Source organism: Rutidosis leptorrhynchoides, chromosome 9, assembly GCF_046630445.1.
Source record: "Rutidosis leptorrhynchoides isolate AG116_Rl617_1_P2 chromosome 9, CSIRO_AGI_Rlap_v1, whole genome shotgun sequence".
In the NCBI taxonomy this organism is placed as follows: Eukaryota; Viridiplantae; Streptophyta; class Magnoliopsida; order Asterales; family Asteraceae; genus Rutidosis; species Rutidosis leptorrhynchoides.
Genome location: NC_092341.1, coordinates 74,954,515 through 75,098,693, shown reverse-complemented (window position 1 = coordinate 75,098,693; position 144,179 = coordinate 74,954,515). Strand labels below are relative to the sequence as shown.

Genomic DNA, 144,179 nt, shown 5'->3' with positions numbered 1-144,179 from the left:
CGTTTATAATCGATATGGACTTTGTCCGGATGGATTAGGATGGGTCCTTTCATATTGTGTCAAACATTTATAAAAGCGCATGTACTCTCAGTCCCAAAAATGTAAAGAGTAAAAAGGGAATCAAATGAAACTCACCGTATTGTATTTTGTAGTAAAAATACATATGACGACATTGAACAACTAAACAATGTAGGGTTGGCCTCAGATCACGAACCTATATCATTTGTATATTTATCAATACTCATAATCGTAATCGAATGAGTTTATATATATATATATATATATATATATATATATATATATATATATATATATATATATATATATATATATATAAACTTATTAATTATATCATTTTTATGTTAATAATATATTTAGGTTTCATATATTCGTTTTATATATGTAAAAAAAATACTTTGTTATGTTGTGTATGTTAAATATATTTATGTATATATATTTCATTTGTTTATCAAAACCGTAGTTCGAATTATACTAAGTTAATATTAGTAAAGATAAAAATAATGATAATAACGTTAATAATATACTTATGTTAAATATAATAGTTCTACTATATAAAATGATAATAATGCTAATATTTATGAAATTACTAATAAATCGTATCATTTTTATAATAATATTTCCACTGTTAATCATAATCATAATATTTATTAAAATACTAAAATCGTACGATTAATAATATTAATAATACTTATAGCAATACAAATGATAATATTAATAATATTATTACTTAATAATAATGCTAGTGATAATGATAATGATAATGATAGTAGTTATAAATTGTAGTTTTTAATTGTGTTAGTAATATTAAATGATAACTTTTATTGGTAATAATGATAATAATAATAATAACTAATATTAACAATAATAATAATACTTATAATAATAATAATGTTAGTACTAATAATTTCTAAATAATAATGCTAATAATAATATTAATAACACTAATTCTTGAATTTATAACCATAATTAATAATACTTAACAATAATAATAATAATAATAATAATAATAATAATAATAATAATAATAATAATAATAATAATAATAATAATAATAATAATAATAATAATAATAATAATAATAGAAGTAATAAAAGACTACCTTCAAAGAAATTGGCCCCAAAAAAATATACTGCCACAAGAGGGACTCGAACCCTAGACCTCTCGCACACCCGACACTCCCCCAAACCAACTGAGCTGCTGCTCATTTTCTGATTTTATACCATACGCATATATATATATATATATATATATATATATATATATATATATATATATATATATATATATATATATATATATATATATATATATCTCTTGTAACCAGCTGTGGTGTTCTTCCTTCTTCCTCATAACCCAGAAATCGAACCAGGATTCAAATCAAGCTTTAATATGATTCGTAATATATTTTAGGACTTATTAGTGATATAATAACATTTATAAGTATTGCACTTTATTAAATCAGAAAGGTATTTAACGAATTGAACATCGTAACAGACACCTCACAGACACGAAGAACACTTTATCAAACTTAAAATCGATTTCACTATTACAGGCTATTATAGACCACAATGTTAACATGAAAAACTTTCCTTTTGATTCCTACAAACTATCTGACTCCTCAATTGACTCAACAATGTAGCAGAAATATCGAATTTTTATCAAGAACAGGTTAGTTGACTTTTTAAAATTAAGTTTGACTCTCAAAATTCGAACTCGATATAAAGAATTTGAATTTGTAACTCTGCAGATAGTTTAGGTGAAAGATTTCAAACACTTCTGCACTTACACATTTTGAAGTTTATTTCGAAATCGAACTTTTTGACATTTTGAAACACGAACAGGGTTGTCATCTGTTCTTCATCCCCTTTTTTATTATTTCGAAAATTTTGGAGCTGATACAGGTATATGTGATTCGTAATTGCTAATGTGAAGTTAATTCTCATTATTTACAACTAAAGTTGATCGGTTTGTAGTACAATTGAGATCAATAGAAAGTAATCAGGACAAATAAATAACAATAATAAAAAATAAAGTTTGATATTGATATACAACTGATTTTGGATATGGGATGTAAACTGAAATTGACAGATTCATTGAGCAGGCCAGTAAGTAAAATCGTTGATGGCAATGGGGGAAAAAAACAGGATGCATAATATATATATGTGTATTTATATTCTATATATCTTAATATTAACAACAGTTAAATTTATTAATAATAATAATAATTGTAGTATATATTTATCTGAATATCTATTTTTATATGTAACTAAATTTTATATGTAAATATTTATATATATCTGATTTCATAATATATTTAGTATTAATGAATAATAAGTATGTTAACAATAATAATACTAATTATACAACCTTTCTATTTAATCTTCATTTTCAATACTAATGGAACTAATATAATTAATTTTACAAATAATGATATTAATATCAATAACCCTAATAAATATATTAATTATAATAACAAATAACCATGATACTGATAATCCCAAAAATGAGAATTTTATTAAGTTTAACAATATTAACCATAATAAAAATGATAACGAAAATTTTATTAATAAAGTTTTTATTAACCCTAATTATGATAATATGAATATTATTAATGATAATAATATTGATAATAACACTAATATAACAACTTATACAATTTAAATTTTATATATATTTATATCTCATATCAAGATTTAATAATATTAATAATACAAATATTAATATCGTTATTAACATTAGTAATAATAATAATATTGATATATCATTTATGTTCTAACTTGTAATTTCGAATAATGTATTAACTTTACATTTCATTACTTACGTATCACTTATTCTATAACATATTTGAATATTTGAATATTTATATATATTACATTTATATATATATATATATATATATATATATATATATATATTACAATATACATATTATATTAATTGTATATAGAATTTATTTATATATATATATATATATATATATATATATATATATATATATATTTATACATATATACCTTAATAACATCTTAATTATTTTGTATATTACTCTACATATTTAATTCAAATGATTAAATAGTATTATATTAATTCAACTTAATATATACACTTACAATTATATTTACATATATATTTATTTACTTATTTATTTACACACAATTGTTCGTGAATCATCGGGCACAGTCAAAGGGTACTTGATTATATGAACATAGTTCCAAAATTTTCAAGACTCAACATTACAGATTTTGCTTATCGTGTCAGAACCATATAAAGATTAAAGTTTAAATTTGATCGGAAATTCCCGGGTCATCACAGTACCTACCCGTTAAAGAAATTTCATCCCGAAATTTGATCGAGGTTTTCATGGCTAATTATAAAAATGTTTTCATGACCAATATGAGTTGGTGAATAGAGTGTTATCATCATTGAGTAATATAATGATAAAATAATTTGATTTTGTGAGGAGTATGAGTGAAGCTATTACCAAAGAGTGAAATGAGTAGATATAGATTCGTCATATCTTTTGACGTAGATATGATTGATTTCCAAGTTCAAGAGATTTGGAGAAAATCTTCGTAATAAGATTTGATTCTTCGGTAATCAAGGGAATTAGGATCCGCATTAAATGTGATCATCTGATTTGATTGCTCTGTCAGATATTTTACTATAAATCCACCCCTTCGTTTCCTTACAACTCACACCTTCTATCCTTTCTCCCTCAACTCATACTTTAAAGTATTCATCAATATACTCCATCCCATTCTGATCCTTAACATACTTTTAACTTTCATATCTGTCATTCTTCTTTTTCATCTACCACCGGAGGATTTTATTCACTTCTACTATTACCTTGGGGTTATAGTAATTTTAATTCTCCCGTGCCTTTACGTGGCAATACGTATTGATATGCACGATTTGTAATTTATGTGTTGTTGTCGAGCTTTATATTTTCTTTTATATTCAAGGGTTCCATACTTTTGTCTCCTCTTCCCGACTACAAGCCAAGCGAATAATGGTCCAGAATTCGTAGATATGGATTTTGAAATGAATATAGCTATATTCTAAGAAGGGAATTGTAATGGCACAATCTTGATTTGGTAAATTACCAGAATATCCGAAAATATAGAACTATCAAGAAGATATGTTCTTATTAGGTTTAGAGATTGGGTAGAATGTAAGAGTCGTGTAAATGGCACATGATGACGGTATGTTCTGTGAATCATCACGTTCCATTAGAAACTCAGCATGAATTACTGTAATATAATCACGTTGATCAAGTGTCATTATATTATACTAACTCATGCATCAGTTCCCAACACTACTTCAAAAACATTCATATTTTAAATTCGAAGGTTCGCAGAATATAGAAACTAAAAACAATTTCCTTTTATGATATAATACGGATAGCACAGAAAGATAATTAATATCGAACGAGAATATTTATGAAGATATCTTCAGAAATATTGAGGATATTAATAAAGAAAGGTACGATGATATCTTAGGATTTCAGAATCAAATTGTGATGAAGAAATTCATTCACGATGATTTAGAGCGGTTAAGGGGTAAGGTATTGGCTACAGATTTCATCAGAAACAGAATCACCAGGATTCTTTAAATACATGGTTTGGTCCTTGTATTTGTCCTTGGTCTCCTTCATGTTTGCTCGATTCATTTTTCAAAACTCATAGATCTAATTCGTAAGCTAAAGTGATTTTCAGAATTTCATAATGAAAGTTCATAATTCTATGAGATAAATGTTATATGTATACATATAACTGTTGATGTAGAAATACTACGAGATTCAAAATACTGATTGCTGATTTCCTGTAATTGGTATGGCAATTCTCGTTATAAGATATGGATGAGTATATGGTAAGGTTTTAATGAACAACCATAATGGTTCTTCGGAGAGACTTAAGTCAATGAGTAATGAAGTTGCTGATAAGTTTACTACTAACATGGTGGAATATAAGCGATTCTTCGGTAATGATGACGAAAGGCAAACTGATATATCAAGGTTATAATAGAGTTTATTCGAACGAAAGGTCGATGTTGATTTGTTGGAGCTGTGACAAAATTGGCTAATATGAAAAGGAATTGCGTTGTTATTTTCGGAAATAATAACGCTAAAGGAAATTAGCACAACTACGCGTTAAACGTTTACTCAGGTTCCGAGTGTTTTCAGGTGCATAACTATATGCATAAATCTTTCCTTCCGTAGATGAAGTGCGGTGGATTCATCTTCTCGATTGAGGTATTTTCAAGAATCATGAAAGGTTTGAACGCAGATTGTAATCGTCAAGATACAAATGAGGTTTAAGATGAAATCAAGTGGCAACTTGAAGAATTGTTTAGTTTCATATGTTATAGTCAATATTTTAATTCATTTTAATTGTCCAATGCTGGTAGTCCACGGTTGATAGTCCACAGTTAGCAACTCATTAATTCATATATAGTTTAATATATAATATTCGAATTAATTAATACGTATCGTGACCCGTATTCATCTCAGACTCGATCACAACTCAAATTATATATATTATTTGAGAATCAACCTCAACCCTGTATAGAGAACTCGATCATTACTGCATATAGATTGTCTATGGTTATTCCAAATAATATATATAAATGCGTCGATATGATATGTCAAAACCTTGTATACGTGTCCCGATATTTAAAGTGCAAAAAATAAATACAGAAATTAAATGACGATAAATAAAATGCGTAAAGTAAATAACAGAAATTAAATGACGATAAATAAAATTGCGAGAATGTAAATTGCGATAAGTAAAATGTAAACAGTTAGCTAGGAACAATTAGCTAGGAATAGTTAGCGTGGATTCTTAACAAAATTTCTCATAGTTAATTTGTTTGTTTCTAACAAATTTTATTTTGTCAAATGTTTTCTTCATTAAGCCACTTGTTGGATTCTAATAGATCAAAATCCAAATATGAAATTGAATGAAAAGGGTTATTCTGCGGTGAACGGATATGTATATCGGTGGTTGTAAATAGGATATTAAATGACTGTTGAATCAGATTCGAAGAGTGTACAGTGTAACTTATTAATGTGAAATCTAAATATTCCTCTGGTATTACCTACCCATTAAAATATTTTCACCATTAACAGTTTGTACAAAAGAATTTTTAATTACAATCTTTATGATAACATACTTAAATATATATTTTCTTCAGATGTAATTATAGATTTAATGAGTTAATGTAGTATTAATCTCATTTGATTTACCGTTAGAACTAAGATACATAATCTATAAAACATTAGAGATTACATAATCACCATGTCGAACGAAGATAAAATAGATAGAACGATACGTAGAATGATGATTATGCTCGTGGTACAGAATGTGATATTGAGGCAAGGATTGTTGATGATACAGGTGTTGTTACTGATGGTACTGTTGGTGCCAGTGATGTAGCTGAAGCTGGTAAATTTTGCACCATGTTTTCCAAATTGATTACTCGATCACGAAGCTCGTGGACTTCTTCCATTATTCCAGGATGATTGCCGGTCAAAACGAGCGGATGAATAAGGTTTAGAATTTGGGATATCATATAATCATTGCGAGATATCCTGGAAATGAGGGTGAATATGGTATTTCAAACAGGTTCGCCGGTAAGTGCTTCAGGTTCTTCACCAAGAGGTGAATTCGATTGGTGGAAGGGATCGCCTTCTTCGCGTCTCCATTGATTAAGTCGACTACGAACCCATCAGATGAATTGGGGATGGCTGATTGATTGATTCATTCTGGTGACACCGCTTTCGGAGCGAATGAGTTTATATATATATATATATATATATATATATATATATATATATATATATATATATATATATATATATATATATATATATATATATATATATATATATATATATATATATATATATATATATATATATAACTTATTAATTATATCATTTTTATGTTAATAATATATTTAGGTTTCATATATTCGTTTTATATATGTAAAAAAAAATACTTTGTTATGTTGTGTATGTTAAATATATTTATGTATATATATTTCATTTGTTTATCAAAACCGTAGTTCGAATTATACTAAGTTAATATTAGTAAAGATAAAAATAATGATAATAACGTTAATAATATACTTATGTTAAATATAATAGTTCTACTATATAAAATGATAATAATGATAATATTTATGAAAGTACTAATAAATCGTATCATTTTTATAATAATATTTCCAATGTTAATCATAATCATAATATTTATAAAAATACTAAAATCATACGATTAATAATATTAATAATACTTATAGCAATACAAATGATAATATTAATAATATTATTACTTAATAATAATGCTAGTGATAATGATAATGATAATGATAGTAGTTATAAATTGTAGTTTTTAATTGTGTTAGTAATATTAAATGATAACTTTTATTGGTAATAATGATAATAATAATAACTAATATTAACAATAATAATAATACTTATAATAATAATAATGTTAGTACTAATAATTGCTAAATAATAATGCTAATAATAATATTAATAACACTAATACTTGAATTTATAACCATAATTAATAATACTTAATAATAATAATAACAATAATAATAATAATAATAATAATAATAATAATAATAATAATAATAATAATAATAATAATAATAATAATAGAAGTAATAAAAGGCTACCTTCAAAGAAATTGGCCCAAAAAAAATATACTGCCACAAGAGGGACTCGAACCCTAGACCTCTCGCACACCCGACACTCCCCCAAACCAACTGAGCTGCTGCTCATTTTCTGATTTTATACCATACGCATATATATATATATATATATATATATATATATATATATATATATATATATATATATATATATATATATATATATATATATATCTTGTAACCAGCTGTGGTGTTCTTCCTTCTTCCTCATAACCCAGAAATCGAACCAGGATTCAAATCAAGCTTTAATATGATTCGTAATATATTTTAGGACTTATTAGTGATATAATAACATTTATAAGTATTGCACTTTATTAAATCAGAAAGGTATTTAACGAATTGAACATCGTAACAGACACATCAGAGACACGAAGAACACTTTATCAAACTTAAAATCGATTTCACTATTACAGGCTATTATAGACCACAATGTTAACATGAAAAAGTTTCCTTTTGATTCCTACAAACTATCTGACTCCTCAATTGACTCAACAATGTAGCAGAAATATCAAATTTTTATCAAGAACAGGTTAGTTGACTTTTTAAAATTAAGTTTGACTCTCAAAATTCGAACTCGATATAAAGAATTTGAATTTGCAACTCTGCAGATAGTTTAGGTGAAAGATTTCAAACACTTCTGCACTTACACATTTTGAAGTTTATTTTGAAATCGAACTTTTTGACATTTTGAAACACGAACAGGGTTGTCATCTGTTCTTCATCCTTTTTTTTTTATTTCGAAAATTTTGGAGCTGATACAGGTATATGTGATTCGTAATTGCTAATGTGAAGTTAATTCTCATTATTTACAACTAAAGTTGATCGGTTTGTAGTACAATTGAGATCGACAGAAAGTAATCAGGACAAATAAATAATAATAAAAAAAATAAAGTTTGATATTGATATACAACTGATTTTGGATATGGGATGTACACTGAAATTGACAGATTCATTGAGCAGGCCAGTAAGTAAAATCGTTGATGGCAATGGGGAAAAAAAACAGGATGCATAATATATATATGTGTATTTATATTCTATATATTTTAATATTAACAACAGTTAAATTTATTAATAATAATAATAATTGTAGTATATATTTATCTGAATATCTATTTTTATATGTAACTGAATTTTATATGTAAATATTTATATATATCTGATTTCATAATATATTTAGTATTAATGAATAATAAGTATGTTAACAATAATAATACTAATTATACAACCTTTCTATTTAATCTTCATTTTCAATACTAATGGAACTAATATAATTAATTTTACGAATAATGATATTAATATCAATAACCCTAATAAATATATTAATTATAATAACAAATAACCATGATACTGATAATCCCAAAAATGAGAATTTTATTAAGTTTAACAATATTAACCATAATAAAAATGATAACGAAAATTTTATTAATAAAGTTTTTATTAACACTAATTATGATAATATGAATATTATTAATGATAATAATATTAATAATAACACTAATATAACAACTTATACATTTTAAATTTTATATATATTTATATCTCATATCAAGATTTAATAATATTAATAATACAAATATTAATATCGATATTAACATTAGTAATAATAATGAGAGTAATAATAATAATATTGATATATCATTTATGTTCTAGCTTGTAATTTCAAATAATGTATTAACTTTACATTTCATTACTTACGTATCACTTATTCTATAACATATTTGAATATTTGAATATATATATATATATATATATATATATATATATATATATATATATATATATATATATATATATATATATATACATATATACCTTAATAACATTTTAATTATTTTGTATATTACTCTACATATTTAATTCAAATGATTAAATAGTATTATATTAATTCAACTTAATATATACACTTACAATTATATTTACATATATATTTATTTACTTATTTATTTACACACAATTGTTCGTGAATCATCGGGCACAGTCAAAGGGTACTTGATTATATGAACATAGTTTCAAAATTTTCAAGACTCAACACTACAGATTTTGCTTATCGTGTCGGAACCATATAAAGATTAAAGTTTAAATTTGATCAGAAATTCCCGGGTCATCACAATGTTGCTGAAGCTGGTAATTTTTGCATCATATTCTCCAAAGTCACTACTCGAGCGCGAAATTCGTTGACTTCTTCTATTATTCTGGGATGATTGTCGGTTGGAACGAACGAATGAATAAGGTTTAGAATTATGGATAGAATATAATCGTGGCGAGATACTCTGAAAATGAGTGTGAAAATGGTGCTTCGAATGGGTTCGCCGGTAAGTGCTTCAGGTTCTTCGCCAAGAGGTGAATTTGGTTGATGGAAAGGATCACCTTCTTCGCGTCTCCATTGATTAAGTTGACTACGAACTCATCAGATGAATTGGGGATGGATGATTGGTTGATTCATTCTGGTGACACTGCTTTCGGAGCTTAGGTGAAACTCCATATCGGAATAGCTGTCGAATCCGAGGAATTCGAACTGGTTGAGGGATTCATCTCGTACGATCAGATGAAGGATTTTCGATAAGAAATAGATTATAGGATGTAGATTAGTACCCTACAATACATAATTTACGTATGCATATATAATACTAAAATCCCATAAGTTACGGAGGAATCTACGGAAGTTGTCAGGCAAAGGTAACAACAACAGATACGTTAAGATATCAATTTATCTATACACTGTCTATGCAATAGAGGCAGTAAGACGTGTCTAAGACCACCGCTCTGATACCAACTTACATGACCCGTCCTAATCCATCTGGATGAATACATTACATTTGATTACATCGCGAGGTACTTGACCTCTAAATGATACATTTTACAAACATTGCATTCATTTTTAAAAGACAACCTTCCGTTAAATAGAAAGTTGATGACATGTATACCATTTCATAATATATCCAACTATAATTGACTTAATAATAATCTTGATGAACTCAACGACTCGAATGCAACGTCTTTTGAAATATGTCATGAATGACTCCAAGTAATATCTCTAAAATGAGCAAATGCACAGCGGAAGATTTCTTTAACACCTGAGAATAAACATGCTTTAAAGTGTCAACCAAAAGGTTGGTGAGTTCATTAGTTTATCATAATCCATCAATTTCATATTTTTAATAGACCACAAGATTTAAATTTCAATATATATCTCATACATAGAGATAAAAATCATTCATATGGTGAACACCTGGTAACCGACCTTAACAAGATGCATATAGAATATCCCCATCATTCCGGGACTCCCTTTGGACATGATAAATTCAAAGTACTAAAGCATCCGGTACTTTGGATGGGGCTTGTTAGGCCCAATAGATCTATCTTTAGGATTCGCGTCAATTAGAGTGTTCGTTCCCTAATTCTTAGATTACCAGACTAAAAAGGGGCATATTCGGTTTAATAATCCAGCCATAGAATGTAGTTTCGATTACTTGTGTCTATTTCGTAAAACATTTATAAAAGTAGCGCATGTATTCTCAGTCCCAAAAATATATATTGCAAAAGCATTTAAAAAGGGAACAAATGAAACTCACAATACTGTATTTTGTAGTAAAAATACATATGACGACGTTGAATAATGCAGGGTTGACCTCGGATTCACGAACCTATATCAGTTATATTTATTAAAACGTATAATTATCATGTAATAATAATCAAACCAGTTTATATATATTAATTATATAATATATTACTTATTATAATGTATTTGTTATTTCAAAAGTTATATATATCTATATATGTTTCTTTTATATTAAAATAGTAAATTAGATATACTTATGATATATGTAGTAATTATATTTTTATATAAATACCTTTTATTTGTTAAAATAATAATTATGATAATACTAAAATAATGATAATAATACTAATAATGATATTGATAATAATAATTTTTTTTATAGTAATAATAATAATAATAATAATAATAGTAGTGATAAAAATAATACAATTGATAATAATAATCCTAATAGTAATTAAAACGATAATTTTAATAAAAGTGCTATTTTTAATAATAATGATAACAATAATTTTAATAAAAATAATACTTTTACTAAAATAATACTTTCCATAATAATGCAAATAACGATAATTTTAGCAATAATGATATTTATAATAATAATGATAATAATAATAATAATAACAAAATTGGTTTTAATCATAATGATACTACTAACCTATATGATAATACTAGTGATAGTAATAATTATAATTATAATAATAATAATATTAACAATAATAATAATAATAATAATAATAATAATAATAATAATAATAATAATAATAATAATAATAATAATAATAATAATAATAATAATAACTACCTTTGAAGTTTTTCCCAAAAAGGATGTCTCAGACAAGACTCGAATCCAAAACCTCACACTAACCCCAAACAACACCCAGCCACTCCTCTATTCCATTAATTCTGTTATAACTTAACACATTAATTATATAAGCCGTATCTCTGTTTCTTATTTCATCTTTATCTTCACAAAACCAGTCCACCAGCCCAAGTGAAGTTGGATCACGGCCCAACTTGAAAACAGAAAATCACAGTTTACGGCCCAGTTATCTATTTTAGCCCATTACTCGTAATCATTTGATCCGTAACAGTTAATAATCAAAAGTGTGCAAGTATTGGTCTGACTCCTCAAACGAAAGATAAAAAAAATTAGCGGTAGTAATAACAAAACAATATCTTCTTTCTTCTATCATTATTATCACTCGTTCACATCTTCATCTCATCATTATGACCATCATTATCTTCATCATATCGTAAGATAAAATAGAAAAGTGAAGACAACATCATTATTTAAAAAAAATAGAACTACACACGAGAAGCTGCAGTAGCAGTAACAACAATAGCGTAGCAGTAAGGCAGTTTCAAGCATAGCAGGATCATTCGCAGATGCAGTTGCAGATCTTGTGAGTTTTGTTATGTGATTGTTTGCGGCTGTCGAAGAAAGAAGGGAAAAAATGTGAAGGTGGGTTTTAAATGGTGCATGGCCATGGGTTCACGATGGTGGTTAGAAGGTTATCAAGTTGGTGTGGTGGTCGGCCATGGTGTTGATAAGTACCACTGGAGACAGAAACAGGAAGACAGCTTGCATTGGTATTTTATTTGTGTTGTTGATTTGGTTATCGAATAAAGAAAGCCCGAATATCATAAAGATAATAATCGGCTAGATGAGGGTTTTTAGGGTGAGGGTAGCTCGATGGTGGTGATGATCGTATATTAGACCCGAAGTGAGCAACAATGGTTGTAGTTTGGTTTTACTCAAACCGAAATCGTAAATAGAAAATTAGTACTTGGTGGTTGATAGAATAATCAAAAAACAAAAACAGGTATATAAGTATTGTGTTCAATTTGATGTATGCATGTAATCGTATATATGTGTGGTTTGATGATAATTTAAGATAGTAGTTTGTGTTCTTAAAGAATCAAGAAAGAAATAAAGAATGAGAGAAGGATAGATGAATGTTTTTAAATAGATCTCTGCATATTGTATGTATATCATATAGGGAAGTCTTTGTTTTGAGTGGAGAAAACAGACAACATAATTGAAAACTTTTAATAATTAATAATAATAATAATAATAATAATAATAATAATAATAATAATAATAATAATAATAATAATAATAATAATAATAATTAATCATAATAATGTAAACAACGTGCATAAGAAATAGTAGCAGCCAAGTGATTAATTAATTCTACCGATAGTTTTCACGGACTGTGTATCATGCGAGATCAGTGGCGGATAAAAGTGTTCAGAAAAATTCCATATTTTTAATTTAAATAGTTTTATTTATTTTAGTCATTATGGTATAAAATTTGATCATTTATTTATTAATTAAAAATTACATCAACTGTCCCTCTCATTTATGGGTAAAATATAAAAAGTGTTAAAACTTAACAAATAGTTCCTAAATACATTTTTAATAAGCCTAAAATTTATAGAACTCATTTTTGTATCACCATTTATTTTAAGATCACATAAGTTCGAAATTAACTTGCTTAATATCGATCGAAACATCCAACGAGTATTACAATCATTTAATATTTATTTTTAATATACTTTATTTATATATAGATATGTTTTAAATAATAATTATTATAATATCATATTTTTATTTTATTTTACATAATTTATTTTAATAACAACAACATATAATATTATATTTTCAATTATAATTTTTATATATATATATATATATATATATATATATATATATATATATATATATGTATATATATACTTACATATCTATTTACAATTAATTGTTCGTGAATCGTCGAGAACGGTCGAAAGTCAAAGGCATATATGAAACAGTTCAAAAATTTGAGACTCGGTTTAATTGACTTTGCTTATCATGTTGAAAACATATAAAGATTAAGTTTAAATTTGGTCGAAAATTTCTGGATCGTCACATTGTTAAGCCGAGTTTGTTTGGAAATTGAATTTTATTGATACTTTTATACTAGCTTTTCATGTAACATGGCATGATATGTGTTGTGGATTTAATTGGTTTTGTTTGTAAAGAAAGGATAGTGTTAATTTTTAGACATGCTCTTATCTGATGTTCAATGGGAAAAGGAAAATTAATAAATAAGAGGATGTTTGCGAGTTTAAATTTAGCTAACACTAACTTTTGAGTTTTTGTGGTTAAAATTGTGAATGCAGGGTCAAGCAAAGCGTACTAGAACTGCGTCAGGTGCACAATCACAAGCACAAGCACAACAACAGGATCCGAGGGATTGGATTGAGTACGTAAGGAATGAGTATCCGACTGAGTTTGCAAGGATAAATGATCGGGTTATTGGTCTCACTTGGTATTTTAATTGGAGCTTTCTTGAGGAAGCTCAAGTTCGCCGATAGGTTGATACTATGATGATGTTGTCTTATAACAACACGATTCTCCACCCGTGGGAGAGGGTGTTTTCGCTTCATGATGAAATTTATCCATTGTTATGCAAGGAGTTTTTCTCTTCGTTGGTGGTTACTAATACCCGGGATCCGAGTGAGCGTAATTTTATGCGTTTCGTTTAGGTGGTCAAAATCAATCGTTGAGTCGGTTCCAAATTGCTCGAGCTTTAGATTTATATCCGGAATTGGATGATATCCGACTTCCAAATTATTTGATTAGGACTGAATTTTACAAGCAGGAACCCTTTAACAATGTTTCTTTTTGGGGTAGATTAACTGGAGGTGAAATTTTTCATGCAGGAAGAGTAGGGTATGAGAAAATTAAATTACCATTTGATAGGTTGTTGCAAAGGTTGGTGGCTTGTACTTTTAATGCGCGGGTGAATGGGAATGAGAAACCGAATAATAAGGATTTATGGTACATGGATCAAATTAAGAGGGGGAAGCATACTGACATTGTTGGTTCTATCGCTACTTACTTGAGCAAATGTGCAAGCGATATGGCTCCGGGAAAGAAGCTTTTGGGTTGCCATTATATTACTAAATTGGCGAAAAAGTTGAATGTTGATTTGAGCAGGTTGCATACTATAGATCAGAGTATGCCAGTTTTTCGTTCGATGTTCTATACTAATGGGAAGATTTTGATGCATGGTTTTGAGAATCTGTTGGTTATGTATCAAGAACCTGTGGGTTCTGGTGCGGCAGGTACGAGTGCAGCTGGGGCTGCAGTTGGTTCATCATCGGGACCTAGCATGGGAGCTGGTCCATCAGCTAGTACACATTTTGCAGGTTCTTGGTTCCCGAGTCAGGAAGGTTGAGACAGTTTGATAAATAGTGTGAACAGAATGGGTCTAGATTATGGCGATGTTACGGGTCAGGTAGAGAATCATGTGTTTCAGTATACTATGGATCAAGCTGATAATGCGGAGTTTCAGCGTGACATTCGTAGGCATAACGAGGAGGTGGAGAGACATAATGAAGAGGTTAGTTGAAACAATGATCGGATGTGGTGGAGTCAGCAGTGAACGGAGGAGCTTGCAAGAGCTACTCATTATGATACTGGGATGATTGCATATGGTGTTGATTGGGTACGCCATAATTCGTGTTTATACTATTCTAATCCGGACCAGTATTATGCTACGGCGAGTCAGGAGTCGGCTTACTACTACGATCAGAACCGTCCTGAGCATCCACCGAGGTATAATGAGAGAGAGGCTATGAGGGACGCCCAGTTGAGGTTCCAACAGGAGTACCCGGACGGGCGTCCTAACAAGCACGGTTCGGGAACTTTCGAATGGCCATTTGATGACTACCAGGGATGAGGGCCTGCGTGCCTGTTGATCATGTTGTATTTTGTTTGCAAACATTTTATTTGGTTCTGTACTAAGCTAACTATTTACTTTAATTTTGTACTGTAAGACTTATTTTAGGGGCAAGGCGTTTCGGCATCGAGTGGTGCAACCTTGTCCCGTTTATGTAGTTCTTTTGTTTTCTTTTATTAGGTTGGTTGGTGAAACGAATTCTCAAGTCTGGCATTAAGTTCAGCAAAACTACATGATTGATGATATTGGTGTGATGATCAGGAATGGACGATGTTCTTATGCTGGCAGTCAGTTCAGCGCCATCTGTCACTGGCATTCCGCGATCAGTGGTTAAACTCGATAAGTTTTTATATTTTCTTTCTAGCATCACCCTTTCGATTTTAATCTATTTTTGATCTCAAGTAATGGCGACATTACTTGATCTCAAGTGTGGGGTGGGGGATGTAAAATCTCTCGGGTTGGTTGTTAATTGAGTCATCATCATATTCGTTTTGATATAAAAAGACTTGACGTTTCACGGGTTTTGGTCGTAAAAAAAATTGAAAACGTTAGGGGTAAAATAAAATTAAAAAAAAAAATATAAAAGTTAGTTTAAAAATATAAAAAAAAAGTAGAAAAACAATTGAAAATTCGGCCAAAACCTTAGTTATGAAAATTGGTTTTGATTTGGCTTGGTATTTTATGGCATATTTTGTGATTTCAAAGAAGCCAAAAGTGTTCCACATGTTCATTTTCTTGGACATGAAATCCTATGAGTTCGGGGAACTCAATAGTAGGTCACATGTACCAAGGCGGATGTCAACCGTATGAACAGTGATTAGATCGTGTGGTCAAAACCGTGCCATACGCTAGATCGAAACATTTTAATAGGGCGATCCTCATTGTTTTTCCTAACAAGGACAATGTTGCACCTGACCACTTTGTATAACCCTAGGAGTAAAGTCTTCAAATCGACACACTTGCTGATTTAATTCAGAAGTTGTAGTCCAGACCAGTTGTAGGGTGACGAAAAATCTTGAAAAGTCATTTCTAACATCGACTGGAAATCTACCAGGCCTCAACATCAAATAGGGAAACTGGTAGTCAGACTTATCTCGATGAGGGATATCTGTCTCGTTAAATGGGGAGCGCACCATGATAAACAAATCTGTTATTGATCAGATCCTCAGTGGATAACCTCCGAAAAGGTAAGATATCAGCTTTTAAGCCTGATGAACTTCAATCTTTATGATTGACTTAACGGATTAGATGATTACCTCATAATTATCGATGATATCCGGACGTAATGTGTATCCTCCTAAGCACATTATTTTCTTACCGACATCTCGCGATGTTAGGTACTGTGGGAGGCATTGGCTTGACCAATCGCGGGTAGCCCGTACGGTTCTTGGGTTCACTTGTATCATCTTCCCGGCTTATGACTTCCACTTGTATCCCTTGTTTCATATATTCGAAGACATTATCAGGTTCGAGATCTTCTACATTTATTTGGATTACATATTTGATACACTTGTTCGAATTATTATTATTGTGCCGGTGCTATATTTGGGGATGTCGGAGATTTTGGGATTACAAGTGGAAGTCACATTGTTGATATGTTCTCTTAAAACCGTACCCACGCTAGTTTCTCTTTTGGTTTATTTCCATTGGTTCTACTTACACTTATGAAGACGTTATCATTTAGTAGAAGATTATTTTCGAGTTGAATTTGCTTGAGGACAAGCAAGACTCTAGTGTGGGGTGATTTGATATTGCACATTTCTCAATATTTATCATGGCAATATCCGTCATTTTTAGTCCATTCGAATACGGTTTTAGTTATTATTCGCAATTATTTGGAGGATTATGATTTGAGAGCCGTGAAGTGTTATTTAATGGAGTTTATGGTGTTTATGGTGAGTTTACAGCAGTTTCTATGTTATCGGGTGAATTGGGTTGTGATCAAGTCGAGTTATAAGTAAAAACGTGCAGGAATTGTTGAGTACAGAGGTGCCCGTCGCGCACACAACTGCGCACCGCGCATTAGTGCTTCGAAACACATCAGACAACCTTTAAGTTTGTACAGCTATTTTGCTTTAGAAGTGCGCACCGTGCACTTATCTGCGCACCGCGCACATTAGGTCGGCCAGTTTTTAAACCCTATAAATAGGGAGCAGTTTTCATCATGAGGGGTTATCTTTTTGGCAGCCCAATTTGAGAGCATTAGGGGAGATTTTCAGTCACTTTTGGGGAATTCCAAGGTTACTCTAACGCTCCAATCCTTTCGATTTCAAGGATCAATCTCAGCACTCATCAATATTCATCGTGTTAGGTTGATTCTAAATTATCAAACAATGTTTTCTTTATTATCTGTTATTTTGATTTCTTTTGTTACCATGGTTATTGGCTAAGTTATTTAATATTTGTATAGACTTATAAACCTATGTATTGGATGTACTTATCAGTTATTCGTTTAATTTATGATGATTTGATGTTTGAATTAAAGAACGGTTCTTATTGAAGCTAGACTTTTCGATTCAATTGGTTTTGTACTTGTTTGATAGGACGAGAGTTCATTAATTTAGTGCATAAATTTACAATTGGTTTGTCTTAATTGATTGTTTGCTTACTCGGAGATGAGAGTAAATTGAATTCAAAAGGCTAGATGAAATAGGGGTGAATTACACACAACGAGAGTTGGTGTGATTGTGATTTGAGTCTTAATCTCAGTTGAAATATTTGGTCACATTTAGGAGGTCTTAGGCTACGGGAAATTTCGTGTCGTGTAATCTTAATTGTAGTGTTTGCACTGGGGAATTCCAGGTGAACCGACTAGATAATTCACATATGTTATATAATAACTTGGGCTTAATCTAAATGCATCCAATACTAGGTGTAAAAGGTCTAGATGAACATTCGTTTTCCTATTTGATTCAAATATCTTATTTTAATTTGTTTGTTGCTTTAAAGCTTAAATCTTAAAATACCAAAAATATTGTTTTTTTCTCTTCTTGGATAAATCATTATTTGATTTGGCTAATCGTTAAATAGCCACCAAAACTATTATCTCGTAATTTCCATTTCAATAGATTAACTTAGTTTAATTTCATTAGTAGCAACCTTAATTTTCACATTTAAACTGTCCTTGGAACGAATACGGATTTACCAAATTTTTACTATTGCATGATTGGGTACACTGCCCGTTAGTGTGTAGTAATCCTTTTTAACCGGTATTTCCCATTATAAATTATAGACGCGATTTCACACATCAGTAATCACCGTTAAATATTTAACAGACAAGTAACGATAGTAACGAGAAAAGTAGGGTTGTTACAGTGACGGTTTTGGATGCAGGAAAGAAACGAGTTAAAAAAATTTCAACCATGGTATCCCAACTAGTGATATCTCCTTCGGGCAGCGAATTCAACCACTCCTTAGCTTCATCTTTTAACGACCATGGAAACAAACGAAGATAAATCTTATTACTTTCAACATTAGTGATATTAAACAGATTGCAAATATCCTTGAAGTTTCGAATGTAAGCATTAGCATCTTCTTTTTCAGTACCCCTAAATTGGTTATCCTTAAGCAAGTGAAAGATAGGACCCTTAATGTCAAAATTTTCAGTTATAGTTGGCTGAGTAATGGCGTGACCTAATCCTTCTCGACCCGCTTTCATTAACGCTTCCATTGAATTTTCATTAGTCATTTCAATATCTGAATCAAAAAGAGATCCCAAATAATTAGAATCAGGACTAGACGGTGTACTAGACAATGGACTATCGTTAGTTTGAGAATTAGTTCCTTTATCGAAGTTTAATTTCCTAACAATGTTCGACTCTTTAGAATGTTTAAATAGTATATCGGGATTGGGTAACATGTCTTCTAAGACGGGATTCTTGAATCGATTAGTCATGTGATTTAAAATCATAAAAAGAAATATTTTAGGAGAAAACTTTTTAGACTTTATGGGATGTAGACAATTTAATTTTAAATTTAATATAATCCTTTTTTTATTATTGATTTTATGTTTATGAGGAAATTTTAGATATATATTAATATATTAATAGAATTTAAAATCATAAATATAATAATGAATATTAATGACATAATTATAAATATAAATATTAAATACCAACTTTTATCGCATAACAACGAATAATCAAACATAAATCAACCTATTGGATCTTTCAATACTTAAGTGACGGTCAGCATCTAGGTTCGAGCAGGAGCCTTTAAATCGGAACCCCGACAACCCTCTCCTAAAGGAAGACCGTCATCACTTGTTTTCAAGAAATATCAATAATCAAAATATATCCAATTTTCGTATTGACTGCGCTCCCCGGCAGCGGCGTCAAAAACTTGATGTGTCAAAAGTGTGTGCAGTAGTGCTTAATTTGTCTTTCAACTTTTAATTTTATAAAACATTTAATTTACTTTTAACACCCTAACGAGCAACAAGACCCGGTCATATGTAGTATTTTAGGTTATCGTCCCAAAAGAGCGTAGATGCGTTTAAGTTGGTTTATTATATAACTTAGTTCTTATTAAAGAACTAGAGATAGATTTTTATATGTTTTTAGGTTGTTGATTCTTATCTCTTAGGGAATAGATAATTGAAGAATATATTTTAATGAAAAAAATAATAAATTCTTAATAAATAAAAGTTAAAGTAACAAATAAATAATAAGAGTAGTTACATGAACGAATAACTTGTACGGGAATCATATTAGATAGGTTTCATAACTTATATTAACACAAAGCAAAATAATAACTATAGACCAATTATTATCCCTAAACGGTTAAGCTAAGTGTTGCATATCATTCAATAGGCAGGACTTAAAGCATATGCTAGACACGTGATGTGCATGGCTAACATCTCAATTCTTAATATTAAATTTAATTACATGATACATATCAACCTTATGATGCGAATCAACATGCAAATAGACTGACAAATTATATAAGCTATTAAACATCAAGTAGATCAACTCAAGTTACTAGCTGAAAGTCAATTATTACTTGGTTTCATGCAATCATTAATCAAACACATCCAAACAGAGGATCTTCGACTAAGCCTAATAATATTAAACTTTATTATATAAGTGTAACTCAAATTCAACAGATTTATCACTAACTATGTTGTTTAACTTAGTTGCATGCAATCCAATTTCACAAGTTTGATTGACTAGATCTAAACAAGTAGCATGAATCGACTAATAGATTGTTGGATTAAGTACTGATTAATCCTAAAATCAAGTTATTTAATCTTTAAGCATGGAAAACAAGCATAAAAAAAACAAAGCAGATTCAAAACAGTTTAAACATCATCACAGAAACTCAATTTATACAGATCTGGAAAAAACCAGAAACTATTCGGATTATAGCACGAAGCCGGCGGCTTTGTTCCAGTAAAGCCGGCGGCTTGGACTGGTGAAGCCGGAGGCTTCATCTGATTCCCAGACAAAGTTGTTTTTCCATCCACGTAACCACTATGAACGTTTAGTTCATAGTGGTAGACGAACAGATACAGAAAAGGTGAATAAAATATGATAAGCAAGAGTAGAGGGATAAAGTCATGTACCTCAAAAAGGTAGATGAAAAGAAAACTTTATTTATAACTTGATAACTTTGATTACAACTTGAAATAAAACCTTAATCTAAGTGTTTTCGTATTCTAGTGAAAACCTTAGAGGATAAAAAAAAGTACCTGTAAAATTGAACCAAAAGGCCACAATTTATAGTTTTCAATTTTGGTGGTCAGGCCGGCGGCTTCAGTGGGAAGTCGGCGGCTTTCCTTGGGCAGTTACTCCTTTCGCAAGTTTAACGTAGCCAGCAATTTGAATAACACGTAACTGTATTAGGCCAAGCATGCGGCTTCAGTACCAAGTCGGCGGCTTCAGAGGTCTGCAATCTTTTTGATTTCGTTTCCTTTTTTAGATTTTTCTTGGGTTTTAACTACACGAAACAGGTTTAAGCCGGCGGCTTCATTTCCATGCCGACTGCTTCAATGATTATGGCATTTTCTGTAGAGTTCTGGAACTTTGTCACCAAGCCGGCGGCTTCAGGAGGCCATGCCGGCGGCTTCATCTCGATTTCTGCAGTTTTTATTTGTTTTTGATCCTGTTTAATACATATCTTCAACAAAATCATTAGAAATACCTTTTTTCCTATTTTACCCATTTTAGTATGTTTTAGGATTAAAATGACTTTTAAATAGTAAGATAACTCCTTAAAATGTTATCAAAATTCTGTATAATTTAGGAGTTATCAGGATGTACGGTGTAATTTCAGATGAATCAATATGGGTCGGACCAGTGGGTCACTGGTCGGGAGGAGTTACTTTCTTTTTTTCTTTATTTTTTCCATGAATCAATAATGTATATATGATAAAACATTGAGTTGTAGCTCAACTGGTAGTAGCGTGCCTCTCTAAGCGCGAGGTCTGGAGTTCGACTCCGCTGGGCTGCAACATTGCACTCAATGTTATCCCTGACTCGAAGTATTCACCCAGATCGCCTTTCACTTAGTGCGGGGGCAGCGGGGAGGAGGGTTTTACCGATCATGCCCTCGAATTGGTTAGGGTTTACTCCAGGGCAGTATTTGAGGTCAGGTTATGCAACTACGGGAGATGAACGCGTGAATGGTTTAGTCCCCGGGTGATCCGAAATTGATGTCCAAAAAAATAATGTATATATGATATACTTGCCACAAATCTACATATATTCATATATTCTTTTACTATGGATATGAATATGAATGAATATATATATTGTCATTTCATGTTTCCCATTAGACTCTATCTTGTTGGCATATATACAGTGGTGATTATAGGATCAGAAATCAATAGGGTTTCAAATTTTTTCTTTCATTACTAATTATATTTAATGTTATGTTAGTGGTTGTTTACCTTTAAAAAAACTACAAATTCAAAAACATATAGAGTCCGAGTAGTTACATTTAGTGGTGTTAATACAATTCAAAGGAAAAATTATAAATTCGAAGAATATATGGGTTCCTACGTGTAAATTTAGTGGTGTCATACAAAATATAAAAGGTATTTTCTACAAATTTTCGAACTAGTGATGTCCGTGATCCACAGAGTATTAAGTAGATTCGTCACTATATATATATATATATATATATATATATATATATATATATATATATATATATATATATATCAACTGCATACGAAATAAAGTTATAATGGTCTGTTCAAGCAAGAAACACGGAAGAAGACGAAAATAACTAGAAGATGTTCATACAAAAGTGCACGCCGTTACTTTTTATAAAAGATAATAATATGAATGTCCTTGCTTATCCCACCCACCATGTTTGGCTATATATGATTATAAAACATCAGTAGGGGAGGTCCGGATGGGGAACAAAGTGATCCGCTCAATGTTCGGGATTTTTAGGGGCCCAATTTTTTTTATATATACAGACATAATCGGAATTTGATAAGCATGAGAACTAGAAAAATACAACTGAAGCAGCGAAAGAAAAGCATAATAGGCTAAAAAACAACAATCAAATACCCCAGTAAAAAAATTCAAAATCCACTAGCATTCTAGCAAGGTCGAAAGCACATTTTTCTTAAAATAGTTTATATTATTCGTTAGGGTCTAAGGGCCTTTTTTCACCTCGTTCTAGGCCCTTAAATTCTCGGGTCCGGCCCTGCAGAAGAGGTTATAATTAAACCGTCCAAGTTGCGGTAGCTTAATTTAAACTTTGTGGTGACCTCAACAAAATTTCTTATCCATGAGATTTGAGTGTTGTTTAAAGCTAAAAAAAATAAAAATAAATAAAAGTTAAATAAATAAATTGTAGAAAAAGGTTTCGTATGGGTAGGTATCACATTTAGAAAATTTGAACAACTCTGAGAAAAAATAATGCAGTTTTTTTTTATATTGTGACTTAAGAATTTGTATTTAGTTATTATACATGTAGTAGATTGTAGATTTAGTGTTAATCATTTTAAAATCTAGGAATAATATTTATGTTGGTAGCTAGCTTAAACTGAATTTTCTATGTAAAACCATTGAAGCTTCTTATATATGAAAACCAGATAAAAATATTATACATTCATAAACTTGAAAATACATACATTACAATTAGGAAAAGAAAACAGAAAAGTTATAACATATTACTTGAAGTTTTTTTTTTTCCAAATGCAACCCTCATATTTTTGAGTTAACTTGCAATGACAACATAACTAAATCAAGAACATAATGATAATAATGCACACAAGCACACATAACTATTCCGCCAATTTCTCCGGGTGAACCATTTTATTTTTGTAATAGTTTCCCGTTAGCGTCATTGTAGCTTTAAATTCTTCATAAGCCTGTTGACAAATCAAAAATTCAGTGAGAAAAAAGCAACAATTTTGTATTACTTTATGTTTTATTTTTCTTTTAATATTGGCATGCAGGTGTTACACATTCTAATTATATCATTATCATATTCCCATTAAAATGAGTTGTTATTTAATTTAAACATATGTATGTATGGCTTTTCAATCAAATCTGTAAAGTTATCCTTTTTAAATTCTTGTTCATTAATAGTTAAGTTACATGCTTCCACATAGGCACATGCATTATGAGATAATCAGTTGATCATGACCCTTTTTAGCAGTTGACTTAATACCAATATAACCGACCTCTTAGTTTTGGAGCATGTGCATGTCAGGTGACCTCTTTTAAAACTCATATGCAATATAAAAACATGCATGGAAATACAGATAACTGTAAACATTTGGCATTTTCCATTAGTTCCAGCAGCTCATTGTATCATCATACATACAACTAATAGAACTTTTTAACATAATATTATTTATGTATAAAAACCACCATAAAAGTGTACATGGCTGAACTTTTTAATTGTGACATGAATAAGATGATTGACAAATAACTGAAAGACGATTAATAGTACCTCTGTTCGTTACCAAATCCACAACCATTGTTTCGGATATCTTTATAGTTAGGTAAAGGCACTTGGTCTGATTCAATTTGTGTGATGTCACGAACAAGCATATCGTAATGCCTTTTCACCTCTTCGACCGATTTCCCTCCTACAGCCCTTGCGATGTTATGCCACCTGTCAGGGCTGTCCTTGTTATAGTAAGCTAACGCCTCTTCAAATTGTTTGTTTTGTCTCTGTGACCATGAGGATCCAGAGCTACGTGATGATGTCATCATCGAGCTCGATGCCATTATTTTATTGATTTATAAAATAAATAAATAAAAAGTTATTAGAATATCTCAATCAAAGGAGAAGACTAAAGTCAAGGGGATGGTATGCACTAGATTGACATGTTAACTTCATTTATATAAGAATAGAAATATGCAAGGTTCAAGTTGGAGAATATTTTTTTGTTATTAATTTTTTTTAAGAAAATGTATTACAATATGTTATTCGGTCTATTAATTGGCGCCAGTCGGAGTAGTATTGTTCTCAAGAGTGGTGAATTAGGAGTAACAAACACTATATCTTCTTGAAAATTCATATTCTTGTTCTGTTTATACTCTAAATCATCAATTCATTAGCTTATGGTATTAGATCCTAAATTTAAAGCCGACCCATTAGGATAGAAAACAGATGCCCTGCTGACAGCATGAATATCAACACTGTAAGATATTATACCATCTTTGGTTTGATATTGTTTGCATAAATTATATTGTAACATGAGCTTTTCGTGTTAAAAGGCCTATACGATTTCTTTTAGATAGTTTTCTGTCATCGATCATTATAATGCTGTACTACAATTGTAATATTTGAGGACAACGCCCTTTTTACCTTCTTGGAACAAAAGAAACTGGTTTGAATAGCTAAAAGGAGAAAAAAAGTGAGGCTTTTTAAGGGACCATATTTTTTAATATTCAAGTATATATTACTGTTGGCATAAATATATAAAAGAAACAGAAAATACAACTTGTTGAGGTTCTATGCTTTAAGATTCTTCCCATTATGAGGGTGGGGGGCCTGTTTATGAAGTTTAAAAAAATGCAAAAAGAATCTGTAAAAAGGCTCCAATATTCTTTTGATATTGTAGAATCCTTATCATTTCAATAGATTTCAAGTATATATAAAGCTTCCATGGAACGTGGAATTGTTCTTGAATTGTGGCCTAGTGGTCCGTATACGATGTGCTTATTAATCTGTTTATTTCTGTAGTCATTAACCACTAAGAATTCCATTAATCGAAAGTTGATAAAACGTATGCCCATCATCAATAAATCGGCATATATATAACTTTTGTCAATAGTGTTATGTTAAGCTCACTCGTTCTGCATTAAACACCTATTTGAGTTTCTTTATTCATTACGATCAGATAAGATATGTTTCTTCTTTTTTGCCACCAAAATTCATGATGCAATTTTTACTTTCCTTTTTATCATACTTTCTCCGTCTCAAATCAGTTGTTCACAGACAAACAAATAGTTTAGGAAAAAGAACATGACACGTGTACTTCTCGGTTAAATTTTCAATTTTATTTTATCTTACAGTAATAAAGTAGGGGCAAAAAAGAATTTTTTTTACAATATTCTTATCATTTATGAAAGTGGACAATTAATTTAAGATATCCGAAAAAAGAATAGTGAACAATAAATATGGACGGAGGGCATATTAAATAATACTGTAACTGTTTTTGGGATTTGAATCTAGATATAACGGCTTCAGAGACTCGATCCCAACTTCTAAGATCCTCATTAGTCAGTTATCTAAAATCTAAATAATTATAAGAACAAATTCAAAGTTAAGGACTAATCTAAGTTCTAAAACACACATTGGTACACTCACTCTTGTATTATTCCAACAAAAAAAGGGGTGAGAATCGGTATCAACACTGACGCCTGCTTATAGTGCACATATATTTCATTCGTCTTTAAAACCTAAAGAATATCTGCATTGTTAGATATATGTTGTACAAATCTATATTTAAGCCCACTCGAATTATTCTTTACGCACCACCACATAAGGATATGGTACGGTAAACATACTAAAACACCAACGTTACACGAATAATCTATCATTTCTTAATTTAACTTAATGACCATGTAATGACTAAGTTTTCTTTTCTATGAGCAAACTGCAGACCTAATGAACTTGATTAAGTGTTAACAACCTTTAACTAATCGTAATTAGTTACACTTCTAACCTCCCAACTTTAGATAATGATATTTCTAACCCTGCATTTTGTATACTTTCTAACAGTGGTAAATTGTCATGCCTACATGGCTATACTTTTATGGCCCCGTGTTGCAACTTAAAAAAGTCAAAGTTATAGCAGAACCACAATAAAGAAAAGGGAAATTTGGGAAAAATTGTCAAGATGTTAAAATGACAGAGAACAAAGAATCAATTTATATGCTTTGGTTTGGGTTCCGAAAGATGAGGAAACAGAAAACTATGGTGGAGATCCTAAAAATGAATTCTATATATTTTAGGGCAAATTGCCTAAAAATGTAAGATAAAAACAACATTTTCCCAATAAAGGTAATATTATTATTTTTTTTGCCCATAAGGATCTTTGATTTTAATTTAGTGCTTAAAATGGTGTTTGATTGAAAAATGGTGCAAATTGAGGTAAAAATTGACAGTTGCCATTTTTATTTAATTTTCTTTCCTAATTGTATATTCCATGTCAGGATAATGTAATTTTTTATTTTCCATCTCATTTTTTTGTTTTCCATGTCATTTTTATTTTAATCATTTTATCAATTGCAACATAACTCATTTTGTCAATAAAAAAATACATACATATGTAACAACCCAACCCGTTATCCAACCGATCCCGCAAAAAAAAAAAATTTATACAGCAGTAAGGTGCGCGGCGCGCGACCCCTGTTGTGCGCGGCGCGCACAACCCTTTCAGCTTCTGTCCGGTTTTGTTTATTTGGGCAAAAAGATCACCCACTTCCCAACACTTTTAGACAAAATGTTTTTCACAACACATTAATATAAGTAGAACTAGCACGTTCCAATAATAAAACAGGTTTTACGACACCAGGCCCACATCGGCCCGTTTTACGAATTACGTACAAAATACAATTTTCGACCACATGAGTTTAATTTTCAAACAAACTACGAACATGATATTTGGGGACAAACTACCCAATCCTAGGCCGAATCCAAAAGTAATCCATGCAAGCATCATAAGGGGAAATCATCTAAATCCCGAGCATACCATTGCCAAATCCGCTTCCGTACCTAAAAATGTAAACAACGAGAGGGTAAGCTAATGCTTAGTGAATGCAATACTTATACGCATACATACATAATTCAATTACTTGCATACGCCTACACAAACAACACACGACATTAGCAATTCATATAATCACGTAAATCAAACGTACGACAAGTCAACATCAATAGCATAGAGATCTTGTCAATCAATAGTGCCAAAATAATAATACGTACGACCATTGGTTAAAATCAAGATCACAAGAGAAATTATCCCCTTGGAGGAGCCATGGATGTTCATAACATCGAATAGTACCAATTCCAAATCCATGAGTGGTATCGTCTCATCGAACTTCAAACCCACTCAACATGCTTCATGTGGTATCGTCACATCGAACTTTAAGCCCACATATGAGGTATCGCCACATCGAACTTTAAGCCCTCATCAAGCATTACAATAGTAGTATGGCATCGTCAATATCGAACTTTAAATCCATACATGAGGTATTGTCACTATCGAACTTAAACCCTCATCAAACAAACAATCGTGGTATGGCATCGTCAATATTTAAATCCATACATATGAGGTATCGTCACATCGAACTTAAACCCTCATCGAACTACGTAATAGTGGTATGGCATCATCCCATCGAACTTTAAGTCCATACATATGAGGTATCGTCACTATCGAACTTAAACCCTCATCAAACAAACAATCGTGGTATGGCATCGTCAATATCGAACTTTAAATCCATACATATGAGGTATCGTCACTATCGAACTTAAACCCTCATCAAACAAACAATCGTGGTATGGCATCGTCAATATCGAACTTTAAATCCATACATACGAGGTATCGTCACATCGAACTTAAACCCTCATCGAACTACGTAATAGTGGTATGGCATCGTCTCATCGAACTTTAAGTCCATACATATGAGGTATCACCGCATCGAACTTTAACCCTCGTCCCGCATCGAATAATACAATAGTAGTATGACGTCATCATCATCGAACTTTAAGTCCATACATATGAGGTATCACCGCATCGAACTTAAACCCTCGTCCCGCACCCCCAGTCCCAATGTGGCTCAAGAGAAGTGTATTCTACCGAATAACACTCGCCACGTCGTACACAAACAACCAAATTATATACAAAAATGTATAAGTATTCCACTTACCTCGGTTACTTGAAAAGGAATACTGCTTGAGCTCCTATTCGTCCAAATGCAAATCACCTAAGTAATTCACAAACAAATAAGCTAAACACTCTAGCTTATGCCCAAAACACCATAAGTTCAATTTCGATCCATTAGCACTTACCTCCAATTTGACTAAGTCAATTCTCACCCGAAACACCCTTAATCACAATCGACTAGTGATTATGTTTCAACAACTCATTTTACTCAAGTTTTGATTATCAAAACATATTACTTGTATCATTTTGACACAAAATCCATTTTGACCAAATCTCAAGTCAAAACACCCATTTTTGCAAGCTCATAACTTTAATCACTAACAACCTAAGTTAAATAGTGATTCCATCACTCAATCCTGATTATCAACTAATCAATTTCATCATCCAACCCAAAATTCACCAACAACAACATAAAACCCGATTACTAGTATCCATAAACTCATTTCAAGAGTTTAAATGGGTTTCTCTACAAATCAAGTTCAAACCCTAACTTGAATATCAAATCAAACAACGAAATTCGGAGTTAGAACTTACCAATACTACCACAAGGTGGCCGTGAACGAGGAGAACAACTTTAATTCTTGAGACCCGACTTGAATCACACTTCTTCTTCCCCGAATCAAGCTTTCCCTCTCTAAAGCCTTTACTCTCTCTCTCTAGGGTTTGGTGTGTGTGAGTGGGATGGAGAGGAGATGGAGAAATGAGTTTGAGATAAGGTTGAAACCAGTTTTGTGGTGTATAACCAATCCACATGCGAAAAGACCACTTTACCCTTTATTAAACTCGTTTAAAAGAAACAGAAATCTGTCACCTGATGTTGTGCGCGGCGCGCGCACCCCACCTTGCGTGGCGTGCACGAAGGCCCGGATAGTCTGTCAGCTTTTAATTTGTGCCACGTTTCACGTACTTTATGCACACCGTAATTATTTCATGTATAAAAATATTTGGGTCTTACAACTCTCCCCCACTTGAAACGATCACGTCCTCGTGATCCTCGTCACTTAACCAATTGGACCTACACTCTACGGTCCTTCGACGTACATCCAAACTTGATTTCCGCACAATTTCTATTAACCCGAAGGCTTTTCCCATTTGCTAACACGCACTAGCACACACTCTCCTTTAAAGTCCACAACGACTACAACGAGCACACATATAATCCTACGTGTCTCTATGGATTCTCTAGGCGACTTTTCTCATTAAGTTACCTTTTCCGACCAAATTGTCACTCGCGATTTATTAAATCTATCAAATTCGAGCACTAAGTCTCGCTTCATTCCCCAACCGGAACGAACTCATGCTTCGATCACCGGGTATGCACAAACTAACACTCCAAAACTCGTACCGAGTTGATAATTTCCTTAGCGTACTTCGATCACGTACATTGCTAAAAATAAAGTTTGTACCACTAACATGGTCACAAACGCCTCAATGGAGCCAACAAAAGGCGTATCCTCACGATTGGATAACCTCGACATATTACTTGCAAGAAAGCAAGCGCACCAAGTGATATGGTATCGTCAAATTGAACTTTAACCCACATCACATACTAACGCACCTATCGATATGGTATCGTCTAATCGAACTTAAACCCATATCTCATGCCAACTCACACCTTGATATGGCATCGTCTAATCGAACTTAAACTCATATCTCCTTCAACCAGTTTTGCAAATAAGGCATCGTCAAATCGAACTTTAACCCTCATTGTACGTACGCTAAGTATGTATACATACTTAGTATAATTCCACTCGACTTGGAATTTTCCGCTCACTTAACTCTCAATGAGTTATCAATATTACTACCTCGAGTAGTAACTTAAAATCTAAATCAATAAATACAATTTCAACCTAAATTGTACTTTACCACCATCCGACCATTCAAGGTCTCAACACTAGCTTCGAATCTATACGAGCATCGTCCCATAACAACACACTAGAACATCTTCACGCGAGAGTACAAACTCCCCCACTTAGAACTCCGTTCCGTAAACACATCGTTGAAATAATAGCATCCCGCGGAAAGACCACTCATCAACATACACAACCAATATTCTCATTGGTCATAGTCCTTGAATTCTCACGAATTTGTCTCCAACAATATATTCCGACTATAACCACATGCTTACTCTCACGAAAAGAGTGACCACTAATTCAGCAACTAATGCACCAATCGCATTATCATAATTCCTAAAAGAGAGACGAGGTTCACCCGTCTTGCATCTCATAACACGCACGTCACCAAACCTTGCTCCAACCTTGAGCATACGAAGGAATTCGGATTATCCTTTGCTACTTCAACCGAAGCACTTACTAAATCGTACGAGTATCACCCTAGCAATCATCGAGTTGCTATCATTTGTAACTTCCACCCCGTCACTCGAACATCTAAGGGTTTCTTGCCGGTACCCTATGTTCAACACGCACGTAACACCATCGGAGTCGAATACCACGCTAGTAGGTATGAAAGAGGCACCTAACGTTGCGTCTCGTAGACTCCATTACCAACATTCATCTAGATCAAACACTTAATCTCAAGGGCTTCATCCACCCGACGAACCTTATGGCTCATCTGAAAGGACCCGTTCATATACATTATAAACGATTCACAATAGTTGATTACATCGCGAGGTACTTGACATCTATATGATACATTTTACAAACATTGCATTCATTTTTAAAAGACAAACTTTCATCACATCGAAAGTTGACAGCATGCATACCATTTCATAATATATCCAACTATAATTGACTTAATAATAATCTTGATGAACTCAATTACTCGAATGCAACATCTTTTGAAATATGTCATGAATGACTCCAAATAATATCTTTAAAATGAGCAAATGCACAGCGGAAGATTTCTTTCATACCTGAGAATAAACATGCTTTAAAGTGTTAACCAAAAGGTTGGTGAGTTCATTAGTTTATCATAATCGATCATTTTCATCATTTTAATAGACCACAAGAATTTCATTTCCATTTCTCATAAATATACGTCCCATGCATAGAGACAAAAATCATTCATATGGATTGAACACCTGGTAACCGACCTTAACAAGATGCATATAGAATATCCCCATCATTCCGGGACTCCCTTCGGACATGATAAATTCGAAGTACTAAAGCATCCGGTACTTTGGATGGAGCTTATTGGGCCCAATAGATCTATCTATAGGATTCGCGTCAATTAGGGTGTCTGTTCCCTAATTCTTAGATTACCAGACTAAAAAGGGGCATATTCGGTTTAATAATCCAGCCATATAATGTAGCTTCGATTACTTGTGTCTATTTCGTAAAATATTTATAAAAGCAGCGCATGTATTTTCAGTCTCAAAAATATATATTGCAAAATCATTTAAAAGGGAGCAAATGAAACTCACAATACAATATTTTGTAGTAAAAATATCCATACGACGGAACTGAACAATGCAAGGTTGGCCTCGGATTCACGAACCTATATCAAGTATATATATATTAACACATTGTAATATTAACAAATTTAGTTTATATGTTTTATAATATATATATATATATATATATATATATATATTAATATCCTTATATATAATATAATTAATCCTTATAATTTGGTAAAATACTTATATGATATATATTCTTTAATAAATGTTATATTAATATAAATTATATTAGTTGATATGTTAAAAATCTAATATTAGTATACTTATGATATGTATAATAAATATATATGTATTTTTTTTATATAAATGTTGTAAAAATAATAGTTATAATAATAATAAAATAATGATAATAATAATTATAATTAGATTTGGAAATAATAATAATAATAATAATAATAATAATAATAATAATATTTTTTAATGATAATTCTAATAGTAATAAAATGATAATTTTAATAAGAATGAATAAATAATAATGATAATATTAATAATAATGGTAGTTTTAATAATAATAATAATGAAAATGATAATTTTAATAATAATAATACTAATAATAATAAAAATGATATTTTAATAAAAATGATTGTTTATTAAATATGATAATCTTTTTAATAATAATGATAATACTAATAATAAGTCATAATAATTTTCATGTTTAATTCCTAACTTATAATTATGAATTCTACAGTTCTAATTCATAATCATAATCTTATTCGTACATGTGTTAATATAATTATAATCTTTTTCCATAATCCTAACCATAACCTCTTTTATTAACTTCTTAAAATAATTAAGTTATATTATTAACATGTTCATAATAATAATAATAATAATAATAATAATAATAATAATAATAATAATAATAATAATAATAATAATAATAATAATAATAATAGTAATTAGAAAAATAATACTACCTCCAAGTAATGAGCTTTAAAAAAAAATAAACACCACCGCCCGGGCTCGAACCCGAGACCTCTCGCTTAAGACACAAACCCCTTAACCAATGCTCCGCTTTCTGCTCTTCTATTTTAACAACCGAAATAAATCTATATATCATGTTTCTGTTTTCTCTTCTGCATCATCATAGCCCAAGTTGCTAACCCATTTACGTTAAAAAAAAGCCCAACACCGAAATCAGTCCATGTATGTGTTTATTTGGATCTTAAGCCCATTAAAAATATAAAAAGGATTTCAGTTGAATCCTTAAAAGAAGCAGAAACCGTACTGTAGCAAAGTAGTGTTTTGTTTCTCCTTGTTCCCCATTATAATCGTACACATGCTGTAGTAGTATCCCAGCGAAAAATAAGAAGAAAGAAACAAATTTTTTCGGTTTAGTTCGATTGAAACAGAAAAAGAGTAACAACAGGAATTGTGACATCGTAACAGTATCATCTTCAATTTTTCCTTTCATCACTTCATTCTCAAATCGTCGTCTTTACATTATCGTATCCATCACCTTCAAACTATCATCCCCGTACCCATCATTATCATCAATATTATACATAAAATCACGTATCAATTATCACTATCTTTATTTATATTTATTCACCTTAGTCGTTCATCACCAAATCATCTATTGGATTTTGAAGGCCTATAACTATAACACTAGAACCGAAGGTAAAGCCCAACAAGCTAAGGGAATTCGGCCCAATTTGTAAGCGATAGCCCGTGTACTGTTCGATTAACTCGTACATCGTATTGATTAACTTATCCCACTTGTAAGTTCAAGTAAGTCGACATAATTTGGGTGGGGTTCGACCAGTAAAGGAAACAGAAGGAAAAAGATAGTGTAGCTATGACCCCCCACTCACCTTTTTATAGTTTATTCATAACACTACAAATGAGGTTAGTTGATTGATGTTGACGGCCACAAGGAAAAGGAGAAATAGAAATAAATGGATTGCAGCTGTATTAATAATGGTGGCGGTTTGATTATAAAAAGAAAAGAAAAGAAAATTAACCGTGAAGGTGATAATCTAAACAACAATTGGGATCATCATTATTCTATCTTCCTCATCATCATTCTCATCGTCTATCCGTCATCATCTAACACAGAGAAATATAAGTTTTAAATGGGCTCAATGATGTTGGTTTCAGCCTGTTCGAAACAAAATTTCAGAAGGAGACTAGTTTAGTTAATTGGGTATGGGTGGTGTTTCGATAAACAGAAGTAGAAGTAATAGTATCCTCGATGGTTGTGGTGGTTTGTATGATTGTAGTGGTGATTGCTAATGGTGTGCAAAAAATAGAAGGATTAAACAGAAGCAGTAGGTAACTTGATAGCAATAGTTTAATGATGGTGTTGAAGGTTGATGATGATGGGGATCATGGATGGTGATGATTTTTGAGTTGAACCAAAGCAGTTAGCAACCTGGTAAGAGTTCGATAAGGGTTTTGGGTTAATCTTGAATGGGTTGCAGAAATCGAATAGCAAATGCAATAAATGATGATGGTTCATGGTTTGTTGGTTTTCGTCCGAGAGTAGTAATAATGATCGAAAGAAAATGGTTTGTTTGGTGAACGTCAAATATCATGAAAGCAGTAAATTTACAATGATGATGATGAATATATATTAATGGTGGTATTTTGGTTCTTGGTCTTGATTCTATCACAACAAGTGGGTTTCGAAGGACGATGATAATTGTTATCTTTATCGTTATTGTTGTTGTACATCATTATCTTTTATTCCCCATTGTAGCAGAAGGAAAGATGGAGCTATAGCAGCCCTCGAAACTAAACAGGAACATCAACTTATAATGGTTGAGCTGCCACAGTAAGTGTGGTGTTGGTTTGTTTTCTGTTAACTGCACTAACAAGAAGGATTGTTTGTTTTTGGGTTTTGAATTCTTGATAACCGAAGGTAGAAGAGAAAGAGAGATATTGAAATGGTGGACCTTTACGTTCAACATTACATAGAAAGAGAAAAAAAAATAGGTTGATTGGTCAATTCGCAAGTTGTTAGATTTATAAAATCTTTCACTCATTTAGTCGACAAAGTATCATAAGCAAATAGGAAACGAGGAAAAAAAATCTGAAAAGTGGATGCTGAAGTGTAACAGACTACACTGATTGAATTGATTCCTCATATGTATAATTAATATTAATAATTATATTAATGATGATAATAAATAATAATGATATTAAAAATATTAATATTGATATCAATAATATTAGTAATAGTAATAATATAACAAATTATATGTATCAAATTTATATATATATATATATATATATATATATATATATATATATATATATATATATATATATATATATATATATATATATATATTTTATATATAATAATGATACTACTGATATTAATACTAATATTAATATTAATAATAACAATGAAAGTAATAATATAACAACTATATTTTAACTTGTAATTAAGTTTAATATATATGAATATTACATTTTTATTAGTTATTTAATAATTATATATAATAACATATAATATTCATACCTTTTATATATATTCCAATATCTATATCAAAATAATCATTTATAGAAATAATATGTATTCATATATAGCTTATTTTATTAATCACTTTATTTTCTTGCATCTTATTTTACATATTTAATTCTAACAATTAAATTATATTTTATTATTTCAATTTATTACATGTACTTTTATTTATGTGTATATATATACATATTTATTTACAACAATTGTTCGTGAATCGTCGGGAATAGTCAAAGGTCAATTTGAATATATGAACATAGTTTCCAAAATTTTCGAGACTCAACATTACAGACTTTGCTTATCGTGTCAGAATTATATAAAGATTAAGTTTAAATTTGATCGGAAATTTCTGGGTCGTCACAGTACCTACCCGTTAAAGAAATTTCGTCACGAAATTTGAGTGAGGTCATCATAGCTAACAATTAAAATGTTTTCATGACGAATATGAGTTGATAAATAGAGTTTTATTACCATGGAGTAATATGGATAAAATAATTCATTTATGCTAAACGTACGAGTGAAGCTACCACAAAAGATTGAGATGAGTAAATAAAGTTTCGTCATAAATTTTGACGTAGATAGGGTTGATTTCCGGAGGTCAAGGGATTTGAAGAAAATCTTTAAAATCTGAACAAGATTTGATTTCCTCGGGATTAAGGAAATTAGGATTTCTCTAATTAAATGCAGAAATCTGCCTTGATTTCTTTATCGGTTATTTCACTATAAATTAACTTCTTTCGTTCCATTATTTTTACCACTCCTATACTAAATTCTCAAATTCAAAAGATTGTGAAAATGCTTAATCCAATTCTGATTCTTTTCCTTATCCTTACTATCTCAACAATCATTCTCCTTTTCCATCTACCACCGGAGGAATCTGTTTTCTTCTACTTCGCCCTTGGGGTTATAATGTTTTTAATTCTCCCGTGTCTTTATGTTGCAATAAACATTGATATACACGGTTTGTAATTTATGTGTTGTTATCGGGATTTATATTCTCCCTTATATTTCGGAGCTCTTTGCCTTTTTATTCTCTTCTCGATTCTAAGTATACAAGTAATGGTCCAGAATTCGTAGATATGGAGTTTCGAATGGACATGACTAATGTTATAAGTGAGAAATTGTAATAGCACGATCTTGACCGATTAAATTACCAATATTCAAGAGAAAAGATAGAACTATCAAGAAAATATGTTCTTGATATGTTTAGAGATTAGATAAAATGTAAGAGTCGTGTAACATGGCACATGATGACGTTAGGATCTGTGAATCATCATCACGTTCCATTAGAAACTCAGCATGACTTACTGTAATATAATCACGTTGGTCGGGCGTCATTATATTATACTAACCCATGCTTCAGTTTCCAACACTTCTCCACAATTCATTCATAATTTATACTTAGATTTTACAGAAGTTTCCAATATAATGGAATACAGAAAACACGAAGAGATAGATAATTTTGGACAAGAATATTTATGAAAATATCCTCAGAAATATCGAAGATATTTATGATGATATTTTGGAATTTCTAAGTTCGAAGGTTGATGAAGAAAAATTTTCTGCAAGATTTTAACATGACTTCGGAGCAAGATATTCTCTAAAGATTTCATCGGATCCAGAATTATCTGGATTCTTTGAATATAGAGTTTGGTCCTTGGTGTGTGCAGCGGGGTGTACGAAATAGTATTAATTTAAATACGAAATACGACGAAATATTACACAAGTTTTAATTATTTATTTACAAATGGGATATACCTAAACCTTGCTACAATACTATAGGCAGTGTACCTAATCGTAGAGTAGTATAGTTTTTAGTAAGTCCGGTTCGTTCCACAGGGAGCGGGCTTATTGCACACTATATTTTTAAACAACTATATTTGTACAAAATATATATAATTATATATAATAATATATAAAAGGGGGTTTACCGTTTAATGACCGGTTTGTCGATTTATATTTTAAGCAAAGCGTATAGTAAATGACGATATTTAAATAACAATATAAAATAAATAACAATAATTAAAATGACAATAAATAAAAGTACGAGGAAAAATGAAATAAAATATACTATGCTTATTTAAACTTCCGTAACCATGATGTTTGACGTTTTGATTTTAATTTATTGTCCTGGGTTAATTGTCCTTTGTCCTGGATGTATTTGAAACCTATCTGGTTTTTGTCCATAATAGTTCATCGGTCATAAATATAAACTGTTCGGCAAATTTAACCTTATACCCGAAGTCAAATATTCCAACTAACTGGGGATTCGAACTGTAACAAGGTCTTAATACTTTGCTTAATGAATACACCAGGTTATCGACTGTGTGTAAACCAAGGTTTTAATATTTTGTTAACAATTACACCAATTACCCTTGAATGTAATCCACCCCTGTTTTAATGAGTCCATTGACTATTAATCCATCCCCGTGTCCGGTCAAATGAACAATAATTCGTACTTATAAATATCCCGCCCATCGTGTCCGATTAAGCGTATGTGGTTATATATAGATACGTCAAATCATAACCTTTATATTAAATTAATGAGGTATCGTTAATTTAATATAAAGCCCATTAATAGCCCATAGTCTAATTTCCACAAGTGTCGTTCTTTTGTCCAAACCCCAATTATGGTACAAAGCCCAATTACCCCGTCTTTAATATTTAGTCCAACATCATGATTACTTTGGCTCAAATAAGCATAATAATAACTTAAGTACGAGACATTAATTTAAAAAGGAGAACATAGCTTACATTGATTATTTATCGCGTAGTGTTACACGGACAGAGCTCCGACTTTAAAACCCGTAAAATAACCTTTACATAACCCGAACTAATCTAATATAACACTAATCTATATTATATATATATATATATATATATATATATATATATATATATATATATATGTATATATATATATATATATATATTATATTTATTTATATTATACTAGGGAGTATTATTATTATTATGTTATGGCCAAAACTCGTTGCCTTTTATAGATGTGGTCTGATCCTGAGGCCCATGCGATCGCATGGGTTCTCAGTGTTAATCTCATGCGATCGCATGGCCAGTCTGGCCATGCCCAATTGCTTTGTTTTCTAGCTTGTCGACGTTATATTTAATTATATAATATAATATATATAATTTTATATAATTATATATATATTATATTATATTCTTGTGCATAGTAGACTCATAATTTTTGGTCCGTTGCGTCGGGCGTTGATAGTTGGCTCAGGTCCCGGTTTTGGATTTTTGAACGTCCTTTCGTATAATTTAATATCTTGTACTTTGCGTTCCGCAACTTGTACTTTTGTCATTTTTAGACGTTTCTCGTCAATAAATTGAACTACTTGGATTGTATCTTGTACATTTGAGCTTTTTGGTCATTTGCGTCTTCAAATCGTCGTTTTCGCCTTTTGTCTTCGCACTTATTTAATATAAACGATTACAACTTAAAATAGGACAATTACAACTAAATAATTTACATATTGGGAGGATATTGCTACTAAATATATGTTCATTTGGAGCACTATCAAATATCCCCACACTTGAACGTTGCTTGTCCTCAAGCAATACAGAACTTGAAATTAAATCACACGAATCACTTCTTTATTCTTCACACTTTATACATTAGTGATTTTGATAATGCGGTATAAACAATGATAGTAACGATGTGGTTTACAGTCCCATATGACTATAAAAATTTAGATCCTTAAGGAAATTGGATCTTTATGAAAACATTTGATCTTTTGAAAATTCATTCTAGCTTTTACCCTAGATAAGTTTTCCGGAATACCCCTTCACCGGTGTTTGCAAAATGTTTTTGTGGGTTTTGTGGGTTTCAGATTTGAAAATTTTAGCTCAAAACTTATGGTTTTGTGTACCCACTTGCTAACCTTGTATTGGGAAAGCAACACGTCCAGTATACTTGCTCCGTATATTACCTTTCGGTAAACTACCGTCCGGTTGTAAAGGAAAGCGTTGAACAAGCAACTGTTAAGGCAATGTCTAATGACATGCATTTGTTCATGGTCTAAAACGTGTCGGATGCAATTACTATCCTTTGTAGGAGCAATAGTAAAGATCATCCTATGATTTTTCGGTCTGGCACAAGGTCCTGTCTCCGACCATGCTATGCAACCACCGTTCTTACGGTTGACACCCGATTTGGTTCAGGTGACCTAATGAATTCTAGGTGAATTCCTAGGATTTTACGTTCAATGGTAATGAACGCATTAAAAATGGGTTTTTAGAAAACAAATCGGTTTTAATTTGATCAAAATATTTTCTCGTTCAAGCTCGAGTTTAGATATCATCGAATTCCATGAGTTTGTAATTCTCAATCTTTAAGGTCAATCTCTAGGATTGAGTAATATCAGTCTTAAAAGCTGATTTTTAATCTTTAAGGAGATTATCCTTTCTGGGGGTCTGATTCATTAGTCTTATCAAGCTAATTTGCACGGCGCCCTCCCCATTTTACGAGACAGATCCTCTCATGGTTAGGATAAGTCTGACCACTTGGTGACCCTGTTTGATGCTGAGGTCCGTGGATTTCCTGCTGATTTTAGAGATGACTTTTCTAGATTTTTCGTCAACCTACAGCTGATCTGGACGACAACTTCTTGACTAAATCAAGAAGCGCGTGTCTTTTTCGGAAGAATTTACTTCCTTTTAATGATGGAATTGATTCATCGTGTAGATCCATCTTTTCTTTCAAATATATTACAGTAAATCGGGTAAAACAGTTAATTTAGTCCAAAACAAAAGCACCTGCAATAAACTTTACATAAACATGTGATAGATAGTTTTTAATTGAATAACTTGGTACATTCTCCCCACACTTGGCTTTTTTCATGCTTCTTTTTATATCCAAATAAATAAATTCAAGCGTTTTAGTTGTTTCTCAATTTATGTCCTTTTCGAGGTAACGATAATTTCGGCATTAACACCTAGTTTTATCGTTCATAAATATGTATAAACATGATTTTGAATTCATTTAGTTTAAAATTTTTCAAATTTTCATAAAATTTAGAAAATAAGCCAAGTATAAACCCGAGAGAATTTATAACCCTTCCCCACACTTGAGATCATGCAATGCCCTCATTAGCATGAAATCAGACTATAATTATAAATTCATGAGGGTGATTGGTGTAGAAAAGTGATAAAAAATACCCATTTTGTAATTACAAAGCTCATCGAATGATAGATGGCGCGCCTCATCGTTCATTCCTTCTTGTTTTATCACACATGTTTTTCTTCAAAAACGGTTGCTTTTCTGAAATGTTTGCTAATATTTGAAAATGCGTCTTTTACCCTTACTTATTATGCATGTTTATTTAACGAGTTATGCACTAACCCGAACCCCTAATTTAACGTTAAGTGGGGTTAGACTTCCCCATACTTAGCTGACGACATGTGAAGTCGATAGAATAAGTTCCACGAATTAAAATAGTGAGCCAGTTATTTACATATCGGGTGGTATAAAATATATCAATGGGTTTAAAGTTTAGACCCACCCGATCGTCACTACTTAATTCTTTTTTAAGTGTAGCTTTTAGTAAATGGATATGTCTCTTTTCTGGTTCTTGGTCAAATGGATCGATATACACCGACATACATATTATAGGGTGGACAATTTCTAACATTTCCTTCCGTTTATTCTCGGGATCAAAGTTTTCACCTCTATTACCCATTTGGGTGAAATCCGAGGTGTCATTATCTATTAAAGCTCGTAGTTCATCTTCGGTAGAAGACTCGTCTATTGAGAATATTGGGTTGGAAGGTTGTTGAATAGTGAATTTTGGGATCGAAGTAAATTCTTCTTCATTAACGGTCCTTATCAGTCCCTCCATTTTGGTCTCGGGGGTAAAATTTTCAACGTTATCGTTTTTCCAAGAGTACCAATTTGTCACCCTTACTTCTTCTTCTTCATCCATTGATGGATCGTTGATTTCGTCTGTAGAGGCTAATGTGTCGATATGTTGTGAAATTGGTAAAGCTGAATAAAAAGTATCATCGGGATAATTGGTGATTTCGGAGCTCTCGAATTCATCAAAATTCGATGATATGAGATTTTCTTGCACAATACTCCTCAGATCAACAGGTGTGTAATCTGATAGAGTTTCAGCTTGCCGATTTACAAACTCTCTCATTTGTTCATTTTGAGCATTGAGTTCTTTGAGTTTGATTTTCATATTGTCTAATAAATTTTCAGACACGTAATTTTCCTCGTCTACTGGTTGTTGAGTTTGGATATATTCTTGAGAATAATCCCAATTTGAATTGTATTCTTCATAATCATTCCATTCAGGTTCCGTGGGTGCGTAATTTTTCATAGGAACGTAATAATAACATTCCCATGTTGAGTGATAATCTCCACAGATTTCACAACCAGTTATTGTTTTGTCATTCGTGATCCAAGATTGACCGAACGAATTGTCATCAACACTCGTTTGAGAATATTGATTTAATTGATTTTGGATATCAAAAAGAGTTTCCATAGCCTTGTTTTCAAAATTTTCCATTTTATTGCGATGGCCAAATTTTAGCTACAATGTGGTGCATTTACTAATTATCCTATTAGTTATAAAAATAGAAAAACTTATATAAGCTGTCCAATTAATAGACTTTTCTGCTTTTGCTCACGTTTCGAATAGCCAAAAGATGCAACAGGGAGCCAGAACCCTTTAAATCGGAAGCTCACAACTCAGCCACTAACAAATCCAACTATTACTACGAAGCAGAAAATTGTCAACGTCCATTAATTTAACCACTTAAATAATTTTTCTTTCTGTTTGAGATATTAGATAAGAAATAGAGAAAATTTCTAAGTCCTAAAAACTAAAGCGTCGAGAAATAAGAAAGAAAAAGAATGCGCGTCGAAAAACGTCGAAAAATAAAAACAAGAAAAGAGCGCGTCGTAACTTAAAAAGGAATTAAAAACTAAGAATTAAAAGTTGCGTCTAAAAATATTAAAGCTTAAAAGAAAAACTATATCCCAAATGGTAATAACTTAAAAAGGTACTAAAATATAAAAACGGCGTCGCAAAATTCTAAAGCACCTAAATCTTAGTCTAAAGAAAAAGCACTTAAGGGATTTTACGGCAAAGTCTAAAAATTAGAAATAAAAATAACTACGGCAAAAACTATATTTTAAAACTAAATACGAGCGAAAAATACAAAAATTACGCTAAAACAAATAAAAAGGTACAAAATAAAAAAATAATCTTAAAGTTGTAAAAAGTACAATTTTTATAAAAATATTATTTTTATATTATTTATTTTATAAAAGTATTAGTTTTATAATTTATTAAAACTAATTAAACTAAAAATACAAATTAATTAAATAAAACTAAAACTAATAATTAAATAAACTAACCTAATTAGGGTTATAATAATAATAATTATAAATTAATTAAAACCCTAAACTGTCGGCTGAGGTTACCAGGCCTGTCAACTCAAGCCATGCGATCGCATGGTTTGGAAGTTAAAATCTCATGCGATCGCATGAGGTAGGGTTTCGGGCCAGGAGCTGGGCTACTACAGTGTTCGGGCCCGAGAGTTTTTATTTAATTTTTTTTTCTAATTTTCTGTTTTTATATAAATACAAAATATTTAAATAAAACTTATATTTTTATAAACTAAAATAAAAATAAAGAAACTTTATAAAACTTTTAACAAACTCTTAAAAATATATAAATTTTTGTTTTTCTTTTTATATTTTTGGTTTTTTTTTTATATTGTTTTTCTAAAAATGATATACAAATAGATTTATAAAATATAGTGTTTCGCCGAATCCCCGGCAGCGGCGCCAAAAACTTGGTGTGTGCAGCGGGGTGTACGAAATAGTATTAATTTAAATACGAAATACGACGAAATATTACACAAGTTTTAATTATTTATTTACAAATGGGATATACCTAAACCTTGCTACAACACTATAGGCAGTGTACCTAATCGTAGAGTAGTATAGTTTTTAGTAAGTCCGGTTCGTTCCGCAGGGAGCGGGCTTATTGCACACTATATTTTTAAACAACTATATTTGTACAAAATATATATAATTATATATAATAATATATAAAAGGGGGTTTACCGTTTAATGACCGGTTTGTCGATTTATATTTTAAGCGAAGCGTATAGTAAATGACGATATTTAAATAACAATATAAAATAAATAACAATAATTAAAATGATAATAAATAAAAGTACGAGGAAAAATGAAATAAAATATATTATGCTTATTTAAACTTCCGTAACCATGATGTTTGACGTTTTGATTTTAATTTATTGTCCTGGGTTAATTGTTCTTTGTCCTGGATGTATTTGAAACCTATCTGGTTTTTGTCCATAATAGTTCATCGGTCATAATTATAAACTGCTCGGCAAATTTAACCTTATACCCGAAGTCAAATATTCCAACTAACTGGGGATTCGAACTGTAACAAGGTCTTAATTCTTTGCTTAATGAATACACCAGGTTATCGACTGTGTGTAAACCAAGGTTTTAATATTTTGTTAACAATTACACCAATTACCCTTGAATGTAATCCACCCCTGTTTTAATGAGTCCATTGACTATTAATCCATCCCCGTGTCCGGTCAAATGAACAATAATTCGTACTTATAAATATCCCGCCCATCGTGTCCGATTAAGCGTATGTGGTTATATATAGATACGTCAAATCATAACCTTTATATTAAATTAACGAGGTATCGTTAATTTAATATAAAGCCCATTAATAGCCCATAGTCTAATTTCCACAAGTGTCGTTCTTTTGTCCAAACCCCAATTATGGTACAAAGCCCAATTACCCCGTCTTTAATATTTAGTCCAACATCATGATTACTTTGGCTCAAATAAGCATAATAATAACTTAAGTACGAGACATTAATTTAAAAAGGAGAACATAGCTTACATTGATTATTTATCGCGTAGTGTTACACGGACAGAGCTCCGACTTTAAAACCCGTAAAATAACCTTTACATAACCCGAACTAATCTAATATAACACTAATCTATATTATATATATATATATATATATATATATATATATATATATATATATATATATATATATATATATATATTATATTTATATATATTATACTAGGGAGTATTATTATTATTATGTTATGGCCAAAACTCGTTGCCTTTTATAGATGTGGTCTGATCCTGAGGCCCATGCGATCGCATGGGTTCTCAGTGTTAATCTCATGCGATCGCATGGCCAGTCTGGCCATGCCCAATTGCTTTGTTTTCTAGCTTGTCGACGTTATATTTAATTATATAATATAATATATATAATTTTATATAATTATATATATATTATATTATATTCTTGTGCATAGTAGACTCATAATTTTTGGTCCGTTGCGTCGGGCGTTGATAGTTGGCTCAGGTCCCGGTTTTGGATTTTTGAACGTCCTTTCGTATAATTTAATATCTTGTACTTTGCGTTCCGCAACTTGTACTTTTGTCATTTTTAGACGTTTCTCATCAATAAATTGAACTACTTGGATTGTATCTTGTACATTTGAGCTTTTTGGTCATTTGCGTCTTCAAATCGTCGTTTTCGCCTTTTGTCTTCGCACTTATTTAATATAAACGATTACAACTTAAAATAGGACAATTACAACTAAATAATTTACATATTGGGAGGATATTGCTACTAAATATATGTTCATTTGGAGCACTATCAGTCCTTGTATTTGTCCTTGGTCTCCTTCATGATTAGCTAAATCCGTTTTTCAGTACCAAATTTTCTATCGAGCGTTCCCAACACTCCATTATTTATCATCAAACTCTTGGCCATTTAGGCCATCTACAATTTTTACTGTTTCCTCTGCATTTAATGCAGCCATATCTGATTCGTCGGGTATCAATCCGGGGTGGTTTCAAGAGAATTGTGTTTTTAGATGATTAAACGCTGATGGTAATATGGTGGAATATAAAACGTTCCCCGGTAACAATAAAAGAGCACGCATATAAATTAAGGTTGTAGTAAGGTTATTTTGAACGAAAAGTCGAAGTTGACTTGCTGGAGCTGTGATAAAACTGACTAATTTGGAGAGAGATTGTAAAGTTATTTTCGGTAATAACAGCGCCAAAGGAGCTAGCACAGATACGTGTTAAACGTCTACTCAGGTTCCGAGTATTTTCAGGTGCATAACTATATGCATAAATCTTTCCTTCCGTAGATGAAGTGCGATTGGTTCATCCTCTCGATTGAGGTGTTTTCAAGAATCATAAAAGGTTTGTACGCAGATTGTAATCGTCAAGATACAAATGAGGTTTAAGATGAAATCAAGTGAAAAACTTGAAGAATTATTTAGTTTCATATGTTATAATCAATATTTTAATTCATTTTAATTGTCCAATGTTGGTAGTCCTTAGTTGATAGTCCACAGTTAACAGTCCAATAATTCATATATGGCTTAATATATAATATTCGAATTAATTAATACGTACCGTGACCCGTGTACATATCTCAGACTCGATCACAACTCAAAGGATATATATTATTATAGAATCAACCTCAACCATGTATAGGTAACTCGATCATTACTGCATATAGAGTGTCTATGGTTATTCCAAATAATATATATAGATGCGTCGATATGATATGTCAAAACATTGTATACGTGTCCCGATATTTAAAAATGGGTAAATAACAGTATTTAAATGAAGATAAATAAAGAGCGTAAAATAAATAACAGAATTTAAATGACGATAAATAAAATTGCGGGAATATAAATTGCGATAAATAAATTGCGATAATTAAATTGTGATAATTAAATGTAATAAGGAATTAACAGTTAGCTAGGAACAGTTAGCTAGGACTTTGTTAGCGTGGATTCTTAACAGAATTTCTCATAGTTAATTTGTTTGTTTCTAACAAATTTTATTTTGTCCAATGTTTTCTTCATTATGCCACTTGTTGGATTCTGATAAGTCAAAATCTAAATATGAAATTGAATGAAAATGGTTATACTGTGGTGAACGGATTCTTATATCTGTGGATGTAAGTAGGATATTAAATGATTGTTGAATCAGATTGAAAGAATGTACAGTGTATCTTATTAATTTGAAATCTAAATATTCCTCAGGTATTACATACCCGTTAAAATATATTCACCATTAACAGTTTATACGAAAGAACTTTTAATTACAATCTTTATGAAAACATATATACATGTATATTTTCTTCAGATGTAATCATGGATTTAATGAGTTAATATAGTATTAAACTCATTTGGGTTACCATCAAAACTAGAATACATAATCTCTAAAACATTAGAGATTGCATAATCGTCATGAAGAACGAAGATAATTGATGTAGAACGATACGTAGATCGATGATTACACTCGAGGTACAGAATGAGATGTTGAGGCATGAATTGTTGATGGTACTGGTGCTGTTATTGATGGTACTATTGATGCCGGTGATGTTGCTGAAGCTGGTACGTTTTGCACCATATTTTTCAAGGCTACAACTCGGGCGCGAAGCTCATTGACTTCTTTTATTATTTCGGGATGATTGTCGGTCGGAACGAGTGGATGAATAAGGTTTAGAATTTGAGATAGCATATAGTCATGATGAGATACTCTGGAAATGAGAGAGAAAATAGTATTACGGACAGGCTCGCCGATAAGTGCTTCAGGTTCTTCGCCAAGAGGTGAATTCGATTGGTGGAAAGGATCGCCTTCTTCGCGTCTCCATTGATTAAGTCGACTACGAACCTATCAGATGAATTGGGGATGGATGATTGGTTGATTCATTCAGGTGACGCTTCTTTCGGAGCTTAGGTGAACGTCCATGTCGGAATAGCTGTCGGGTTCCGAAGAACTTGAACTAGTAACGAGTTCCATTTCGTACTATTGAGTAAAGGGTTTTTCGGTATGAAAAGATTTTCAGATATCGGATGATATTCTAACTACATAGAATACCTGTGTATAGTACAAAAGATCCCATAGATTACTGAGGAAATCAAGGAATATATCAGGTAAGGTTTACAGTAATAGATACGCTAAGATATGAATTGGCAGATACGCTAAGATATGAATTTTGTCTATACACTATTCATGCAATCAATGCATTAAGATGTGTCTAGACTAAGAATGATAAGCATGTGATTCCCTAAAAATGATAAGCAGGTAATTTTTGACACGAAACGATAAGCAAAACTTTTGTCATGCTGACACGGTCGAAGTCTAGATCCACTAATGCATCTAAACAACTATCAGTTAGACACACTAATGCATGACCTGGTTCGCTAAGACCACCGCTCTGATACCATCTGAAAGGACCCATTCATATACATTATAAATGATTCACAATAGTTGATTACATCGCGAGGTACTTGACCTCTATATGATACATTTTACAAACATTGCATTCGTTTTTAAAAGACAAACTTTCATCACTTCAAAAGTTGACAGCATGCATACCATTTCATAATATATCCAACTATAATTGACTTAATAATAATCTTGATGCTCTCAATGACTCAAATGCAACGTCTTTTGAAATATGTCATGAATGACTCCAAATAATATCTTTAAAATGAGCAAATGCACAGCGGAAGATTTCTTTCATACCTGAGAATAAACTTGCTTTAAAGTGTCAACCAAAAGGCTGGTGAGTTCATTAGTTTATCATAATCGATCATTTTTATCATTTTAATAGACCACAAAAATTTCATTTTCATTTCTCATAAATATACGTCCCATGCATAGAGACAAAAATCATTCATATGGATTGAACACCTGGTAACCGACCTTAACAAGATGCATATAGAATATCCCCATCATTCCGGAACTCCCTTCGAACATGATAAATTCAAAGTACTAAAGCATCCGGTACTTTGGATGGGGCTTGTTGGGCCCAATAGATCTATCTTTAGGATTCGCGTCAATTAGGGTGTCTGTTCCCTAATTCTTAGATTACCAGACTAAAAAGGGGCATATTCGGTTTAATAATCCAGCCATAGAATGTAGTTTCGATTACTTGTGTCAATTTCGTAAAACATTTATAAAAGCAGCGCATGTATTCTCAGTCCCAAAAATAAATATTGCAAAAGCATTTAAAGGGGAGCAAATGAAACTCACAATAAAATATTTTGTAGTAAAAATATTCATACGACGGAATTGAACAATGCAGGGTTGGCCTCGGATTCACGAACCTATATCAAGTATATATATATTAACACATTGTAATATTAACCAATTTAGTTTTTATGTTTTATAATATATATATATAGATTAATATCCTTATATATAATATAATTAATCCTTATAATTTGGTAAAATACTTATATGATATATATTCTTTAATAAATGTTATATTAATATAAATTATATTAGTTAATATGTTAAAAATCTAATATTAGTATACTTATGATATGTATAATAAATATATATATATATATTTTTTTATATAAATGCTATAAAAATAATAGTTATAATAATAATAAAATAATGATAATAATAATAATAATTAGATTTGGAAATAATAATAATAATAATAATAATAATAATAATAATAATAATAATAATAATAATAATAATAATAATAATAATAATATTTTTTAATGATAATTCTAATAGTAATAAAAATGATAATTTTAATAAGAATGAATAAATAATAATGATAATATTAATAATAATGGTAGTTTTAATAATAATAATAAAAATGATAATTTTAATAATACTAATACTAATAATAATAAAAATGATATTTTAATAAAAATGATTGTTTATTAAATATGATAATCTTTTTAATAATAATGATAATACTAATAATAATATTAATAGTCATAATAATTTTATGTTTAATTCCTAACTTATAATTATGAACTCTACAGTTCTAATTCATAATCATAATCTTATTCGTACATGTGTTAATATAATTATAATCTTTTTCCATAATCCTAACCATAACCTCTTTTATTAACTTCTTAAAATAATTAAGTTATATTATTAACATGTTCATAATAATAATAATAATAATAATAATAATAATAATAATAATAATAATAATAATAATAATAATAATAATAATAATAATAATAATAATAATAGTAATTAGAAAAGTAATACTACCTCCAAGTAATGAGCTCTAAAAAAAATTAAACACCACCGCCCGGGCTCGAACCCGAGGCCTCTCGCTTAAGACACAAACCCCTTAACCAATGCTCCGCCTTCTGCTCTTCTATTCTAACATCCGAAATAAATGTATATATCATGTTTCTGTTTTCTCTTCTGTATCATCATAACCCAAGTTGCTAACCCATTTACGTTAAAAGAAGCCCAACACCGAAATCAGTCCATGTATGTGTTTATTTGGATCTTAAGCCCATTAACAAATATAAAAAGGATTTCGGTTGAATCCTTAAAACAAGCAGAAACCGTACAGTAGCAAAGTAGGGTTTTGTTTCTCCTTATTCCCCATTATAATCGTACACATGCTGTAGTAGTATCCCAGCAAAGAAGAAGAATAAAGAAACAAATTTTTTTCGGTTTAGTTCGATTGAAACAGAAAAAGAGTAACAACAGGAATTGTGACATCGTAACAGTATCATCTTCAATTTTTCCTTTCATCACTTCATTCTCAAATCGTCGTCTTTACATTATCGTATCCATCACCTTCAATCTATCATCCCCGTACCCATCATTATCATCAATATTATACATAAAATCACGTATCAATTATCATTATATTTATTTATATTTATTCACCTTAGTCGTTCATCACCAAATCATCTATTGGATTTTGAAGGCCTATAACTATAACACTAGAACCGAAGGTAAAGCCCAACAAGCTAAGGGAATTCAGCCCAATTTGTAAGCGATAGCCCATATACTATTCGATTAACTCGCACAGCGTATTGATTAACTTATCCCACTTGTGAGTTCAAGTAAGTCGGCAGAATTTGGGTGGGGTTCGACCAGTAAAGGAAACAGAAGGAAAAAGATAGTGTAACTATGACCCCCCACTCACCTTTTTATAGTTTATTCACAACACTACAAATGAGGTTAGTTGATAGATGTTGACGGCCACAAGGAAAAGGTGAAACAGAAATAAAAGGATTGCAGCTGTATTAATAATGGTAGCGGTTTGATTATAAAAAGAAAAGAAAGGAAAATTAACCGTGAAGGTGATAATCTAAACAACAATTGGGATCATCATTATTCTATCTTCCTCATCATCATTCTCATTATCTATCCGTCATCATCTAACATAGAGAAATATAAGTTTTAAATGGGTTCAATGATGTTGGTTTCAGCCTGTTCGAAACAAAATTTCAGAAGGAGACTAGTTTAGTTAATTGGGTATGGGTGGTGTTTCGATAAATAGAAGTAGAAGTAATAGTATCCTCGATGGTTGTGGTGGTTTGTATGATTGTAGTGGTGATTGCTAATGGTGTGCAGAAAATAGAAGGATTAAACAGAAGCAGTAGGTAACTTGATAGCAATAGTTTAATGATGGTGTTGAAGGTTAATGATGATGGGGATCATGGATGGTGATGATTTTTGAGTTGAACCAAAGCAGTTAGCAACCTGGTAAGAGTTCGATAAGGGCTTTGGGTTAACCTTGAATGGGTTGCAGAAATCGAATAGCAAATGTAATAAATGATGAAGGTTCATGGTTTGTTGGTTTTCGTCTTAGAGTAGTAATAATGATCAAAAGAAAATGGTTTGTTTGGTGAACGTAGAATATCATGAAAGCAGTAAATTTACAATAATGATGATGAATATATATTAATGGTGGTATTTTGGTTCTTGGTCTTGATTCTATCACAACAAGTGGGTTTCGAACGACGGTGATAATTGTTATCTTTATCGTTATTGTTGTTGTACATCATTATCTTTTATTCCCCATTGTAGCAGAAGGAAAGATGGAGCTGTAGCAGCCCTCGAAACTAAATAGGAACATCAACTTATAATGGTTGAGCTGCCACAGTAAGTGTGGTGTTGGTTTGTTTTCTGTTAACTACACTAACAAGAAGGATTGTTTGTTTTTGGGTTTTGAATTCTTGATAACCGAAGGTAGAAGAGAAAGAGAGATATTGAGAAAGAGAGATATTGAAATGGTGGACATTTACGTTCAACATTACATAGAAAGAGAAAAAAAAATAGGTTGATTGGTCAATTCGCAAGTTGTTAGATTTATAAAATCTTTCACTCATTTAGTCGACAAAGTATCACAAGCAAATAGGAAACGAGGAAAAAAATCTAAAAAGTGGATGCTGAAGTGTAACAGACTACACTGATTGAATTAATTCCTCATATGTATAATTAATATTAATAATTATATTAATGATGATAATAAATAATAATGATATTAAAAATATTAATATTGATATCAATAATATTAGTAATAGTAATAATATAACAAATTATATGTATCAAATTTATATATATATATATATATATATATATATATATATATATATATATATAATAATGATACTACTGATATTAATACTAATATTAATATTAATAATAACAATGAAAGTAATAATATAACAACTATATTTTAACTTGTAATTAAGTTTAATATATATGAATATTACATTTTTATTAGTTATTTAATAATTATATATAATAACATATAATATTCATACCTTTTATATATATTCCAATATCTATATCAAAATAATCATTTATAGAAATAATATGTATTCATATATAGCTTATTTTATTAATCACTTTATTTTCTTGCATCTTATTTTACATATTTAATTCTAACAATTAAATTATATTTTATTATTTCAATTTATTACATGTACTTTTATTTATGTATATATATATATACATATTTATTTACAACAATTGTTCGTGAATCGTCGGGAATAGTCAAAGGTCAATTTGAATATATGAACACAGTTTCCAAAATTTTCGAGACTTAACATTACAGACTTTACTTATCGTGTCGGAATTATATAAAGATTAAGTTTAAATTTGATCGAAAAATTTCTGGATCGTCACATCATCAACTTCAACTCGAAAGCGAACACGCTTTAACACCCGAACACCAAAGCCCGTTTCCATGTCTTGGTAGAAACGTTCTCACGAATACTAGGGAATGCTTGGTTGCACCAAGTCTTACACCCTTCGTCAGTCAATCCAAACATCACCATGGGGTAATTCCGTTAGGAATGTCACCCATAACAACAATACGCACAACACAAACGAAACCTTAAGGGTCTCACTCGAACGAGCTTAATGACCCTATACCAAACAAGTGTCGAAGCACTCGAAGATTCGTACCATATAGTCAATGCACAACACACCACTTATACACTCTACTGAGTGCAAACCGAAATCATAAACATAAACCGCCCGCTCGCTACGGATTATCTCCAACGGAAAATAAAGTTTAGCTAAGACTTACGTACACACCGCATGTTATTACAAACGAACAACATACAATTTCGTACTAAAAGTACCTGATGTAGCGTTGTTGGGCTTCGGTACTCCACTACCCATCATGTATTCACGCTCTAACCTCCTAACCCGATCATCATACGATTCGGAACAATCTGACTTTCGGTGTCCCTCCTTCCGGCAAATAAAACACCTGATCGAGCCTAAAGGCACAACCGTACAATCTTGTGCCAAATGAACTCGTTCTCCACACTTAAAGGACGTAGGCCTGTAACCCTTCTTACTCTTCTTCTTCACATTCCTGACGCCTTCAGGCGTACTTCGTGCCCTCTTACCATGAGCACCATGTGACTCTAACCTTGCAAGTACTTCGTTATCATCACTACATCGAGGTTTGGGAAACCTCTTTTCAAACTCTTCCCTTATGACTTTAGTCACTTGGTCTCAACCATTTCGGTTACCCGTCCTTCGATTGTCTCCTTGACTACTTGTCTAACTTCGTTCGCCAAACCCGAGACGTAACGTCTGAGCACGGCCTTAACCCTCGCCGTTAACTCATCCTTCCCTTCATGAGTAGGCGCATCCGTTCCGATTCCATCTTCCGTCTTCATTCTAAGGAATGCAAAACGGTTAAACCACGAATGCATAAAAATACACACGCACAACACCACCCCATCTTGCTCAACAATCGTCTTACATCACTTGTTAGACACGATTTGTACCCATATTAATGGTAGCTAGTCATTAATACACGAACACGTCGCATCCACTCGTTAGTACCACGACCATCTTGCTTGATGATATTCGCAAACGCAAACATAACACTAACACAACGCGATAATGTATTAATAATATCCGCATATTAATATAAATGATGGTCCACCCATAAACTAGAACACTAACCGAATTCCCATTCCGACCCGTAATCCTACAAGTCCTGCAACAAATAAGCACACACAAAAGTCTAAGTCTAGGCACCTATCTCAAGTCACCTAAATCCCTTAGACCATGCTCTGATACCACTTGTAACAACCCAACCCGTTATCTAACCGATCCCGCAAAAAAAAATTATACAGCAGAAAGGTGCGCGGCGCGCGACCCCTGTTGTACGCGGCGCGCACAACCCCCTTTCAGCTTCTGTCCGGTTTTATTTATTTGGGCAAAAAGATCACCCACTTCCTGACACTTTTAGATGAAATGCTTTTCACAACACATTAATATAAGTAAAACTAGCACGTTCCAATAATAAAACAGGTTTTACGACACCGGGCCCACATCGGCCCGTTTTACGAATTACGTACAAAATACAATTTTCGACCACATGAGTTTAATTTCCAAACAAACTAAGAGCATGATGTTTGGGGACAAACTACCCAATCCTAGGCCGAATCCAAAAGTAATCCATGCAAGCATCATAAGGGAAAATCATCTAAATCCCGAGCATACCATTGCCAAATTCGCTTCCGTACCTAAAAATGTAAACAACGAGAGGGTAAGCTAATCCTTAGTGAATGCAATACTTATACACATACATACATAATTCAATTACTTACATACGCCTACACAAACAACACACGACATTAGCAATTCATATAATCACGTAAATCAAACGTACGACAAGTCAACATCAATAGCATAGAGATCTCGTCAATCAATAGTGCCAAAATAATCATACGTACAACCATTGGTTAAAATCAAGATTACAAGGGAAATTATCCCCTTGGAAGAGCCATGGATGTTCATAACATCGAATAGTACCAATTCCAAATCCATGAGTGGTATCGTCTCATCGAACTTCAAACCCACTCAACATGCTTCATGTGGTATCGTCACATCGAACTTTAAGCCCACATATGAGGTATCGCCACATCGAACTTTAAGCCCTCATCAAGCATTACAATAGTAGTATGGCATCGTCAATATCGAACTTTAAATCCATACATGAGGTATCGTCACTATCGAACTTAAACCCTCATCAAACAAACAATCGTGGTATGGCATCGTCAATATTTAAATCCATACATATAAGGTATCATCACATCGAACTTAAACCCTCATCGAACTACGTAATAGTGGTATGGCATCATCCCATCGAACTTTAAGTCCATACATATGAGGTATCGTCACTATCGAACTTAAACCCTCATCAAACAAACAATCGTGGTATGGCATCGTCAATATCGAACTTTAAATCCATACATATGAGGTATCGTTACTATCGAACTTAAACCCTCATCAAACAAACAATCGTCGTATGGCATCGTCAATATCGAACTTTAAATCCATACATATGAGGTATCTTCACATCGAACTTAAACCCTCATCGAACTACGTAATAGTGGTATGGCATCGTCCCATCGAACTCTAAGTCCATACATATGAGGTATCGCCGCATTGAACTTTAACCCTCATCCCGCATCGAATAATGCAATAGTAGTATGGCATCATCATCATCGAACTTTAAGTCCATACATATGAGGTATCGCCGCATCGAACTTAAACCCTCATCCTGCACCCCCGGTCCCAATGTGGCCCAAGAGGAGTGTATTCTACCGAATAACACTCGCCATGTCGTACATAAACAACCAAATTATATACATAAACTTATAAGTATTCCACTCACCTCGGTTACTTGAAAAGCAATCCCGCTTGAGCTCCTAATCGTCCAAATGCAAATCACCTAAGTAATTCACAAACAAATAAGCTAAACACTCTAGCTTATGCCCAAAACACCATAAGTGCAATTTCGACCCATTAGCACTTACCTCCAATTTAACTAAGTCAATTCTCACCCGAAACACCCTTAATCACAATCGACTAGTGATTATATTCCAACAACTCATTTTACTCAAGGTTTGATTATCAAAACGTATTACTTGTATTATTTTGAGACAAAATCCATTTTGACCAAATCTCAAGTCAAAACACCCATTTTTGCAAGCTCATAACTTTAATCACTAACAACCTAAGTTAGATAGTGATTCCATCACTCAATCGTGATTATCAACTAATCAATTTCATCATCCAACCCAAAATCCACCAACAACAACATAAAACCAGATTACTAGTATCCATAAACTCATTTCAAGAGTTTAAATGGGTTTCTCTACAAATCAAGTTCAAACCCTAACTTGAATATCAAATCAAACAACGAAATTCGGAGTTAGAACTTACCAATACTACTACAAGGTGGCCGTGAACGAGGAGAACAACTTTAATTCTTGAGACCCGACTTGAATCACACTTCTTCTTCCCCGAATCAAGCTTTCCCTCTCTAAACCCTTTACTCTCTCTCTCTCTAGGGTTTGGTGTGTGTGAGTGGAATGGAGAGGAGATAGAGAAATGAGTTTGAGATAAGGTTGAAACCAGTTTTGTGGTGTATAACCCGTCCACATGCGAAAAGACCACTTTACCCTTCATTAAACTCGTTTAAAAGAAACAAAAATCTGTCACCTGATGTTGTGCGCGGCGCGCGCACCCCACCTTGCACGGCGCGCACGAAGGCCCGGACAGTCTGTCAGCTTTTAATTTGCACCACGTTTCACGCACTTTATGCACACCGTAATTACTTCATGTATAAAAATATTTGGGTCTTACAACAGATCCATCTCATTTTATAATTTAATAAACACATCTATCATCTCATTTTATCATGTATATACTAATATACATAATCGTTATTTTATAATTTTAAAAAATACATCCAACATGTCATTGTGGATGAACAAGATGTAAGAATAACTTGAATGAAATGTAGATCCAAGATAAAAAAAATACAACCACCACCGCCAGATCTTGTTTACCCTCGCCAGATCTTGTTTATTATGAATAACAACCACCACCGCCGCCAGCTTCAACCTTTACCACCGCTGTCGTATTGATTTTTGTTTACGTAATACAGATCTGGGTTTCGATCGTGTTTAGTTTCGTTTCCAGTAATTTTGATGTGTGTATGTATGTTTGTATCTTGATTCGCGGTGGTGGTGAACCGATACGTGCAGTTTGTTTCATGAGGAATTTTTTGAATTTGTTTCATGAGGAATTTGTTGAATTGTAAATTAGTTGATTTGTAAATTTGAGAAAACCCATTTCTGGTTAGTAGGAATTAGAAGACGTTTTCTAAACCCATTTGAAATATAATAATACATTTTTTGTTTTTAAATTGTGTTTGATTTGTAAATTTCTTTGATTAAGTTGTGTTTTGAAGTGATAATAAGCTCCTGAAAATGAATTGATATTACCTAGATCTGGTCAGATGTTTTTTGTTTGAGATATGAACATCGATGGTTCATAATGTCAAGGAAATAAATAAATGACATGGACAATAAAAAATGAGATGGAAATTAAAAAAAATACAGAAAAATGACATGGAATATAAAACTCAGAAAGAAAATTAAAAAAAAAATGCCACCAGTCAATTTTTACCCTAATTTGCACCATTTTTCAATCAAACACCCTTTTAAGCACTAAATTGAAATCAAAGACATTTATGGGCATAGAAAAAAAAAATATTACCTTTATTGGAAAAATGTTATTTTTATCTTACCTTTCTGGGCAATTTGCCCTATATTTTATGTCATTGAAAATAGCTAAATCTAACATATGATATTTCTACAGAATTTTTATTTATTTTTATTTTTTTTTTGGCAGCTCTAGTCCAATTCTTTTATGGGTACTCTAAACAAACTCCATCGCCGACTATATATATGTTTTTTCAAGGACACCCAACAAGAATGTTTACATAATAATGTCCATTACCTGGACTTGAACCCATGACCTCAAGTTCAGAGGGCTCCTTGATACCGCTTATGCCCTTTGGTCGACTATATATATGTTCACAGAAGGAACTCGATGCATATACCGTTTTGATTACGAAAATTCATATGATTTGGTTAGAAAAAGATGGTAAATTCTACATAGTTTTAACATGCTTTAAAGGATTTTATGAACAAATGAACAAGACCCTAACAAGCCACAAAGAGAATCTGAAAGCAACTAGACACACAAACGGCCACAAAGAGAAACTGAAAGCAAACAAATTAATATAATTAGGTACAAAAATATACTCAGTTTAATCAATGATTAGCTGAAGGAGAAAAATATACAGTGGTTCAATAAGTAATAACAGTGGTTCAACAAGTAATAATAAATTATCAGAGCCTACTGCTCTGATACATTTGAACTATTATAACTTAATTTCTTGTTTTTTCGCGCAAATAAGAAAATGATAAACTAATGATAATTTTAAGAACATATTGATTATAATGCACACATAACTACTCCACCTATTTCTTTCAATAACTTAACCCTTAGTTCATCCTTCTGTGAACCATTTTATTTTCATAATAGTGTCCCGTTAGCGTCATTGCAGCTTTAAATTCTTCAGAAGCCTAATAACAAATCAAGAATATTTCAGTGAGAAACCAGCAACAATTTTGTACTACTTTGTTATGCTGTTTTTATGAGGTGTTAGATACATTCTGATAATCAATTCTTTAAATTTATTCTTTTGAATGAGTAAATTATTGTTCGTTGATAGTTAAGTTACATGCTTCAACATAAACACGTGCTTTATGAGATAATCAGTTGATCATGACCCTTTTTAGCAGTTGACTTAATACCAATATGGCGACCGACCTCTTAAGTACATAATCATTGTTTATTTGGGTCGAAACTGCCACTTAAATTTTATTTAACTGAATACTCGTACATATGTTTAAATTAAATAACAATTTGGGTCGAAATTGCCATCTAGATTTTATAGCTGGATCCATCCTTATCAAGACAAGACTCGCTAGCTTATATTATATTGCATTCAGTTAAAGTACAGTTTTGGACCATGTGCATTGACCATATTTGCTTTCATTTGACCTCTTTTAAAAGTAAAAAGTGGTTGTGTACAATGTAGATAACCGTAAACATTTGGCATTTGCCATTTGTTTCAGCAACACATTGTATAATCATACATATAGCTAATTAATTGAGCTTTCAACAAGAAATTCATTATGTAAACAAAACCATAAAATTGTACATAGCTAATGTGACACAATAAAAAGTTCTACCTCTGTTCGTTACCAAATCCGCGGCCATTGCTCCCGATATCTTTATAGTTAGGTAAAGGCACTTGGTCCGATTCAATTTGCATAATGTCACTAACGAGTATATCGTAATGCCTTTTCACCTCTTCGGCCGATTTTCCGTCTACAGCCCTTGCGATGTTATGCCACCTGTCAGGGCTGTCCTTGTTATAGTAAGCTAACGCCTCTTCAAATTGTTTGTTTTGTCTCTGTGACCATGAGGATCCAGAGCTACGTGATGATGTCATCATCGAGCTTGATGCCATTAATATATTTTAAAAAAAATATTAATTAGAATCCCTTAGTCAAAAGAGAAGACTAAAGTCAAGGGGATGGTATGCACTAGATTGACATGTTTCCTTCCTTTATATAAGAAGAGAAATATGCAAGTAGGAGAATATTTTTCATTTTATTTTCTATGATAACGCACGAAAATATGTTATTCAGTCTATTGGCGCCAGTCAGACTAGTTTATATTCTCAAGATTAGTAATTTATAACAAACACTATCTGTTTTTAAAAGTCATGTTCTTTTTCTGTTATACTCTAAATCATCAATTCATCACCAAGTGGCTTTATGATGACAATTTACGTACCTTAGCTTATGGAATTAGATCCCAAATGCGCTGCTGACAGCATGAATATCGACATAAGATATTATACCATCTTTGGTTGGATGTTGTTTGAATATATTATCTTGTAATCATTTTGTATTTTTGTTAAATACACAAAGGCCTATACGATTTCTTTTAAATAGTTTTTTTCCGTCGTTATAAAGTCCAGTCATCGATCATTAAAATTATAATGTTATATTTGAGGACTACTTTTTTACCTGCTCAGAACAAAAGAATCTGGTTTGACTAGCAAAAAGGATATAAAAAGTGAGGCTTTTTTCAGGGACTATATTTTTTTTGTATTTAAGTATATATATATATATTAGTAATACAGTTGACATAAATATATAAAATGATGGGGGCCATATTTGGACAATTTGCTGAGGTCCTATGCTTTAAGATTCTCCCACTATGAGGGTGGGGGCCTGTTTATGAGGTGATATGAAGATTAAAAAAATGCAAAAAGAATCTGTATAAAGGCTTCATTCTTTTGATAATGTAGAATCCTTATCATTTCAATAGATTTCAGGTATATATAAAGCTTCCATAGAAGGTGGAATTGTTCTTGCAGTGTGGCCTAGTGGTCCGTATACGATGCGCTTATTAATCTGCTTATGTCCGTTTAAAAAAAATGTTAGTGCAACTTTTTAGAGGTATGATCATGTATAATGTCAAGGCTATCATGTACCCTGTGTTGACTTAGGTGTTGGTAAATCGTACATCTCTAAAGTTAATAAATCTAGTATCATACGACGCCAACAGAGTTTCTATTTAAAGATTTGATCTCAGAAGAGGTCCAAGTTCAAACCATGATGGCTAAAACATCATATTATTTTGGGATGACCAAGGAAAAAGTCCTGAAACAATTATAGAAATACTGCTTAGACCGCATACATCTAAGTAAAAATGTGAAATATTTGAATAGGGAATTGTCATACAGTGTTACATGAAAGCCCTTAAGCTTGGGCATTTATCACGCTATCCGGTAGCATGTAACGTATAGTAAGCTCCAAAATATCTGGCAGTGCACACACAAGTGAAGCATATGAGGCACGTAAGCACATTTATTTCGGAAAGTTTGTTAGGCACATGAGTGGTAAGTGCACGGGTGGTGCAAGAGTAGAGCAAATGGGGTCAGATGACCCCGATCCAAAATCAGGCACATTTATTAAATTATTATTATTAATCCATTATAGTTAATGTCTTAAAAAATAAATTTGGGTCTTCAGTTCTTAAGTTTGTCGTATTGTATCGTATTGTTGTTCTTATCGTCATCAAACATCGACATTAGCCATCAGGTGTGTATTTTTTTTTTTTTACGTCTCAAAATTTTTTAACACTTACTGATTAGTTAAATTGATAGATATGTTTCAAGACCCGTCCTAATCCATCAGGACGAGTATATTACATTTGGTTACATCGCGAGGTATTTGACCTCTATATGATACATTTTACAAACATTGCATTCGTTTTTAAAAGACAAACTTTCATTTCATCGAAAGTTGACGGCATGCATACTATTTCATAATATATCCAACTATCAATGACTTAATAATAATCTTGTTGAACTCAACAACTCGAATGCAACGTCTTTTGAAATATGTCATGAATGATTCCAAGTAATATCTCTAAAATGAGCAAATTGCACAGCGGAAGATTTTTTTCAAACCTGAGAATAAACATGCTTTCAAGTGTCAACCAAAAGGTTGGTGATAATGCTAAAAATGAACATATATTTAGTATCAATATCCTTCCAATATGTAAAGCTTTTAGTTGCAATTGTTCTATTTTTATGTAATATTCGTTTAAATAAATAAGTGCGGAGACAAAAGAAGAAAACGACAATTTGAAGACGCAAATGACCAAAAATCTCAAATGTACAAGATATAATTTAAGTGGTTCAAATTATTGATAAGAAACGTCTCAAAAGTTACAAGAGTACAAGACGCAAAACGCAAAGTACAAGATATTAAATCGTACGAAAGGACGTTCGAAAATCCGGAACCGGGACCTGAGCCAACTATCAACGCGCGACGCAACGGAGCTAAAATTATAAGTCAACTATGCACAAGAATATAATATAATATTTAAATAATTATATAAATTATTTATATATTATATATTATATTAAATAACGTCGACAAACTAGCAAACAAAAAATATGTGAGCTGGATCTGACGGCCATGCGATCGCATGAGAAATAGGCATAAAACCCATGCGAGTGCATGAGCCCATGCGAGTGCATGAGATTTGCACTAAAATCTCATGCGATCGCATGAGTTACTGTAGCAGGCCAAGTTCTATAAAAAGTTAGTTTTTCGGACGAGTTAGGGACACAAAAATCAATCTCTCTTCTCTATGTAATATATTTATATTATAATTTTAATTTTAATTTAAGATTAATAATATATTATGGTTTAGTTGGGTTATTGTAAGAAATGTTTTACGGGTTTTAAAGTCGGAACTCTGTCCGGATAACGCTACGCAATTAATCACCACTGTAAGCTATGTTCTTCCTTTTTAAATTAATGTCTCTTAACTAAGTTATTATTATGCTTATTTGAGCCGAAGTAATCGTGATGTTGGATTAAAATATTAAGATTGGGTTATTAGATTTTGTACCATAATTAAGGTTTGGACAAAAGACCGACACTTGTGGACATTGGACTATTGACTATTAATAGATAGGGGGTATTGTCTAATCGAATGACAACTCATTAGAATCTGTCGAACCTATCTTCAAATTAGTTAATCTAATAATTATTAAAATGATTATGTATGTTCTATTTAGTGATGTTTATTCGACATCTTTTACGATCATTTATTTAATTATTTGGGTTGGTTAATTGATTATTCATTCTGATCAAGTGGGTAAATTAATATTCATATCTCATTAAAACAGGGGTGGATTACATACAAGGATAATTGGTGTAATTGTTAACAAAGTATTAAAACCTTGGATTACGCGCAGTCGATAACCTGGTGTAATTATTAACAAAGTATTAAAACCTTGTTACAGTTCGAATCCCTAATTAGTTGGAATATTTGACTTCGGGAATAAGGTTAATTTGACGAGCATTTTATAATTATGACCGATGGACTATTATGGACAAAAACCAGATAGGTATCAAATAAACCAGGACAAAGGACAATTAACCCGGGCAACAATTAATTAAAATCAAAACGTCAAACATCATGATTACGGAAATTTAAATAAGCATAATACTTTTATTTCATATTTCATCATACATTTATTTACTGTCATTTTAATTACTGCAATTTACTTTATCGCAATTTAAATTCTGTCATTTATATTATCGTCATTTATCTTTACGCTTAAAATATAAAATCGACAAACCGGTCATTAAACGGTAAAAACCCCCTTTTATAATAATATTACTATATATAATTATATATATTTTATACAAATATATTTTAAAATATAGCGTTAAACTTAGCTAGCTCCCTGTGGAACGAACTGGACTTACTAAAAACTACACTACTGTACGATTAGGTACACTGCCTATAAGTGTTGTAGCAAGGTTTAGGTATATCCACTCTATAAATAAATAAATAACTTGTGTAAAATTGTATCATATTTAATAGTATTTCCTAGTAAAAATATAACTATTTCGTATACACCTCTACGCATATAGAGTGTCTAGGGTTATTCCAAATAATATATATAGATGCGTTGATATGATATGTCAAAACCTTGTATACGTGTCCCGATATTTAAATGCGTAAATAATAGTATTTAAATGATGATAAATAAAGTGCGTAAAATAAATAAAAGAAATTAAATGACGATAAATAAAATTGCGAGAATTAAAATTGCGATAATTAAAATGTAATAAGAAATTAGCAGTTAGCTAGGAACAGTTAGCTAGAATTTTGTTAGCGTGGATTCTTAACAAGATTTTTCTCATAGTTAATTCGTTTGTTTCTAACAAATTTTATTTTGTCCAATGTTTTCTTCATTATGCCACTTGTTGGATTCTGATAAGTCAAAATCCAAATACGAAATTGAATGAAAATGATTATTCTGCGGTGAACAGATACGTATATCTGTGGATGTAAGTAGGATAGTAAATGACCATTGAATCAGATTCGATGAATGTACAGTGTAACTTATGAATGTGAAATCTAAATATTCCTCGGGTATTACCTACCCGTTAAAATATTTTCACCATTAACAGTTTGTACAAAAGAATTTTTAATTACAATATTTATGAAAATATACATACATATATATTTTCTTCAGATATAATCATGAATTTAATGAGTTAATATAATATTAAACTCATTTGATTATTGGTTGGAATTAGAATGAATAATCTCTAAAACATTAGAGATTACATAATTGCCATGAAGAACGAAGATAATTGATGTAGAACGATGATTATACTTGAGGTACAATATAAGATGTTGAGGCATGTAGTGTTGAGGCTTGTGCTGCAGATGTTGTTGTTGGTGGTACTGGTGTGGCCGGTGCTGTTGTTGAAGCTGGTAGGTTTTGCAGCACATTTTCCAAATTGATTACTCGAGCGCGAAGTTCGCTGCCTTCTTTTATCACACCGGAATGATTGTCGGTTGGGACGAATGGATGAATAAGGTTTAGAATTTTAGATAGAATATAATCGTGGTGAGATATTCGGGAAATGAGGGTGAAAATGGTGTTTCGGACTAGTTCGCTGATAAGTGCTTCAGGTTCATCGTCAAGAGGTAAATTCGGTTGGTAAAAAGGATCGCCTTCTTCGCGGCTCCATTGATTAAGTCGGCTACGAACTCATCGGATGAATTGGGGATGGATGATTGGTTGATTCATTCTGGTGACACTGCTTTCGGAGCTTAGGTGAAACTCCATATCGGAATAGTTGTCGGAATCCGAGGAATTCTAACTGTTTGAGGGATTCATCTGGTACGATCTGATGAAGGATTTTCGATAAGAAATAGATTATAAGATGTAGATTAGTACCCTGCAATACATAATTTACATATGCATATATAATACTAAAATCCCATAAGTTACGGATGAATCTACGGAAGCTGTTAGGTAAAGTCTATAGTAATAGATACGCTAAGATATGAATTTTGTCTATACACTATCGATGCACTAACTGCAGTAAGACGTGTCTAGACTAAAAATGATAAGTAGGTAATTTTCTAAGGATGATAAGCAGATGATTTTCGACTAGAAATGATAAGTAAAACTTTTGACATGCAGACACGGTCGAAGTCCAGACTCACTAATGCATCTAAACAACTATCAGTTAGACACACTAATGCAAGACCTGGTTCGCTAAGACCACCGCTCTGATACCAACTTTCAAGACCCATCCTAATCCATCGGGACGAGTACATTACATTTGGTTACATCGCGAGGTATTTGACCTCTATATGATACATTTTACAAACATTGCATTCGTTTTTAAAAGACAAACTTTCATTTCATCGAAAGTTGACGGCATGCATACCATTTCATAATATATCCAACTATCAATGACTTAATAATAATTTCGTTGAACTCAACAACTTGAATGCAACGTTTTTTGAAATATGTCATGAATGATTCCAAGTAATATCTCTAAAATGAGCAAATTGCACAGTGGAAGATTTCTTTCAAACCTGAGAATAAACATGCTTTTAAGTGTCAACCAAAAGGTTGGTGAGTTCATTAGTTTATCATAACAATCATTTTCATTAATTTAATAGACCACAAGATTTTCATTTCATTTATCATAAACATCATCTCATATCAGGCATTTCGCAAACTGCATAGAGATAAAAATCATTCATATGGTGAACGCTTGATAACCGAACTAACAGGATGCATATAGAATATCCCCATCATTCCGGGACTCTCATCGAACATGATAATCGAAGTACTAAAGCATTCATAACCCGAATGGACGTGTCAAGGTCCATAGATCTATCTTTAGGATTCGCATCAATTAGGGGTCATTTCCCTAATTCTTAGGCTACCAAGCTAAAAAGGGGCATATTCGATTCGATAATCCAACCATAGAATATAGTTTCGATTACTTGTGTCTATTTTGTAAAACATTTATAAAAGCAGCGCATGTATTCTCAGTCCCAAAAATATATATTGCAAAAGCATTTAAAAAGGGAGCAAATGAAACTCACTGTAATGTATTTTGTAGTAAAAAAATACATATGACGATACTAAACAATGCAGAGTTGGCATCGGATTCACGAACCTATATCATTTGTATATTTATTAATATACATATCGTAATCGAATAAGTTTGTATATATATAATTTACTAATTATATCATTTTTATATTAATAATATATATACGTCTCATATATTCATTTTGTATATAAATATATAAATTTTTGTTATGTTATAAGTATTAAATATATCTTTATATATATATATATATCATTTGTTTATTAAGAAATTTATTATAGTAATACTCAATTAATATTTGTAATGATAAATATGATAATGATAATACTTAATATTAGTAATAATTATAATAATTCTATTAGTAATATAGTTAATGATATTAATAATAATAATTGTAAAAGAAATTATTAATTTTACTGTTAGTGTTAGTTATGATAATGATTTTAGTAATTACATAATACTAATAATCATTATAAGGTACATAATAATACTTATAATAATAATAATAATAATAATAATAATAATAATAATAATAATAATAATAATAATAATAATAGTAATAATATTAGTAATAATTGGAATGACAATAATAATAATAACAATAAATAATAATAATAATAATAATAATACTTGTAACAAATATTAATAATAATAGTAACATAATCATTAATAATCATAATAATAATAAAATGATGATGATGATAATAATAATAATAATAATAATAATAATAATAATAATAATAATAATAATAATAATAATAATAATAATAATAATAATAATAATAATAATAGATAGTTAAATAAATGACTACCTTCAATAAATGGCCTCTAAAAAAATGCTTCAATCAAGGCTCGAACTTGAGACCTCACGCTAACCCGAATACTCTCCTAAGCACTCGTCCATTTTAGCTTATCTGTTTTATAACCCCCACGAATTTATTTAACCCTTTTATTGGTTCACCTTCTTCAATCATAAAGAAGTCGACCAGAATACTCACCATTATCACAACAACGAGCTTATGATTTGATTTAGAATGTATAATTTAAACAGAAACGATTTGAATGTTGGTGGCAACATGATTGACAGAAAATAACAACAAATAAAAAAAATAAAAGAATGTAGCAGCAATATTCTTCACGAAAAACTTCATATGAACTCAAACACCAATTTTAAATCTGAGACCGTTTTAGACCAAAATTCCTACATGAAAAAGGTTATGAATCACTCAAGGAAACTTCTGAAATCATTAATTGATCCTAAAACGTAAAAACAAATTCGAATTTTGCTGATGAACAATTGTTGACTTTTTGAAACATAAACTTTGACTCGACAATTAGAAATCGATAGATAAAATTGGATCTTGAGAATTTACAGGTAGTTTAAACAAAGGTTTTCTAACAAGATGACATCAACACATTTTGAAAATTCACTAAAAATCATGGTTTGAGCAAGAGGAGTTCAAGAACAGGGTACGTGACCCGTTTTCTTTCTTTTCTGTTTCAGTTCATTTAATTAAAAGTTGTTAAGAGAGTTTGTTTTTGATGATTGATAATGTAAAGTTATTTGGTAACATTTACAGCTGATATTGATTTGGATTTATAGCAATTACATCGACAGAAGGAATCAAAAGTCAGTAGAAAATAATTGAAATAAAATAAAATAATTGAAAGTAGATATCGACTCTAAACAGAATTCGTACACCTACTGCTATTAATCTCAAACAAGAATCCAAAATCAAATAAAGATTGAAAGATTTGTGACTGATTCTGACTCCAATTCCAAATTTACATTGTTTACATTCTGTGAAGTGTTATATACACAAATAGCTCTAACAGCTAATTCTAAATAAGGTTAGGATCCAATTCATCTTGTGGAACCCCTATTTCAAATAAGGAAATATGCTAAGTTTGCAGGCTGCTGTGCAGGCTATTTCTAGCCGTTTGAAGCTTTGACTTGTGATCTCTATATTGGGAAGTGATGAAGTTGACTTCTTCTGATCCTAAAATCAGATTACCAATTATGGTAATCTCTTTTTGTTGTTGTATTCTAACATTCCCCCTCAAGTTGAATAGTGGGGTTTCCAATGTTCAACTTGTCGAGAACTTCGCTGAAGAGTCTTCCATTGACTGATTTGGTGAGGATGTTGGCTAGTTGGTTGTAACGACCCCAAATCCGTTTACCAAAAATGAAGCACATTTTTTTTTATAAGTTAGGTCCCATTAATACTTAACATTTCAAACTCTGTTTTAATCAAAAACATAATAACGTGACATTACGTTTAACAACTTACAATGACCATTGGTACACAAATTACACATTACAAAAACATTTGTAATAATGACCCAATCACACGAAATACGGGTTAATACACAATAACTCAACCCGATACCAAGAGCATAATCCCGGGGCTACCAAATCCCCAATCCGCGTCCAAATAACCAAAAGCTACCCCATCTAGCCCAAACGCTCCTACGCATGTAGTCTAGCAACTAGCTAGCTTCACAACACAATACCTGTAAAAAGGTAAACAATGAGAGGGGTAAGCATAAAGCTTAGTGAATGCAATAATTATACACATACATATATAATCTACTTACTTGCAATCACTTACACAATTACCTCATACACGCTAGCATTTCAAATTAGCATACCGTCGCAAAGTATAACGCTAAATCTCCGATAATATAAGCTAGCACAACAATAGCATATAACACAAATAATACAATATGCTACACTACAACACATAAAACATCGATGTTCACAACATCCATTAGTACTCAAGGCTAGCCCAACGAATGGTATTGATGTTTCGCGAGGTGTATATAAAATAGCTTATATTTTTACAGGAAATACTATTAAATACGATACAATTTTACACAAGATATTTATTTATTTAGAGAACGGATATACTTAAACCTTGCTACAACACTTATAGGCAGTGTACCTAATCGTACAGTAGTGTAGTTTTTAGTAAGTCCGGTTCGTTCCACATGGAATCTTTTTAAACAAAGCTTAACGCTATATTAGTTTACTTTTATAAAAATACAAATATATATATAAGTAATATTATTATTATAAAGGGGGGTTTTTACCGTTTAATGACCGGTTTGTCGATTTTAAAACTTTATCGCAGTTAAAACCAAATGTAAAATATTAAAAATAAATACAAGATTTAAATTAAAGCGTAAAGTAAATAACGATAATGAAATTGCAAATAATAAAAATGCGATAAAATAAACTTGCGATAATTAAAAAGTACGATAATTAAAAGTGCAATTAACTACAATAATAATAAAAATGTGATAATTAGAAGTGCAATTAAATATAAAATAAAGGAAATTAAATATGAAATAAAAGAATTATGCTTATTTAAACTTCCGTAATCATGATGTTTGACGTGTTGATTTTAGTTTTATACCCATGGGTTAATTGTCCTTTGTCCTGGATTATTTAATATGTCCGTCTGGTTTTTGTCCATAACAGTCCATCAGTCATAAATATAAAGTGCGAGTGTCCTCGTCAAATTATTCTTATACCCGAAGTTAAATATTCCAACTAATTGGGGACTTAAACTGTAACAAGATTTTAATACTTTGTTTAATAATTACACCAGGATGTCGACTGAGTGTAACCCAAGGTTTTAATATTTTGTTATCAATTATACCAAGTGTCCTTATACATAATTTCACCCCTGTTTTAATTATTCTAGTGGCTATTAATCCATTCCCGTGTCCGGTTAAATGAACGATTATTCGTACATATAAATACCCCGCCCATCGTGTCCGATCGAGTGTATATGGTAATTTATAGGGACGCCCAATTGTAAATCTTTATATTAACATTAACAAACTATCATTTAGTTAAACAAATATAAAGCCCATTAATAGCCCATAGTCTAATTTCCACAAGTGTCGTTCTTTTGTCCAAACTCCAATTATGGTACAAAGCCCAATTACCCAATTTTAGTAATTAGCCCAACATCATGATTACTTCGTTTTAAATAAGCATAATAATAACTTAGCTACGAGACATTAATGTAAAAAGGTTGAACATAACTTACAATGATTAAAAATAGCGTAGCGTTACACGGACAGAATTTCGACTTACACCCTTACAACATTCGCTAACATACCCTTATTATTAGAATTATAATTAAAATTAAAATTAAAATATAAATTATAAATATAAATATTACGTATAAATGGAGAGAAGAGAAAGATAGATAGATTTGTGGTGCACCAAAGCTCGATTTTTATAGGCATGTGGGCTGGAACTGGGGCTCATGCGATCGCATGGATTTATGCCTTCCAGGCCATGCGATCGCATGGCCAGCTGGGGAGGCTCATATTTGGTTGTTTTCTTCTGCCGACGGTTTTATAAATAATATAATATATTAAATAATTATAAGAATTATTTAAATATTATATTATATTTATGTGCATAGTTGACTTGTAATTTTTAGTCCGTTGCGTCGAGCGTTGAGAGTTGACTCTGGTCCCGGTTTCGGATTTTCGAACGTCTTTGCGTACAATTTTATATTTTGTACTTTGCGTTTTGAATCTTGTACTCTTGTAATTTCGAGACGTTTCTTATCAATAATTGGAACCTCTTTGATTGTCTTTTGTACTTTTGAGCTTTTTGGTCGTTTGCGTCTTCAATTCGTCAAATCTGTCTTTTGTCTTCACCTTTTATTATTTAAACGAATATCACTTGTAAATAGAACAATTGCAACTAAAAGCTTGTCTTTCTTGAGGAATAATGCTATGAAATATATGTTCGTTTTTAGCATTATCAGATATCATCAACATCGAACTTAATTCCCATCCGTCCCAATTAATGTGGTATCGTCAACATCAAACTTAAACCCACATATGAGGTATCTTCAACATCGAACTTAAACCCTCATCGAATGAATTAATGTGGTATCGTCAACATCGAACTTACACCCACATATGAGGTATCTTCATCATCGAACTTAAACCCTCATCGAATGTCACTACAATAGTGGTATGGCTTCGTCAACATCGAACTTCAAATCCATACATGAGGTATTGTCAACATCGAACTTTAACCCTCATCAAAACAAACAATATACTCTAGGATATGGTATCGCCAACATCGAACTTTAACCCATATCCCACAAGTAAATAAATCATATACATACATATATACTTATTCTACTCACCTCTTTTGTCGATAAAATGACTTCAAGCAAGCAAGCTTCAACCGATAGTCAAATCCACCTATTACAACATCGTAACAATCAATGTCTTACCCGTTGGACTCACGACCCGCCCAAAAAGACACAAAGTGCAAAATATACCTTTTTATACATTTAACGACACCCGAAGGTCCAAAACTAACGAGACTAGTTCCCGCGTTCCCGAAATACCCAAATACATCAACTTTAACCTTTAAACACATAATAGCTCGTATTTTACACAATAACCCATTCCACGATTGACCAAGTTTGACTTTAGTGCTAAAACACTAATTTTAACCCCGAAATCATTTTCAACGATCAAATTTCATCCAAACACGCCCTTTAACACTTAACACTAGTGTCTAAACCATCGTTTGACTCAACTCGCGTCATAGTCAATTTTGACCTAAATCAATACATTCATTTCGACATAAGTTTCAAAAACATCTTTAATCACTATTGACTAGTGACTAACTAACCAAAACATCATTTAGCACTTTAATCAAACCTTTAAACACTTAGTTTATCAAAACTCGATCCCAAAACATCATTTGACAATAAACAAAGTCAATACTCGTTTTGACTAGCAAGGAAGTTCTCATGAATTTCAAAATTACCAATTCTCTTCAAATCTAGACTCAAATCATCTCTATGTTCATAAAAGAATTCCATTATTTGCACCAGCTAACAAATTCGACTTTAAATGTGTTCTTGCACTTTTTCACACAACCCCACTAAACCATTCTTGCAAAATCACTACATACAAGCTTGCAAGATCAAATAATAACTAAGAACACAAATTAACAAGTAAACTAGGTTAGGAACTTACCACAACTAGCACAATTCGAATAGAAAGTAAGAACAAGCGATTACCAACCCGATCTAGTGATTCACCTTCAAAAACCCACTAATCTCATCACTTTCTCACTCTAACATCACTCTAGGGTTTGAGAGGATAAGGGTTTGTTTTTGGTGAAGAAAATGAGCCACACTTAAACCCTAAAACTGATTATAATGGTCTTGGGACGTTCATACGCGAAATAACGATTATACCCTCACTAAAACGTGTTAAATAAGCTGAAAACGTGCCAGGTCACTCAAAGGGTCGCGCCGCGACTTCATGGACCGCGTCGCGGTTTTTGGCACAACAATCGACGAGCAGCAGCCTGCACTCTGATCTCGAGAAGGGCAAAACTCGCACCGCGAGTTCCCCTCTCCACGCCGTGATGAATAAAGGAAATTGTGAGATTTTCGTTCTTGTTCGATAAGCGTTCACCCGAGCACACGTACACTTACATACGCATAAATATGTATATATATATATATATATATATATATATATATATATATATATATATATATACATGTACACCATATATAAACACCCTATACCCTAAAACACGCCATACATACGACTCGAACACTACCATGCGCGATATATCTACATACATTATACACTACGCATATATACGTTGTATTTACAATACACGTACTTGTATATATGCTATGCATCTTATTTATATATATGCACTTATACGCATTCTTCATACACTATGTACGTTATATAGAAACCTCATTCACGACCTACATATATACATATAAACCGTATATACATACTATATATGTGATTCTTATATGCCATAAATGCCCCATACGCACCCATGCACTAAATACATACGTACTAAACACTCGTATGCACAATACATATACATATATACTTACACGCATACATCTATACACGACACTTAAACGTTTACGACTTCTCTCTCGACCTCCTTCGTACACCATAACTATTTATATACAATATATACAACATATATATATATATATATATATATATATATATTCGCCAAACGTCGTGTATACTCATTGTACATAATACATATATTCATATATTCATATATTCGTACATATATTTAAATATATTCTTGTACGAATATTCGGGTCTTACATTGGTCTTGTGATCTGATTGATGGGAGTAAAATGATTTCGACGTCTAACGTTTCTCTGATAAAATGTCTGTCAATTTCAACATGCTTAGTTTGGTCATGTTGAACAGGATTCTCTGATATGGCAATGGCTGCTTCATTATCGCAGAAGACTTGAATAGCTTCCTTTGGTGGAAAACCAATCTCTGTCAGCAACTTCTTGATCCATAGGGCTTTGACTACTCCTTTTGTTATCCCTCTAAATTCTGACTCGTCACTTGAAAGTGAGAAAACTTTTTGTTTCTTACTTCTCCATGCTACTAGATTACCTCCGACGAGTGTGAAGAATCCGGATGTAGATTTTCTATCCCCTTTTTCTCCAGCCCAACTTGCATCAGTGTATATCCGAGTCCTTAGATGTCGGTTTCTTTTAAAAACAACTCCATGATCCGTTGTTTTCTTTAAGTATCTGATGATTCTCATTACAGCTTCCATATGATGAACCTATGGTTGATGCATGAATTGACTCACAACTCCTACTGGATGTGCTATATCTGGACGAGTATGAGTGAGGTAGATAAGTTTTCCCACCATCCTTTGATATTGCCCTTTATTAGCAAGATCAGCTTCATCTTTCATATACAGCTTTTGATTCAGAATTATTGGTGTATCATCAGGTTTGCAATCAATCATACATGTCTCTGCGAGAAAATCAAGAATGTATTTCTTTTAACAAATAAATATTCCTTGTTGGGATCTCAAAACTTCAATCCCCAAGAAATATTTCAGTTTGCCTAAATCTTTCATTTCGAATTTTAAATAAGTTCAACTTTAAGTTAAAAATTTCTTCTTTATCATTTTCCGTTATTATCATATCATCAACATAAATGATTAAACATGTAATTAAATTACCTTTTTGTTTCAAGAAGAGAGTATGATCCGAGTTACTTTGTTTGAAATCATATTTTTTCATAAATAATATAAATTTCCCAAACCAAGCCCGTGGAGATTGTTTTAGCCCATATAAAGATTTTTTAAGTCGACAAACTTCCCTATCATTGAAGTTTCCCGCAAATCCTGGTGGAGCATCCATATAAACTTCTTCTTTTAATTCACCATGGAGAAAAGCATTATTCTCATCAAATTGGTGAAGTGACCAATCTTCATTTGCAACGATAGAGAAGAGAACTCTGATAGTATCAATCTTTGCAACTGGAGAAAAAGTCTCGGAATAATCTATCCCAAAGGTTTGAGTATATCCTTTGGCAATAAGGCGTGCTTTATATCTTTCAATGGTGCCATCTGATTTTCGTTTAATTGTAAACACCCATCGACATCCTACAGGTTTCTTTTCTTTAGGAATAACACATTTTTTCCATGTGTCATTTTTCTTAAGTGCTTCTATCTCTTCTTCCATAGCCTTTCTCTATTTGTCTGATTTCATTGCTTGATCAACTGTAGCTGGAATTTCTTCAGAATATCAAGCAGAATTGAATTATTGTGCTTCACTTGATAGGTTCCCCTGTGCAATATTAGCAATTGGGTATCTTGATCTTTGAGCTTCCTTTTCTGGAGAGTATCTTTTTGGTGGTACTCCTCTGTTGACTCTTTGTGGTAGAACATATCTTTCTGTGGTTTCAGCGAAAGTTGGACTGTTTTGTTCTTCTTGTTCATTACTTGAGGAGATTTCATTTGGTTCAATGTTTGGTGATTCGGGACCAGGATTTGGTGATTCGGGGTCAGGATTTGGTGACTCGGGAGCAGGATTTGGTGATTCAGGATCAGGATTTGGTGATTCGGGATCAAGATTTGGTGTTAATATTTGTATATTGTCGAGATTGGGTGTTGGTGTTTGAATGTATATATATATATATATATATATATATATATATATATATATATATATATATATATATATAGGTATCCATGTTATCCAACTGAGAGTGTCATTATCATCTTTCTCCCCCTCACTCGTGAAATGGGTATCATAAAAATATCCAGTTTCGACAAAGTCACAGTTCATTGTAGTAAAAACATGACGTCTTTTGGGACTATAACACCGATATCATTTTTGGTTTATTCCATAGCCAACCATGACACATTTTTCCGCACATGGAACAAGTTTGGTACGTCATGTTTTGGAATATGACATAGATCGAGCACCCAAATATCCGAGGTTCAATGCTAAATGAATTCGGAAGGGTATGGAATTGGGAAAGAGTATCTTTAGGGGTTTTTGTGCCCAAAATTTTAGTGGGTAAACGGTTCATAAGGTAGGTAGTGAAAGCAAGAGCTTCGGGCCAAAAACTCTTCGGAGCCTTGGATTCAATTAATAAAGCTCTTGTCATTTCTAAGAGTAGTCAATTTTTCCGTTCGACTACTCCATTTTTTCGGGAGTATGAGCACAAGAATTTTGGTGAATAATCCCTTTATCTTCACAAAATTGTTTCATTGAAATGTTGATAAACTCACACCCATTGTCGGATCTTAACATTTGTAAATTTTTGTTAAATTGAGTTTGTACCATTTTATAAAATTGGGAACAATTTTTAAACACTTCTGATTTGTGAGTTAAAAAATAAATCCAGGTCATGCGTGAATGGTCATCAATAAATAAGACAAAGTACCGGAAATTTATCCCCCCCCCCCCAATAACTGGTGCAGGACCTTACACATCAGAATGCATTAAAGCAAAAGGTACACATTTTCGAGTATTACTAGGTCTAAATGTACTTCGGTGGCTTTTGGCCAAAATAAAAGTTTCACAATTTAAATCAACATTCGATGAAAAAAAGGCTAAGAAATAAAGCAAGTAAGTATCCGGTAGAAGGGTGACCCAATCTCCTATGCCATAACCACGCCTTCCTATTAGGTGTTCCATGTGCAAGCATCACAGAACCTTGTTGGGTTACTTCGTCTACATAGTATAATCCACCTCGTTCAGTACCCTGCCCAATAATCTGTCCGGTCCTGATATCTTGCAGGATACAAAAGGTAGGGTGTAATAAGACACAATAATTCAGTTCTTCTGAGACAGGGCAGGAATATACAAATAATTCGATAGTTTCATAGTCGGAGTGATTTCAATTTTCCCACCTCCTTTAACTTGTACAACCCCTCCATAGCAGTTTGAATTTTATTGACCCGGGGTTTTGATTCGGAATAAAAATCGAATTTTTCAAAGGTCGTAGTGTGGGTAGCACCGCAGTCAAAAAATCCATTCGTTATTTTGTGTATTATTTGAAACAACATTAGCTTTTCCTATAAACTGATCGTTATTTAAATGTTTATTTTTCAAGAAACTAGAATTTTGGGCTTGTTTAACGTTTTTATACAAAACATGATTTTGGGTTTGGGCTAAATCAAAAGGACAGGTCTTGGTTCCATATTGGGTTTGGGCCTGATTTTTTATGTTTTGGGCCAATTCCTTCCATCTAAGCCCACCATTCTCCCGACTAAGTCCATCCGACTCTTAGTCACTAGCATCGGTATCAGTCACCAATTTGGGGTTTCTTATGTTTCTCCCCCTTTTTTCAATCTCTGGTGATTTTGATCGAAGAGAAGGATCTAATCCTTCTTCTTCTTTGATTGTATGAAGACAATAAAATCGATTAGGGTTCTTCCCTTCTCCGGATCGATGGTAATTAGGGTTTTCCCTTTTACTTTGATCGATTGTTGCAATTTTGGTCTCGAATTAATGTTTGAGGATATTTCCATCCCATGTTCGATCCATATTTGGGATTATAGTCATCTGATCATCCTTGTTCATGTGATATATGTGAAAAATTGGGAATTTTTCCCTTTATCTTTGGTCGATGTTTTCAACTGTGACGATGAGCTAGGGTTAAAGTCTTTAGACTTCCCTTTTTTCATCATTTGAATAAAGACATTCAGGAAATTAGGGCTTGAGGGTTTTACCCTCGCCCTTATATGCGATAAGAATTCAGGTTTTAAATTACCTCTTGTTGATTGTTTAGATGAACTGCTACTTCTGTTGTTGGCTGTCGCTACCTTCGATGGTACAGTCGTTATTTTTCTGGCGACGATGACCGAAGGCTGTGATGCAACCCCTTTGGCTGGTATATCATTTGATGTTGCCCCGAGGGTTTGACGGCTGAGAATTTCCAGGTAACTTTGTTTTCTAAATGTTTTATCTGGTTTGCTATTGCTAGATTGATGAATTGAGTTACCGTCTTCTTTAGACATGGCAGCTCGATTCTCTTGGTAAATGATTGAAGCTAAGTATGTGTTATGATCCAAGATCAACACCAAAGCTCTGATACCATGTTCAATTAAGAGAATTAAAAGATTAATTGTTATTGAACTTGAATTGATACATAGTTTACATTCTGTGAAGTGTTTTATACACAAACAGCTCTAATAGCTAATTCTAAATAAGGTTAGGATCCAATTCATCTTTTGGAATCTCTTTTACAAATAAGGAAATATGCTAAGTGTGCAGGCTGTTGTGCAGGCTGTTCCTAGCAGTTTGAAGCTTTGACTTGTGATCTCTATATTGGGAAGTGATGAAGTTGACTTCTTCTGATCCTCAAAATCCAATTACTAATTATGGTAATCTCTTTTTGTTGTTGTATTCTAACATTATGATATTACATATTGTGTCTCTTAGTCTACCTAAGAGACTATAATGTTTGGTACATGTAATTTGTTATTGTTTATATAAATGAATAGAGTTATGATGTAAAGGAATTTTGATATTCAAATATAAAATATGAGTTCTAGGCTTTGTGTTATGCATTGTTAGTACTACTGATATTGGTGATTGTAAATTTGTATTTGTTTAATCTAGCTTTCCTTGATTTTTTTTCATATTTACTTCATGATTTTAATAGTGTTGTTTGTTAACTGGTAGAATATATTTGCAGGTTTTTAGTAGAATATGTGCAGTTTTTTAGTAAAATATGTGCATTTTTGTTAGAACTTAAATTGAGTTGTTTTGATGTTGTTTTTAAACTCTTTTGGTGCGATTTTTTTTAATGTATTTGGGCTGATTTTGTGCAAATTCTAATTGTGAAGTTAGTTTCCTTTTACATTATAGTTATTGTATTTAATTTTTTTTTCTCGCCCATCATTAGTAATTTCTGGATCCGCCATTGGATACGTGTGCGTGTGCCACATCAGTCACGCTCATGTAACAAACTTTCCCCTTATTTGGCACTTGAATTTAACATCCTTAATATTAGGTTAGATCAGCCCATGTTCAAACCTTGATGGCTAAAACATCGTATCTTGAGTTGACTAGGGAAAAAGTCGGTAAGCAATTATGAAAATACCGCTTAGACTGCGTACATCTAAGTAAAAAAAGCTTAATATTTGAACAAGGATACCTATCCATTACGCGTTATTTAGTCATAAACACAGGATCTTACTAACTAACCTCCATGACAGTCTTAATGGGTCAACCCAAAAACAATTTTTGGCACTAAAGTAGTTAATCACCGGTTGTAGAACTTAAGAATGCAGCTGGACTGAGCCCTTGGTTAAGTAAGATAAGGATCTGTACCCATTGGCTAGTCATATGGTCTGAACTGTGAAGGGATCCTTCACCACTAGCCTATATGGTCCCACTTAAAAATCTAAAAGCCAAAATAAAGTTTCAGAAACACACTGTGAAGGAATTTGAATAAAAAGGGTTGAACTGGCCATGGGAAAAAAAGTATCAAGAATTTTCGGGTCAGAAGCTTTTCCCAAAGAAAAGGAAATAAAGCGCGCATGCCATGGACACCAAACAATTAGAATATCATTGATTTGATCATTAGTGAATCGGCATATATATCATTTTTATAAGTGTGTTACGTTAAGCTCGCTGGTTCTGCATTAAAGACCAATTTGTGGTTGTTTATTCTATATGATCTAATCAGATAAGATATGTTTCTTCTTTTTGTGCCACCAATGGTCATGATGCAATTTTTGCTTTCCTTTTTATCATATTTGATTAATAATAATAGTAACTGTTTTGATCAGTTTTCTGAATAAATATAAGAAGAAATTCAAAGTTAAGGACTAATCTAAGTTCCAAAACACACATTGTTGCGCGTCTCTTCTATTTTTCCAACTAATAAAGGGGCGAGAATCGGTATCAACAGTGACGCCTGCTGATGTAAGGATATTAGGACCCAAAACAACGCAAGTGATTCAACAAGATCACTCACCGATAGTAATTCTACAAGATTACTAACCCACTTAATGAACGAAAGATTATAAATGCAAGAAATGTAAATCGACACAAGAGATAACGTGGTTATATGCAATCGTTGTAATTGCTTTAGTCCACGGACCAACTAGAGAATGTATTTACTGAATATTTGTGGTGTGTTTACAATGAGTTACAAGAGGGTATATTTATAGAATGATTTAAGGAGTAAGCTAAAAACAATTCCTTGAAGCTTCATGTGAGTTTCCTGACAGCTTCATGGAGGCTACATGTGAGTTTTCTGACAGCTTCGTGGAAGCTACATGTGAATTTCCTCACAACTTCGTGGAAGCTACATGTGAGTTTCCTAACAACTTCGTGGAAGCTTCGTGTGAGTTTCCTGGAATCTTCCCTCTAATTGTTTAAAGTTCTCCATATCTCCAACAATCTCTCACTTGGAGACTTTGAACAAACCCAACCTTCGTCAACCCAAAATATCAACGATCTAACCAAGAACGTTAAACCACCATTATACCGCCAAACTCCATTTGGGACACGCACACTCAACACATACTTCGAATGAGCAGACTTTTGATATAAGGTCTTCAACACTACTTGTTAGAATATTAACTCTCTAATTCTCTAGTTGGGGTCTTCTCTCATCAATTCATTAGAAGACCAATTGAGGTAATTCAAAACCTCAATTTCTCTGTCGTAACAACCTTAGTAAACATATCAGCAGGATTCTTCGTACCAATGATTTTCTCCAATAATAAAGTACCATCATTTATATATTGTCGAATAAATGATACCTTATCTTGATGTGTTTCGTACGACTATGAAACACCGGATTCTTCCCAAGATGAACCGCACTTTGATTATCACAATTCAAGACGCAATAGTCTTGTCTTTTACCCAACTCACCTAAGAAGTTTTTCAACCAAACAAGCTCTTTAGAAGCTTCTGCAATAGCCATATATTCGGCTTCGGTGGTTGATAAAGCAACACTCTTTTGTAGTCGAGACATCCAACTAACCGCCGTCTTCCCTATTGTGAAAACATAACCCGTAGTGCTTTTCCCCGAATCGTCACATCCACCCAAATTAGCATCCGCATAACCTCTAAGTATGACATTGCTTTTAGAGAAGCACAATCCCATATTAGAAGTACCTTTCAAATAACGAAGTAACCATTTAACCACTTCCCAATGCTCTTTCCCCGGATTAGACATATAACTGTAGTGACCCGAACTTTTCCATGTTTATATATATATTAAATGAAATTGTTATTTACATGATTAAGTGTTTCCAACATGTTAAGCAATCAAACTTGTTAAGACTTGATTAATTGAAATATGTTTCATATAGACAATTGACCACCCAAGTTGACCGGCGATTCGCGAACGTTAAAACTTGTAAAAACGACATGACGATATATATATGGATATACATATGGTTAACATGAGATTATGATAAGTAAGTATCTCCATAAGTATATTAACAATGAGTTATATACATATAAACAAGACTACTAACTTAAGGATTTTGAAACGAGACATATATGTAACGATTATAGTTGTAACGACATTTAAATGTATATATATCATATTAAGATATATTAATATATCATAATATCATGATAATATAATAATTTAACATCTCATTAGATATAATAAACAATGGGTTAACAACATTAATTGAGATCGTTAACTTAAAGGTTTCAAAACAACACTTACATGCAACGACTAACGATGACTTAACGACTCAGTTAAAATGTATATACATGTAGTGTATTTAGATGTATTAAAATACTTTTGGAAGACTTCAAGACATATATCAAAACACTCATACTTAACGAAAATGGTTACAGTTACTTTCCCATTCTTTTCTTTCATCAAGAATTCTAGTCGTATTCTTACCCGTATTATACACAGCTTCAAAACGTACTTACTATGGGTATATACCAATAGGAACTAGCATGGGATTCCACTCTTGATTATGTCATGTATAACTAATCAATTTTAACTTCTACCATGAGCTAGTCAACTAACTAGAACTCCTTTTAACCCCACTCACCACTCACCAATTACCACTCATCATTCACTCCATTTCACTTCCAATTCTCTCTCAACACACACACACTATTATGAACGTATTTTTCCAGTAGTTAATCACCATCTTCATCAAAAATCACTTCAAGAATCAAGCTATAATCATCATAGGAAGAACACTTCAAGAACACTTCAAAAATCCCTTCAAGTTTACTAATTTACTTCCAAGCTTTCTAATCCATTCCAAGTAATCATCTAAGATCAAGAAACCTTTGTTATATACAGTAGGTTATCTTTCTTATTCAAGGTAATATTCATATTCAAACTTTGATTCAATTTCTATAACTATAAACTATCTTAATTCGAGTAAAAATCTTACTTGAACTTGTTTTTGTGTCATGATCCTACTTCAAGAACTTTCAAGCCATCCAAGATCCTTTGAAGCTAGATCATTTCTTGTCACTTCTAGTAGGTTTACCTACTAAACTTGAGGTAGTAATGATGTTCGTAACATCATTCGATTCATATATATAAAACTATCTTATTCGAAGGTTTAAACTCGTAATCACTAGAACATAGTTTAGTTAATTCTAAACTTGTTCACAAATAAAAGATAATCCTTCTAACTTGACTTTTAAAATCAACTAAACACATGTTCTATATCTATATTATATGCTAACTTAATGATTTAAAACCTGGAAACACGAAAAACACCGTAAAACCAGATTTACGCCGTCGTAGTAACACAGCGGGCTGTTTTGGGTTAGTTAATTAAAAACTATGATAAACTTTGATTTAAAAGTTGTTATTCTGGGAAAATGATTTTTATTATGAACATGAAACTATATCCAAAAATTATGGTTAAACTCAAAGTGGAAGTATGTTTTCTAAAATGGTCATCTAGACGTCGTTCTTTCGACTGAAATGACTACCTTTACAAAAACGACTTGTAACTTATATTTCTGACTATAAACCTATACTTTTTCTATTTAGATTCATAAAATATAGTTCAATATGAAACCATAGCAATTTGATTCACTCAAAACGGATTTAAAATGAAGAAGTTATGGGTAAAACAAGATTGGATAATTTTTCTCATTTTAGCTACGTGAAAATTGGTAACAAATCTATTCCAACCATAACTTAATCAACTTGTATTGTATATTATGTAATCTTGAGATACCATAGACATGTATACAATGTTTTGACCTATCATGTCGACACATCTATATATATTTCGAAACAACCATAGACACTCTATATGTGAATGTTGGAGTTAGCTATACAGGGTTGAGGTTGATTCCAAAATATATATAGTTTGAGTTGTGATCAATACTGAGATATGTATACACTGGGTCGTGGATTGATTCAAGATAATATATATATCGATTTATTTCTGTACATCTAACTGTGGACAACTAGTTGTAGGTTACTAACGAGGACAGCTGACTTAATAAACTTAAAACATCAAAATATATTAAAAGTGTTGTAAATATATTTTGAACATACTTTAATATATATGTATATATTGTTATAGGCTCGTGAATCAACAGTGGCCAAGTCTTACTTCTCGACGAAGTAAAAATCTGTGAAAGTGAGTTATAGTCCCACTTTTAAAATCTAATATTTTTGGGATGAGAATACATGCAGGTTTTATAAATGATTTACAAAATAGACACAAGTACGTGAAACTACATTCTATGGTTGAATTATCAAAATCGAATATGCCCCTTTTTATTAAGTCTGGTAATCTAAGAATTAGGGAACAGACACCCTAATTGACGCGAATCCTAAAGATAGATCTATTGGGCCTAACAAACCCCATCCAAAGTACCGGATGCTTTAGTACTTCGAAATTTATATCATATCCGAAGGGTGTCCCGGAATGATGGGGATATTCTTATATATGCATCTTGTTAATGTCGGTTACCAGGTGTTCACCATATGAATGATTTTTATCTCTATGTATGGGATGTGTATTGAAATATGAAATCTTGTGGTCTATTGTTACGATTTGATATATATAGGTTAAACCTATAACTCACCAACATTTTTGTTGACGTTTAAAGCATGTTTATTCTCAGGTGAATATTAAGAGCTTCCGCTGTTGCATACTAAAATAAGGACAAGATTTGGAGTCCATGTTTGTATGATATTGTATAAAAACTGCATTCAAGAAACTGATTTCGATGTAACATATTTGTATTGTAAACCATTATGTAATGGTCGTGTGTAAACAGGATATTTTAGATTATCATTATTTGATAATCTACGTAAAGCTTTTTAAACCTTTATTTATGAAATAAAGGTTATGGTTTGTTTTAAAAATGAATGCAGTCTTTGAAAAACGTCTCATATAGAGGTCAAAACCTCGCAACGAAATCAATTAATATGGAACGTTTTTAATCAATAAGAACGGGACATTTCAGTTGGTATCTGAGCGTTGGTCTTAGAGAACCAGAATTTTGCATTAGTGTGTCTTATCTAGTTTGTTAGGATGCATTAGTGAGTCTGGACTTCGACCGTGTTTACTTGAAAAATGATTGCTTAACAAATTTTGTTGGAAACTATATATTTTTAACATGTGAATATTATGTGATATATTAATCTCTTAACGCGTTTGATATTATGTGATAGATGTCTACCTCTAGAACAAGTCCCATTGACTCACCTAATAATAATGAAGAGTCAAATGTAAATTGGAATGATTCGTGGACTGATTCACAAGTTCCCGAAGAGGAACCGGAAGAAGAGTCGGAACCGGAAGAAGAATCGGAACCGGATGAAGAAATAGAACCGGTGGGGGAAATAATAAAACGGTTAAGTAAAAGAAAATCCTCAACCAACCGACCAAGGTTAATTATGGTCAATGGTGTTTCCACTAAGGAAGCAAAATATTGGGAGGATTACCAATTCTCCGATGAATCGGATTCTGACGAGAATTCCGATGATGTTATAGAAATTACCCCAACTGAATTTAAAAAGGCAAAAGAAAATAATAAGGGAAAGGGCATAAAAATAGAGAAATCTAATTCCAACCCCGATGAACTTTATATGTATCGTCAACCCCCGAAGTCCTTAAGTTGTAACAATGACCCGGGAACCTCTAAACCACCAGGTTTTTCTAAACCAATGTGGAAAACGACGGCTCGTATTAGGGGAACATCATATATCCCTAGAAACTTGACAAAACGAACCAAAACTGAAGAAGAAGAAACAAGCGAGTCGGAATAAGATAGTTGTATTCGTGTGGTGTAATATATGTAATATAGTGTGCTTATGCTTTATGATATATGTAAAAATTGCTTGTATTAATAATTATTTTTTTTTATGAATCTAACTCTTGTCTATTTTACAGTATAAAAACACAAAATGGATAGACAACCCAATATTTTAAGAGACCTACCCGGAGACATGATTGATGAAATCTTGTCTAGAGTCGGTCAGAATTCTTCGGCACAACTATTTACGGTGAAATCAGTTTGTAAGACATTCAAAGAACGTTCCGAGAATGTCTTGGTTTATAAGAGACTTTCGTTTGAAAGATGGGGGATATCACATTGGGAAACCCATAAGTTACGATGTGTTTACTTTGACGCATATATTGCGGGGAACCCAAATGCTATTTTACACAACGGGTTAAGAAATTATTTTGACTCAATGTATCCGAATATAGGACTTCATGATTTAGAAAGAGCGGCTAACATGCAACATAAAGAAGCATGCTATGCTTACGGGTTAGTAATGTTCGCTTCTCACCAAAGTGAGAACAAGAACATCGGCCTACAACTATTAAACAAAACGTTCCCACAAGTGACGGAGTCGGTAATTGGGGTAAGAAATGAGGTTTTTAGGTTATTACGAGACTATTGGTCATTACGTAACCCTCGTCCCTTTGACGACGTTACAACACGCTGTCTTATCAACGGCCATAACGGTTATGTTCCACAAGACCAAGGATGGGTAGTAGTCCTAGTAAAACCAGAATGCATGACTTGTTTCTGGACGTATGAATTACGTGTCTTTATTGCCTTTGCTGAACGACTTGTGTACTAGCTAGAATTATCTTCACAACTATCTTGTATCAAAGTTATTGTGTGCTATATTTCATGCTTTATGTAAAATAAGCGGTATTGTAAGTTTGTAAAATATTGTATAAAAGTTTGAACAAGAAATATTATTATAATCAGTTTTTCATATAGAATTGTAGTAGTTGAATTGTATATTAGCTACTAAGTATGAACTTAACGGGTAGGTACTACCCGAATTTAAACTTATAAAACGCTAATATGAAGAAAAAGCTTTTATAAATGAGTTCATATTATGCTACGAAATACTATTAACTACTCTTAATATTCTGTATGATTTACTTGTTCCATTTGACTATTTTGAAGGAAATGGCACCGACTACTCGACACACCGTGAATATGAATGAAGAGGAATTCCGTACTTTTCTAGCTTCAAACATAGCCGCAGTACAGGCTGCGCTACATACCAACAATAACCTTGGATCTAGCAGTACAGGAAATCGTGTAGAATGCACCTACAAAGAATTCACTGCCTGCAAACCTTTGGAATTTGATGGAACCGAAGGACCGATCGGATTGAAACGGTGGACCGAGAAGGTCGAATCGGTGTTTGCCATAAGTAAGTGTACTGAAGAGGACAAAGTGAAGTACGCTACGCATACCTTCACAGGTTCTGCGCTAACATGGTGGAATACCTATCTAGAGCAAGTGGGACAAGATGATGCGTACGCACTACCGTGGTCAGCATTCAAGCACTTGACGAACGAGAAGTACCGTCCCAGAACCGAGGTCAATAAGCTCAAGACAGAACTTAGAGGGTTACGAACCCAAGGATTTGATATTACCACGTACGAAAGACGATTCACAGAATTGTGCCTATTGTGTCCGGGAGCGTTTGAAGATGAGGAAGAGAAGATCGACGCGTTTGTGAAAGGATTACCGGAAATAATCCAAGAAGATATAAGTTCACACGAGCCCGCCTCCATACAACAGGCATGTAGAATGGCTCACAAACTAGTGAACCAGATTGAGGAAAGAATTAAAGAACAGACGGCTGAAGAGGCCAATGTGAAGCAAGTCAAAAGAAAGTGAGAGGAAAATGGTGATAAGAATCACCAATACAACAACAACAGCAATTACAACAATAATCGCAACAATTATCCCAACAATCGCAACATCAATCGCAACTACAACAAACGGCCCAACAACAACAACAACAACAACAACAGCAACTACAACAATCATCCCAACAACAATAACAACTGCAACAACAACAACAACAATCAGAAGCAGCTATGCCAAAGGTGTGAAAAGTATCACTCGGGGTTCTGCACCAAATTTTGCAACAAGTGTAAAAGAAATGGTCATAGCGCGGCGAAGTGTGAGGTCTACGGACCAGGGGTTAACAGAACGAAAGGAACAAATGGTGTCGGAATGAGTAATGGCGGAGCAAGTAGTGTCGGAGCAAGTTATGCCAATGTAGTGTGTTATAAATGTGGAAAATCGGGCCACATTATTAGAAATTGCCCGAACCAGGAGAACACGAATGGACAAGGCCGCGGAAGAGTTTTCAATATTAATGCAGCAGAGGCACAGGAAGACCCGGAGCTTGTTACGGGTACGTTTCTTATTGACAATAAATCTGCTTACGTTTTATTTGATTCGGGTGCGGATAGAAGCTATATGAGTAGATATTTTTGTGCTAAATTAAGTTGTCCATTGACGCCGTTGGATAGTAAATTTTTACTCGAATTAGCAAACGGTAAATTAATTTCAGCAGATAATATATGCCGGAATCGAGAAATTAAACTGGGTAGCTAAATATTTAAGATTAATTTGATACCAGTAGAGTTAGGGAGTTTTGATGTAATAGTTGGCATGGACTGGCTGAAGAAGGTGAAAGCAGAGATCGTATGTTATAAAAATGCAATTCGCATTATACGAGAAAAAGGAAAACCCTTAATGGTGTACGGAGAAAAGGGCAACACGAAGCTACATCTTATTAGTAATTTGAAGGCACAAAAACTAATAAGAAAAGGTTGCTATGCTATTCTAGCACACGTCGAGAAAGTACAAACTGAAGAAAAGAGCATCAATGATGTTCCCATTGCAAAAGAATTTCCCGATGTATTTCCGAAAGAATTACCGGGATTACCCCCACATCGATCCGTTGAATTTCAAATAGATCTTGTACCAGGAGCTGCACCAATAGCTCGTGCTCCTTACAGACTCGCACCCAGCGAGATGAAAGAACTGCAAAGCCAATTACAAGAACTTTTAGAGCGTGGTTTCATTCGACCAAGCACATCACCGTGGGGAGCTCCTGTTTTGTTTGTCAAGAAGAAAGATGGTACATTCAGGTTGTGTATCGACTACCGAGAGTTGAACAAACTTACCATCAAGAACCGCTACCCACTACCGAGAATCGACGACTTATTTGATCAACTATAAGGCTCGTCTGTTTATTCAAAGATTGACTTACGTTCCGGGTATCATCAAATGCGGGTGAAAGAAGATGATATTCCAAAGACTACTTTCAGAACACGTTACGGTCATTACGAGTTTATGGTCATGCCATTTGGTTTAACTAATGCACCAGCTGTGTTCATGGACCTTATGAACCGAGTGTGTGGACCATACCTTGACAAGTTTGTCATTGTTTTCATTGATGACATACTTATTTACTCAAAGAATGACCAAGAACACGGTGAACATTTGAGAAAGGTGTTAGAAGTATTGAGGAAGGAAGAATTGTACGCTAAGTTTTCAAAGTGTGCATTTTGGTTGGAAGAAGTTCAATTCCTCGGTCACATAGTGAACAAAGAAGGTATTAAGGTGGATCCGGCAAAGATAGAAACTGTTGAAAAGTGGGAAACCCCGAAAACTCCGAAACACATACGCCAGTTTTTAGGACTAGCTGGTTACTACAGAAGGTTCATCCAAGACTTTTCCAGAATAGCAAAACCCTTGACTGCATTAACGCATAAAGGGAAGAAATTTGAATGGAAGGATGAACAAGAGAAAGCGTTTCAGTTATTGAAGAAAAAGCTAACTACGGCACCTATATTGTCATTGCCTGAAGGGAATGATGATTTTGTGATTTATTGTGACGCATCAAAGCAAGGTCTCGATTGTGTATTAATGCAACGAACGAAGGTGATTGCTTATGCGTCTAGACAATTGAAGATTCACGAGCAAAATTATACGACGCATGATTTGGAATTAGGCGCAGTTGTTTTTACATTAAAGACTTGGAGGCACTACTTATATGGGGTCAAAAGTATTATATATACCGACCACAAAAGTCTTCAACATATATTTAATCAGAAACAACTGAATATGAGGCAGCGTAGGTGGATTGAATTGTTGAATGATTACGACTTTGAAATTCGTTACCACCCGGGGAAGGCAAATGTGGTAGCCGACGCCTTGAGCAGAAAGGACAGAGAACCCATTCGAGTAAAATCTATGAATATAATGATTCACACTAACCTTACTACTCAAATAAAGGAGGCGCAACAAGGAGTTTTAAAAGAGGGAAATTTAAAGGATGAAATACCCAAAGGATCGGAGAAGCATCTTAATATTCGGGAAGACGGAACCCGGTATAGGGATGAAAGAATTTGGGTACCAAAATTTGGAGATATGAGAGAAATGGTACTTAGAGAAGCTCATAAAACCAGATACTCAATACATCCTGGAACGGAGAAGATGTACAAGGATCTTAAGAAACATTTTTGGTGGCCAGGTATGAAAGCCGATATTGCTAAATATGTAGGAGAATGTTTGACGTGTTCTAAGGTCAAAGCGGAGCATTAGAAACCATCAGGTCTACTTCAACAACCCGAAATCCCGGAATGGAAATGGGAAAACATTACCATAGATTTCATCACTAAATTGCCAAGGACTGCAAGTGGTTTTGATACTATTTGGGTAATAGTTGATCGTCTCACCAAATCAGCATACTTCCTGCCAATAAGAGAAGATGACAAGATGGAGAAGTTAGCACGACTGTATTTGAAGGAAGTCATCTCCAGACATGGAATACCAATCTCTATTATCTCTGATAGGGATGGCAGATTTATTTCAAGATTCTGGCAGACATTACAGCAAGCATTAGGAACTCGTCTAGACATGAGTACTGCCTATCATCCACAAACTGATGGGCAGAGCGAAAGGACGATACAAACGCTTGAAGACATGCTACGAGCATGTGTTATTGATTTCGGAAACAGTTGGGATCGACATCTACCGTTAGCAGAATTTTCCTACAACAACAGCTACCATTCAAGCATTGAGATGGCGTCGTTTGAAGCACTTTATGGTAGAAAGTGCAGGTCTCCGATTTGTTGGAGTGAAGTGGGGGATAGACAGATTACGGGTCCGGAGATTATACAAGAAACTACCGAGAAGATCATCCAAATTCAACAACGGTTGAAAACCGCCCAAAGTCGACAAAAGAGCTACGCTGACATTAAAAGAAAAGATATAGAATTTGAAATTGGAGAGATGGTCATGCTTAAAGTTGCACCTTGGAAAGGCGTTGTTCGATTTGGTAAACGAGGGAAATTAAATCCAAGGTATATTGGACCATTCAAGATTATTGATCGTGTCGGACCAGTAGCTTACCGACTTGAGTTACCTCAACAACTCGCGGCTGTACATAACACTTTCCACGTCTCAAATTTGAAGAAATGTTTTGCTAAAGAAGATCTCACTATTCCGTTGGACGAAATCCAAATCAATGAAAAACTTCAATTCATTGAAGAACCCGTCGAAATAATGGATCGTGAGGTTAAGAGACTTAAACAAAACAAGATACCGATTATTAAGGTTTGATGGAATGCTCGTAGAGGACCCGAGTTCACCTGGGAGAGTGAAGATCAGATGAAGAAGAAATACCCGCATTTATTTCCAGAAGATACGTCAACACCTCCAACTGCTTAAAATTTCGGGACGAAATTTATTTAACGGGTAGGTACTGTAGTGACCCGAACTTTTCCATGTTTATATATATATTAAATGAAATTGTTATTTACATGATTAAGTGTTTCCAACATGTTAAGCAATCAAACTTGTTAAGACTTGATTAATTGAAATATGTTTCATATAGACAATTGACCACCCAAGTTGACCGGCGATTCACGAACGTTAAAACTTGTAAAAACAACATGACGATATATATATGGATATACATATGGTTAACATGAGATTATGATAAGTAAGTATCTCCATAAGTATATTAACAATGAGTTATATACATATAAACAAGACTACTAACTTAAGGATTTCGAAACGAGACATATATGTAACGATTATAGTTGTAACGACATTTAAATGTATATATATCATATTAAGATATATTAATATATCATAATATCATGATAATATAATAATTTAACATCTCATTAGATATAATAAACAATGGGTTAACAACATTAATTGAGATCGTTAACTTAAAGGTTTCAAAACAACACTTACATGCAACGACTCAGTTAAAATGTATATACATGTAGTGTATTTAGATGTATTAAAATACTTTTGGAAGACTTCAATACATATATCAAAACACTCATACTTAACGAAAATGGTTACAGTTACTTTCCCATTCTTTTCTTTCATCAAGAATTCTAGTCGTATTCTTACCCGTATTATACACAGCTTCAAAACGTACTTACTATGGGTATATACCAATAGGAACTAGCATGGGATTCTACTCTTGATTATGTCATGTATAACTAATCAATTTTAACTTCTACCATGAGCTAGTCAACTAACTAGAACTCCTTTTAACCCCACTCACCACTCACCAATTACCACTCATCATTCACTCCATTTCACTTCCAATTCTCTTTCTAATTCTCTCTCAACACACACACACACTATTATGAACGTATTTTTCCAGTAGTTAATCATCATCTTCATCAAAAATCACTTCAAGAATCAAGCTATAATCATCATAGGAAGAACACTTCAAGAACACTTCAAAAATCCCTTCTAGTTTACTAATTTACTTCCAAGCTTTCTAATCCATTCCAAGTAATCATATAAGATCAAGAAACCTTTGTTATATACAGTAGGTTATCTTTCTTATTCAAAGTAATATTCATATTCAAACTTTGATTCAATTTCTATAACTATAAACTATCTTAATTCGAGTAAAAATCTTACTTGAACTTGTTTTTGTGTCATGATCCTACTTCAAGAACTTTCAAGCCATCCAAGATCCTTTGAAGCTAGATAATTTCTTGTCACTTCCAGTAGGTTTACATACTAAACTTGAGGTAGTAATGATGTTCGTAACATCATTCGATTCATATATATAAAACTATCTTATTCGAAGGTTTAAACTCGTAATCACTAGAACATAGTTTAGTTAATTCTAAACTTGTTCACAAATAAAATATAATCCTTCTAACTTGACTTTTAAAATCAACTAAACACATGTTCTATATCTATATGATATGCTAACTTAATGATTTAAAACCTGGAAACACGAAAAACACCGTAAAACCGGATTTACGCCGTCGTAGTAACACAGCGGGCTGTTTTGGGTTAGTTAATTAAAAACTATGATAAACTTTGATTTAAAATTTGTTATTCTGGGAAAATGATTTTTATTATGAACATGAAACTATATCCAAAAATTATGGTTAAACTCAAAGTGGAAGTATGTTTTCTAAAATGGTCATCTAGACGTCGTTCTTTCGACTGAAATGACTACCTTTACAAAAATGACTTGTAACTTATATTTCTGACTATAAACCTATACTTTTTCTATTTATATTCATAAAATAGAGTTCAATATGAAACCATAGCAATTTGATTCACTCAAAACGGATTTAAAATGAAGAAGTTATGGGTAAAACAAGATTGGATAATTTTTCTCATTTTAGCTACGTGAAAATTGGTACCAAATCTATTCCAACCATAACTTAATCAACTTGTATTGTATATTATGTAATCTTGAGATACCATAGACATGTATACAATGTTTCGACCTATCATGTCGACACATCTATATATATTTCAAAACAACCATAGACACTCTATATGTGAATGTTGGAGTTAGCTATACAGGGTTGAGGTTGATTCCAAAATATATATAGTTTGAGTTGTGATCAATACTGAGATATGTATACACTGAGTCATGGATTTATTCAAGATAATATATATATCGATTTATTTCTGTACATCTAACTGTGGACAACTAGTTGTAGGTTACTAACGAGGACAGCTGACTTAATAAACTTAAAACATCAAAATATATTAAAAGTGTTGTAAATATATTTTGAACATACTTTAATATATATGTATATATTGTTATAGGCTCGTGAATCAACAGTGGCCAAGTCATACTTCTCGACGAAGTAAAAATCTGTGAAAGTGAGTTATAGTCCCACTTTTAAAATCTAATATTTTTGGAATGAGAATACATGCAGGTTTTATAAATGATTTACAAAATAGACACAAGTACGTGAAACTACATTCTATGGTTGAATTATCAAAATCGAATATGCCCCTTTTTATTAAGTCTGGTAATCTAAGAATTAGGGAACAGACACCCTAATTGACGCGAATCCTAAAGATAGATCTATTGGGCCTAACAAACCCCATCCAAAGTACCGGATGCTTTAGTACTTCGAAATTTATATCATATCCGAAGGGTGTCCCGGAATGATGGGGATATTCTTATATATGCATCTTGTTAATGTCGGTTACCAGGTGTTCACCATATGAATGATTTTTATCTCTATGTATGGGATGTGTATTGAAATATGAAATCTTGTGGTCTATTGTTACGATTTGATATATATAGGTTAAACCTATAACTCACCAACATTTTTGTTGACGTTTAAAGCATGTTTATTCTCAGGTGAATATTAAGAGCTTCCGCTGTTGCATACTAAAATAAGGACAAGATTTGGAGTCCATGTTTGTATGATATTGTATAAAAACTGCATTCAAGAAACTGATTTCGATGTAACATATTTGTATTGTAAACCATTATGTAATGGTCGTGTGTAAACAGGATATTTTAGATTATCATTATTTGATAATCTACGTAAAGCTTTTTAAACCTTTATTTATGAAATAAAGGTTATGGTTTGTTTTAAAAATGAATGCAGTCTTTGAAAAACGTCTCATATAGAGGTCAAAACCTCGCAACGAAATCAATTAATATGGAACGTTTTTAATCAATAAGAACGGGACATTTCAGTTGGTATCCGAGCGTTGGTCTTAGAGAACCAGAATTTTGCATTAGTGTGTCTTATCTAGTTTGTTAGGATGCATTAGTGAGTCTGGACTTCGACCGTGTTTACTTGAAAAATGATTGCTTAACAAATTTTGTTGGAAACTATATATTTTTAACATGTGAATATTATGTGATATATTAATCTCTTAACGCGTTTGATATTATGTGATAGATGTCTACCTCTAGAACAAGTCCCATTGACTCACCTAATAATAATGAAGAGTCAAATGTAAATTGGAATGATTCGTGGACTGATTCACAAGTTCCCGAAGAGGAACCGGAAGAAGAGTCGGAACCGGAAGAAGAATCGGAACCGGATGAAGAAATAGAACCGGTGGGGGAAATAATAAAACGGTTAAGTAAAAGAAAATCCTCAACCAACCGACCAAGGTTAATTATGGTCAATGGTGTTTCCACTAAGGAAGCAAAATATTGGGAGGATTACCAATTCTCCGATGAATCGGATTCTGACGAGAATTCCGATGATGTTATAGAAATTACCCCAACTGAATTTAAAAAGGCAAAAGAAAATAATAAGGGAAAGGGCATAAAAATAGAGAAATCTAATTCCAACCCCGATGAACTTTATATGTATCGTCAACCCCCGAAGTCCTTAAGTTGTAACAATGACCCGGGAACCTCTAAACCACCAGGTTTTTCTAAACCAATGTGGAAAACGACGGCTCGTATTAGGGGAACATCATATATCCCTAGAAACTTGACAAAACGAACCAAAACTGAAGAAGAAGAAACAAGCGAGTCGGAATAAGATAGTTGTATTCGTGTGGTGTAATATATGTAATATAGTGTGCTTATGCTTTATGATATATGTAAAAATTGCTTGTATTAATAAGTATTTTTTTTATGAATCTAACTCTTGTCTATTTTACAGTATAAAAACACAAAATGGATAGACAACCCAATATTTTAAGAGACCTACCCGGAGACATGATTGATGAAATCTTGTCTAGAGTCGGTTAGAATTCTTCGGCACAACTATTTACGGCGAAATCAGTTTGTAAGACATTCAAAGAACGTTCCAAGAATGTCTTGGTTTATAAGAGACTTTCGTTTGAAAGATGGGGGATATCACATTGGGAAACCCATAAGTTACGATGTGTTTACTTTGATGCATATATTGCGGGGAACCCAAATGCTATTTTACACAACGGGTTAAGAAATTATTTTGACTCAATGTATCCGAATATAGGACTTCATGATTTAGAAAGAGCGGCTAACATGCAACATAAAGAAGCATGCTATGCTTACGGGTTAGTAATGGTCGCTTCTCACCAAAGTGAGAACAAGAACATCAGCCTACAACTATTAAACAAAACGTTCCCACAAGTGACGGAGTCGGTAATTGGGGTAAGAAATGAGGTTTTTAGGTTATTACAAGACTATTGGTCATTACGTAACCCTCGTCCCTTTGACGACGTTACAACACGCTATCTTATCAACGGCCATAACGGTTATGTTCCACAAGACCAAGGATGGGTAGTAGTCCTAGTAAAACCAGAATGCATGACTTGTTTCTGGACGTATGAATTACGTGTCTTTATTGCCTTTGCTGAACGACTTGTGTACTAGCTAGAATTATCTTCACAACTATCTTGTATCAAAGTTATTGTGTGCTATATTTCATGCTTTATGTAAAATAAGCGGTATTGTAAGTTTGTAAAATATTGTATAAAAGTTTGAAGAAGAAATATTATTATAATCAGTTTTTCATATAGAATTGTAGTAGTTGAATTGTATATTAGCTACTAAGTATGAACTTAACGGGTAGGTACTACCCGAATTTAAACTTATAAAACGCTAATATGAAGAAAAAGCTTTTATAAATGAGTTCATATTATGCTACGAAATACTATTAACTACTCTTAATATTCTGTATGATTTACTTGTTCCATTTGACTATTTTGAAGGAAATGGCACCGACTACTCGACACACCGTGAATATGAATGAAGAGGAATTCCGTAATTTTCTAGCTTCAAACATAGCCGCAGTACAGGCTGCGCTACATACCAACAATAACCTTGGATCTAGCAGTACAGGAAATCGTGTAGAATGCACCTACAAAGAATTCACTGCCTGCAAACCTTTGGAATTTGATGGAACCGAAGGACCGATCGGATTGAAACGGTGGACCGAGAAGGTCGAATCGGTGTTTGTCATAAGTAAGTGTACTGAAGAGGACAAAGTGAAGTACACTACGCATACCTTCACAGGTTCTGCGTTAACATGGTGGAATACCTATCTAGAGCAAGTGGGACAAGATGATGCGTACGCACTACCGTGGTCAGCATTCAAGCACTTGATGAACGAGAAGTACCGTCCCAGAACCGAGGTCAATAAGCTCAAGACAGAACTTAGAGGGTTACGAACCCAAGGATTTGATATTACCACGTACGAAAGACGATTCACAGAATTGTGCCTATTGTGTCCGGGAGCGTTTGAAGATGAGGAAGAGAAGATCGACGCATTTGTGAAAGGATTACCGGAAATAATCCAAGAAGATATAAGTTCACACGAGCCCGCCTCCATACAACAGGCATGTAGAATGGCTCACAAACTAGTGAACCAGATTGAGGAAAGAATTAAAAAACAGACGGCTGAAAAGGCCAATGTGAAGCAAGTCAAAAGAAAGTGGGAGGAAAATGGTGATAAGAATCACCAATACAACAACAACAGCAATTACAACAATAATCGCAACAATTATCCCAACAATCGCAACATCAATCGCAACTATAACAAAAGGCCCAACAACAACAACAACAACAACAACAACAGCAACTACAGCAATCATCCCAACAACAATAACAACCGCAACAACAACAACAACAATCAGAAGCAGCTATGCCAAAGGTGTGAAAAGTATCACTCGGGGTTCTGCACCAAATTTTGCAACAAGTGTAAAAGAAATGGTCATAGCGCGGCGAAGTGTGAGGTCTACGGACCAGGGGATAACAGAACGAAAGGAACAAATGGTGTCGGAACGAGTAATGGCGGAGCAAGTAGTGTCGGAGCAAGTTATGCCAATGTAGTGTGTTATAAATGTGGAAAATCGGGCCACATTATTAGAAATTGCCCGAACCAGGAGAACACGAATGGACAAGGCCGCGGAAGAGTTTTCAATATTAATGCAGCAGAGGCACAGGAAGACCCGGAGCTTGTTACGGGTACGTTTCTTATTGACAATAAATCTGCTTACGTTTTATTTGATTCGGGTGCGGATAGAAGCTATATGAGTAGATATTTTTGTGCTAAATTAAGTTGTCCATTGACGCCGTTGGATAGTAAATTTTTACTCGAATTAGCAAACGGTAAATTAATTTCAGCAGATAATATATGCCGGAATCGAGAAATTAAACTGGGTAGCTAAATATTTAAGATTAATTTGATACCAGTAGAGTTAAGGAGTTTTGATGTAATAGTTGGCATGGACTGGCTGAAGAAGGTGAAAGCAGAGATCGTATGTTATAAAAATGCAATTCGCATTATACGAGAAAAAGGAAAACCCTTAATGGTGTACGGAGAAAAGGGCAACACGAAGCTACATCTTATTAGTAATTTGAAGGCACAAAAACTAATAAGAAAAGGTTGCTATGCTGTTCTAGCACACGTCGAGAAAGTACAAACTGAAAAAAAGAGCATCAATGATGTTCCCATTGCAAAAGAATTTCCCGATGTATTTCCGAAAGAATTACCGGGATTACCCCCACATCGATCCGTTGAATTTCAAATAGATCTTGTACCAGGAGCTGCACCAATAGCTCGTGCTCCTTACAGACTCGCACCCAGCGAGATGAAAGAACTGCAAAGCCAATTACAAGAACTTTTAGAGCGTGGTTTCATTCGACCAAGCACATCACCGTGGGGAGCTCCTGTTTTGTTTGTCAAGAAGAAAGATGGTACATTCAGGTTGTGTATCGACTACCGAGAGTTGAACAAACTTACCATCAAGAACCGCTACCCACTACCGAGAATCGACGACTTATTTGATCAACTACAAGGCTCGTCTGTTTATTTAAAGATTGACTTACGTTCCGGGTATCATCAAATGCGGGTGAAAGAAGATGATATTCCAAATACTACTTTCAGAACACGTTACGGTCATTACGAGTTTATGGTCATGCCATTTGGTTTAACTAATACACCAGCTGTGTTCATGGACCTTATGAACCGAGTGTGTGGACCATACCTTGACAAGTTTGTCATTGTTTTCATTGATGACATACTTATTTACTCAAAGAATGACCAAGAACACGGTGAACATTTGAGAAAGGTGTTAGAAGTATTGAGGAAGGAAGAATTGTACGCTAAGTTTTCAAAGTGTGCATTTTGGTTGGAAGAAGTTCAATTCCTCGGTCACATAGTGAACAAAGAAGGTATTAAGGTGGATCCGGCAAAGATAGAAACTGTTGAAAAGTGGGAAACCCCGAAAACTCCGAAACACATACGCCAGTTTTTAGGACTAGCTGGTTACTACAGAAGGTTCATCCAAGACTTTTCCAGAATAGCAAAACCCTTGACTGCATTAACGCATAAAGGGAAGAAATTTGAATGGAAGGATGAACAAGAGAAAGCGTTTCAGTTATTGAAGAAAAAGCTAACTACGGCACCTATATTGTTATTGCCTGAAGGGAATGATGATTTTGTGATTTATTGTGACGCATCAAAGCAAGGTCTCGATTGTGTATTAATGCAACGAACGAAGGTGATTGCTTATGCGTCTAGACAATTGAAGATTCACGAGCAAAATTATACGACGCATGATTTGGAATTAGGCGCAGTTGTTTTTACATTAAAGACTTGGAGGCACTACTTATATGGGGTCAAAAGTATTATATATACCGACCACAAAAGTCTTCAACATATATTTAATCAGAAACAACTGAATATGAGGCAGCGTAGGTGGATTGAATTGTTGAATGATTACGACTTTAAAATTCGTTACCACCCGGGGAAGGCAAATGTGGTAGCCGACGCCTTGAGCAGAAAGGACAGAGAACTCATTCGAGTAAAATCTATGAATATAATGATTCACACTTACCTTACTACTCAAATAAAGGAGGCGCAACAAGGAGTTTTAAAAGAGGGAAATTTAAAGGATGAAATACCCAAAGGATCGGAGAAGCATCTTAATATTCGGGAAGACGGAACCCGGTATAGGGCTGAAAGAATTTGGGTACCAAAATTTGGAGATATGAGAGAAATGGTACTTAGAGAAGCTCATAAAACCAGATACTCAATACATCCTGGAACGGAGAAAATGTACAAGGATCTTAAGAAACATTTTTGGTGGCCAGGTATGAAAGTCGATATTGCTAAATATGTAGGAGAATGTTTGACGTGTTCTAAGGTCAAAGCGGAGCATCAGAAACCATCAGGTCTACTTCAACAACCCGAAATCCCGGAATGGAAATGGGAAAACATTACCATGGATTTCATCACTAACCAAGGACTGCAAGTGGTTTTGATACTATTTGGGTAATAGTTGATCGTCTCACCAAATCAGCATACTTCCTGCCAATAAGAGAAGATGACAAGATGGAGAAGTTAGCACGACTGTATTTGAAGGAAGTCATCTCCAGACATGGAATACCAATCTCTATTATCTCTGATAGGGATGGCAGATTTATTTCAAGATTCTGGCAGACATTACAGCAAGCATTAGGAACTCGTCTAGACATGAGTACTGCCTATCATCCACAAACTGATGGGCAGAACAAAAGGACGATACAAACGCTTGAGGACATGCTACGAGCATGTGTTATTGATTTCGGAAACAGTTGGGATCGACATCTACCGTTAGCAGAATTTTCCTACAACAACAGCTACCATTCAAGCATTGAGATGGCGTCGTTTGAAGCACTTTATGGTAGAAAGTGCAGGTCTCCGATTTGTTGGAGTGAAGTGGGGGATAGACAGATTACGGGTCCGGAGATTATACAAGAAACTACCGAGAAGATCATCCAAATTCAACAACGGTTGAAAACCGCCCAAAGTCGACAAAAGAGCTACGCTGACATTAAAAGAAAAGATATAGAATTTGAAATTGGAGAGATGGTCATGCTTAAAGTTGCACCTTGGAAAGGCGTTGTTCGATTTGGTAAACGAGGGAAATTAAATCCAAGGTATATTGGACCATTCAAGATTATTGATCGTGTCGGACCAGTAGCTTACCGACTTGAGTTACCTCAACAACTCGCGGCTGTACATAACACTTTCCACGTCTCAAATTTGAAGAAATGTTTTGCTAAAGAAGATCTCACTATTCCGTTGGACGAAATCCAAATCAATGAAAAACTTCAATTCATTGAAGAACCCGTCGAAATAATGGATCGTGAGGTTAAGAGACTTAAACAAAACAAGATACCGATTATTAAGGTTTGATGGAATGCTCGTAGAGGACCCGAGTTCACCTGGGAGAGTGAAGATCAGATGAAGAAGAAATACCCGCATTTATTTCCAGAAGATACGTCAACACCTCCAACTGCTTAAAATTTCGGGACGAAATTTATTTAACGGGTAGGTACTGTAGTGACCCGAACTTTTCCATGTTTATATATATATTAAATGAAATTGTTATTTACATGATTAAGTGTTTCCAACATGTTAAGCAATCAAACTTGTTAAGACTTGATTAATTGAAATATGTTTCATATAGACAATTGACCACCCAAGTTGACCGGCGATTCACGAACGTTAAAACTTGTAAAAACGACATGACGATATATATATATGGATATACATATGGTTAACATGAGATTATGATAAGTAAGTATCTCCATAAGTATATTAACAATGAGTTATATACATATAAACAAGACTACTAACTTAAGGATTTCGAAACGAGACATATATGTAACGATTATAGTTGTAACGAAATTTAAATGTATATATATCATATTAAGATATATTAATATATCATAATATCATGATAATATAATAATTTAACATCTCATTAGATATAATAAACAATGGGTTAAAAACATTAATTGAGATCGTTAACTTAAAGGTTTCAAAACAACACTTACATGCAACGACTCAGTTAAAATGTATATACATGTAGTGTATTTAGATGTATTAAAATACTTTTGGAAGACTTCAATACATATATCAAAACACTCATACTTAACGAAAATGGTTACAGTTACTTTCCCATTCTTTTCTTTCATCAAGAATTCTAGTCGTATTCTTACCCGTATTATACACAGCTTCAAAACGTACTTACTATGGGTATATACCAATAGGAACTAGCATGGGATTCTACTCTTGATTATGTCATGTATAACTAATCAATTTTAACTTCTACCATGAGCTAGTCAACTAACTAGAACTCCTTTTAACCCCACTCACCACTCACCAATTACCACTCATCATTCACTCCATTTCACTTCCAATTCTCTTTCTAATTCTCTCTCAACACACACACACACTATTATGAACGTATTTTTCCAGTAGTTAATCATCATCTTCATCAAAAATCACTTCAAGAATCAAGCTATAATCATCATAGGAAGAACACTTCAAGAACACTTCAAAAATCCCTTCAAGTTTACTAATTTACTTCCAAGCTTTCTAATCCATTCCAAGTAATCATATAAGATCAAGAAACCTTTGTTATATACAGTAGGTTATCTTTCTTATTCAAAGTAATATTCATATTCAAACTTTGATTCAATTTCTATAACTATAAACTATCTTAATTCGAGTAAAAATCTTACTTGAACTTATTTTTGTGTCATGATCCTACTTCAAGAACTTTCAAGCCATCCAAGATCCTTTGAAGCTAGATCATTTCTTGTCACTTCCAGTAGGTTTACCTACTAAACTTGAGGTAGTAATGATGTTTGTAACATCATTCGATTCATATATATAAAACTATCTTATTCGAAGGTTTAAACTCGTAATCACTAGAACATAGTTTAGTTAATTCTAAACTTGTTCACAAATAAAAGATAATCCTTCTAACTTGACTTTTAAAATCAACTAAACACATGTTCTATATCTATATGATATGCTAACTTAATGATTTAAAACCTGGAAACACGAAAAACACCGTAAAACCGGATTTACGCCGTCGTAGTAACACAGCGGGCTGTTTTGGGTTAGTTAATTAAAAACTATGATAAACTTTGATTTAAAAGTTGTTATTCTGGGAAAATGATTTTTATTATGAACATGAAACTATATCCAAAAATTATGGTTAAACTCAAAGTGGAAGTATGTTTTCTAAAATGGTCATCTAGACGTCGTTCTTTCGACTGAAATGACTACCTTTACAAAAACGACTTGTAACTTATATTTCTGACTATAAACCTATACTTTTTCTGTTTAGATTCATAAAATAGAGTTCAATATGAAACCATAGCAATTTGATTCACTCAAAACGGATTTAAAATGAAGAAGTTATGGGTAAAACAAGATTGGATAATTTTTCTCATTTTAGCTACGTGAAAATTGGTAACAAATCTATTCCAACCATAACTTAATCAACTTGTATTGTATATTATGTAATCTTGAGATACCATAGACATGTATACAATGTTTCGACCTATCATGTCGACACATCTATATATATTTCGGAACAACCATAGACACTCTATATGTGAATGTTGGAGTTAGCTATACAGGGTTGAGGTTGATTCCAAAATATATATAGTTTGAGTTGTGATAAATACTGAGATATGTATACACTGGGTCGTGGATTGATTCAAGATAATATATATATCGATTTATTTCTGTACATCTAACTGTGGACAACTAGTTGTAGGTTACTAACGAGGACAGCTGACTTAATAAACTTAAAACATCAAAATATATTAAAAGTGTTGTAAATATATTTTGAACATACTTTAATATATATGTATATATTGTTATAGGTTCGTGAATCAACAGTGGCCAAGTCTCACTTCTCGACGAAGTAAAAATCTGTGAAAGTGAGTTATAGTCCCACTTTTAAAATCTAATATTTTTGGGATGAGAATACATGCAGGTTTTATAAATAATTTACAAAATAGACACAAGTACGTGAAACTACATTCTATGGTTGAATTATCGAAATCGAATATGCCCCTTTTTATTAAGTCTGGTAATCTAAGAATTAGGGAACAGACACCCTAATTGACGCGAATCCTAAAGATAGATCTATTGGGCCTAACAAACCCCATCCAAAGTACCGGATGCTTTAGTACTTCGAAATTTATATCATATCCGAAGGGTGTCCCGGAATGATGGGGATATTCTTATATATGCATCTTGTTAATGTCGGTTACCAGGTGTTCACCATATGAATGATTTTTATCTCTATGTATGGGATGTGTATTGAAATATGAAATCTTGTGGTCTATTGTTACGATTTGATATATATAGGTTAAACCTATAACTCACCAATATTTTTGTTGACGTTTAAAGCATGTTTATTCTCAGGTGAATATTAAGAGCTTCCGCTGTTGCATACTAAAATAAGGACAAGATTTGGAGTCCATGTTTGTATGATATTGTGTAAAAACTGCATTCAAGAAACTGATTTCGATGTAACATATTTGTATTGTAAACCATTATGTAATGGTCATGTGTAAACAGGATATTTTAGATTATCATTATTTGATAATCTACGTAAAGCTTTTTAAACCTTTATTTATGAAATAAAGGTTATGGTTTGTTTTAAAAATGAATGCAGTCTTTGAAAAACGTCTCATATAGAGGTCAAAACCTCGCAACGAAATCAATTAATATGGAACGTTTTTAATCAATAAGAACAGGACATTTCAATAACGACTTACAACTCCCACTGCGTGAGCAATATCGGGTCTTGTACAAACCATGGCATACATAACACTACCCACGGCCGATGCATATGGAACCTTTTCCATCTCCATTTTGTCTTCTTCCGTTTTAGGTGATTGAATTTTCGATAGCTTTATCGTGCTACCCAAAGGCATAGAACGAGCCTTTGAATTTTCCATGTTAAACCTCTCTACAACTTTCTCAATATATTTGGATTGAGACAAGTATAGAGTACCCTTCACACGATCACGTACAATACTCATGCCAAGTATTTGCCTAGCACCACCAAGATCTTTCATCTCGAACTCATGGGAAAGTAATACTTTCAACTTGTTGATTTCGGACATTGCAAGTAACATGTCATCAACATACAACAATAAGATTATGTAAGAAGACTTGAATTTTTTCAAGTAGCAACAGTGATCCGCTTCACATCTTAAGAAACCAATCTTCTTCATAAACTCGTCAAACTTCAAGTACCATTGCCGAGGTGCTTGCTTCAATCCATACAAACTTTTCTTTAGCTTACAAACCCACTTCTCTTTACCCTTTACCTCAAAGCCCTCGGGTTGCCTCATATAGATCTCTTCATCAAGGTTACCATGTAAGAATGTGGTCTTCACATCTAGTTGCTCTAGATGTAAGTCCTCAGATGAAACCATAGAAAGTACCAAGCGAATAGTAGTCATCTTCACCACCGGTGAAAATATCTCTTGGTAGTCAACTCCTTTCTTTTGTTGAAAGCCTTTAACCACCAAACGAGCCTTGTACCTTTTCTTGCCATCCAACTCATTCTTGATTCGATACACCCATTTACTTTGCAACACCCTTTTATCATGAGGTAACTTCACTAGTGACCAAGTTTTATTCTTCTCAAGTGACCCCATCTCTTCTTTCATGGCAAGCTCCCATTGTATGGATTCTTTTGTCTTCCTTGCCTCAAAGTAACTTTCGGGTTCACCATTCTCGGTATAGAGCAAGTAGTTTGCTGATGGAGAATACCTAGGATTAGGTTTGGGCACTCTAGTCGAGCGTCTTAGTGTAGGAGCAACCGAAATGGTTGGACCGGTTTCATTTGAGTCCTCCTCATCACTAGAACTCGCACTATGTTCGGAATCATCACCGCTTTCCGAATCATTTCCATCATTAGCATTTTCTGACGCCTCACCGTTAATTGGCAATTCATTGTTACCCGTACTCCCACTAGAACCTGCAAGATCATCAATAGAAACATCGTCAAAAGTAACATGACCCGGTTTAGGACTCCCCGTTTCTGGTTTGCCATAAACCGAATCTTCATCAAAGGTAACATCATGAGAACGAATCACTTTTCTAGCCTCGTTATCCCAACAACGATAACCCATTTCATCCGACCCGTAACCTATGAAAGTACACTTCTTTGACTTAGCTTCAAGCGTGTCTCTATCCGCATCTTTGGTCTTCACATAAGCATTACACCCAAAGATCCTAAGGTGATTATAACTCACCTTCTTACCTTGCCATTCTTCCTCGGGAATTCGGAAACCCAACGGTGTTGAGGGTCCCCTGTTAATCAAATAAGCCGCCGTATTAACCGCATCTGCCCAAAACATCTTAGGCAAACTGGCATGTAGTCTCATACTCTTAGCCCTTTCATTTAACGTACGATTCATACGTTCGGCGACCCCATTGTGTTGCGGTGTCTCCGGTACCGTTTTCAACATTCTAATACCGAGCTTTGCACAAATGTCTTTAAACTCAAGACTACCATATTCCCCTCCATTATCCGACTTCAAGCACTTGACTTTCAAATTAGTCTCATTTTCTACCATTGCTTTCCACTTCACAAATGTATTAAATACATCAGATTTAGCTTTAAGAAAATAAACCCATACCTTTCGAGTGGAGTCGTCAATGAAGGTGACATAATAGCAAGAACCGCCATGTGATTCTACATTGGTTGGACCAAACACATCCGTATGAACAAGCTCCAATTTCTCCAACTTAGGAGCATTTCCCGATTTCCCAAAAGTCACCTTCTTTTGCTTTCCATATACACATGGTTCGCAAAATCCAAGTTCTACCTTTTTCAAATCTGGAATTCTCCCACTCGAAACAAGCATCTTCATACCCTTCTCACTCATATGCCCGAGTCTTCGGTGCCATAGAGTTGATTCGGACTCAACATTAACCGTAGCAACCACAGTGTCTTCATCAAACACTTCAACCATATAAAGAGTTCTCCTTTTATGTCCACGAGCCACGACACAACTACCCTTAACCACCTTCCATTGGCAGTTTTCAAAAGTAACCGCGTTACCTTCATCATCTAATTGACCAACCGAAATAAGTTTCCTTTTTAATTTAGGAATGTACCTTACGTTTTTCAAGGTCCAATTAGAGCCAAGAGTAGTCTTCAATACAACATCTCCAATGCCCTCTATATTGAGTTGTTTGTCGTCCGCCAATCTCACCTTGCCTTGATATGGACGAAAATTCTCCATCATGCTTTTGATATGAGTAGCATGAAACGAAGCTCCCGAATCAAAAATCCAAGACTCCATAGAATTTTCAACACTACATAAAAGTGCATCATCACTTTCTTCCTCGGTCAAGTTCACACATTTCGCCGGACCATTTTTACAATTCCTTTGAAAGTGTCCTTTTTTATTGCAACCCCAACAAACAGCTTCACTTCTATCTTTCGATGGATACCTCTTCTTAGACTTCTTTCTACCCTTCTTCTCACCGCGATCAAATTTCCTACAACGGTTGTCGATACTTAACAAAGAACCGGATGTCGATTCCCCCGAGTTTCTCCTACGAGTATCTTCACCAAGAATCTAATCCCTTATTCCTTCAAACGCTAGCTTAGTAGTTCCCGTAGAGCTACTAACTGCGGTAACCGTACCCGACCAACTTTCCGGTAATGATGAAAGCAAGATTAGTGCCTTTAACTCATCATCAAACACAATATCTACCGATGCTAACCTCGATATGATGTTGTTTAACTCGTTGATATGATCCGTTGCACTTGTATCTTCCTTCATCTTCGTATTGAACAATTGTCTCATGAGAAAAACCTTATTAGAAGCGGTAGGTTTCTCATACATGTTAGAGAGTGCTTTCAAGCAAGCAAACGTCGTCTTCTCATTCACAACGTTGTATGCAACGTTCTTAGCAAGTGAAAGACGAATCGCACCCAAAGCTTGACGATCCAAAAGCGTCCAATCGGCATCGCTCATGCTTTCGGGCTTGGTCTCTAACAGAGGTTGATGTAGCTTCTTTTGATACAAGTAATCTTCAATTTGCATCTTCCAAAAGCCAAATTCTCTCCCATCGAATCGGTCAATTCTAAATTTTTCGTCTTCCGCCATCGTACCCAAAGTCGAAACCTTGAGCTCTGATACCAGTTGTAAGGATATTAGGACCCAAAACAACGCAAGTGATTCAACAAGATCACTCACCGATAGTAATTCTACAAGATTACTAACCCACTTAATGAACGAAAGATTATAAATGCAAGAAATGTAAATTGCCACAAGAGATAACGTGGTTATATGCAATCGTTGTGATTGCTTTAGTTCACGGACCAACTAGAGAATGTATTTACTGAATATTTGTGGTGTGTTTACAATGAGTTACAAGAGGGTCTATTTATAGAATGATTTAAGGAGTAAGTTAAAAACAATTCCTTGAAGCTTCATGTGAGTTTCCTGACAGCTTCATGGAGGCTACATGTGAGTTTCCTGACAGCTTCGTGGAAGCTACATGTGAATTTCCTCACAACTTCGTGGAAGCTACATGTGAGTTTCCTAACAACTTCGTGGAAGCTTCGTGTGAGTTTTCTGAAATCTTCCCTCTAATTGTTTAAAGTTCTCCATATCTCCAACAGCTGATAGTGCACATATATTTCATTCGTCGTTAAAACCTCAAGAATATCTGCACTGTTAAATATATGTTGTATGATTCTAAATTTAAGTCCACATGTATTAGTCTATATCTGTCATCTCTTAATTTAACTTAATGATCATGTAATGACTCAGTTTTCTTTCTATGAGCAAACTGCAGGCCTATTGAACTTGATTAAGTGCTAACAACCTTTAACTAACTAATCGTAATCAGTTACACTTCGAACCTTCCAACTTTAGATAATGATATTTCTAACCCTGCACTTTGAATACTTTCTAACAGTGGTAAATTGTCATGCCTACACGACTACACTTGCGATCACTTTCATGGTCCCGTTTTGTAACTTAAAAAAAGTCAAAGTTACAGCGAAACCACAGTAAAGAAAGGGCAATTTGAAAAAAATTGTCAAAATGTTGAAATGACAAAGAACAAAGAATCATGCTTTGTTTGGGCATTTTTCCAAAAGATAGATAAACAGAAAACTATGGTGCAGATCCTACAATACTTTTTGTCATTGCAAATAGCTAAAACTAAAGGATTTTCTTTTATTTGGGTCGCAGCTGACTGTTTGGTTTTACCATTTAAATTGGCCATAACTGCAACTATACATGCACAAACGACTACGAAGGGAATATGAAAGAAATTGTGATGATTCGTACACCATCAAGTCTTCTTTAAAACATTGCATTGTACAACATTTTAAAGCAGGTTTAATAGTGTAACTTTCCATCACATTTAGTAGTGTACCGCTAAATTATAAGTGTACAAATCGTCTCTCAAAAATATGCACGGCTCGATCAATGATGGTTAATTTAATGATGAAGTATACAGCTGTTCAATTAACGATTAACTTAATGAGAAAAAGTTGTAAGGTTTTCCCTTTTTGAGTTACTCGAGAAGGGCAAGTAATCCGACCTCATACTCTAGTGTACGTAGTCCATCAAGAATACTCTCTAACTGTTTCCAACCCTATCCTGGTCATAACTCTATCTGGGCTGCCATAACTCTATCTGGGCTTGGGCCATAAAATTAGAGGTACACTCATCATCGTTCATCTAAATAAAGAGCTGAAACATGATAAGGACCCAACCAGTCTTTATTGTTTGTTTGTTACTTGGACTTTTGTTTCCAGCTCCAAACATTCGTTAATGGAAAGTATACTTCACCCTAAAAAATCTTATTTCATTCAGCTGTAACTTGCTTAATATTACTTGCAGACAGATTGCCATGTAAGCACGAATTAACTGAAGAAGACGATTCACACAATAAAAGACAATTGACATTTTGCTACATAGATTATTCAACCAGAGAATATATTTTACATTCATAAACTTGCGCATACATTAACTACAATTAGACAATGAAAAAAAAAGGTTATAAAATATCACTTAAAGATTTTTTTTTTCAAATGCAACCCTCATATTTTTGAGTTAACTTGCAATGAGAGCATAACTGAATTAATCAAGAACATAATGATACATAATAATGCACACAAGCACACATAACTACTACACCTATTTCTTTCAATAACTTAACCCTTTGTTCTTCCCCTGTGAACCATTTTATTTCATAATAGCTTCCTGTCTGTTGACAAATCAAGAATATGTCAGTGAGAAACCAGCAACAATTTTGTACTACTTCTTTGTTATGCTTTAAATTTTTATTATAATTATAATATTGGCATGCAGGTGTTACTAGTACATTCTATACTTAAAAGCTCATATTACCATTATAATAAGTTGTTATTTAATTAAATATATACGAAATATGTAAGAATTTTCCATCAAATCTGTAAAGTTGTCCTTTTAAATTCTTGTTCATTGATAGTTAAGTTACATGCTTCAACATAAGCACATACTTTATGTGATGAGTTGATCATTACCCTTTTTGGCAGTTGACTTGATACCAACATGGCGACCGACCTCGATCTTAAAGTAGATAATCATTGTTTATTAGAAAACACTTGGGTCGAAACTGCCACTTAGATTTAATTTAATTAAATACTCACTCATACATATGTTTAATTTAAATACCAACTTGGGTCGAAATTGCCACCCTAAGTCCAAGGAGAAATGTCATGAATTTAAACTTGTGATAGTATTGAGAAATGTAATAAAATAATAAAAATAATTTGTCCACTAGCTTAATTATATTTTAAGGCATGCATTTAAAGTATAGTTTTGGAGCATGTGCATGTGACCAAAACAAGTAAGATAGATTGGACTTCATGTGACCAATTAGTAAAACTCATATGCAATATAAAAACATGCATAGAGATGCAGATAAGTGTAAACATTTGGCATTTGTCATTTGCTTCATCATCACATTGTATATAATCATACATACAACTAACTAATACAACTTTTCAACATGAAATTCATTATGTATATAGCAATTGTGACATAATTAGAAGTACCTCTGTTCGTTACCAAACCCGCGACCATTGCTCCCGATATCATTATAGTTAGGTAACGGCACTTGGTCTGATTCAATTTGCATGATGTCACTAACAAGTATATCGTAATATCTCTTCACCTCCTCGATCGATTTTCCACCTACAGCCCTTGCGATGTTATGCCATCTGTCAGGGGTGTCCTTGTTATAGTAAGCTAACGCCTCTTCAAATTGTTTATTTTGTCTCGGTGACCACGGGGACCCAGAGCTACGTGATGATGTCATCATCGAGCTTGATGCCATTATAAATTTATATTAAATGTTTAAGCTCGCAGTCAAAGGAGAAGACTGAAGTCAAGGGGATGGTATGCTCTAGATTGACGTGTTACCTTCCTTTATATAACAAGAGAAGTGCAAGTTGGAGGATATTTTTTTATATTTTTTATTTTTATGAAAACGTACGAAATTATGTTATTCGGTACATTGGCGCGAGTCAGACTAGTTATGCTCTCATAAGTGGTGATTTATATCAAACACTATCTGTTATTGAAAGTTATATTCTTTTCTGTTATACTATTAATCATCAATCAATTCATCAGCAAGTGGCTTTATGATGGAATTTTACGTATCTTAGCTTATGGAATTAGATCCTAAATGCGCTGCGAACAGCATGAATATCGACACCATAATATATTATACCATCTTTGGTTGGATATTGTTTGCATATGTAATCATTCTGTATTTTTTATTTTTTTTTATTAAAACGCCTGTACGATTTCTTTTGAATTGTTTATGTCATCGTTATAACAATCTGAATGGTTCAACCCAAAAACAATTTTTGGCATTGAAGCAGTTAATCCCTGGTTTCATAAATACACATAAAGGATGAAAACCATTCTCTAGTCTATTTTTGACTCAGAAGCTAAAAATTACGCATAAAGGAAACAATGCAGCTGGTTTGAGCCCTTGGTTTTAGAAAGATAAGGAACCTGCACCCAGTGGCTAGTCATACGGTGTGATGGATTCCTCCACTAGCCTATATGATCCCACTTAAAAATCTAATAGCCAAAATAAAGTTTCAGAACCACACATTGAAGGAATTTGAATGAAAAAGGTTGAACTGACATCAGGAAAAAAAAAAAAGAAGCTTTTCCCAAAGAAAAAGGATATAGACGCGCATACGCCATAGCCACCAACGAATTAGAATTCCATTGATTTGATCATCGGTGAATCGGCATATATATCATTTTTATGAAAAAGTGTTACGTTGAGCTCGCTCGTTCTGCAATAAAGACCAATTTGTGGTTGTTTATTCTATATGATCAGATCAGATCAGATATGTTTCTTCTTTTTGTGCCACCAAAGGTCATGATGCATTTTATGCTTTCCTTCTTATCATATTTCATTAATAAATAGTAACTATTTTTGGTCATTTTTCTAAATAAATATACTAGCGAGAAACTAGGGAGGGGAGCAACCAAAACAATTACAATGGCTTAATTAGACCATCGTTCCAACTAATGTTTACATGTCCTCTATCCGATAACCAATTATACGAATACATTCTAATCAAATTGAAAAGTTCTTGTTTCGTCAATTTAGAAGGGTCGAATATAAAAGCATTACGATACTTCCACAAAATCCATACCAAGGCCGCAACTATGTTGTAAATCCGAAGCTTGAGACCCGAAGATAACTGCACCGATTGGTACCAAGAAAACCATGAGTCCCAATCATCAAACGTAGGCAACTGAATAGCGGTCCATAGTCTTACTTTCCTCCACACGTCCAAAGCAATATCGCAAGAGAACAATAAATGTGATAACGATTCCACCCGATGAGAACACAACGGACACCTGATATCATTTATCTCCAAACCTCGAGAAGAAATATTCAAACGAGAGGGCAATCTATCCAATACGATTCTCCAAAGAAAAACATTCACCTTGCGTGGAACTGTGACGATCGCTCCAAATCCATATGGACGAACACGTCATTCATCGATTTCATTGCGAGTTATTTGACCTCTATATGATACGTTTTGTAAACATTGCATTCTTTTGAAAAGGCACACCATAAATGAATATTTAAATCAAAGGTTTTCGACAGCTGATGATTTCTACATATAGACAATCACCTTAGATAATAGTTTACAATAGTACTTCCGTTGACAATGCAGTCAAAATAAGATACATGGTAATGATTTGGTGAATGCAACGTTTCCTTGAAAAATATGCCATGTAAGACTCCATGCACATAGCTTGTCTAACATATAAGCAAACAGCGGAAGACTTCTAGGAACCTGAGAATAAACATGCTAACAAGTGTCAACACAAAGGTTGTGAGTTCATAGTTTTAATGTTTTGCATAATCTGTACGTAAAGGTGGATCACAAGATTTCAGTTGTTTCATCCAGAAACGTTTATCAAAATATTCTACAAGATTGAGCACCATGGTAACTAAACTTAACGTATATATAATTTATACCCTTTGTATAATCATCTTAATAATACACGCAAACCAACGTGTACGCTTCTCAAATAGCATACGTCCGTTAAAAGGCTAGTGCTCTAGCTCGGACGGGGATATCAAGCCCTATGGATCCATATACAACTACTCGCGCCCACCAGTTCTTATAACCGGCAGTTACTAGTTACCAAAGCTAAGGGATTTTCGGTTCAAACTCAGTGTAGAATTAAGTATGTACTTGTGTCTTTTGTTTTTAAAATAAAGTGCATGTATTCTCAGCCCAAAAATATAGATTGCAAAAGCAATTAAAAATGGAGCATATGAAACTCACCTTAGCAGCATATAAAGTCGTTCACCAAAATGTGACCGAAACTCGGATTACCAAATTATCGTAGATCTCAACCTAGAGAACATATGTTGGTCAATAAATGTCTATCAATCTAGGTCAGGTCATAGTGTATCACAATCCTAATGCTCGAGATTGACATACAAAAGTTATCCAAAGTCGTTTCAAAAAGTCAATTTTGACAATAGTTCAACAAAACGAGACGTGCCTTACATAAGGATTCATTTACTCGGCTGGTAATATTCAAAAATTCAATTTATAAATCTTACAAACAAGTTGTTTAAATATTAATTGCAGATTCAAAAGCAATTCCAATTATCTTTAATCATAATTCAGTTGTCCATATCTTTTAATTCATTCATCGAAATTACGCGATTTCTAAATGAAAAGTTATTGATTTTTCGCCAGCTTTCCAAAAACATGTATATCATATACCTTTTATCAGTAATATATGTATTTAATTTGTGATTCATCATAAACTGTTTAACGACAAAATTTAGCATACAAGCATGCATAAACATATATACTCGAGCACTAGACATGGATACACAATTAATATATAAAAGATAAGATATGAATGCTCACGTATCAATATTGTGATTCAATATTGCAGGAAAGTACGTAGACGCAACAGAGATGATAAACACTAGGTTTGACTCACGAGCAAAACCCACGAACCATACCCATAACCTTCATAGCTATAACCCATAAATTCCTTAGCTCTATCCCACTCAAAAAGCTTGTTTTAAAATCGTTCGAGCATACTCCCGTCGTAATATTTTATGTATGATACTACTAATAATAATACCCCTAACTATAAGATTAATAATAATATTAATCTTAATAATAATAATAATAATAATAATAATAATAATAATAATAATAATAATAATAATAATAATAATAATAATAATAATAATAATAATAATAATAATAATAATAATAATAATAATAATAATAAATAATATTACAGAGAGTATAGGTGTGTGTAACGAGCAGAAATGATCGAGCTTTTATAGTGTGGCCTGAATTCAGACCCCATGCGATCGCATGGTTTCTGTGTGTAATGGCCATGCGATCGCATGGCCTAGGATACCAGCTCACATTTGTTTAACGTTTTGCTTGTCGACATAATTTTATATAATATATATAATATATTTAATTTATATAATTATTTATATATTATATTATATTTACGTGTATAGTTAACTTGTAACTTTTGTTCCGATGACTCGTACGTTATCACTTGACTTATGTCCTGGTTCCGGTTTCTCGAACGCATTTTTGTACGCTTAGAAAACTAGTACTTTTCGTTACGCGACGTGTACCTTTATCAAAAATTAAACTTAATCATTGATAAACTATGTCACTCGAAGTGTAGCTTTAATCAATTAAGTGTTTTGGTTATTTGCTTCTATAAATCATCGTCTCGTAGTATATACATATACATATATACATTTTCATTTTAAAATAGTGTTTTACTTTAGCAAAGTTACTGTAGCAAAGTTTTTTTTACTGTAGCAAATAGTGATTTTCGAAAACACTGTAGCTTTTCGGGTACTGTAGAAATTTGAAAATACTGTAGCAAATTAGTGTTTTACTGGTTCATCTTAAACGTTTTAGTTAACTTATCTAAATATCAATCGAATCAATAATCGAATGTTACTATCGTTTACTAAATAACTTGAAATCATATATATATATATATATATATATATATATATATATATATATATATATATATATATATATATATGCCATTAAGTTATATATATATATTATTCGTGAATCTTCGAGAACAGTCAAAGAATAATTGATTACATGAATATAGTTCCAAAACATTGAGACTCAACATTACAGACTTTGCTTATCGTGTCGAAAACATTAAATCATTTAAAGATAAAGTTTAAATTTGGTCAGAAATTTCCGGGTCGTCACAGGAAGCGATTTCACCCAATAAGTATTGACCGAGCCTTCTTGAAGGTAAGAAATATCAATGTACTGTCTCGTGTTAGCAACACTAAAATTTCCATCACTAGAAATCGACCAACTACAACCATCTTTAGAACTCGAAAGAGTAACACCACCAAGTTCCGAGACCATATCGATAAGCTGATATGTCGAATGAGTACCATTAACATCACGCAACCAATTCCATCTCCAAACTCCATTAACCAATCGATCAGATAACTTACAATCATTATTTACCTCTAAATGAAACAAACAGGGATATTTTTCTTTCAAAACCACATCATTTATCCATTTATCCTTCCAAAAGCAAACATGATTACCGTCACCCACCCGAATCCGTAAAACATCATTAGGAAGAAAACCTTTAGAAACTGCATTACGGCACACACCTATGATGTTCACCCACAAGCCAGAACTGACATTATCATCTTCATTCAACCCCGCTGATGTACCATAAATCGCAACTATCACCTTTGTCCAAAACGCATCATTATTGACACGCAAACGCCATAACCATTTACAAAGTAACGCCAAATTAAATGACTTTAAACTACGAATATTTAAGCCCCCTTTTTCAAAAGCCGCCATGGTAAGATCCCATCTAACCCAATGCATCTTTCTGTTATTTTCCGTGCTACCCCAAAAAAAAAAAAAGAGGATCGTATACCCTCCAAATCATTGAAAACCGACTTCGGACATCTAAAAATAGATAAATAATAAATAACAAGGCTACCGAGAACCAACTTTACCAGGGTTAAACGCCCACCAATAGAAAGCATGTTTGCCTTCCAACCCGTTAGCCATTTCTTAAACCTCTCAATCAACGTCTTCCAACCACCAACTCGATTCATGTTGACCCCAATGGGAAATCCCAAATATGTGAAGGGAAATGTCCCATGAGCACACCCTGAAGCTAAGATAAAAGCATTAATATCATTATCTTGCACCCCCACTCCATAAATGTTCGATTTCGACATGTTGATTTTTAAACATGAAAGTCCAAAAAATCATTAAAGACATTAATGGTGTTAACCAAACTCTCCAAACACCACTCCGAAACGACCATCGCGTCATCCGCATAAAAGAGATGAGACACATCAAACGAGGGGTTTCCAACTTTCGCACTACGAATCCGCCCATCGATAACACCATCCCGAAGCATCAAGTGCAGGCCTTCCATGACAATTAAAAACAAAAAAGGGTTCATTGGATCTCCTTGGCGCAAACATCTTTGAATTTCGAATTCATGAGTCGGACTACCATTAATAAGAACGGACGAACGTGCATTTTCGAGACACATCATCACCCACTTTCGCCATCTAGGACCAAACCCAAACAAATTAAGCATATGATCAAGAAAGCGCCAAGACACCGTATCATAGGCTTTTTCAAAATCTACTTTTAAAACTAGTAACTTTTTTTTCAACTTTTTATACCAACCAATCGTCTCTGAAAGAATTAAAGGACCATCTAGAATCTGTCGTCCCGCTACAAAAGCCGACTGCTCGTTATTAATCACCGAATCAATCACCCTAGCAAGACGATTGGATAAGATCTTTGTAATAATCTTAAATTGCACCCCAACTAGAGATATAGGCCGATAATCGGAAACACTAGCTGGATTTATCACCTTCGGAATCAGAGAAATAAACGATGATCTGGCCCCATTAGGCAATCGGCACTCATTAAAAGTTGATAACAAAGACGCTCCAATATCATCACGACGACTATCCCAATAGAATTTAATAAAATCAAAAGAAAAGTCATCCGGACCCGGTGCTTTATCACTACCAGAAACCCACACCGCCGCTCGAATTTCAAACTCTGTTATATCTTTATCCAGCTCGTGTTTATCACAGTCAGAAAAAAAAATTCTGGCCGCAAGGAAGGAAATTCAACATCAACATCAGCCTTTGTAAACTTATTTGTGAAGAAATCAAAAAAAAAAAAAAAGTCCTTGATATTTGTAGGATCTGAAATCCAGTCTCCGTTCGAATTAATGCCTTTAATTGATTGCCCGTTACGCCTCTGTTTCAGAGTATTGTGGAAGAATTTCGAGTTCTCATCGCCTTCTACATCCCATTTAATACGCGCCTTTTGAAGTGTGTCCGCATCCTCTATTTTAAAAATTTTATTCAGTTCCATGCTGATATCTTGTTTTTCAATTAATTCCTCATCAGTAGCCAAGTTTGAGCCCACATTCCCATCTATCACTTCCAATCTGTTCAATATCTTATTTTTCTAGAACAATTCGCTACCCGTTTTGCAGTAATCCAAGTTTTCAAGATTGTCTTCAAATATTTTAATCTGTCATGAAATGACTCCAAAGCAATATATTGAGGATTACTAATACCTTTGGTTATAAGTTGATCGAAGTCCGGGTAATCAACCCACGAGTGAAAAAATTTAAACGGAGTCGGCCCAAAATTCATAACTTCATTATGAAACAGTAATGGAAGATGATCAGACGCACCACGTGGAAGCGTAATAAGTTTAGGGTCCCTGAGTATCGACAAAACGTTCAAAGAGACAAGCACCCTATCGATACAACTCATTTTTGTGGCGGCTTTGATGAACCTCATAAATCTCCTACCTCCCAATGGGACATCCATGAGACCGGTATTGCCAATTAAGTTGTTGAACACATATGCTTCCTCTCTATTAAAAACCGAGCCAAATCTTTCTCCTTCCTCACTTACCTCATTAAAATCTCCAAAAACAACAAATTCTCCAACATTATCACGAATATATGTGCCAATAAAGTGCACATATAATTCATTCATCTTTAAAACCTCAAGATGCACTGTTAGATATATGTTATATGATTCTATATTCAGGTCCACATGAATTATTCTTTTTTGGTATAGGCTACCAGATGGTCATAATTTTTTTTTTCAATGTAGGCTATATACCTAGAAAAATACTATTGTAGGTTATGTACTTTGAAAAAGTGTGCTAATGTAAACAAAAGGTGACCGGTTACTTGCTAAACCGGTCATCTTCATCTTAATTTTCATCTTCATCTTCATCTTCAACAGCAAAATCCGGCAGAATCCATGGCGGTTAATGGTGGTGCAAATCGAAAGCACCTCAAAACTTAACCAGAACTCATCAAAATTTGTAGTTAGCTGTGGTAGATCATTTTAAACATAAACCCATTGATGAATTTCACAAACACATAATCAAATATGAGAAATGAGTCGATTTTAGTAACGATTGTTTGGAGAAAAAAAATGCTGATAACTCGATTTTGCTGATGTTTTGGATCTAGAATCTTCGCATAATTTGTTTATCACTGCTCAAGGATTGTGTTTCAATCAATTTTGAGGATCAATTTTATCAAATTTCACTTTGAAGAATTTTGTTCTTCGTATTCTCTTAACAGCAGGTTAACAAGTTTTAGTGGTTGATATTAACACATTCTTTTAAAGTATATAGCCTACAATAGTATTTTTTTATTTATTTTTTATTTATTTTTTATTTTTTTTTTGTATATGGCCTACATTGGGATATAAAAAAATATATGTCCATTTGGTAACCTAAACCCTTCTTTTTTGGGTTCGCAGTGGATACCTCTCTAGCGACAACCACATTGGGTTCACAACAATTATTCTTAATACATGAATAATCTGTCTTCTCTTGATTTAACTTAATGACCATGAAGTGACTCAATTTCTTTTGTATGAGCAGACTGCAGGCCTAATGAACTTGATTAAGAGTTAACAACCTTTAACTAACTAATCCTAACTACTTACACTTCTAGCCTCCCAACTTTAGATAATCATATTTCTAACCCTGCACTTTGTTTGCTTTCTAACTGTGGTAAACTGTCGTGTCTACACGATTACACTTGTAATCACTTCCATGGTCCTGTATCGTAACTTAAAAAGTCAAAGTTACAGCAGAACCACATTAAAAAGGGGGAATTTGGGGAAAAAAATGTCTAGGATGTTGAAATGACAAAAACAAAGAATCAATTATAAAGCTTTGGTTTGGGCATTTTCCAAAAAATAGGGAAACAGAAAACTTAGGTATAGATTCTAAAAATGAATTCTTCTATATGTGGTTATGTCATTGAAAATAGCTAAAACTAACTTCTGCTATTTTCAAAGTTTGTTCAATTCATTTTTAGGTACTCTAAACAACTACGTCGCCGACTGTATCTATGTTTTCTTCAGAAGGAACTCGTTAAGCGTTTGAATAAACACGTATGATCTAGTTGTAAAAGATGGTAGGTTTGAACTAGTTTTCAAGGATTTTATGAACAAAATGAACAACACACTAACAAGCCACTTTCTTGATAATTGATGGATGTGAGGGGTTTTTATTCTGTATGATCACATATTCCTCATGTCATATTTTTTGGGCCCAAATTAGATCATAGCCTTGGCTTAGGAAATCACTTTTTTGGGTAAATATTTGTTGGATAACATTCCTAACATCTTTTGGTTTTGGAACAACAATGACTATTGATGTTTATAAGCAGTGGTCTTGGCTGCATGTTTAGTTTTATCATTTAAATTGACCATAAATGCAACGAGACTCGCACAAACGACCACAAAGAGAAATATGAAAGCAAATTGTAATTAACATATTGTATTATATTAACAAGATACTTTAAAGCACATCTAGTAGTAGTGTACGACTAAAAATGAAGGTGTAAAAAACACCTCCCAAAAATATAAGTGGTTCCATCAATGATTAATTTTATTTTAATGATAAATTATACATAGGATTAATCAAAGATTGAATTAATGGTAGGTTTAATATTCAACCTAATGTCTTCAAAAGTTAAAACTAAAATCCTCAAGTCCTTTAAGAGAAACAAAAAGGAACTCAATGCAACAACCTGGATAGGGCTTTATTGTACAATAAAAGAGGCGAGCTTACACAATTTAATTAATTTACTTAATACGAGGGGGCACCAAGGTTCGAAGCAAGCCTTAACAGGTCACTGAAAACTCCACCAGCCGTCACTTCGGCTCCAGCTCCCGGACCACGAACAATCAAAGGTTGTTTATTGTACCTTTCAGTTGTAAAAGCAATAATGTTATCAGAACCTGATAGCTGAGCGAAAGGGTGGTGTTTATTGTATCGTTGCAACTCCACAAGCCCCTTCTGGTTTTTAACATCCACCACCCCTACGTATCTTAAAACCTGAATAAAAATAAAATTATATTAGACAACATAAGCAATACAATAAAAAGTATGTCTGGCAAACGAGTCGGGTATATCGGGACCAAACAGGTTTAGGTCAAAAAGGGTTATGGGTCGAACGGGTTTCAATTTTCAAACGAGTCAAGTCCAAACGAGTTGGGTCGGGTCAAGACCCATTTTTTCTTATAAATCTTAAAATGATATTTTTTCCCCAATTTTTTTAGTTTTTTAAATTTAATTTTTAATTTTTAATTATTTAAATTTAATATTTTTAATACTATTTTTATTATTTTTTTAGTTGTTTTTTATTTTTTTCAATTTTTTAAATTTTTCACTTTTAGTATTTTTTTTTATTCATTTATACATCTTTTTTTTCATAAAAAATTTAAATTTTTATATCTCTATTTTATTTTTAAATCTTTTTGGTTTTTTACATTTTTCCATATTGGGAATAGGTTTCAACGGGTCTAGATGGACCTTTTAATATATAATTAATGGACTAAAGTTGGGTCCATATTAGACCCATTCTCTTTGTTTTCTAGAGACCCAATGAACCCAAATGGTTGACCCAATGGACCCAACTTATGAAGTATGGGTCTTAATTGTCGGGCATAATAAAAAGGCAAAAAGATCAACAATCTACATAAAAATCAAGTAAAAGTTACCTCTCCGGCATCCTCTGCAGATTTCCGTTTGGTAGCGATATCTTTGTCGAACGATGGTAGCTGCTGCATAAAATCATCTACTGATGCGGTGTCCTGAACAATTCACATAGGATATTATTAATCTTGTTATTTTTTCTGATCATGGTGTCATGTATATATTAGTGTATCGAAATCTATGTAAAAAATGGAATATGTATTCATTTAAGAAAAGGATAAAGTGGTTTCACCTTTAATGAATCTGGCACAAGGCTTTGGACAGGGATATCTGAAAGTTCCAGCTTTAAACCACATTCTCTGGCAAGAATAATCACCTGTGATAATATTTTAACTCAGTTAATAAACACCAAATTCGCATGAAAAAATTGATATCATATGAACCAAGCTACTTTGTAATGTTTGATCTGAGTATGTATATGAGCAATAACTGTGTTGTGATTCTTGTAGGACTTTGGAATTAAATATCAAAATATTATGATGTACTGCCATGGTTGCAAAAGGCCGATGCGGCGGTTTAGTGACTAGCCTGTCCCAATTCGAAGAACGACATTTAATAAGTCGCGCAACGATCAAAAGTCGGGTAAAAGTCGGTCAAGAAACTTGAAGGGTTCTATGGTAGCAACCACAAGATGAGATAAGCTAAATTAGTGTGTGGTGAATAAAAAGATGATAATGATGAAGGATGAAAAGCCAAAAAAGTTACCTTTCTGGCAACATCGGTTCCAGCAAGATCATCTCTAGGGTCAGGTTCGGTGTAACCTGCTGCTTTAGCCTCAACCACTACTTCACTGAATGCTCTTGTGTCAACAAAATTGTTGAATATGTAGCTCAATGTCCCACTGCAAAGACATACGAGAAATTTATGTGAACATATTCATCCAGTTCATCAACTTCAAAAAGTTAACCACTCTTGCATATATAAAACAAGAGCACCAATCCAATATAAATACATATAGATTTATAAAATATATAAACAAATTAAAATGGATCAAACCCACAAAGAAAAGTGCATCTTAAAACATGGTAAGTTACAAACCACAAATAAAGGAATTAAAAAGGGAGGGAAAAGGGAAGTAAAAGAAAGTTATAAAAAAAATAACTTCGTTGCGGGCTGGGTTTTTTCGGTTAACGATCGATTAATTTAACACGTAAAAAAAAGAGTTGACTGTCGGTTAACTGGACGTTTAAAGAATAAAGAAATGAAAAGGGAAGGGTGGAAAAAGAAGTAAAAAAAGTTTTTCAAAAAAAAAAAAAAACTGATTACCAAAATACCCCCAAAGTTGGGGGTATTTACAGCCTTGCCACTGTCATGTTGACAGTGGCAAGGCTCATCACATTTAGTATTACTGATAATGATAATGATAATGATAATGATAATAATGATAATGATAATGATAATGGTAATGATAATGATAATGATAATTGATACTTTATGTTTCTCATTAAGTACTGCTTTTATCTTTTAACAAACGGGTAAAAAGGTTGCCTAATTGACCTGAAAATTCCTTCGATTTTTATGATCTTGTCCCCTGTTTGAAGGAGATCTCGTAGAGTATGCATAATTGGAAGACCAGCTCCAACAGTAGCTTCATAGAAGTAATGAGTAAACGATTGCCTTTGAAGAGCCCGTATCTTCAAATACTGCATCAAGTACATAAAAACCATCATCAAGAGCTATAAAAAGAATAATCTTTAACTTCATTCATTGATGAAGTTGCACAATTAACGGGCTTAAAAGACCAAAACTGGATGGTCCGATCCAGATTACATCTGGGTATAAACATGATACCTTATCAAGTGATCCAGAATTTGCTTTCTTATTTGGGGTGATGACGTGAATTCCTGTGTGCAACCAGTCATGGTAGTGGTCTGCAACCTCAGTGCTTGATGTACAGTCGACTAATACCGTATTAGGGATAAAATGATTCCCGTGCACATGTTGAACAAACTTCTTAAGATCGGCTTTTTCTCCTTTCTCCTTCTCAAGTTCTTTCCATTTAGAAAGATCAATACCCCTATAAAAGGTAGGAAACATTACCAGAGGAAATACATGACCATAGAACGTACGAATATACAAAAAATTACTGTACTTTAAATACCACAACACCACTAGATATATGTTTGATTTATTTAGCAAATAAATACATCAGTTATCAATGCTTTCTTTTTCTCTATGTAACATTAACATTTAACACAATAAAAACAATCATGTGATCCTTGAGGGTTCATAATATTAAGAATTATCATACAATGTGAAATTGGTTGACGACAAAAGATGACTAATCCTCAAGACAAACGAGGCTTACTGGTAACCTGACTCATATTTTTTGTTCAATCGTCTAGATCTATCTATTTCTATTTATATATAATAGGAAAGGACAAGATGCACATTAATTGGTTAGAAAATAGATGAGATACTACTTAAAAAGGATATCGTAAGTAAGATATTTGAATATTAACAAATGACACTTACGTGTCACTCAGCAGCATTTTTGACGATCCAATGATACCCATGACACGTAGATCGGTTTTAGACTTTTCCTTCAGGACCGCTGCCTGCAACAGAAAAAATATTAATTTGTTCAGAAGTGATCAATAATAAATTCCTTTAAAAACCTAAAATACGCAGGAAGGAACGGAAATCATCAAAGATAAAAAAAAAAATATAGTTATCCAACTGCATTAACTATATTCTAAAGCTGTTTCGCGTTTTGACCAAATGATGTTGCAACCTTTATGGAATAAAAGAAGTACCTTACCATGGCTTTATTATTAACGTATACAGTGGCCCCCAGTCAATACCAATGCGTATGGATGATAAAAAAAAATGTAAAACTCACATAGTCCCACCAACCGAAAGTAAAGCACACAAAAAATGAAATGAAATTTGAAAAATACCTGATCCCGAAGCTGATTAAGTAAAGTGGCACCTATCAGCCCAGGTCCAATGATACCCACTGCTATCGACGTTTTCGAAAGATAGAATCTTGAATGCACTGCTCTTAGGGCTCTTACACAATCTTCCCGTTTAATAACCACAGTAACGTTGTACTCAGAGCATCCTTGTGCTATAGCCCGGACATTAATATTAGCCTTCATTGAAATAAAGTTACAACCATCATAACTAAACGAACATAAAAATAAAATTACAAACTACATACAAAGTCTGTAGATGCAAAAGCAGAAACGCGATATAAGAGGCTTGCATGAAACCATATATGTATGTCAATCAAAGATGTACATAACTGACCTTTGCAAGTGCATTAAACAATGTTGCACTAACACCAGGAGTGCTGGCCATTTTTTGGCCAACGGCTGCAAGAATGCTACAGTTTGGAATTACTGCAACCTGGAAAGAAACAAAAATTAAACACACACACACACACAATAAAATAAATAAATAAATAAATAAAGATGAGTCATATATAGAGATGAATTAAACATGTATCCAGTATATAAATAGGTTAACAGTTGTTAGAGGCCAAGATAAGTCCTTAATATGTACATTTTATTTTAAAAAATATATATATGCCATGATATATAACAAATACACAAGTTTTTCTCCATAGTCCATATGCATGCAACATCATCTTTAATTTTTTTTAAAGACACGAATAATGCTTAAAAAGAAATTACTGCAAATATTAGGTCAAAAGCTAAATAAACCACATTACAATCCTGACTTAATGAGAGACATATGACCTAATTCCAGATTTTGTTTTTATATCATTTAATTAATTGTCTCCAATTAAGATAACTAAACAACCTGCAGACCTTAAACTTTCTTCAATTTTATTCTTGCACTATTTATTATCCAAGCACTCAAATTTTACAAAGGTGTCACCAAATAAGTGTTTTCAGTTCCACATGTCATGAAGTTATCAAATACTAGCATTCAAGTAGGTTATTCGCCTAGTCAGCGAAATATAACATTGCATGTGCAATATGAGCAACATTGTACAGAACTTCTGCAAATGGTCACCAATAAAATTTTCAAATGTCGCAAGTCGGGGACAAGTCGGTAGGGACCTTGGAGGAACAATTCGGTTAGGGCCTTGGAGGGACAAGCCGTTCGGGACCTTGAAGGGACGAGTCGGGCGTTGACCAACGTTGACTTTTAGTAATAAATGAATTAGACATATATATATTACACATATTTATATCAAATAAAAAGTATATGAAATATAGATATGGGAAACAAAATCTAATTTTAAAAAATATAAAAATTTTGACCAATTTTGACCGACTCTGACCCGACTCACACCAACTTTGACTGAATTTAACCCGACTTTTTAGCGTTGACAGACTAGACTTTTTAGGCATTTTTGTGAGAAACATGACGGGTTAGTCGGACTCGGCCAACTTTTACAACAATGGGCACACGCACCTGAGAGAGACGTCCGACGCTCAAAGCTTGACTAAATCGAGCTTCTAATGCCTTTGCAACTGCTTTGACTTCCTTCTCAGGTACAGCAAAGCACACAGAATGTTCACTACTAGCCTGTATTAACACCATACAAACATAAGAAACAATTATGTATATGATTAATAATTGATAATTCATAAAACCATGAACACAAGTACCTGAGATATCATGATGACGTTAGCTCCAACATCTTTTACAGCACCAAAAATGGCACTAGCTGTACCCGGAACACCAGCCATTCCAGTTCTGAAAAAGCATTACAAGAATCTACATTACACAAAAATGTAAACATTGGGTAAATGTGATATAACGACCTGAAGATGGCACGAAATGCAAAACAAGCTCACCCCTCAACATTTACAAGGGCCAAGTTGTCAATTGTTGCAAACCCTTTTACATAAGTTTCCAAGTTCATATTTTCTTCATTATCACAATTAGGTACCCTGCAAATCTTTGTTCCAGGTGCTGATAGGTTGAAGATGTTTCTGATAACAATGGGGATGTCATATTGCATGACTGGGATGATAGTCCGAGGATGTAAAACATTCGCCCCAAAATATGACTGCATTAAGCATCTAAGTTGGTTACAAACATATTTGAGAAGGGTTCACGATATAAGCAAAAAAAGATGAGTAAGTTTACCATTTCCCATGCCTCTTGATACGATAAGGTGTTCAGTATGACAGCCTCACTAACTGCAAAGTAAATTTTCTATAAAATGCCTAGTGATGTATAAAAGAAGTTACAAAATACACAGATATCAGCATTAGAAAAAGTTGGCAAAATGGGTGGGACAGGTGGGTTGGTAATGAACTAAAATGGGTTCAAATCAAAGAGGATAACAAAATGTATGTGTCGAAATATGTCGGGTTGTGATACTCAAGACCTTTTGTCCAACAATCATAAATTTCGTAGATACTTTGTGTCAGATATGATTACAAATATTATACTCGTACTATTTTAAGATAATATAATGCAATACATAAAACTGATTTAGATGGTTTTATGCATTAGATGTATACTTTGGGTGACTTTCGTCTTTCGACCGGTTTCCTTCTTTCCTGATTAAATTGTTTACATCACCAGTTAAAGATAAAGCAGGTCCCGATTCAACCCATTCATAAGTAAATGGGTCAATACTACCATTCTAGACAAATCCTATATATGAGTCCCAGTGCATAGTGCTAAAGTAATAGAACGTAGAAGATATCAATGGTTGACTATTTTAAAAAAACATGAGCCATCTCGCCTAAAATATGTAACTAACCTTTTCTAGGATCTGCACTATATACACCATCAACATCTGTCCAAATTGTTACTTGACCAGCCCTGAATAAAGCACCCATAATAGCAGCCGAGAAATCGCTTCCGTCCCTCTTTAAAGTTGTAGGTATATTTTGAGGTGTACTAGCTATAAAACCCGTAGCAACAACTACCTTCGAAGGATTTTTTAAAAGCCAGTCATCAAGTCTTCTCTCTGACTCCTCATAATCGGGGTCCACTTGATTAGAACCAGCAGGTGTCACAATAAGAACGTCTCGCGCGTCCATCCACTTACAATCTATCCCACCCTGAAAAAATATATATTAAAAAAATATATAAACCTAGGAAGAGTATGTAAGCTGTAGTAACTCATGTTGACAAGATCTATTTTTATAAGATATTCAACAGCAAAAGTAATCAACACAACAGAACCTTTCTGAGGACAGATGATAATATTTGTGCAGACCATAACTCTCCGTGTCCAACAACAAAAGCTGAAAACGATTCTGTAGCATGTCCAGCTGAAGAACACATAGACATTATTATTCAGTACTCAGCAGTGTTGTAAAAAACGAAGGATACGGACATCGCAACGGATTTACTTGTGTACCGTCGCAACGGATCTAGAAACGTGTAAAAAAGGGTCAGCGATTAAACAACGGTCAAAAACCTTTGAAAAACAATCAAGACGGGTTGAGACGGGGTCGAATGATGACTTTCAATATATATTTTAAACATAAAAATTATTTCAAATTAAATAAAGATATTTGCTTTCAATTTTATATTTGAAATATACATACAAAGTCAACGTTGGTTAACATCCGTCTCGACCGCGTCTGGACCCCGACTTAACCGTTGTGATGCTCCAAGGTCCCGACTATCTCGACCCCGTCTCGCGTCTTTTACAACCTTTGGTACTCACTAATCAGACATGGTTAGTGTTGCAGATCTCGGAATTACTCGGTAAGTACTCAGTTTTGGCAACTCAGGGGAGTACTCGGCGAGTTTTCGGTCAAATTCGGTAAAATTTGGTCAAACTTGGTCAAACTCGTTCAAAACTCGGGATTACTCGTAAAATCAGTCAAAACTCGGCCAAAACTGTGGATTTCTCGGAAAATCAGTCAATGTTGGTCAAAACTCAGTCAAAAATGTTCAAAGTCAAACTTGGTCAACATCCGAGTAATCCCTGAGTACGCGAATACTCCCTAAAAAGTCACGACCAAGTACTCCCCGAGTAGAAATTTTCGCAACCTTGGACATAGTAAGGGCATACACACGGAAGAGCAAGAGAGAACATGAAACCTATATAAATTGCATGCAGCATTGCTCTGAGGTTACAAATGTCCGAACTTAGAATAGACAAGAAGTTAGTAAGCTCAACCCCGTCAAGTAAATCATGTGCAGTCTGCTTGTGCTTTTCGAATACAGCATCAAGTGCCAATTTATAGGAATCGTCTCGTGACTGTGCTTTTTCAATAAGATCATACATCATATCTGTAACTTTAGACATTGCTGATACAACAACCAGTTTACTTTCAGAACTGTCTCCAATAATAATATTAGCAACATTCTGGATTCTTTCGGAAGTTCCTACACAGGTCCCACCAAATTTATGGATTGACCAAGTGTTACCCTTGACAACCGGACACTTCACAGAAACTTCGGATATTGAAACGTCTGAGAAATTGATCAAACAAACAGCACAAATGATTCAATGGTATAGCAATAGCTACATATGAATAGAAGTTGGTGAGACAAATGCTTATATTTAGACCTGTTGTAACTGAAGCAGAAACTTTAAGGGAGTAAGGCTCTCTTTTGTCAAAATGAATAGGAAATCCTGCTCTGAATTGCAAATTATATGCACAACTTTAGAGCTTTAACAGCTAATCAAGAGTTCAAAAAAAACTGAAAATGAAAATTTAAGTGTATACAGATTAAATAAACTTTAAAAGCATTCAAAAGGAGTACAATGGCCTTATGAGAAAGTAAGGGGAAAATACATATAATTATAATTATCCATTAATTGACACTGGCAGTTATCTAGCCTCGCATATTTAGTTCAAATCTCGCCTTGTGAGTGAAGACATGGGTACTGAAGCTACTTAGCTACAGATTATATTACATAGGCATAATGTTACATACTAATAGCACGTACATTATTTTTGACAGGCTGCATGTTTAGGTAAGCCTATTAGACCTTATAAGTTTCTTCTATGAATCAATAGTCTCATTTACATGTAATTTTAAGTTCTGTATCTGTATATCCAAAAAGCATCTAAGGTATTTGTAACTCATTCGAGATACATGCATCAACTTCATTCATTTTGATGTCACTACAGATAAACCTAATTTAGAGATTAATATTTCATCATCTCATGAAACAATAAATACCATAAGTAAGAACTCTGATAATTAGATTAAAGCCTTTGAAACATAACACTTAGTCCTCCATTATTTTGTAATAGCATGCTTCTAAATGTAACCACTATATTTGTTTAGTCATATTACAATAATCCAACCAACTTTCTTTTAGTCAATATTAAAGAACGCAGAAATAGGATAGTTATTTTCAAAAGGTTGCACATAACTGAGAACCACTTGAATCGTCGGTTAATTGCTTACAATTAATAGGGTAATATTTCTCCTTGAATTTCTGGTATCAAATAACAAAGTCAAAAGTGAAATACTTACTTGCAAGTCAAAGTGCGTTGAAGGTGAGAGAATGCATTTGATAAGCAGATCCTAGACTTCGTATCAGCGGCTGCATCATGCGCTGATAACTGGGAGCACAGTCTAGGCAGATACGACGGCGAAATAGAACTCAACAATGCCATTCTTTCTTACCTAGTCTGACACATTAACAAAGTGAACAAGCTACATTAATAAGAAATGGTGTTTAGATAACTTAAGTCGCAATATGTGGCTTATAGATCCTTTGTAATCATTGGTTGCTTTTACGGTATTATACAATGATAATCAAAATAGATAATTGTGCAGGTGTTTAACAAATTCAGATTATCACCAACAGGTAATATTGTGTTCTACTTACAACACAGTAAAAATAATAAAAATAAACCAAAGAAAATAGTAGATTGAATATTCACTAACCGTAAAGGGAAGAAGACGGCAGTGCTGCTACTTTTGTGGCTTTTTAAGAAAATGTTAGTGATATAAATGAAGATACGCAGGTTCCCTAGTCCAAAAACTTGTTCGAAAAAAGGTGATAGCTTGTTTAATTAGAACACCATAGTTATTGAAGTCAAAACTGGAGGACACAAATCATTATCCGACTTAAAATACCTATCACGCACGAGTTAAACAAACACTTAATAAAAGTAAAGGTCAATTCACGAATCAAAGTATTAACAAAAATAAACCGAATATAAGCAGATTCAAGTGGACTAACACGTTTAATTTATGTAATAGTCTCAAAACAGCTATGTAAGATATATTTAAATTATATTTATATTTGTATTTATCTGGATATATAAATATATATATCATAATCATAATCCATAATTCCACAATACATATACATATATATATTACATATTACATATTACATATTACATATTTACATATATATATAATAATATATCCTATATACATATAAAATGAGTGTAATTTCAAAGTATAGACAGTGATGTTTGATGAACATAAATCCAAACTAACCAGGCCAAATGTGCACAAATTGGACTCTGTAACTTAATTACTTAATACACAACTAAAAAAAACTTAATTAATACAGTAGTCTCAAACAGCTATATATGATATATGATATATGATATGCATTATATATGATATATTTAATATTTAATTTGTATATATAAATACAAATCAAAATCATAATCAATCCATAATTCCAAAATTTCCATAACAGATATGATAATAATCCGATATATATATCAAATGAGTGATTATTTCAAAGTATGTAGACAGTGATGTTTGATGACCATAAATTCAAACTAACCAGGCCAAATGCGGAGGACAAATTGGACTCTGTAACGGATAATGCACTTACAGCTGCCGTTAACGGCGGAAGACGGCGATAGAGAAACAGAAAACGGCACCGGTTGATATTTACTGAATTATTAATAATAATTGTTGGAGTATAAACCCTAGAGTTAAGTTATTAAAAAATACTGTGCACCAAGCCACCAATCACACAATTATACTGTAGTGGTATGTATTTGTACAGTGTTGTAGTGTGCATTGTATTGTATTTGTTTGGCAATACATGTGGGGCCAGATATGTAAATCTCAGAAGGGACCGGATTATGATTTGGCCAAGCTTCTTCCATTTAACACCACACATAATTTCTCACATGTAGACCGGGCTAAAATATTTAAAATATTTATATTTATATTTTATATATTATATTTTATAACTACTACTTTCAACTTTTTTTTATTGAAGAGAACTCAGAAAATTATACACACACTGACTCGAGTCTATGTAAAAAAAGAAATTGAACTTCTTTAAAATAATTAAAAATAAATTTTCACGTAGCATAGTCGGTGCCACGGGTCAGTTTGTATGTACCATGTAACTGACTGAGCTTACATGTTAGTATGTATGTCATTTTGTGCTTACGTGGCACTGAGTCATGCAGACTAACGCGTGACAAAAATTGTGCCACGTAAAAAAAATATTTAAAAAAATTATAAAAAACATTTTAGACTAATTCTCTTAGTTCTCTCTAAATAGTTTTCTCTAAATCCTATCAATATAAAAATGAACATATTTTTTACGAAAAATAAAAATTACAAATTATAATTTTTTCCAAACGAAAAAATTTCATTAAAAACTCTAGTGAGACGCTTGAAAATTAAAAACAATATAAATGGTCTTGAAATCACATGGAACTAATTCTAAATTTATGATACATATAACACAACCAATTAAATACTAGAATTTACATTTAGATTAGATACACACATGTTTAATTAACTAGATCTAATTATCCATTTGCATAACCTAGTGAACGAGATCCTAACTACGTGAGCAAGCATTAGACAAACATCAAAAAACTAGTGAAACAACAAAACATGTGTCTTCACACAACACGAACTGAGAGATTCTATCGTAAATTCGTAATGCAAATGACCGACTTGCGCATGAATTTGTGACAATATGATTAAAACGAAAACATCCCAAACCTACAAGAAGCCCCAAAAATATTGACGTCGATCTTACCTAACACATATACACTAAAATAGGTGAAGCACCTAACAAATAGAACGAAACGAGTGAAACTCAAGCATCAAAAAATTACTCATCAAATATGAAGCTGCTACAAAGAGATCCATCTCCATCCAAGACCTCAAAAGGTTAGAACCTCAAAGACAAAACATATGAGGGGGTATATGTTATATCTAATGAAATAATAAACCACTGAGCAAGGGAACGTAGGAGAGTAAACAAAGTTCTGAAGGAACCGAGATCATTGACAACGACTCATGCTCACAACTGGCTTTCAGAACTTTGAGTTCAGCATGGATGGCGTCAAATAATCGTACGTATTTCGTACACGAAAAGCGTACGAGTGTACATAATCACGTTGATGGTGAACGAGTTAACAGAAGTCGCTCTCGGTTAACGATGACTATTGATTCCAAATAAGATTAAAGTCAGGGTTAGTTGTCTTGCTCGGATTCTATAGAGGAAAACACTTGTTTGGAGATAGAAAGTTCATACGATCTGATATATTCCAAGTGTCCCCTTAATGGAGGCCCGATACTACTTATAGGTGAGGATTAAGGTCTGACCTCCATATAATACGCGTCATGATCTGTTTGGTCGGTCAACTCTTAAGACACGGAGTTGACTGGTCAGTCCCTGAATGCTCGAAGCATGGGGCATAAATAGTCTATTAAATGGATGACGCATACTGCTACGTTATATTGGGGCTTATACGTTGAACGATGTCCAAGGGCTTACGTGTAATATTATATGTTAAATGAATGCAGTATCATCAATTTAATATACAACAATAGATTAGATTTTATAATTGGTACTTTCAATATGGGCTGTTACACACACACATACATACATACATACATACATACATACATACATACATACATATATATATATATATATATATATATATATATATTAAATGTTAATTACGTATTAAATTAAAATAATTCAACAAGTTGTCCAATGAAACACACTACCCGAATTCTATTCATGGCTATGCCAAATTATTCGAAAAGAAAGTGTGACTAGAGGGTGCGCAATTCACCCGGTATCAAATCTCGTGCTCAGAGAGTTTAATTACCCGAGGTTTTACCTTCTATAAAAAGCTAATGTGCTCATTCTTAGAAGGGTTTTACCCGAGGATGGGCCTCGTTTTGGGCTACATCTCAACGTTGAAAAAACAGAAATTTTCTGGCCTACGGAGGACCCTCGCAGCAGGCAAGTAGGTGTCTTTCCTCCTAATATTGCTCGGCCTTTAAATGGTGTTAAGTTGCTAGGGGCCCCCGCAACTTCCGATCTTGGTTTTAGTAGTGAACTGGTGATGCAAAGGGTGACCAAGTCCATTGTGTAGTGACCTGAACTTTTCCATGTTTATATATATTAATTGAGATTGATATTTACATGATTAAATGTTTCCAACATGTTAAGCAATCAAACTTGTTAAGACTTGATTAATTGAAATAGGTTTCATATAGACAATTGACCACCCAAGTTGACCGGTGATTCACGAACGTTAAAACTTGTAAAAACTATACGATGACATATATATGGTTATATATATAGTTAACATGTTTTTATTATAAGTATGTATCTCATTAGGTATTTTAACAATGAGTTATATACATAAAAATGAGACTATTAATTTAAGAAACTCGAAAACGATATATATAACGATTATCGTTATAACAACGTTTTACTAGGTACATATGAATCATATTAAGATATTGATACACTTGGTTAATTATGTTAAATGATGAGTAAATATATTATTAAGTGTATTAACAATGAAATACATATGTAAAAATAAGACTACTAACTTAATGATTTCGAAACGAGACATATATGTAACGATTATCGTTGTAACGACATTTAACTGTATATACATCATACTGAGATATATTATATATCATAATATCATGATAATATAACAATTTAACATCTCATTTGTTATAATAAACAATGGGTTAACAACATTCAACAAGATCGTTAACCTAAAGGTTTCAAAACAACATTTACATGTAACGACTAACGATGACTTAACGACTCAGTTAAAATGTATATACATGTATTGTTTTAATATGTATTCATACACTTTTGAAAGACTTCAAGACACTTATCAAAATACTTCTACTTAACCAAAATGCTTACAATTACATCCTCGTTCAGTTTCATCAACAATTCTACTCGTATGCACCCGTATTCGTACTCGTACAATACACAGCTTTTAGATGTATGTACTATTGGTATATACACTCCAATGATCAGCTCTTAGCAGCCCATGTGAGTCACCTAACACATGTGGGAACCATCATTTGGCAACTAGCATGAAATATCTCATAAAATTACAAAAATATGAGTAATCATTCATGACTTATTTACATGAAAACAAAATTACATATCCTTTATATCTAATCCATACACCAACGACCAAAAACACCTACAAACACTTTCATTCTTCAATTTTCTTCATCTAATTGATCTCTCTCAAGTTCTATCTTCAAGTTCTAAGTGTTCTTCATAAATTCCAAAAGTTCTAGTTTCATAAAATCAAGAATACTTTCAAGTTTGCTAGCTCACTTCCAATCTTGTAAGGTGATCATCCAACCTCAAGAAATCTTTGTTTCTTACAGTAGGTTATCATTCTAATACAAGGTAATAATCATATTCAAACTTTGGTTCAATTTCTATAACTATAACAATCTTATTTCAAGTGATGATCTTACTTGAACTTGTTTTCGTGTCATGATTCTGCTTCAAGAACTTCGAGCCATCCAAGGATCCATTGAAGCTAGATCCATTTTTCTCTTTTCCAGTAGGTTTATCCAAGGAAATTAAGGTAGTAATGATGTTCATAACATCATTCGATTCATACATATAAAGCTATCTTATTCGAAGGTTTAAACTTGTAATCACTAGAACATAGTTTAGTTAATTCTAAACTTGTTCGCAAACAAAAGTTAATCCTTCTAACTTGACTTTTAAAATCAACTAAACACATGTTCTATATCTATATGATATGCTAACTTAATGATTTAAAACCTGGAAACACGAAAAACACCGTAAAACCGGATTTACGCCGTCGTAGTAACACCGCGGGCTGTTTTGGGTTAGTTAATTAAAAACTATGATAAACTTTGATTTATAAGTTGTTATTCTGAGAAAATGATTTTTTATTATGAACATGAAACTATATCCAAAAATTATGGTTAAACTCAAAGTGGAAGTATGTTTTCTAAAATGGTCATCTAGACGTCGTTCTTTCGACTGAAATGACTACCTTTACAAAAACGACTTGTAACTTATTTTTCCGACTATAAACCTATACTTTTCTGTTTAGATTCATAAAATAGAGTTCAATATGAAACCATAGCAATTTGATTCACTCAAAACGGATTTAAAATGAAGAAGTTATGGGTAAAACAAGATTGGATAATTTTTCTCATTTTAGCTACGTGAAAATTGGTAACAAATCTATTCCAACCATAACTTAATCAACTTGTATTGTATATTATGTAATCTTGAGATACCATAGACACGTATACAATGTTTCGACCTATCATGTCGACACATCTATATATATTTCGGAACAACCATAGACACTCTATATGTGAATGTTGGAGTTAGCTATACAGGGTTGAGGTTGATACCAAAATATATATAGTTTGAGTTGTGATCAATACTGAGATACGTATACACTGGGTCGTGGATTGATTCAAGATAATATTTATCGATTTATTTCTGTACATCTAACTGTGGACAACTAGTTGTAGGTTACTAACGAGGACAGCTGACTTAATAAACTTAAAACATCAAAATATATTAAAAGTGTTGCAAATATATTTTGAACATACTTTGATATATATGTATATATTGTTATAGGTTCGTGAATCAACCAGTGGCCAAGTCTTACTTCCCGACGAAGTAAAAATCTGTGAAAGTGAGTTATAGTCCCACTTTTAAAATCTAATATTTTTGGGATGAGAATACATGCAGGTTTTATAAATGATTTACAAAATAGACACAAGTACGTGAAACTACATTCTATGGTTGAATTATCGAAATCGAATATGCCCCTTTTTATTAAGTCTGGTAATCTAAGAATTAGGGAACAGACACCCTAATTGACGCGAATCCTAAAGATAGATCTATTGGGCCTAACAAACCCCATCCAAAGTACCGGATGCTTTAGTACTTCGAAATTTATATCATATCCGAAGGGTGTCCCGGAATGATGGGGATATTCTTATATATGCATCTTGTTAATGTCGGTTACCAGGTGTTCACCATATGAATGATTTTTATCTCTATGTATGGGATGTGTATTGAAATATGAAATCTTGTGGTCTATTATTATGATTTGATATATATAGGTTAAACCTATAACTCACCAACATTTTTGTTGACGTTTTAAGCATGTTTATTCTCAGGTGATTATTAAGAGCTTCCGCTGTCGCATACTTAAATAAGGACGAGATTTGGAGTCCATGCTTGTATGATATTGTGTAAAAACTGCATTCAAGAAACTTATTTTGTTGTAACATATTTGTATTGTAAACCATTATGTAATGGTCGTGTGTAAACAGGATATTTTAGATTATCATTATTTGATAATCTACGTAAAGCTTTTTAAACCTTTATTGATGAAATAAAGGTTGTGGTTTGTTTTAAAATGAATGCAGTCTTTGAAAAACGTCTCATATAGAGGTCAAAACCTCGCAACGAAATCAATTAATATGGAACATTTTTAATCAATAAGAACGGGACATTTCAGTTGGTATCAGAGCGTTGGTCTTAGAGAACCAGAATTTTGAATTAGTGTGTCTTATCGAGTTTGTTAGGATGTATTAGTGAGTCTGGACTTCGACCGTGTTTACTTGAAAAATGATTGCTTAACAAATTTTGTTGGAAACTATATATTTTTAACATGTGAATATTATGTGATATATTAATCTCTTAACGCGTTTGATATTATGTGATAGATGTCTACCTCTAGAACAAGTCCCATTGACTCACCTAATAATAATGAAGAGTCAAATGTAAATTGGAATGATTCGTGGACTGATTCACAAGTTCCCGAAGAGGAACCGGAAGAAGAGTCGGAACCGGAAGAAGAATCGGAACCGGAAGAAGAATCGGAACCGGATGAAGAAATAGAACCGGTGGGGGAAATAATAAAACGGTTAAGTAAAAGAAAATCCTCAACCAGCCGACCAAGGTTAATTATGGTCAATGGTGTTTCCGCCAAGGAAGCAAAATATTGGGAGGAATACCAATTCTCCGATGAATCGGATTCCGACGAGAATTCCGATGATGTTATAGAAATTACCCCAACTGAATTTAAAAAGGCAAAAGAAAATAATAAGGGAAAGGGCATAAAAATAGAGAAATCTAATTCCAACCCCGATGAACTTTATATGTATCGTCAACCCCCGAAGTCCTTAAGTTGTAACAATGACCCGGGAACCTCTAAACCACCAGGTTTTTCTAAACCAATGTGGATAACGACGGCTCGTATTAGGGGAACATCATATATCCCTAGAAACTTGGCAAAACGAACCAAAACCGAAGAAGAAGAAACGAGCGAGTCGGAATAAGATAGTTGTATTCGTGTGGTGTAATATATGTAATATAGTGTTCTTATGCTTTATGATATATGTAAAAATTGCTTGTATTAATAAGTATTTTTTTATGAATCTAACTCTTGTCTATTTTACAGTTTAAAAACACAAAATGGATAGACAACCCAATATTTTAAGAGACCTACCCGGAGACATGATTGATGAAATCTTGTCTAGAGTCGGCCAGAATTCTTCAGCACAACTATTTAAGGCGAGATCAGTTTGTAAGACATTCGAAGAACGTTCCAAGAATGTCTTGGTTTATAAGAGACTTTCGTTTGAAAGATGGGGGATATCACATTGGGAAACCCATAAGTTACGATGTGTTTACTTTGACGCATATATTGCGGGGAACCCAAATGCTATTTTACGCAACGGGTTAAGAAATTATTTTGACTCAATATATCCGAATATTGGACTTCGTGATTTAGAAAAAGCGGCTAACATGCAACATAAAGAAGCATGTTATGCTTACGGATTAGTAATGTTCGCTTCTCACCAAAGTGAGAACAAGAACATCGGGCTACAACTATTAAACAAAACGTTTCCACAAGTGACGGAGTCGGTAATTGGGGTAAGAAATGAGGTTTTTAGATTATTACGGGACTGTTGGACATTACGTAACCCTCGTCCCTTTGATGACGTTACAACACGCTGTCTTATCAACGGCCATAACGGTTATGTTGCACAAGACCAAGGATGGGAAGTAGTCCTAGTAAAACCAGAATGCATGACTTGTTTCTGGACGTATGAATTACGTGTCTTTATTGTCTTTGCTGAACGACTTGTGTACTAGCTAGAATTGTCTTCACAACTATCTTGTATCAAAGTTATTGTGTGCTATATTTCATGCTTTATGTAAAATAAGCGGTATTGTAAGTTTGTAAAATATTGTATAAAAGTTTGAACGCGAAATATTATTATAATCAGTTTTTCATATAGAATTGTAGTAGTTGAATTGTATATTAGCTACTAAGTATGAACTTAACGGGTAGGTACTACCCGAATTTAAACTTATAAAACGCTAATATGAAGAAAAAGCTTTTATAAATGAGTTCATATTATGCTATGAAATACTATTAACTACTCTTAATATTCTGTATGATTAACTTGTTCCATTTGACTATTTTGAAGGAAATGGCACCGACTACTCGACACACCGTGAATATGAATGAAGAGGAATTCCGTACTTTTCTAGCTTCAAACATAGCCGCAGTACAGGCTGCGCTACATACCAACAATAACCTTGGATCTGGCAGTACAGGAAATCGTGTAGGATGCACCTACAAAGAATTCACTGCCTGCAAACCTTTGGAATTTGATGGAACCGAAGGACCGGTCGGATTGAAACGGTGGACCGAGAAGGTTGAATCGGTGTTTGCCATAAGTAAGTGTACTGAAGAGGACAAAGTGAAGTACGCTACGCATACCTTCACAGGTTCTGCGTTAACATGGTGGAATACCTATCTAGAGCAAGTGGGACAAGATGATGCGTACGCACTACCGTGGTCAGCATTCAAGCACTTGATGAACGAGAAGTACCGTCCCAGAACCGAGGTCAATAAGCTCAAGACAGAACTTAGAGGGTTACGAACCCAAGGATTTGATATTACCACGTACGAAAGACGATTCACAGAATTGTGCCTATTGTGTCCGGGAGCATTCGAAGATGAGGAAGAGAAGATCGACGCGTTTGTGAAAGGATTACGGGAAAGAATCCAAGAAGATATAAGTTCACACGAGCCGCCTCCATACAACAGGCATGTAGAATGGCTCACAAACTAGTGAACCAGATTGAAGAAAGAATTAAAGAACAGACTGCTGAAGAGGCCAATGTGAAGCAAGTCAAAAGAAAGTGGGAGGAAAACGGTGATAAGAATCACCAATACAACAACAACAGCAATTACAACAATAATCGCAACAATTATCCCAGCAATCGCAACATCAATCGCAACTACAACAAACGGCCCAACAACAACAACAACAACAACAACAACAACAACAACTACAACAATCATCCCAACAACAATAATAACCGCAACAACAACAACAATCAGAAGCAGCTATGCCAAAGGTGTGAAAAGAATCACTCGGGGTTCTGCACCAAATTTTGCAACAAGTGTAAAAGAAATGGTCATAGCGCGGCGAAGTGTGAGGTCTACGGACCAGGGGTTAATAGAACGAAAGGAACAAATGGTGTCGGAACGAGTAATGGCGGAGCAAGTAGTGTCGGAGCAAGTTATGCCAATGTAGTTTGTTATAAATATGGAAAACCAGGCCACATTATTAGAAATTGCCCGAACCAGGAGAACACGAATGGACAAGGCCGTGGAAGAGTTTTCAATATTAATGCGGTAGAGGCACAGGAAGACCCGGAGCTTGTTACGGGTACGTTTCTTATTGACAATAAATCTGCTTACGTTTTATTTGATTCGGGTGCGGATAGAAGCTATATGAGTAGAGATTTTTGTGCTAAATTAAGTTGTCCATTGACACCTTTGGATAGTAAATTTTTACTCGAATTAGCAAATGGTAAATTAATTTCAGCAGATAATATATGTCGGAATCGAGAAATTAAACTGGTTAGCGAAACATTTAAGATTGATTTGATACCAGTAGAGTTAGGGAGTTTTGATGTGATAATCGGTATGGACTGGTTGAAAGAAGTGAAAGCGGAGATCGTTTGTTACAAAAATGCAATTCGCATTATACGAGAAAAAGGAAAACCCTTAATGGTGTACGGAGAAAAGGGCAACACGAAGCTACATCTTATTAGTAATTTGAAGGCACAAAAACTAATAAGAAAAGGTTGCTATGCTGTTCTAGCACACGTCGAGAAAGTACAAACTGAAGAAAAGAGCATCAATGATGTTCCCATTGCAAAAGAATTTCCCGATGTATTTCCGAAAGAATTACCGGGATTACCCCCACATCGATCCGTTGAATTTCAAATAGATCTTGTACCAGGAGCTGCACCAATAGCTCGTGCTCCTTACAGACTCGCACCCAGCGAGATGAAAGAACTGCAAAGCCAATTACAAGAACTTTTAGAGCGTGGTTTCATTCGACCAGGCACATCACCGTGGGGAGCTCCTGTTTTGTTTGTCAAGAAGAAAGATGGTACATTCAGGTTGTGTATCGACTACCGAGAGTTGAACAAACTTACCATCAAGAACCGCTACCCACTACCGAGAATCGATGACTTATTTGATCAACTACAAGGCTCGTCTGTTTATTCAAAGATTGACTTACGTTCCGGGTATCATCAAATGCGGGAGAAAGAAGATGATATTCCAAAGACTGCTTTCAGAACACGTTACGGTCATTACGAGTTTATGGTCATGCCGTTTGGTTTAACTAATGCACCAGCTGTGTTCATGGACCTTATGAACCGAGTGTGTGGACCATACCTTGACAAGTTTGTCATTGTTTTCATTGATGACATACTTATTTACTCAAAGAATGACCAAGAACACGGTGAACATTTGAGAAAGGTGTTAGAAGTATTGAGGAAGGAAGAATTGTACGCTAAGTTTTCAAAGTGTGCATTTTGGTTGGAAGAAGTTCAATTCCTCGGTCACATAGTGAACAAAGAAGGTATTAAGGTGGATCCGGTAAAGATAGAAACTGTTGAAAAGTGGGAAACCCCGAAAACTCCGAAACACATACGCCAGTTTTTAGGACTAGCTGGTTACTACAGAAGGTTCATCCAAGACTTTTCCAGAATAGCAAAACCCTTGACTGCATTAACGCATAAAGGGAAGAAATTTGAATGGAATGATGAACAAGAGAAAGCGTTTCAGTTATTGAAGAAAAAGCTAACTACGGCACCTATATTGTCATTGCCTGAAGGGAATGATGATTTTGTGATTTATTGTGACGCATCAAAGCAAGGTCTCGGTTGTGTATTAATGCAACGAACGAAGGTGATTGCTTATGCGTCTAGACAATTGAAGATTCACGAACAAAATTATACGACGCATGATTTGGAATTAGGCGCGGTTGTTTTTGCATTAAAGACTTGGAGGCACTACTTATATGGGGTCAAAAGTATTATATATACTAACCACAAAAGTCTTCAACACATATTTAATCAGAAACAACTGAATATGAGGCAGCGTAGGTGGATTGAATTGTTGAATGATTACGACTTTGAGATTCGTTACCACCCGGGGAAGGCAAATGTGGTAGCCGATGCCTTGAGCAGGAAGGACAGAGAACCCATTCGAGTAAAATCTATGAATATAATGATTCATAATAACCTTACTACTCAAATAAAGGAGGTGCAACAAGGAGTTTTAAAAGAGGGAAATTTAAAGGATGAAATACCCAAAGGATCGGATAAGCATCTTAATATTCGGGAAGACGGAACCCGGTATAGGGCTGAAAGGATTTGGGTACCAAAATTTGGAGATATGAGAGAAATGGTACTTAGAGAAGCTCATAAAACCAGATACTCAATACATCCTGGAACGGGGAAGATGTACAAGGATCTCAGGAAATATTTTTGGTGGCCGGGTATGAAAGCCGATGTTGCTAAATACGTAGGAGAATGTTTGACGTGTTCTAAGGTCAAAGCTGAGCATCAGAAACCATCAGGTCTACTTCAACAACCCAAAATCCCGGAATGGAAATGGGAAAACATTACCATGGATTTCATCACTAAATTGCCAAGGACTGCAAGTGGTTTTGATACTATTTGGGTAATAGTTGATCGTCTCACCAAATCAGCACACTTCCTGCCAATAAGAGAAGATGACAAGATGGAGAAGTTAGCACGACTGTATTTGAAGGAAGTCGTCTCCAGACATGGAATACCAATCTCTATTATCTCTGATAGGGATGGCAGATTTATTTCAAGATTCTGGCAGACATTACAGCAAGCATTAGGAACTCGTCTAGACATGAGTACTGCCTATCATCCACAAACTGATGGGTAGAGCTAAAGGACGATACAAACGCTTGAAGACATGCTACGAGCATGTGTTATTGATTTCGGAAACAGTTGGGATCGACATCTACCGTTAGCAGAATTTTCCTACAACAACAGCTACCATTCAAGCATTGAGATGGCGCCGTTTGAAGCACTTTATGGTAGAAAGTGCAGGTCTCCGATTTATTGGAGTGAAGTGGGGGATAGACAGATTACGGGTCCGGAGATTATACAAGAAACTACCGAGAAGATCATCCAAATTCAACAACGGTTGAAAACCGCCCAAAGTCGACAAAAGAGCTACGCTGACATTAAAAGAAAAGATATAGAATTTGAAATTGGAGAGATGGTCATGCTTAAAGTTGCACCTTGGAAAGGCGTTGTTCGATTTGGTAAACGAGGGAAATTAAATCCAAGGTATATTGGACCATTCAAGATTATTGATCGTGTCGGACCAGTAGCTTACCGACTTGAGTTACCTCAACAACTCGCGGCTGTACATAACACTTTCCACGTCTCGAATTTGAAGAAATGTTTTGCTAAAGAAGATCTCACTATTCCGTTAGATGAAATTCAAATCAACGAAAAACTTCAATTCATCGAAGAACCCGTCGAAATAATGGATCGTGAGGTTAAAAGACTTAAGCAAAACAAGATACCAATTGTTAAGGTTCGATGGAATGCTCGTAGAGGACCCGAGTTCACCTGGGAGCGTGAAGATCAGATGAAGAAGAAATACCCGCATCTATTTCCAGAAGATTCGTCAACACCTTCAACAGCTTAAAATTTCGGGACGAAATTTATTTAACGGGTAGGTACTGTAGTGACCCGAACTTTTCCATGTTTATATATATTAATTGAGATTGATATTTACATGATTAAATGTTTCCAACATGTTAAGCAATCAAACTTGTTAAGACTTGATTAATTGAAATAGGTTTCATATAGACAATTGACCACCCAAGTTGACCGGTGATTCACGAACGTTAAAACTTGTAAAAACTATACGATGACATATATATGGTTATATATATAGTTAACATGTTTTTATTATAAGTATGTATCTCATTAGGTATTTTAACAATGAGTTATATACATAAAAATGAGACTATTAATTTAAGAAACTCGAAAACGATATATATAACGATTATCGTTATAACAACGTTTTACTAGGTACATATGAATCATATTAAGATATTGATACACTTGGTTAATTATGTTAAATGATAAGTAAATATATTATTAAGTGTATTAACAATGAAATACATATGTAAAAATAAGACTACTAACTTAATGATTTCGAAACGAGACATATATGTAACGATTATCGTTGTAACGACATTTAACTGTATATACATCATACTGAGATATATTATATATCATAATATCATGATAATATAACAATTTAACATCTCATTTGTTATAATAAACAATGAGTTAACAACATTCAACAAGATCGTTAACCTAAAGGTTTCAAAACAACATTTACATGTAACGACTAACGATGACTTAACGACTCAGTTAAAATGTATATACATGTATTGTTTTAATATGTATTCATACACTTTTGAAAGACTTCAAGACACTTATCAAAATACTTCTACTTAACCAAAATGCTTACAATTACATCCTCGTTCAGTTTCATCAACAATTCTACTCGTATGCACCCGTATTCGTACTCGTACAATACACAGCTTTTAGATGTATGTACTATTGGTATATACACTCCAATGATCAGCTCTTAGCAGCCCATGTGAGTCACCTAACACATGTGGGAACCATCATTTGGCAACTAGCATGAAATATCTCATAAAATTACAAAAATATGAGTAATCATTCATGACTTATTTACATGAAAACAAAATTACATATCCTTTATATCTAATCCATACAC

General features: G+C 33.3%; 4 protein-coding genes across 5 annotated transcripts; all 4 read right to left on the bottom strand.

Moving 5' to 3' along the window:
* Positions 1 to 24,080: 24,080 nt before the first annotated feature.
* Positions 24,081 to 25,523, bottom strand: LOC139866174 (protein RADIALIS-like 3). Its single transcript, XM_071854326.1, has 2 exons — positions 24,946 to 25,523; positions 24,081 to 24,358 (listed from the first exon to the last, which is right to left on the bottom strand). Exons 1-2 carry the CDS (start codon positions 25,224 to 25,226, stop codon positions 24,331 to 24,333), a joined length of 309 nt encoding a protein of 102 aa, XP_071710427.1. The 5' UTR covers positions 25,227 to 25,523; the 3' UTR covers positions 24,081 to 24,330.
* Positions 25,524 to 58,938: 33,415 nt separating this feature from the next.
* Positions 58,939 to 60,074, bottom strand: LOC139867176 (protein RADIALIS-like 5). Its single transcript, XM_071855506.1, has 2 exons — positions 59,747 to 60,074; positions 58,939 to 59,074 (listed from the first exon to the last, which is right to left on the bottom strand). The coding sequence occupies exons 1-2, from the start codon at positions 60,025 to 60,027 to the stop codon at positions 59,047 to 59,049; spliced, it is 309 nt and encodes a 102-aa protein (XP_071711607.1). The 5' UTR covers positions 60,028 to 60,074; the 3' UTR covers positions 58,939 to 59,046.
* Positions 59,010 to 110,664, bottom strand: LOC139867175 (protein RADIALIS-like 6). Its single transcript, XM_071855505.1, has 2 exons — positions 110,257 to 110,664; positions 59,010 to 59,074 (listed from the first exon to the last, which is right to left on the bottom strand). The coding sequence occupies exons 1-2, from the start codon at positions 110,535 to 110,537 to the stop codon at positions 59,047 to 59,049; spliced, it is 309 nt and encodes a 102-aa protein (XP_071711606.1). The 5' UTR covers positions 110,538 to 110,664; the 3' UTR covers positions 59,010 to 59,046.
* A 9,055-nt stretch (positions 110,665 to 119,719) lies between these two features.
* On the bottom strand, positions 119,720 to 130,705 carry LOC139869424 (bifunctional aspartokinase/homoserine dehydrogenase, chloroplastic-like). Of its 2 annotated transcripts, none has more exons than XM_071857741.1 (20): positions 130,502 to 130,705; positions 129,640 to 129,831; positions 129,223 to 129,380; positions 128,303 to 128,373; positions 127,831 to 128,205; positions 126,961 to 127,049; positions 126,533 to 126,836; positions 125,908 to 125,960; positions 125,613 to 125,827; positions 125,424 to 125,511; positions 125,227 to 125,340; positions 124,090 to 124,188; positions 123,738 to 123,932; positions 123,313 to 123,395; positions 122,629 to 122,854; positions 122,335 to 122,480; positions 121,543 to 121,678; positions 121,070 to 121,153; positions 120,843 to 120,935; positions 119,720 to 120,177 (listed from the first exon to the last, which is right to left on the bottom strand). In XM_071857741.1, the coding sequence occupies exons 3-20, from the start codon at positions 129,363 to 129,365 to the stop codon at positions 119,929 to 119,931; spliced, it is 2,763 nt and encodes a 920-aa protein (XP_071713842.1). In that variant the 5' UTR covers positions 129,366 to 129,380; positions 129,640 to 129,831; positions 130,502 to 130,705; the 3' UTR covers positions 119,720 to 119,928. The 2 variants fall into 2 exon arrangements, with proteins under 2 accessions (XP_071713842.1, XP_071713844.1); XM_071857743.1 differs by having other exon boundaries at positions 130,553 to 130,705.
* Positions 130,706 to 144,179: the final 13,474 nt, after the last annotated feature.

Bases quoted from the DNA above. Each gene is read 5' to 3' on its own strand.
- LOC139866174 (XM_071854326.1), bottom strand. From the start codon at position 25,226: ATGGCATCGAGCTCGATGATGACATCATCACGTAGCTCTGGATCCTCA. The intron at 24,359-24,945 runs GTACTATTAATC...ATTTGTCAACAG, and splicing joins GGATTTGGTAACGAACAGAG to GCTTATGAAGAATTTAAAGC.
- LOC139867176 (XM_071855506.1), bottom strand. From the start codon at position 60,027: ATGGCATCAAGCTCGATGATGACATCATCACGTAGCTCTGGATCCTCA. The intron at 59,075-59,746 runs GTAGAACTTTTT...ATTTGTTATTAG, and splicing joins GGATTTGGTAACGAACAGAG to GCTTCTGAAGAATTTAAAGC.
- LOC139867175 (XM_071855505.1), bottom strand. From the start codon at position 110,537: ATGGCATCAAGCTCGATGATGACATCATCACGTAGCTCTGGGTCCCCG. The intron at 59,075-110,256 runs GTACTTCTAATT...ATTTGTTATTAG, and splicing joins GGGTTTGGTAACGAACAGAG to GCTTCTGAAGAATTTAAAGC.
- LOC139869424 (XM_071857741.1), bottom strand. From the start codon at position 129,365: ATGGCATTGTTGAGTTCTATTTCGCCGTCGTATCTGCCTAGACTGTGC. The intron at 128,206-128,302 runs GTCTAAATATAA...TCAATTTCTCAG, and splicing joins TTCTGCTTCAGTTACAACAG to ACGTTTCAATATCCGAAGTT. The intron at 123,933-124,089 runs GTCAGTTATGTA...ATTTCAATGAAG, and splicing joins TGTTTAATGCACTTGCAAAG to GCTAATATTAATGTCCGGGC.